This window comes from Toxotes jaculatrix, chromosome 12 (assembly GCF_017976425.1).
Source record: "Toxotes jaculatrix isolate fToxJac2 chromosome 12, fToxJac2.pri, whole genome shotgun sequence".
Lineage (NCBI taxonomy): Eukaryota > Metazoa > Chordata > Actinopteri > Toxotidae > Toxotes > Toxotes jaculatrix.
In genome coordinates, this window is record NC_054405.1 from 16467970 (window position 1) to 16577085 (window position 109116).

The 109116-nt window shown below is 39.9% G+C and overlaps 7 protein-coding genes across 18 annotated transcripts in view; 2 read left to right on the forward strand and 5 right to left on the reverse strand.

Moving 5' to 3' along the window:
- The window catches only part of fnip1 (folliculin interacting protein 1), a 39362-nt gene extending 23872 nt beyond the window's left edge, over positions 1-15490 (reverse strand). For 2 of the 3 annotated variants that reach the window (XM_041051243.1, XM_041051241.1), the window contains exons 1-2: positions 15317-15490; positions 1575-1704 (exon numbers count right to left, since the gene is read on the reverse strand). In XM_041051243.1, the coding sequence (XP_040907177.1) occupies positions 1575-1704; positions 15317-15408 (222 nt within the window). In that variant the 5' untranslated portion in view covers positions 15409-15490. Of the gene's footprint in view, positions 1-1574; positions 1705-6863; positions 6912-15316 lie in introns of those variants that run through there. The other variant, XM_041051242.1, reaches the window with a different exon arrangement.
- A 1022-nt stretch (positions 15491-16512) lies between these two features.
- LOC121191013 lies at positions 16513-19000 on the reverse strand. Its single transcript, XM_041052057.1, has 9 exons — positions 18906-19000; positions 18468-18571; positions 17912-18182; positions 17671-17790; positions 17499-17538; positions 17277-17332; positions 17010-17080; positions 16728-16914; positions 16513-16544 (listed from the first exon to the last, which is right to left on the reverse strand). The coding sequence occupies exons 1-9, from the start codon at positions 18994-18996 to the stop codon at positions 16513-16515; spliced, it is 972 nt and encodes a 323-aa protein (XP_040907991.1). The 5' UTR covers positions 18997-19000.
- Positions 19001-21207: 2207 nt separating this feature from the next.
- acsl6 (acyl-CoA synthetase long chain family member 6) lies at positions 21208-55679 on the reverse strand. 5 transcript variants are annotated; one of them, XM_041051090.1, is made up of 23 exons: positions 55631-55679; positions 55355-55449; positions 54035-54159; positions 41809-42029; positions 40386-40500; positions 38625-38689; positions 37429-37530; positions 36955-37054; positions 36121-36299; positions 34809-34841; positions 34448-34499; positions 32672-32745; positions 32353-32430; positions 28385-28519; positions 27785-27919; positions 26712-26807; positions 25949-26021; positions 23874-23962; positions 23442-23558; positions 23149-23292; positions 22757-22858; positions 22566-22637; positions 21208-22091 (listed from the first exon to the last, which is right to left on the reverse strand). In XM_041051090.1, exons 3-23 carry the CDS (start codon positions 54078-54080, stop codon positions 21951-21953), a joined length of 2169 nt encoding a protein of 722 aa, XP_040907024.1. In that variant the 5' UTR covers positions 54081-54159; positions 55355-55449; positions 55631-55679; the 3' UTR covers positions 21208-21950. The 5 variants fall into 5 exon arrangements, with proteins under 5 accessions (XP_040907024.1, XP_040907026.1, XP_040907025.1 ...); XM_041051092.1 differs by lacking the exon at positions 54035-54159; XM_041051091.1 differs by lacking the exons at positions 55355-55449; positions 55631-55679 and having other exon boundaries at positions 54035-54363.
- Positions 55680-61295: 5616 nt separating this feature from the next.
- On the forward strand, positions 61296-70716 carry irf1b (interferon regulatory factor 1b). 6 transcript variants are annotated; one of them, XM_041051089.1, is made up of 10 exons: positions 61296-61440; positions 62086-62178; positions 62726-62825; positions 62907-63074; positions 63282-63331; positions 63511-63646; positions 63793-63909; positions 70130-70158; positions 70342-70456; positions 70583-70716. In XM_041051089.1, the coding sequence occupies exons 2-10, from the start codon at positions 62092-62094 to the stop codon at positions 70669-70671; spliced, it is 891 nt and encodes a 296-aa protein (XP_040907023.1). In that variant the 5' UTR covers positions 61296-61440; positions 62086-62091; the 3' UTR covers positions 70672-70716. The 6 variants fall into 6 exon arrangements, with proteins under 6 accessions (XP_040907023.1, XP_040907021.1, XP_040907017.1 ...); XM_041051083.1 differs by lacking the exons at positions 70130-70158; positions 70342-70456; positions 70583-70716 and adding exons at positions 64062-64090; positions 64286-64403; positions 64606-65486 and having other exon boundaries at positions 61297-61440; XM_041051084.1 differs by lacking the exons at positions 70130-70158; positions 70342-70456; positions 70583-70716 and adding exons at positions 64062-64090; positions 64286-64403; positions 64606-65486 and having other exon boundaries at positions 61297-61440; positions 63514-63646.
- Positions 70717-86627: 15911 nt separating this feature from the next.
- LOC121190483 (solute carrier family 22 member 4-like) lies at positions 86628-91036 on the reverse strand. The gene is made up of 10 exons (XM_041051264.1): positions 90629-91036; positions 89980-90083; positions 89714-89868; positions 89372-89543; positions 88582-88708; positions 88237-88337; positions 87827-88041; positions 87561-87743; positions 87242-87377; positions 86628-86706 (listed from the first exon to the last, which is right to left on the reverse strand). The coding sequence occupies exons 1-10, from the start codon at positions 91034-91036 to the stop codon at positions 86628-86630; spliced, it is 1680 nt and encodes a 559-aa protein (XP_040907198.1).
- Positions 91037-92127: 1091 nt separating this feature from the next.
- slc22a5 (solute carrier family 22 member 5) lies at positions 92128-97724 on the reverse strand. Its single transcript, XM_041051263.1, has 10 exons — positions 97335-97724; positions 97123-97226; positions 95594-95748; positions 95286-95457; positions 95019-95145; positions 94580-94668; positions 94148-94362; positions 92893-93075; positions 92577-92712; positions 92128-92233 (listed from the first exon to the last, which is right to left on the reverse strand). The coding sequence occupies exons 1-10, from the start codon at positions 97722-97724 to the stop codon at positions 92128-92130; spliced, it is 1677 nt and encodes a 558-aa protein (XP_040907197.1).
- Positions 97725-100959: 3235 nt separating this feature from the next.
- LOC121190615 (solute carrier family 22 member 5-like) lies at positions 100960-108518 on the forward strand. Its single transcript, XM_041051498.1, has 10 exons — positions 100960-101361; positions 101935-102038; positions 102766-102920; positions 103042-103213; positions 103727-103853; positions 104917-105014; positions 106558-106772; positions 107049-107231; positions 107971-108106; positions 108329-108518. Exons 1-10 carry the CDS (start codon positions 100963-100965, stop codon positions 108411-108413), a joined length of 1674 nt encoding a protein of 557 aa, XP_040907432.1. The 5' UTR covers positions 100960-100962; the 3' UTR covers positions 108414-108518.
- The last annotated feature ends 598 nt before the right edge of the window (positions 108519-109116 follow it).

Sequence of the window (109116 nt, forward strand, 5' to 3'; positions counted from 1 at the left end):
CTATATCTGGCACTAGTCCTATCCAGAAGTAGGTAAATCCGCATGCATGAGTTGAGAAAGTTGAGAAAACAAACCATCCAATTTCCAATGTTGAGGTCATATTTAGGAAAATCAGCAGGAGATGGGCATGTGTGTTTAGGCAGACTGAAAGGCAGGCAGGTAAAGAGAAAGAAAGGTAGAGAGTGATTTATAGAAGATTACAGAGATAAACTTGGAGAGACCAAGATCACCAGATTAATATACAGAAACAGAGGACAGAAACTGGGACCTTAAAGAGAGATAGATTTAGGAGAGACAGACCTAAGGGCTAGAGAGAATCAAACAACAGAAGAGAGCAGATTTAGAAAAGGTTTATACAGAATGAGGGGAAAATTTCAAGAGGGTGAGACCAAACCAGAGATAGACAAAGACAGATGAGAGAGAGAAAGACAGACAGTGAGTGACACGGCTGTCATGTGAGGATGAAAGAATGCTGCTTACACATGGGCTGTCAGCTGAGGCTATTATTATTGGAGATAAGAGCACCAGAACAAACCGGTCAGGGTCAGACAGGAACACACTGCAGCATTATGAAAATATTAGGCATGTTTTTCAAAATTAAATAGAAAGAGAGTGGTGACCGTGTGTCACCGTTTGTTGGAAATACCAGCTAGCAGGTGCTAGGGAGAGGCCATACACACAAGGCTGGGAGTCAAAACACATAATTCTCATGTTTGATGGCTATTGTTGTACACACCCTGATTAGAGTGCAACACTGTAATAAAGGTGTTTTTATCATCATGTTTCACTGGCTTGAAATGGGTGTGTTGACAGTTTAACAATGCTGCCAAGGAGGTCTGAGTCACATGCACTCACTAACACATATAAATTGACTACCTGTTTGACATGTCAGAATTTTAAGATATTATATACCATCAGGATTGCCTTGCCCCACAAAATTAATTATATGAGTTTTTGGTATCTATTGTCTCAAAAGAAAACTGCACCAGAGACAGAAAACTTATAGAGAAAATTATTTAAACAAAACTTGAGATATTCACAAGCTCTCATACAACTGATGAGAAACATGGTTTTGACGTTTTAAAAACACCGGAATGACATACCTAACTGTTGGATGCGTGACATATACCTTCTGTTGGATGTCACACTTCTGTGACTGTCTATCAGTTTGTGCTTATGTTCGTCTCCCTGCTCTTATCTTTGCTCATCTATTCTGACTGTCTGCGAGCTACGAAAGGTCAAAGTTTCTGCAGATTACAGAAAGCCAAATTTAAGACTTTTCAAAACTTTTCAAATGCTAGCCTAAGCAGGATAGGAAAGGGGAAAATAGGAAAGTCGAGAGAAATTTTAACCATTTTCTGAAATACATTTTCACAGCTTATTTCCTTTTGAAGTTTCAGACTTTTAAACAGGACCTGCAGCTAGTGCACTGCATCAGTTGATCCTTGGAATAAAAACAAAACCTGCAACCGTGTCTTTTATTTTCATTATGATCTACAAAAACAAGGTTGGGCTTTCAAATGACAACACACACACACACACACACGCACAGACAAAACAGACATGTGACTCACGGTGATGGGGGTTTCCTCCGTGCCCCTCTTTTTGGCATTGGAGTCGAAGAGGACATTTCTGCCGCGCCTCTCACAGTCCTGGTACACTATCAGCCTGATCTGACTGGGCTCCAGCTGGGGAAGTGGCCAGCTAGGTAGAAGGAAGAACAGACAGAGGAGAGAGGGATGAAAAGAGGGAGAGAGTAAAGATGGAGAAAGCAAAGTGATGCAGAAAAATACAGATGAGGGATAGGAGGATAGAAAGTGGGAGAGAAAATAATGCAATTAGTACAATAAACTGATAAAGCAACAAAGACCAGCCATATGAAATGAGTGTGTGGGATAGGAAAAGAATCATCTCACATATTATTTAAACATCTTTCACGCATTTCTTGGAGAGTTTCTTCCAGGGAATTCGCACATTAGAGACAATGAGGACATGCTCCAATAATAAAATGCTTCCCAAAACAATCTGTTAGTGAATGCAGCAGTGGAACAACAATACAACTTTGTCCATAGTAAATACAAATTCTGAGCATTGAATATTTGATACAAATGGAGTTCAGACACCCACATGGGCAAAAAACTGGCAATAAGCAGGAGGGAAAAGGTGAAGATGACGTACTTGCAAGCTTGTATATAAACTCTTTTTGAGCTGTCATCCCCTCCTGGGCAATGCAGAGCCAACAGGCCATGCCATAGCTGCCAGTCATCCATTTCATACCTCAACCAGTGGGGAGTCACAAAGATATGGCCTCACAACCTAATACCCACCTACCACCACAGATTTACAGTATACCCAGATAACAGGCAGCCACTCCAGACACTCACCCAGTTGCTTTCATCTGTGATAACCAAAAAACTTAATCAACAACTTTTTATTTACGAATACAGGGAATATTTGCCTACACTTAACACATATTCTTTGTAGCACCTCCCTCTGATTTACATTCATACAGTCACATGTGACAGTCACCCAGTAAAACCAGTCTGCAGCTCCACCAGATAAGTTGAGTCACCACTAATACTTTCCTTAAGGCAATGAGCTTTCATCCACTGCTGCAATTGTAGAGCGAAGAGTGACTGTATCATCAACTGTCCCCACTGAGGCTGTTCTTAACCAAAGGAATTTTAATAAACAGTCATATGATTTCTTTAACTACTGGAATTTAAATATCTGTCAAATTGTATTTTTGCCCTTTTGCAGATGAAAGCAGATATCTTATGATTTACTGACTCCCAAAGAACAATGCCTCATTTGTTAATTATTGACAGGCATGACTACTTCTGTTCATTCCCAGTAATGAGTAGTACCCCATGTCTCAAATGACTACCCATTTCTTAGCTAATCAAGACTCATGCTGCACAGACAGACCGCACTTATAGCAACTCAAGATGAGTTATTAGACAAAACCAGTTAACATTTGTACCCATTTTGGAGATTTGGGATATTTGATTTTAAACTGGAGACTTTAATAGTGCCACATTTTCTCTGGCAAGAAACACTGGACAACAGTTAAGTAACAGTTAAGCTGTTTTCACTGGCAGACTCAGCTTCATGCCGGTTGCTAGGTAACCTGTGGTTTCATACAGCTCATCTCATTAATGGTGTTTATCTCAAGTAATATTGTGAATGAAGTGGATGCAAATCTACACCTGCATCCACAGAAAGATCTGGCTGTCCCACAGTCACTGTGGGTACTAGTAGGCAGTCACAGGACTCTGGCAGCCCCCCCCAACCCCACCCCCACCCCCTTGCTTTTGGAGAAACTCAGTCCCCTGGTTGATTTAGTAGGGGCAATAAAGATGACAGGGGATTGGACCAACAGACAGACAGTCGAGGATTTCTATCTGATCTGATGGATAGATGGGTCAGGCAGATGGACACACTGCTGGACCTAAATATAACCTTTTATTGGGGAGCAGGGAGCACCCCTAAACACAAGTGTTTATAGTAAATAGGTTGGTGGGGCAGAAAAGGAACAGTTAAGTCCACTTTGCTTGCCAACATAACAGCGCACACAAGCCCACATTCAAAATCAGCACTGCAGTTGTTGGTCAGTGAGCCTTGACAGGGCAGGGAATACCTGTGTGTTTGGTGTACGGCGTGTGTCTGAGGAAAAAAAGGTCTGTGTCTACATTCCCATGCATGTGAGCTACTATTTACAAAACACGGTTGTGAAAGTATGACCAGCACTCTTGGGGGCAAAACGATTCAGTCTTGCAAGGGAAACGGGGGGATAGAATCATGAGCTGTAGCCTTAGTGTTAAGTTGTCAAACCAAAGTAATTTGTCAGATGGGACCTTGAGAGGGAGAAATACAGGAGTAACTTTATGGGTAACACAGTACAGTGAGTTGCCTCACCATTTCTGCATGGAAACATCTCCAGCATTCACTCCTGTAGCTCACTTTCTTTCTACTTGCCAGAAGCACTGCCTACCAATATGGACTAAAACCACCATCTGAATTTAAATAAGGCTTTGTGGGAGCAGAAGGAGCAACATTTTGCTGCCCCCCCTGTCGTGTGTGTGTGAACTGCTAAAATGCATACTGTAGCTCTGGCTGCTTAAAGTTCTGTGCTGTCATACGATGTAATATCACTCAAAATATATAGATAAATAAATTGTTTTTTAGATCAAATTTACCAAATCCACCTTCAGTAACATAAGCTAAAATGGCTGGGAGGTTGCTTCACAGAAGAGCTCTACCGCTGCTGTTACATTAATACTTGACGCCCATGCAGGAATTGTTAAACGACAATAGACAAGTGGCTTTTGACATCATCAAAAGACATAATAACAGAGGTGTATGAGTTGTCCAGGGGGTCAGGTTAAGGCTGAAACTGCAGTATAATACCCCTCTCATTGTGTCTGACAGGGATTCAGCAGACAGACACCAGACAGCTTCCCTCTGAAACTTAGTCAGACCGGCTCCATCTGTGCAGGAGGCTCCGATAGGTCCTTGTGGCCCTAGGCCAAGTATTACTGACCTCTTAGGTATGTAAGAAGTCCTCACAAATGAACCGAAAGTCGTGCACTATTTGTCTGACACCGAGGTTTATGATTCAGACCACTGTTGTAGTGCTGCCATGCCGGTTCTTCCTGCATAGTTCAAAGGCTATTGGTATTCCAGCCAAAGAGTCATTAGCCTGAGAAACATCCATTTGTCTCTTGCTATAGATGTGATTTTAAAACTGTTGGTGATATTTAATTTTGTGCATGCTTGGGGTTTTACATAACTAATTACTATTTCTGTAATTACTTAATCTGCTGATTAGAGTCTCAATGAACTGATTATTTGTTTAGTAAATGGCCATCACAACTTCGCAGAGGCTTAACTAACATTTTAAGGCTGCTTAATATGTCCAACCAGCAGCCCCCCATCTATTAATCAACTAATCACTGCAGCTCTATTTCACTGGGACTATGGTCACAGGTACACGAGCTGATGGTGACAACCAGAGTGCAGGCAGTTATTCGATGACTCATCACTGACCAGACTGTGACTGTCATCTTATACCCCTTTGGTGATTGATCTAATCATTCAACCTGGGTTTGCAACCCTTCTCTCGAAATGGGTTAAACTCAAGTCAGATGCTACTCTTTTGTTTAGACTGAGTTTTAATGGAAATTAAGATTAAATCACTTCACAGAAAATAAAATTATCATCAGATTTTTCCTCCTGGCTCCAATCCAAGGGAAAACCCAACCTCTTACCCAGTCTGAGTGCTAAAGCTGTGACGTAATGCCTGCCTGGCCTACATAATGAGCTCACATTCTACGGGGATGGGTTGATATTCAGCTCATAGCCTTGCGTGTGAGATTAAACATCAGGTGGTCGTTTTAGTCTGTCACATGCCTACTTGCAATTGGACTACAGCCTTTCAGGCGTGGTATTTTTTATAAATTTGCCTTTGCTGTTGCTTTTAATGCGTTCAGCTTTTATGTATCCTTGTATGACTGGGTTTACACAAAAAAAAAGGTACTTAGAGTAAAGATTGCTGAAATACCCTTTTTACAACTATCATTAACTGCTTTAAAACAGTACTGATTTAACCTTGCCTGAGTTCAAAGCCAGCATTTCACTTTCTGGCCAAATACAGGTGAAACAATTACAAAAATAAGATAATGTGTTGTTTACAGATCAGTCTAAAGGGGATCTGTATAATCTGACACCCAGCTCACTGCTCATTTTTTTAAACATAAGAGACAAAATACAGAGTGAGAGGTGCAAGGAAGAAGGAAAAGGCTCAGGAAAGGAAGCAAGAAAATGGTTAAAAAGACAGAGCCCTTTTATAAGCAACAGTAAACAGAGTGAAAAATATTTCCAAAAGAATGGGTAAGGACAAGATAAAGTGAAAAAAAGGATAAAGGATGAGGTTCATAACAACAGTAGGGGTGAAATAACAGAGAGAAAGAAAAAATCTGAGAGCAATTTAAGAAAATAGGTATGATTACTGAGAAAATGCAGCTAACATTAAAGGACAATGGAGAGAGAACCAGAATTAAAACTAGATATTGAGAGGAAAGGTCACAGAAAACAGAAATGCAAACACGAAAACATCTGACAAAGACAGAAAAGCATCTGAAAGAAAGGACAAGGCAGAATGAGAGCAAAGGAGGAAGTATCCCATCAGTGAGCTTGTGACAGTCACAGCGCTGACAGAAGAGAGAGGGGAGTCATTCATAAAAGCAGCGCATGACTTCATGACTGTTACATACTTGTACTGCTTTGACCTCGATTGTTTAAACCACAAACGACTCATAAATTCTCTCTCTCGCACACACATGTATATTCTGATATTAATTTCTTTGAACAATTTGTTGACCCAGCGACAGTTTTATTTTGGTTACATTTAAAAATGTAAGAAAGACAAGCCTTAACTTCTTTGAAATGATTCCCCATCTTCCTTAACAAAAGTTATCAGACCTGCGATCACAGAAAAAAGCAAATCTGTCTGACCTGAAACTCCACCCAAACACATATACGCCAGACAGTTTTTTTTTCCGTATCCAAAAACAAAGGGCGTGTTTCACCACAAACCCACTAATTCAAATTACAGAACGTAACCACAAATGACAGAATCAATCTTGGTCACCATCACACATGATGCTAAAAACCACTGCCTTGCTACTTCAAAACTACAGCTACAGCTGTCCAGCTGGAAACAGCCACAAGTTGCCAACACTTAAGCAGAAGACAAAACTAAAAAGGAAACAGCAACACCAACATTGTTCTCAAGTCTCCTTTAGCTTAAACTTCCATGCCCACTCAGATACACGGAAGCCTGGTATATTACCGACTCCTACCTGGGCATCATTGCGAGTCTGCCAGTCCTTCCCCAGCCCTCTCCCTCTCTCTATTCCTCTCTCTTCTCTCCTCTCTCAGCCAAAGCACGGTCTAAGAATAGCGGTGAACTAAATTCACACAACAACATGAGACTGTCAGGTGATCGCAGGAGCACTGTGTGTGCTGGACAGTACAGAGGCACCAACAGCAGCGAGCCCGGACTGCTGACTGCCAGAGAGCACTGTGATAAGAGATTGACAGTGGGGGTTTGTTTGTGTGTTGTTTCTTAATCCCGCTCTTTTTGTTCCCATCTCTCCTGCGGTCCCTCTTTGCCTTCTTTCCATCTTTCTCTCTTCAATAAATGTAAAACACAGGCGTGAATGCACATTGCATCCTCTGAACGAAGTCTAAACAAATAGCTTACAGAAGTCACACTCTCAAAAGTGAAAGCTTACCAGATCCTTATTCCTCCAAATCTTCCTTTACAGACAAATAGAGTGGTCAGTTTTGTGCCAAGTGACAATTTACTGAAGTCTGTAGTAAAGCAGAAAAGTGAGCAGTAAGTTAGTGGGGATACTTTTACCATCAATGGATATACTAATGCCTTTTTCCTGTCACTTAATCCCAATGAATTTTCATGCATGTTTCTGAATTGTCTATATCTTAAGTGTCACACTGCATCATAGTACAAGAGCCTAGAAATAAATTACACCATCTTCACTACTTAAAATAAAAAAAAGAGCAAAACAGAATGGAGTATTTTCACATTTTCACTCTTTTTCAGACATTATGCAGTGATACTAACAGGACTTGCTGGATGTCTTAAAGCTGATACATTTTTTATGTTACTGCTAAAACATTCCTCTCTTAAATAACACATTCCCTGGAGTAAGGAAACTCGTGCCTCCTTGATAACTAGCGCCAAGTGCAATTATATTTTATATATCTGGCTTTTAGTGGCTTCTCCAGAAAACGTATGCTCTTTGACAACTTCTGTTGCTAACATCTTAACAACATTCATGTATCCAGAGAATGATTTAAATTCAGTGGACTCTTGAAAAAAAAAAGAAAAAATCACTGAATAAATTAGAAAAATAATTTCAACTGACAGTGACACAAACTCTCCGGCATTGGGGCAAAAGCCCTCAGAGCTGCTCCTGGCTGAGGTGTATACTGACAAAGGTCACAACAAAGCAGTCAAGTTTCCTTGACTGCACAGAGTGTGACATCAGCCTGCTTACTGACCTCAAAGAGACCTCACTCTCCCTCCACTGCTACTGGAACGTCTGTGCATGTGTGTGCGCATGTGTTTGTGTGTGTGTTAGTGTTTGTTGGAGACGCAGAGAGACAGTTACATAAATATCCCCTCAGTCTATGCTGTGTGACGTTCTTCCGGCTGTGTGTGACAGAGGTTTCTGTTAGGTCCAGCAGCTTGTCCTCCAGCTATGACACAGTATTTTTAAAGCCGTTTCTGTGGCATTTCTGTTGCAGACAACAGCCAACAGGATGTCTTACTGACACTTTTGTAGATTATCTGCGTTATGACATTTAACTTGTAGTCTTGCACCAGTTTAGGGTGGTTAGGATTTTATTAATGGCCCCAGCGGTGGTTTGACTGTGCTGCTTTTTCTGATCACCTTTAATTTACTGTGAAAATCCCACTATAGAGGAGACAGAAAGCAGAAAGATGGTAACATGACAAACCCGAGACACTGTGAGAAGCACGTGTGATACCTAACAAACCACACTAAGAACAATCTAGATGAAGTGAGGTGAGTTTTCCATAAGGGCGGCCTGCTCTGTAGGTGATGACTGCTGACGTGACCTGTCCTGAGTGAGCACTGCACTGCAATTCTGCCAAACCGATATCTCAGCACTTTTAAACTGATTGCAGGCAACTGGGTCTTTAGCCACGTGTCTCATACCAGTCCCTGCACCCTGACAAACTGCCTGACTTTTAACACAGGTTTAATACGCATGTAAGAGTTGCAATGCTAATTGCAAAGCTGGAGCTCATTCTCTGATGTGATGCTCCTTTCCCATGATGCAGTGCACTACTACTACTAGATGTGCATCACTGGAGTGACACAGAATCTCAGTAATCACATCTAATCTTTTAGATGCCTCTAGCCTTATGAGGGCACCTTCTGCACGTACATACTCAGAAATGACACCTTAATGCTTCCCAAGGTCTGCCTGCTTATCCAATCTGAAACCTTCCACATAGATTGGTGTATCCGTGTAATGCTATATGGGCTGAAAATTAAGACCGAACAGAAGGACCACTCCTTTGATACTGGAGAGGCCAAGTCCCACTTTCTTCAAGGGTAAACACAATACGTGAGTGCTGCACTTCCTTGAGCGATTGTTCAACGATTGTTTAGCTATGACTAAGTTCTAGTAAACAGCGACTCCCTCAAGGAGTTGGCCCACATGGCCTGAAAGCACATGACTACCTGCATACCTGCCGGTTTCTCTGCTGGTTATCTTGCATCAAGGACTTCTGCATTCCAGCAGTCACATGAGTCTGAGTGGATGAAGATGCGGCAATGCGCAGTGGTTACTGCACCCACACTAACTGGTTGACTGAGAGAACTCAATTAGCCGCAGGCAGAAATGTACTGTACATCATTTTCAGAGTCAAAAGTCATGGTTGACAGAAAAAAAACAAATGTTATTAAATGTCATAAAGACACTAGTTAAAGAAATATGAAACAAGAGTGTATCTTTTTAAAAATACCAAAAATTTTCATGAGCTCTAGAATCAGCACAGTAATATTTATCAGTGTATTTTTGTGAAACGCCCACTGTTGATGTACTTTGTGGAGAAAGTTTTGGAGAACTCTATATATATGTTTGTCTTTACACTGTGTGTGTGTTTGTGTATCATCTGTACATTGTCTCAACCTCTGACTCAGAGACACTTGACAGAAAGGGAGCGATGAGAGCAAGGAGTGTATGACTTGGTCTCACAAAGAATCACATGAACGAGCCATCGAGCCAAACAGGAGTGGTGGTAGCTGTGTAGAAATCAGGGTGTATGGTCAATTTAGCTTTTGAGGTGAAAGGCAGATTTGCCTCAATGTCACTACTGCAGCAAGTATTACACATGAAAATTTGTCTTTCCCCTTTGATCCATTTAATAATCAAAGGGATGGAGGGTGTCATATGATAGACATGATTAATTACTCAGCCTTAAAGCAAAGTGATTATACTGTCAGTTATCACATCCTGCCTCTCTTTTTAACAACCCCCACCTCCCTCCCTGTCATTTCTCTCTTTTTCTCCCTCTCTCATTTAGAGAATGAAAGTAAGCTAATTATGTGGTGAGACAGTTTGAACTTTTTGGTTTGACTTTCAGGATCCCAGCAGATGAACAAATCACAATTCTGGTTTTCTGTGGACGCTCAACGCCACATCATTATGTCTCCCTGTGCTGATAAGGTTTTGTGATTTACTCAACAAAGTTGTAAGGATTTATATTCTTTAATTTACCTTCAGGGTTAAATAAATAAGTAAATGAGCATACCATATTCTTTTTGATGGAAGCTGTCACCCAAAGCACCTTACCATGCATTGATGATATATATTTTTTAGGTGGCTCTAGTCAAAACAAATACAGGGATGAATATATATAAATATTGGGGCAAAATCTCAAATAGAAATTAGGTATAATTCTCGTAGGAGTAGGAAAGTAGGAAAGTAGGAAGACACAATGTTGTCTGCAATGCAGCCATTTCAGAATAACCCATCATCATCACTTCATGAATCAACAGCTCAAAAGGTTTTTTGGGTGTTCAAACAGTTCAATTTCAATTTCATTAAAGAAATCAAAAACTCAGTATGAAAAAAAAAACAATGCCACTGTTCTTTTACACTTGCTTCTCAGTCTAGAGTAAATTGCTAAAATAAAATTAAAAAAATCAAAATAAAGTAGTGACACAGTCTGCTGTCAGCTGTTTGTGAGGCCCCGCTGTCCTTGTATCACGTATCAGCATTAGCTGTGAAACTGGAAACTCATCACTAACAAACACTTGGGGATTATTGCAATTTTGGGAATTTTGAAAGAGGCAAAAAGTCAACAAAAAATAAAGACTTGACATTTCATTAACTTTGCCAGTTCTCCAATTTTATTATTTGTCATATTTTGGTATGGTCATATGTCAGTTTTCTATAATCTAGAAAGGCCTAAGAGCCGACCAATCGCTGACAACTACCACCACCAATAAATAAACCTAAAAGAGCTCACAATCCTGCAGTGTGTGTAACGTGGGCAGCCCTTGAACAGATGTCCTTTCAAATTTAAGAGGGCACACAGCCTTAACTAGATGTTAAGCCAACATACTAACACTCACCAGAACGCTGCTGTGTGTTTGTGATGTGTGGCTTTTACGTAAAACTATATCTTTACCATGACCCTGCAATTCTGAGAAGCCTAAGTGTGGCCACTTAAAATAGCCCTGATAGGAACCTGATGACAGCCGCTGTCTTTACAGAGCCCTGGCAGGCTTGCAGCACTGACACACACAAGCACACACAGAGAAACGAGCAGCCTTGCAATGCAAAGCTGTAATATATACATGAATCCATGGCGCTAAAATGCTTTAAATATGCAAGAGTAACAAAAGTAAGGAGTGTGAAGCACACGCTTCTCCCTACTTATTCCACTTATAGGTTTATTCCAGTGACTGAGAACTCAGCCATGTGATCGTCCCACAAACCTGACAGCCTGAGATTGATGAAAGCCTCACATGACACACTGAGTTATGAAAGTACGCAGTGGAGGAAGGACGACTCGCCAATCAGGAACCTGAGACACTACTTCTCATGTAAACTACTAAGGAAAAAAGTATCACTATAAATAAATACATCTGATGGTGTAAAAATTTTTTCCTGCAAAATATAACATCATGCATTTTCAGGTGGAGGACAATTCTGGGAAGAGTCTAAATTACATTTAAATTTCACACATGGTTTTAGTTTAATTCCAGACTAATGTCCATTTCAAATGAATTACTTTAACCCTTTTAAAACACATCTGATTTGGGTCTTGAGGTCTTATAAAGTGGTGTGTATAAGTAAGAAGACAGCATACAACCATCCTACCATCTTCCTCACTTACACTCCCTCGTTTTCATAGCTCAGCACGAACACAGCTATATTGAGCTCTACAGCCCAGGTCAAGAAGGAAGTTTCCTCCAGAGGTGGCAAGGGGCAGCCAGAACTAGCAGTCTGAGTATGGGTGGGGAGGACAAAGCTATTGGCTAATGATCAGTCCTCTCTGACTGGCTACAGGATGAGCCAGGAGCTCTCAGTGTAATGTACAGTATGCTGTCCTGGGTCAGGTGCTGCAGCGAGGGAAACAGGAGAAGCTTTTTAGGCTTTCCTCCCAGGGTCAGCCAACCTGCTGCCCTCAGTGGTATTCTGGAGGGCACAGTGTTGTGCTGTCACAGAGCTTTGAGTGATGCATTACGCATGGTAACCAGGTTGCAAACCAACAAAATAATTTTTTAACTGTCTACATCAGTGCATTAATTGCTGGCAAAGCCCAATCAATTTGATAACATTAATATTTTGATTTTAAAATAAACTAAAATGCATAAAAATACAAAATACACTCTTTACAAACATCTCAAATGCAAATGAAGTCTGATGGACAGACTCCACCGAGGCATCGTTTTAGTGCCTTCAAGACTTTTTGAAATTCAAAACTTTGATCATCCCCAACACACAAGAGCTTCACTCTATCTAGAATAATAATAGTTCTAATAAGTGAAATCTAACCTGGGCTCCTTGGAGAGGTCAGACTTAGTTAACCCAAAAGGTCAAGCTAAAAATAAGGACTAACTGAGTTTTCATTATCTTGTAATAAGGACATTCTAGCAGATATGAACCTGATTAAGCAATTATTTTTGCCTCTGAAAGACTGGTGTAGAAGTGAAATATTGATAATCAAAGCTTAAAGGAGTTCTGAATCCAGTGTCAAGGTACTTATCATCATTATCATTATTTTCATTAGGGACAGCATTATACTGGGCCAACCTGCCTGAGGTGTTCAAGTGAGGGTCTTCAGAGTCTTATCTGAAAAGGATTACAGAAACGTGCAAAGCCAACTCGATTCATAATATCTGCTCTCTTACATAAGCATCCATGAGTGCAAACAAATACAAGAGCAGTAGGTCAGCTGCAGTTTTTTAAAAATTAATTCTAAGCTGAGGTTCAGACTATTCTGAATGTCCTCGTCTCCACAGTCCACCTCTGTCAGTTGTCTCCAGTCACATCTTTGCCATCATGTAAGTTTCTCTGCACAGTTCCTAACAATTCAAACTCTCTCCTGCCTTTCTTCTTCACAGCCAATCTTATTCACAAAATTTTTCTCATTCTCAATCCTAACTAACTCAAAATATGTGTGTATATGTGTGCTCTTGCAACCAGCTAAGTGTCCTCTCCATCAGTCTCTCCTTCTCCTTGCCTTTGTCTCCTCACAGTTCTGCCCTCTCCAGAGCATTTCATGCCTGATGAATGGGGAACTCATGCCAGAGGTATGAAGAGCACAGCTGACCACTGAGTTAACAGAAACGCCTGCTGCCTGCCTGTTTGCTCTAGGATTGAAGCCAGCCTTGCCCTGCCACACACACACACACACACACTCACAGCATTTATATCACTGGGCGCAGGGCACCTTTATGGCCGTGGAACGTGCTCTGGCACAGACATGGGCCAAAGTGCAAGTAGCACCACAAGGAGGTGAGCTTTCAGGTCCACTGGTGTATATATATACACCATGGGTGAAAGGGCCAGAGCAACATTTTCCAATGCAAGTGTATTTAAAACTAAAAAGAGCACTTTCCCCTTGGTGGCAGACCTTACCCTGACCCAGAATGTGTGTAGGAACATACACAGGGAAACTGCAAATCAACTCAGGGAGTATAGAGTATCCTACTAGCCAGCTCAACGATGCACAGCCCAGTCTGGTTGAATTTAACCCTTGAGTATTTAAATAACAAGCACTTATAGTGCTTCTAGTGGCGCTGTGTGCCATATTTTAGCTATATGGGTTCACTTTTTAAGCTAAATAAAAACTATTTAAGACAAACCTTCACATAATCTGATTTCATTACATTTACTCAATTGTAAAACCACCTGCACCCTCTGCTATGAATGCACAACATCTTGACAAGCATGACATTATTTGGCAAAAGCTGCTTTACATCATTTCACAGCTACTGGAGTGATGATCAGACATTTACCTGATGCAGTAATGCGATGCATTTTGTACGAACAGGCCAAACATGACAGCTTTATGAGCAAAAATCAACTAGCACAGACGTTTGAAACTGTCTTGCAGTATGTCTCTCATCCACTAAAGAGGTTTAGTGGCACCAGTACAGCGTTAAATAACAAAATTAGAACATACTATCTTGCATTTGTTCTAAGCATTACTGGCGTAGACTAGATATAAGGTTGTTTTGGTCTGACTTAACACCGATGCAGTGTTCAGGACTAAAGCGGGACACATTATCTTTCGTTTGTGGTACGCATCACTGCTAGAAACTAGACATATGGTGGTATTTCCTTAAAAACGACAAACATCCGTATCGGTCGCTCTGAACACAAGTGATTACCGGCAATTTTTCAGTTTGAGCATCTCCAGTTTATAGCCTGTCTACAGAGCCTGAAGCTTCGTTTGCCGTGGATCTTGTCTGTCATCAGTGGCCGACTGAAGTGATCACATGTGCGCCAGCACAGAGCACACAGTGTCCTCCCGCTCTGCTGTCTGACGGTACTGGCAGAGAGTACAGTACCGTCGGCATGACAGAGAGATGCCACTTGTACTTTGCTCCAAGTTATCGGGGCTATGGCTCACGATAAGCGACAAAAGAGCGTGACTGTACTGTCACGGCTGCCTCGTTGTTTGCCTCCTATCATGCAGGCTTAGCTGATGCTACCAAAGACATACAAACGGAGACACGGGGGAGACAAAGGAGAAAGCACGACAGTGCTTCTGCAACTTCTAAACGATGATACCGAGTAGCTGGTTAAACCGCACTTCAGGAGGGAGGGAAGCGTTTATTATCAACTCATCACCAGTTTATTATCAGCAGCACATGGGCAGCAAGTACTTGTGTTGACGAGCAAAAAGTGTTAGCAAATGAGGTAAGCCGAGAGACAGCGTGTTGCAGCAGCCCCCGCTAACGCCTGGTAGCTAGCGTTAGCATGCTAGCTAACCTCACCAACAGGCACAACACGTCTCCCACGTCTCCCTGCACTTTGCTACGCTCGTGTCAAATTAACAAAACAATACAACGTCGAGTTGTAGAAGTGCCGCCGAGTTCAATATATTCACCACGGTAAAAACTCATGCTCCCCAGACATCATACCGAAAGTCATAAATAACGTTAGCGCACAGACGTACAGTGTTACACACAAACCACAAACACACTCACACATACACACTATCTAGCTACCCTACCTGAAAGCTGGGTCCTCTTTGCTACATCTCGGGGGCGGCGACGAAAGCGCATTTCTCTTGTTGAAAAGTTTGTGGAAGAGAGTCGGAGGCATTTTGTACCAAAATAAATTGGTACAGAAGGTCTCTTTTCTTTTCAAATCCAAGAGCAAATCTTGTTCCTTGTAACTGTCTCCATGGATGTCACAGTCATATGACAGGCATTAGTCACAGGAGCTGCTTGGTAACCCACTACATTTTTGTGATTGGCTGACTGGACGCCGCTGCTACTACAAAATACCTGATTGGCTGGTATTTTTGGCCCCGTACCACGTGGTCAGTGGATTCGCCGTGTTGATGTTTTGTCGGGAATCGTGACAGCATGAAATTTATTCACAGAAAATCATACAAGTGCGACTGTTGAGCTGCTTACAAGACAATGTCAAAGATCCACGAAAGACCCACATGAGAGAAGAGTTAAGTGCAAAAGCCATGATTGAGTTATGACAAACACAGGGAGGTATCCAACAAGACTTATTTATTTATGTATAGAACATACAAAATACATTTTTCTTACGTTCAAAAATGTGTAAATTTGCAGAAAGATAACTCACAATGGAGAATATCCCACAAAGATACCTAAAATAAACTTACATTTTAACTTTACATTCAGGTAATATGAAACATTATTTTACATTAAACATTTAAATAAAACTCTTATGGTATGGACACATATTGCCAAAAGAGTCAGCGGAAATGCAGACAAACACCACGAACAACAGCATATATATTTCACATATAAAACTGAAAAGCAGTGACTGCCAGGACAAGAAACCAGGACAGTTATTTAATAGAGCGCTGGTCTGACATCTAGTGGTCACATTGCACCACACACGTTTGAAAATATTTATGGAAATTTAAAAAAAAGGTGTGAAATAAGTAAATACCATCTGACAAAAAAAAAAGGTCCAAGGGAACTTATACGATCACAGATTATTATGTTCAAGAGGTTTATGATGACCACAAACTTAAAAGGCAGGCTGTGGTGTCCCTCTGAATTATTCTTTTTAAACAACACATACTAATTTAATTTTCCACTTTAGACATTTAGACAGTCTCATATGCACATATTACTCTTTTACAGGATATTCACATACACACCTCACTGATCTAGATTAACGGAGCAAGGCAATATGTTAACAATATTGTGGCTTCAAATGTCACAGAACAGAGGCTTCTGTGTGCTTAGCAGCTGTGAGAGGAAATAAAGGAGTACTTCTGAGTTTGACACACCTTTCTCGCATCCTCTGAAAGAACACATCCCTGTCACTATCACTAACAAAGTCAAAGAACTTGGCTGTCTCTGGGCTACTTTTTGCAGACCTTTTTAGCATCACAGTCAGATGTAGTGTTTCATCTTCAGAAATTAACTCACGCACTCTGGATGTTTCTGAATCAGGCTTGATCTGCTCGGCTGGGCCGGATATTCGGACTGACTCACTGGTGTTATGCATGGTTAATTTAGTGGCTGGGATGTATTTTGCTTCAAATTTCTCATCAATGATGGGGTTTTTGAATGATACCTTCTTCTTCTTGCACAAAATAGGTCTTTTGTTGGTGATCTGAGGGAGCAAAATTACACTTAACCACAACTACAATCCTTCTTGCTTTTGATTTTAAGAAAAATAAAATAGATACACATTGTACCTTAGATTACCTGTAAAAGATGGCCAGGTGACTTTCTTACTTTCACTGAGGTGTTCCACTTTAATGCTTGTGTCTGACTGTCTAGAGATTGAGGATTGAAAGACACAAAATTGCTGATTATGATTCACATTCATTGAAAAGAATTTATGTTTTATGCAATAAGCTCTGTATATATAAACACACTTATCGTAATGTATTACACATTCAGATCATTTGGTTGTGTAAGAGAGTGAACTGTTTGATGAACATATGCACCTCATGGAATGAGACTCTTTACCTGGTTTAAATGAGTCTGCCTGTATTTTAGTCTCAGCTTCAGGTCCTCTGTGGTCGCTTCAAAGAGAGAAGGCAGTTACTGGTCATGAGAGAAGACTGTTACTGGTCCTACACTACACCTAGTATCAACACTCATAATATCAAGAGGAACTCTAAACAATCCTTCGACCAAATCTTGCATGTTCAGTAACTCCTCGAGAATCATGTCACCTGATGAACTCACCTGATCTCACAGTCCTTTTCAGCAAGAATTGTGGAGGCACCTGCAGACAGATGTGTAATTCTTATCAGACAATTGGCAACTGTTTAAGACACAAAACAACACCAGGACATCAAATTAGATCATGGTCAGTTTTTCTGACCAAGAAATGTGTGTGGGAGTTTCTCACGCTTACCAATGATGGTAGAAAGGTTGGGGGGATGATACATGTGGATGGTCTCAGCATGGCTCACATCCAGCAATGTGGAGTTTTTTATGTGAAGATCGAGACCCAGCAGCTCCTCCTTAGTTTCCACTGTGAAGATAAAAGAAGACAAGAGAATACACAACATGACAAGGGAAGTCAAAAGAAAACATTACATCAGATATAAATCAAATATTAATTTGGTTCTGGCTATACAGAAATGCACACACACCATAGTTCTCTTTTCTGAAGATCTCCGGTGAGGGTAGGCTGCTGGAAGATGAAGAGGCAGAGGAGTAACAATCTTCCTCATCATCATCAAAGTTGAAAGTTGTGTCTGTCTCCGTGCTAGAAGACTTGACGCTTTCTGGAGTCACTGCCAGGTTTTGCTCTTCTTCTTTAACTAGCATTTCACCACCCTTGAAAGCCTCTGAGTCAGGGGTCCCATGAATGGTTGGGTACCATACTGATGACACTTGGCAGCCAGGTTTCTTAATGCTAGTCTGGGTGTGTAAAGGACAAGCATGGAAAAGAGGAGACAGTAACACAAAAACAAAGTTTGAGAAAGGGGTTGATAGGGGCCCAGTAACAAATTTGCTGCTGGGCCCCTATCAACTCATGATATTCATCTGGCCATGGCCCTTCTTGCCTTATCCAGAACTCCCATGGAGGGATATATGGTTTACGTTTGACAATATTATAATTATGAAGAGAATACCCTATGGATTTCCAAGTTTGTTATCCAAATATGGAGTAAAACATAATAATCTCCTAACCAGGAAACTCACCCACACAGAACTGGTTGGTTTGACAGTGAGGATAATCATGTCCTCCACTTCAGGCTCCTCTGGAAATGCCTCATAATGTTTGCTGAGCAGACGCCGCCTGTGCTCTATGAGTTTTAAAGCAAGGTTGTAGAGAATAGCCAGATACAGTTGATGAATTTCCTGAACTTAGCAGGACATTATTGTGCATGAGTTAAATGCATCCTAAAAAACCGACTTTATAATTTATTATTAGAAGTTTTTTTAGTGGAAATAGATTTTAAAATGGGAAACAAATGAACGCTGACAAACAGGTGATGCTGATAACTGCCCGAATACCTGCACAAACGCTCAAAACTAAAGCTAAGCCGTGGGTTACCGTAGGCTAAAGAAATATATGTCTCGTTTTGCAGTCGACACTTAAACTAGCGTGTGTGTGTGTTTGGGTCTTTTATTTCTTACTGTCTCGTCTGCTCAGCGATGGTTTCACGGGTGTATCTGGTTTGTTTAGTAATCCACTGTTAGCACTAACCCGGCGGTTGTTTCGCCCCATAACCGATTTCCAGACCACTCAGTCAGCTGCCAAACTGAACTAAATCGGTGTGCAGAACAAAAAAATGCTTCAAACAATGGTCGATTAATTCTATCGTAATTGTAGAAAAACTGCTGAAATATTGTTTCGTAAAGAATGACTCATGGCTGGATGCTAAAAGTAGTGTGAGTTTTTACCTCCGGTCTCTGCGCTGCTCTTAGCAACCGAGCACACCTGCAGAATCTGTCTGTCAAGCAGCTGCTGATGACGATTTAAATCCGTACACAGTAATGGAAACAGTTTTTAATACACGCTATTTTTTATTTTATTGTATTTTATTGTGAAAGTCCTTAACGGAAGTTTTGGTGTGCTACTATGTCGACCTTCATGTATTACATTTGACGGATGTTGAGTTCAAAATGGCCCACTCTATTTGTAGCTTAAGGGGCAATTTGAGACTGAGGCAAAAGAGATAGCAAACAAAAGTACACATAGAAAATTTAATTACACACAAGAAACAGTCTAAGAACTGAAATATACCAAGATTTATATAGTGGCCAGCCCACTGCCGACCAACAACTGTAATCAGCAACACTTTAATGCCACAGCTGATTAAGTGGTGGGGTTAAGTATGGTTAATTTAACTCTAAGAAAGAAAAGACACAAGTTTAAAATCATTCCAGAATATCTTTTATTTCACTCCCCTTGTCCAATTCCCCACCCTCCCTCATCCCAATTGCTGCACTCAATCATTACAAGGATATGGTGCTGATTCCATTTTACAGCAGAATAGATAAATAAATTAGTACAATTCATCTCACTACACGCAAAAAGAGAGAAAAAAAATCCATTCAAACCATTGATTTAATAAATATGCTTACATCTAGCTGTCCTCGTTTATGTACATCCACATTGTTTATGCTTTGGGACGGTAATCAACTTAAAAAGCCTATACAATTACTTCTATGTGTAAACCCCTTCAGAAAAATGTCTTTTGTTTAAAAGTTGATGTTTGTTCTATTTACCTTCAGTGAGTGGAATTCATCAACTTTGCCTACGTTACAAAGCCTTGCACTAGCAGCAGTGGCTGTGGGCAGCTGTATGCAACCTGCTATTAATGGCCACAAAGAATTACTCGCTTTTTTCGAGTCAGTCCCAGCAACAGCAGTCCCAGTCAGTCCCAGCAAGAGTCCCAGCACTGCAGGGCAAACTGCATGCTTTGCCCTGAGCCCTGGTTTTGCATTATTTCTTTTTGTTTTCTTTTACCTGACATTCTCTTTGTGTAAAAGTGGAAGGAAAAAAAAGTTGCAAATTTGTCAGCTATGCAGTGTGAACTTTGATGATTGTTACAGTGGGGCAGTCCTTCATATAAACAAGGAGCATGCATGCTAAACTGCTGATCACAGCCATGTAGAGGTGATTTAATGAATGAGTGAATATATGACATGAGCTGTGATTTTGGATGTGGCTCAAACACTGAGATGCTCCACATTAAACAGTGTAGACAACACTAATTGTAAGGCAGGAGCTGCTACTCTCTTTACCTTACTATCTTATATTCTGATCTGAAACAGGAGGATTTGGTTTTGGTCTAATTGCACGATGCCTGGGTTGAACATAACTTTAATCCTTCTTGTGTCAGATCAGGGGAGATGCTGTCAGAAGCTTACTTGATCAAATTAAAGTCTACATTTTTCCACAGGAGATGAAGTCCATTACTGTCCCACAAGGTGTCAGTACTATCACACATCTAGACATCTCCTTGAGCTACACTATACACAAAGACATCACGCTTGCTGTCGTACAACTGTGGATTTCGGTTGTGTTTGGCTGGTAGGTTTAAACTGATGGAGGAGAGAAGAAGAGCAGAGTGACAGGAAGTAGGAATGGACCTCTCAACGTAAAAGTGCTGATGAGTTTCTGCTGCTAGGGACAGAGCATTTGATGGTTTGTCTGGGTGGATAGCAGGTGATAGCATTGTATGGAAGATTTAACATGGCCGAACGCAAACAAATCAAACAACACACGTGAAAAACAATACACGCTGTATGTGTAGTATGCATTTACTATGTCATAACTGAATGAAAAATGTGTTAAAAGGACAATTACTTAGCTTTTTGTCTCATTCTTCATTGTGACATTAGTTTTCCATGCTGCATTAAAAACAAATGGTGTCTTGAATTACAGCATCGTCTGGCAGGTAGAAGCTCATACCTGCAAATACTAAAAGCATAGGATTGTCATGAGTTCTCAGTTTTTGTTTGTTTTTTTTTTTTGAAAAATGAAAACACATTGCCAATGTTAAAATGAAATACAACCCACTGTCTAATCACAGCTTAAGGTTGGTACAGTGTGCTTATTATTGCTGGCGTGAGATGACAGGGTGGAAAACGTTTGCACTACGTAACTTTACCACTGCTGCGGAAACTTTTTGCTAATTAAATAAATAACTTTAAGGTACACAGTATAAGTCACTGTATGTTTCTTGTCACAGTAATTTTCAAAAATTTTAGCCTTTTTTTTTTTTTTTTTTAGAAAAAAAAAAGTGACCGACAGTTGACTGTCAGTAGCAGCAACATAATGCACTGTAAAACTCATCCATCCTGTAGTGTCATATCCAGTCCTTTGGGGAGTGGGGGTGGGGTTAGTTGAATTTTCATGTCACAATGAAAAACAATTCTTTCAGTTATTAAAGACTAAAAGCTATATAACTATCCTTTTTAATAAATGTTTTCATTTAATTATGACTTGGTAAAAAAGGGAATACATATGACAATGTGCATTGTTTTCACTTTATTTCTTTGTTTGATTTGTTTTTATTTAGGCATTTTCAATCCTCCACAGTAGAGCCAGATTTGGCTTGCTTTCCCAAAGCACGTTAAGCCTAAGGTGTCACATCTTTGACAACTGTAGGCCAATAGTCAAAGCAGATCTTAGTGTTAAGATGCTTAAGGGAAAATGAGGTTTGCCAGCCTTCACATGGAAATGCTGCTGTAGAGCTCGTCAATCCTCCCCTTGAAGAATTCCTTCAGCTCTGGTCTCTTTGCCTTTAGCGTTGGAGTCAGGAGGCCATTTTCAATGGAGAACATCTCGTTATGGATGTAGATGTTCTTCACCTTAATGCAAAATGGAAAAGAACAAAAAAGACTCTGAATGAGACGGAGATTCACAAGAGTCTCCCTCAAGTTATTGTGAGCTTCTTTGTTTAAGAAAAGACACAATTCAATTCAAGCAATATTCTTAGAGGAAACAAAAGCATTGGTGTAACCTGTAATGAATATTTTTGGTGCAACCTTTACTCATCCAAGGAAATAAAAATCATGTCAGTAACTGAATGCTGATTTTGCAGCTTTCAACAATATGGCCTTTCATGTTTATAAAGATCAAGATATTCACAATGTAACTGAGTATAATCACAGTATATTTAAAATTTGCTGCAGAACCTCTAAGACTAAAAACGTATTCATGCAGTTATACTCAGTCATACTATAGCCTTGAGAGCATGGTTATTTTACATATATTAGAAAGATACCAAGGAAAATACTGCTGCAATACAAGGCAAACCAATTACTTTAGATATTTTTGCCTACCTGCTCAAAGGAGTGGAGGCCACTGGCCTTGCCCAGACGCACCAAATCTTCAAGGACTGCCTTCTTTAGTTCCTGTTGACAAAGGAAAGTTGTCTTCCTTTAAGTTCTTGAGTATTTTCAGTATCATTCATAAACAGTGTTTTCTGATGGTTGGCTATGTTTAGCAAGGGCCTGAGCTGTGTGTTACCTACCGTGTTTTTACAGAGGTCCTTGTAGGTACCTAAGATGCCTTTCTTCCTGGCCCATTCAGGCATGACTTCAGGGTCAGGAACCACAATTCCCACCAAACAGGACTGGGAAGACCAAACACAAACATATGGGGAAAAAGTCAAGACTGTGTGCTAATTCATATTAAAAAGGTAACAGGTAGGTGAGCATGTATTTTATTTGTCTTAGTTTGATTTGGTTCATATTGTTTGAAGCACAGTACAGACGTACTATCAGGCTCTTAAGAACAACTAGGTACATTCAGACCTTTGAAAGCTAAACATGGACAACTAAGAATCTGAGCAGAAGCCCTACTCCATCTATCTATGGGACATTATGATACCATGTATGTGTGTGAGTCTGTTATTGTCCTTACCTGCAGACTGTCTCCATGAACATAGAGCTGTGCCACAGGTTCACTCCTAATGTAGATGTTCTCGATCTTCTCGGGGGAGATGTACTCACCCTGCGCCAACTTGAAGATATGCTTCTTCCTGTCAATGATCTTCAGCGTGCCATTCTACGGGAGAGGAGAGGTTCAGGAGAAAAAAACAGATGAAAGGTCTTCATGTAAACACAATGCACTGCTTAAGGCAAATTCTGTGTAACATAAAATGCTTGAGTATTATGACTTAATTGCGGAGTCTAATGCAAGCTTTATGTACATACAGGTAACCATTTTCCGATGTCTCCGGTGTGAAGCCAGCCGTCTGCATCCAGTGTCTCAGCCGTCCTCTCTGGGTCTTTGAGGTAGCCCTTAAACACGTTTGGTCCCTTCACACAAACCTAGATGGAAGATTAGAAAATTAGAAAAGGGTTGAGGTTGGAGGTGAAATATGTTCTTCTCCTTTATTAACACAAGTTTTAAAAGTCTGCAAAGATACTATGGTTTTAGTGCTTTCTGCTCTAGTAATACTTTTAAAATGTTGTTTTGCACATCTTACATATGGCCTTGTTTCTTCATGTCAAAGTGGCACTGAAAAATGAGCTTAAACTCAGCTCTCTGACGTGTGTGGATAGTGTGATGAACACAAACACATAGTCACATACATACATGTACAGTATATGTATATCTGTTTCTTTCAAAAGCATGCTGTTTACCTCTCCCTCTCCCTTAGAGGCAAAGTAGTTCTTCTCAGGAACATCCACCAGTCTAATGAGGTTACATGGCAGCGGAGCCCCGACGTGACCTATTGGTCAGAGCAAGAAAACTGATTAAAAACTCACCACAATAAGTTTTGTTCATTTTTCTTCCTCACAGTTTTGAATGTGCAATTCCCATACACTTTTGCCTTTTCAAAGAAACAGATGCCTCATGAAATATCAGGACTGAGCAGCAGGGGGTGATACTAGTCTGCGTTTTGATGTGAGTCAACACGATGAGTATTATCTGATAGTCTTGTAATTACTGCCCCCATGCAAGTAGCACAACAGGCTAGGGCACATGCCATGAAGCAGAAAGGAGCCAACATTTAAGGGTCATGAAAACTAATGGAACTTACTCCTGCCAATGCAACTGAGTAGCTTCTTGTACTTTTTATGAAGCAGTTTAAAGTCAGTAATTTTACTGTACTTGTACTGTGTTTCACCATGTTTGAAATCACATGTAGAGTACAGATTTAAGTAAATTTCAAAGAAACCACGTTTTCTGCTGCTCTTAGAATCACTTGGAAAGCTCACATCCAACAATGTCATCTCAGTACCTCTTCTAAAATGTATGTCAGTTTTATGCTGAATGCATTTTAGATGAGGAGCTTTTGAGTTTTACATGAGCAGAGTTTTACCACATTACTTTTTCTCCAGTCAGTTGCTGAATTGTACCTGTGTTTGAGAAGATTTAATTACTCTTTTAAAGAAACCTTCCTGGCTGCATGTGCAGTACCTACATTTCTTTGTTCTTTTACTGATCCAGATCGAAATAAATTCAAATGTGTGTACCAGAAGTAAGAAAAAAGAAAAATCTGGCAGATAAAGGCAGATTTAGCCAGATAAAGGAACTCCCATGTTGACTTTCACAATTACTAAAATCCTGACTCGACACTTTGTTCACCTCCTCCACTTCCGGAAAGTGGATATTTTTTGTGAATTTCATAAGAGATCAAAGTCTTAAAAAGTCTCATAATCTGGTTTCCCTACTGAGCCTTTTTATACAAAACCATTTGTCATTAAAGCTCTGCCTTCACAGTGTAAACTAATGTAACTGAGCAGGTGTTGGCATGTTCATCTGGCCCACGAGGAACAGCGTGAACTGTGAGGTGATGTTGGGGTGGTCTTGTTCCATCTTACTTGTACGTTTCATCAACAATGCGATGCGTAACATGTGAGCCTTTGAATTATACTTAACTTTACAATGTGTCAAATCATGTATATTCAATAATAATAACAATAACAATATTATTTGTTATTTAGCTTTAGTAAAATTGCTCTGAATGTACATCTCAACTGAGGAAAAAAGGTGATGTATTAAAATGCATGTCTGTATCCATAAATGTATTGTTTTATGCCTGTCACTGAAGAAAAAAAAAAAAATTACGATTAAGTGTAAACTTCATGGAGGTCACTTGGAAAATTACCATCAAGGCCAACAGTTTAACACAACAATGTAGCATGCTGCAAGGTAAATACAGGCAGTTATGGCACCTACATGTCTTTTATACCCATTTGTTGATGTTGGCAAGCACCTAAGCAGGCATTATGACTGTTAATAATGTGGTCTAACAGCTCTTGTTTTCTCTCTGTCTCACCTTTCCAGGCCTCTCCCTTGTTTTCCCTCCTCAAACTACTGGATATAGCATGCACGTCCTGCTTTTTTTCCCAACAAGTTCAATTTATTCATAGTTCATTGGGAGCAGAGCTGATAAGGCATGATAAGTTATGTCATTATCTGAGTAGCTGTCAACTCGTCAGAGCAGTGCGCAGTCACAGTTTTGAGCAATGTCATCAAAAAAATTTATGTTGGGGAGCAGCAGTGATAACAGAATTCACTTATCAAGTTTATAGACACAATGACCTCAATTAAACACTATTATTTATACTTTAAAATAATGACTTAACCACATAACCCTTAGACCTTTGATCTGAGTCTACAGTCAAGTAAACAAGTTCAGTGAGTTGGTCAGCGATAAGGATCCAAGTTTCTTTTCTAGGTCTGTTGCACAAATGAAACGGTGGCTCACCTGGCGTCCAGTCTCCAGGTGTGGTGAAGGTGCAGCCAGCTGTACACTCTGTCTGGCCATACGCCTCATACACCTACACACGGACACAGACGATGTCAAGAGGAGGGCTGTGTTAAGGATGTGTGTGCACCCACATGCTGTTTTCATAGGTGAATGTGTAGCTTAGCATCACAAGTACCAGCGCATGTACTGTATGCTGGTCAGACACAGTTTGTATCTATCTTTGTGTGGACCAAGTTGAGTTTTAGATCTCGAAAGCGAGGGCATTTTGTCTGATTCTTTCTTTTTAACTGGGCTGTTTGATGGTTCAGACTTAGTTTTGAGATCAAACCTGTAAAAACTGTTTTTTCTGGCCACTGTGGAGCAGCAGAGATATGTTATGATAACAACATTGACATATGATGTTTTACGTTGATATGGCAAACTGTCAGCAAACAGCTGCATATTACAGATCCAGCTGTTACAGAGTAAGATAATCATTTAATAGGAGTCTTCCAATATTCACTCTCTGGCTTTGGTCACGCTCTGTTGTATCTTGTATCTACCAACTGCTAGGGGGACTTTAGCTGCTAAATGTTCCACCGTGTTCACCAGCTTATCGTTTGCTGTGTAGGTCTGCCATTTGGTGGTGAGCAGGTGGTGTACTGAGGGTCTTTGTATGTTTTTTGAAAACAGCTGCTTGATGTGGTGTGGTGGTGGTGAGCTGAAGCATATGTTTGTGTGTGTGGGTGGGTGTTTGTGTGTGTGTTTGTGTGTATTTGACCTGGCATCCCAGAGCTGCTCTGAGGAATCCCAGGACACTGGGCGAGGTAGGAGCCGCTCCTGTTATAATCATCCTCAGCCTTCCACCCAGGCTGGCCTGTACAAAGAGAAAACACATTTTTTACTTTGGGCTGCAGGGGGTGTCTTAATTGATGTCTTTCTTAAAACAAAAAGGAAAAAGAAAAATCTGTTTTCTTAAATATATAATAATAATAATAGTAAAAATAATAATGATAATGACAGGGATGTCAGGTAAGTTAACACTGGATTGGAAAGAGTGAGCTTTAAAAGCCCTGAAAATCTTGTTTTTTGCATTGGGGCTATAAATGTTTGTTTGTATTTTTGTTTTCCAGGAGAGATTTCTGTTTTTCTTTTCTTCTCTGAGATCTTCTCACTGGTTTGAAGTGGCTTAGCTCAGTTAGAGAAAGGACATGTCTTGTACCTCCATGTACCAAACAGGATTTAGGAACATTTGAATGAAAATTTGATGACAGTTGACAGGCTCATTTGTCAGTGAAATCTAAACAAACCACACCCACATAGAGGGAAAATACCAGCGATTATGATAGCTACTTGTCTTTTATACCCACTTATTATTTTAAAGAGTGGGTGAAAATAAGATTATAAAAATCCACATCCACAGCTCAAAAACTATGTAGTTTAATTGTTTTTTGTTTTTGTAATTACTTTTAGGAACACTGGTAGATAATAAATCTTTTTGTCTCCCTCATTTGTCTCTTTGCTATTATCATAAACAGTAGATGGTTTGAAATGCTAAGTCTATGAAACATTATGAAAGAATATAAAAGAATTTTCTTCAGGAAAGCATAGAAATTAATGAGCTGTGGAGGCACTTAGGTTGAAAACTACAATGTAAAATTCTGCCTTTGACCTCAGCTGGGATTGGTTTCAAGAGGACTTTTTCAGGTATTCAGTTATCTTCTGAAATGCACTGAACAAACAGGAGTCTAGGATGTGATAGTGTTGTCGCAGGACATCAGTAACTAATGTAATAGGTGTCCACAGTGAGGTAGACACCCCACATTTAGTTCAGGGAGAGGAAACACTATTTACCTGAATCTTACTGAAGAAGATTTTGTCCCAGATGCTGTCACTGCGAATGATCCCACTGCTGACTTCAGCACCTTTTCTCTTAGCAGCGAAGTTGAGCAGCCAACGCTTCAACGGACTGTTAGCCTGGCTGAAGATCTGCAGAGACAAAGACAAAACAAAGTTTTTGGTTGGGATTGGTTAAGGACAGTCTCTTCTTTTTCTAGCTGTTGAAATCATGTAAATTCATTTATGCAAATTTCCCTAAAACAACCAAAACCAAGCTAAGAGCAAGAACAAAACTCCTCTTACATTATTCTCTGTATCTCGCCCTTTGTTTATTACACAACATGCATTTCTGAAGTCAGTGTTGACAATCAACACGTCATTCTATCCCTAAACCACAGCTACACTTAATGATAGCAAAGATTTTTTGAATGATTCATCAAGGTAGTTGCAACCTATTTCAATTGGTTTTCAAACCGCAAATCCCTGGCACAATAGGAGACATTTCCCACACAAGGCCAATTTTCACAGATGATGTTTTTATTTTTGAAGAACATAACAATGACTAAACTAAAAAAACTAAACTGCTCCATTGCCAGTTTCCTAGAGTGCCCTCACCTTGTCGTACATGCGGTTGAGCAGTCGAGGCACCACAGGGAAAATGGTTGGCCGCAGGGCCTTCATGTCATCTGGGAGGAGGCGGATGTCGCCCTGATAAAATCCAATCCGTCCTCCATGGCAGTACACCACAGACTAGAGAGACAGACACATAACACAAATACTGACCTTTAAACTTTTTACTTATATTACAGAGAAAATCCTAACGTGGTAAATTAATGGTGGTAAGCTTCATCCATATAGCACTTTTTAAAAGAGTAGTTTAAAGTGCATCAGAGAGAAAATATATTCATAAAATTCTGCACATAATCTTGTGGATCCCAAGAGTAGCACACTCTACAAACTGTGCTACGCAGGATATGAGGCACATTATGAATGGGTTAATTACTGATAAACTTACATTTGTTGGGCATTCATATGAAACACCAGTTTATGTATCAGTCACGGTACTTATCATAAAGGGTTCAGCTTCTCATTCCCACACTCTCAAGTCCCGTGCCATTTAGCAAAAAGAGGAACCTTATTTTTTGCTTGTTTAAAAAAAATACTAGTGTGTAGTAGACATTTATTATTCAGTGACAGAAGAAACATTTAAATTTTTCTGTAAAAGTCCCAGTAGAACAATATAGAAATTCTCCATTACAAGTAAAAGTAAATAAGTATTAACAGGCAAATTAGCTTAAAGTCTCAAAGTAAAAGTATTAGTACAGAAAAATGGCCCCAGTTTCTAATTCATCGTATTTGATTTATTAGATTGATGCATGAGCAGAATAGTTACTGTTGTAGCTGGTCAAAGCGGAGCTAGTATTAGCAATTTACAGTTAGGTAGCATAGTCCAGTGGTTCTGTTATGGAAACTGCATGACTATCAGGAATAATAAAGAGGAGATTCCCCTGAATAACAATGAAACTCCCACTAATATAGGAAGAAAAAAAGAAACCAATGACAGTAATCTATGACAGATTCATAGCCACTATCTGGAAGCCCTCAGTCTTACATACATGACCCTATGGAATTACCCCCATGCCAGAAAGAACACACTAACACATACCACAAAATACTTGTACATACTGGTATATAAGAATTAGTAATAATATGAAACCAATAAGAAAACATTAAAAGTTAATAATAGAAAAATCACATTCCTCCATATTCTGTAGAATGAATTCCTGAAGTGGATAAGACTAACAACTCATAATTACATAATGTTACATATCACTGACCAGTAACGCCTATATTCATACTGCCATGTCAAGTTAATTTCTTAGTCTTGTGCAAAATAATTTTTCAGTTCCCAAACAACCCCTTTCAGTGGTTACAAAATAAATCTGGGCGAGTGTGAGATGATTAATGGAAGAGACCATTATCTCCATTTTTGAAGGGGTCAAACTATTTAAGGAACTGTCAGATAAACATAGTGGAGAAAAAAATATTTCTCAGTGATATGGGGTGAAGTAATAGTTAAAAAAAAAAAAAAGTAAAAAGTTGCACAAACACCGCTACGCTAACGCAAGTTAGCAGAAGTGACTCATTTCTCAGTAATAATCTATTATCATCTACTATCACCTGTGAAACTTCTGACAGTTAAATATTCTGATTTCAAGAACCAAGAAATCAGAAAAGTGAGAAAACTCATGTGCAGTTTGCAACTTTTGCTGCAACTTGGAGACAGTTGGAGATTGTAGTACACACTGTCAAGTATTTAAAATAAGAATTGCTGTATGTTCAATTTCTGTTATGTTCACACGCCTTGGAGATTGTGACACTTCCACCACAGAGTCACCAGAGTGAAAATTAAGCCAGCACACATCCTTTTGTTGTCAAATGGTGGTCAAAAACTGTATTTGTCTCCCTCCTTCCTGTTTCTGGGGCAATCTGAGGACAAAGAGAGACAGAAGGTCCACCCTCTTTTTTCTCTTCAAGTGAGACACAGACACAGGTATTAGATATGAAGTGTGGCATGTCATTGTGTGCATGTGTGAGAGTCTTGAACTTGTTTCTGTTGTGTGATCTGATGCGCTGCTTCACGGGGAAGTTAGGTGGTTTCCTGCATCGGTGAGTCTCAGTGCTGACAGCACTGCTGTGCATTGCAGGCAAACAAACCATGCTGGTTCAACCTGATGCAATCTCTCTGGCCAGACGCATCACCCTTAGTGACTGCCTAATGGAATAATAATACCTAAGGTTTAAGGATAATTAAAAAGGTTTAGCAAGGCTTAGGGTCATTTACAAAGAGACAAAAATCAGTCTCACTACATCTTGTTTAATGTTTGATGCCAGGTTTTGTGACTGATCCTGAATCAGTAATGAAAAGCGGTATGAGCAAAACAACCCAGAGCCCTTGAGTGACAGGCTTTAGTGTCACAGATTCTTAGTAAAAACAACCTCCTCATGCCATTAGTTTGTCTCTGCCTGAGATTTGAAGGCTAACTGTTCAAAAGTGACATAGTGGATGAAAAGCTGATGCTGAACAGCTACCGCTCTGTTTGCTTCAGAATAAACACTTTTATACAATCAACTCTGTTTTTGAAACATTAGCTCCAGAACAAACTGTCTCCACAAAATGGAACATTTAACATTGTTTGAAAAATTACTCTTCATTTGTTCTCAGCTGGAGGGACTAACATGGCAGCCACTCTAAGCTGACCAAACTCCCACTGCACCTGGGTATGATGATGATTACACACATGCACACAGGAAAAGTTAGAATGGGTGCACTGAATGGCAATGCTTCTCTTTCCTGTCTGGTTCTGTGTGAGTGGATCATGTTGTTGAGGTGTATGCTGTGGTTTTGACAGGTGGCTAAGCAGACATGAACTCAAAGGGTCTCATAAAGAATCTGATGCAACCATTGCAATTTATGCCTTTGTTTGATCTGCATTTGACTGTGTGTCTTCCTGTATCTCAGAGGAACAATTGTCCTTGCCTGGGTAGAAAGCCAGGGAATATCATCCAATACAGTGTTTAATTTGAACATACAATGGTGAATGTTGTGGTAAGTTACCAATAGTTTCTTACACGTCTCGTAAAAGGCAACCCCGGTTTCTGGGTGAGGGCTTAGGAGACACCACCTTAACACAGCTACATTTCTGGAAGAACAGTCTGATTTCTTGGGCATATAAACGCTAACCTGGGTTTCTGATGGTATTTTTATGGGAAAATATGCAAATGGCAAAGTCTTCAGACATGGAAAGTATCCCTGTGGCAGAAATTCTGTGGGATGAATAGAAACACTCTCCTCTCCTCTCCTCTCTCTCTCTCTCTCTCTCTCTCTCTCTCTCTCTCTCTCTCTCTCTCTCTCTTCATAACCATAAAAATTAAAAACAAACTCTGACTAAATGTGAAACTGAAAAAAGAAGTTTTTCTCCACAGTTGAACAGTGGACTCTTTACAAAACTCAGACAGTGTAAGGACAAATATGTCCAACAAACTCCTGAGGTTGCAGTGTCAGCACACATGCACTTAAATATGCCAGTTTGGTTCTGAAGTATGGTAGGAGGTGTATTGGAGGAGAAGCAATTAGTGACCAGCTGCAGGGAAACACAGGTTTTACAGTAAATGGGTGCCTACAATGCATGCAAACATGTTCTCTGATTTCCTGCCTTAACCTTATTTCTCTCAGTAACCTTTGTGCATATAGAGACATCTGCATGTGCATGTGTATGCGTGTGTCTGTGTTTGTGTGAGTGCTTGTGTGTTTGTGTGTGTGTGTACTAGAAAATGATGTAACTTTAACACCACTGGCTGTAAAAGGCAGACATGGCATGCATCCACAGAGCTGGAAAGCAAAAGGAAAGGAAAAGTGGGGATAAACATTGTCTCTCTCCAGCTTTGTCCCACCCACACACTATTATAACCTCAAATTAACGCCCACCTTCCTTCCTCCACCCCCACCACTGTCCTAACATCTCACAATCACTACAGTTATCACATTCCTGCGATCTCAGATCTCAGTCCAGGCCATTTACCTCAATGAGTCTCTCAAACATGTGTGCCAGTGGCAGGAAGGAAATGAGGCAATCATCTTGGTTGGGGAAAATGACTTTCTGTGGGAGACAGAAGGAGGGAATCAATCAGATAACTCTAAAATGAGTTTGCAACACAGCAATGTCATGAAAAAGAATATTTACATGGAAAAGAATATAAACAGGATAACGATTGAGACTAAGGCTGATGAGTCGCTCAACAAAGTTAGACCTTGTTAATGAATCATCTCCAAACCTGGATGATATCTGGGGGGCAGCTGCGTAAGATATTTTTAGGACAAAAATAAAAAGGGTCACTTACATCTGTTACTTTGAGGAAGCCTGAGAAATCAGCCACCACGTTCCCATGGGTCAGCATGACTCCCTTTGGGTTTCCTGTATAAGCAGACAGAAAAGACACACACCAACATCACAGAGGGAAAACCTCCCCCAGACGGCTGAGGATCATGCAGTCATTTAAGGAATCTGACCTGGAAAGGCACAGCTAGCTCAGCAGAATTTCCTCTTGATTTTATGCACATCTCTTGGAACACACACATATTTTTTTCTTAAAGGAGCTTTTATATTGTCAGTGATCTCTTCAAATTGTTTCACCCTGTTTAATTCTTGTCTCATTTGCACATTTGAAACCTGCACTGATGGACCAGAGCATGAATTATGTGTACACACATACTGTGAAATATCTGTTTCCCTGAAAAAAACAAAGGTGTTTCTTGTGATTACTGAGTGTTCTCTTCTTCTACAAGAATCTACAATGTTTGTTCTCAGTTACTGTAAAGTCATACGATTTCTGACTTTTTTTTTACACACAGACACAGTGGTTTATGTGAAGCAATAGAACAACAAAAAAAGTTCCTCTTTCTAAACATGCCATCTGACTCACTGACTCAGATGGTTTAGATTCAGACCTGAATAGATGTTGCAACAGAGACCGAGGGAATTCTTAGGAAATGAAGGGGGATGTGAGGAAAGTTAACCCAATGTTGCAGTGGTAGCATGTCTCTGTCAAAGCCAGCAGGTGGCAGTGTTTTCAACCTGAGTCCCCTGAATGTGGCCAGCTGCAGCTGGTGTCACGTGTAAACTGATGCCAGTGGGTCCTCACATGACCTGGGTTTGGTTCCCTTGTCTGTTGGTTTCAGAGGTTGTTGTGACTGTGGGATAGGACCTTCTGAAAAAGAAGCCGCGCTTCCCCAGCATGTCGGTACATGTTGGGGAATCCAGAGTGCACATTCATAAAATGATAAAATGAAGAGAGAGATGGAAATTGGATTTATTTCCAGTAAATGCCTTCTCCTTGTCTATCCTTAAAGTGGGGTATTTTAGTAGGTTTTTTTTTTTTTTTTTTAGAGTTTCCCCATTGTAAATGTTAATTTCAGTGTGGTATCCTTTTGGTCCTTTTGACCATACACTGAATTTCAGACTTTTGATTTATAAAACAAAAATCATTATTAGCAAACTTTTCTATTTAACAACAGACCTCGGCCTTAAGAAAATATGCTTTAAATAATCTATTGTATTTATTGCTATGCAGTCATAGTATTCAGCTACTGAATTATCTTAATCTTAAATATGCCATTTTTGTGCATATTAAGTGTCTAAAAATGCTAAAAAATATATATATATATATTACATTTTCAACCATGGACAACTTGGTTTGATCATTATCATTAATTAAATGTTGAATCTATAGTATCCAACAACTTCACGTTTTTAGTTTCAGCAGCCGTGATTCCAGTTTGAGCTGACAAACTTCCTAAACCTGGCAGTGTTAGTGACATCCTGTATTCACAGAGTCAAATGGTATCTAGAAAGCAAAGTGCAGGTGACTGACATTGCAGCCAACCCAGTGTGTTATTAGTGACAGTACGCAAACAAAGTAAGATGAGAAATGTATGTGTTGGATCTCAAAACTTCTGTTTTGAGAATACCTTCGCTCCACTGGTCCGGAAAGGAATTTTACTTAACATTTTATGACTACAGCATGTGTGTCATCAGTATGTTGTCCTGTCTAACCTGTTAACTAGTAACGCAGAGCAAGTATTTAACCATCAAAAACCGTGTGTGATTTCATTAATACCTGTGGTTCCACTGGTGAAACACACAATGGACAGGTCGTCTGGTGCCGGTGGCTGTGGAGAAAAAATTCTATTAATCATTCATCATATTAGAACTTCTTATAGTTCCTACAAACACAAGCTGCACACTGTTCCATGTGGTGTTAAATTAACTGAGTTCATATTTACAATAAAAAGAAGTAACTCATTATTTATAGTCAAAACAAGACCAAGAGTCTACAGTCACGCTAGCAGCACTGTGAGGTGAACCAAAGTCGGAGACTGACAGACCAACATTGTTAGAGCCGTGCTGGTTAGCATGACTAAAAATGTTTTACAGTCCATCTTTCCATATGTATGGTGGAATTGGGAATGAGTACTTACTATGGGTTTTCTGTAGTGCTCTCTGCCCAGAGCCTGTGAGGAAAAAACAAAATGAAAATAACTTTTACTAGAGGAGCTGATACACAAATGAATAATTAAAAGATTACTGGACTAAGCTTTATTGTTATCTCCCATGACTCCTTGAACAGTGAGTGTCTTCTGAGGTCTGTCTGAGGTGACTTTTCTCAATGAAGCACAACAACATGTGGGTCAGTTTTAACAACAGCATGGGCAATATGTTATCACCTGGTTACCAAAAGCCAAGACTGGTTCAATGTGGATGGAACACAAACATGCTCAGAAAGTCATTTCCAGGAATACGAAACTGTTAAGGCAGTCAGTTCAACATCATTCTTAATAACTCCTTTTCTTTTTTTAAGCTACGTGTCTGGGTGTCTATCACATTGGCACAGTTGCACAAATGTTAATCATGACAGAAATATGACAGTCATGAACATGTGATTGCCAACTACTTTGTCATGATTTGGCTTTCATGTACTCATTGGAATGTCTTGATAGTGCTGTAAAACCTTTGTATATTTTATTCAAGCACACAAAAGGTTTTTTTTCCCCCCTTTGTCAATCTTTGGTTTTAGAATGTGTTCAGACAGGAAGAAAAACACAAAAACAAGTAAACAAACCTATATCATTCTTAAACTTCTCTTTGAGGTATAGTCCTTGCTATGATCTGCTGGACCAGTTTTATGTGTCTGTTTGGTGTGATTGAGCTAAAGAAGCATTACCAGTTATGTGAAAAAAAGAGCAGTGAAGTTAAAATAAAAATACACCTCAGACAAAGAAGTCTATTTTAGTGTAATATTTTTGTGTGTGATTTTGTGACAGTGAAAGGCCCCATTCATCAGATTCCATGGAGCCAGAGACAACTAGATAGAGATCTCATGTAACATGCCTAAGAAGTGATACAGCTTTTTGATCAACCCCCACATAGCTGAGTCTTTGTACTGTTACCAGTCCATCTTACCTTGTAAACAAACCTGATCAGCACAAAAGCTGCCAGGGATGGAAAAGAGCACCAGAATATGCTAGGTAAAAGTACTATTTCTTGAATTACAGTAAATATCAGTACTTCTAAGACGTATTTAAACCAGTATTTTCTAATCCTTGTGAAAGGACTATTTTCTAGCCCCTGTGAAAGAGGCTAGAACACTCAATGGCTAGGGGCCATGTGACTGTAGTCATTTAATATCTGTATACATTTCTTAAGAAGCAGTTTGTATGACTTGCACTTGCAGTTCCCCCACCACACCCTTTTTAGCTTTGCAAAGATCTTTTTCTTTCCTACATATCACACCTCGACTTCCTGTATAGCCTGCACATGGACGCTGCAGTCCTTGCCGCGCTCCACAAGGGCAGAGTCAAAGGCATCCATCAGGATGATTCTTCTCAGGCACGGAGTTTCCTTCCGCTCCACGTTATCCAGAAGCACCTCAGCTTTCTCTACTTTGTCACATATGACCGTGGAGATGTCAGCTGAAATGACAGCACGCAAGAGCACACGCACCCTTGTGTGATTATCAGCAGAATAAGAAAGAAATAGAAACAATAGAAACAACACAAAAAAAGAGGCTCAGGCGTGGGTTGGGGTTTACACTGAAATTTGATCAGATTTTGTGTTCATGCCGCTGCGATGTTCAGACTTTCTTCGAAATAAGTTCAAACTGTTGCAGTTCAGTACAGAACTAGGTCTAAGTAACAGTTTATAAGGTTAACAGCTCTGCAACCACCCATTTGCAACAGAGTTCTCATATTGTGACTGTTTCTGTGGTTTTTGCAATCATTAAATAAACTTTTTAGCAAGGAAGTAACACGCTACGTATGAAGCTGACAATGATGCTTTGAGTAAGCAGTCAGTGGAGTTCCACTGCTAAAAGCTACAAAGTCAGTCATACTGACGAGCTGTTTCAAAACGCAGACATATACTGATTCTGCAGTAAGTAAAAACCCTCAGCTGTCTCATGACATCATGATTTCACTCTAAATAAAGGTATTTAGTTGCAGGTTTCATGGTTTACGCCTTCAGTGAGGATAGCACTATTTGTTATATTTACATCTCACTTTCAAATCGTAGTCAGGTCAGAAGAGATGATTACTCCTGTGTGACTGCTTGTGATGAGTGTGTTCTTACCAGTATTGATGATGAACCGTATGGCATCTGGGCCCAGCGTGTCATAAAGGGGAACCACCACCATGGAGTAGGTGTAGCAAGCTAGCTCTGAGATGATCCACTATAATCAAACACAAGTGAGGGGTCAAAGGTCATGGGTTAGAGTCATTTCATCTACTGAAAATTTAGACACATCCTTTTACTTCGTTGACAAACTTACACATGTTGAACATTATTTATACCAAATAAGCCAGTAATTTTATTTTTTTTATGCTTTCCAGAGAGAAAAGGCTAATCTGTTAAAACAAGAGAGGATCAATGAGTAGAACAATGTGTACCGTTTTGTGTTGTCGTGTGTGTTAGTGTTTGTGTTTGTGTTTACATCAGTGGTCTGTATGAATGAAATCTGTAAAATTGTTTATCTTGTCTGAGCAGAGAAGCAGACTGTGAGAAACAAAATCAAAGCAACAGAGCGAAACAAAGAGTGAGACTCACCTCTGGCCTGTTCTGGGCAAATACTCCTATGAACTGGTTGGGGTTGGGCTGGCAGCCTTGGTGCAGCAGGCCTGAGCCCAGATGCTCAGCTCGGGCTGTCACCTATGGAGAGGGAAGATGGGTGATTGGACCAGGTGGAACAAAACCAAGTAAATAATACAGAGACAATACTTCATGTGATGACTCAGTTTCTTTGTTAATGCAGGCAGGAATTCTTCTTAGTGTTTGGCATTTTGGGCTTACTGAGTCTGGTACTATTGAGTAATTTAGGCAATTAAAAGTGACCTCTGGTAATAAGCTGAAAAGAAGGGAAATCCATATTTGTCATAGCATGGGTTTTATTTGTCACCATGCTTCAGCTATAAAACAAAGAACATTCAAATGTCACTTGCCAAATTTTAAACTCACTTTGGAAACATCCACAGTTTCCAGAGAAATGCACGATCTTTGAATTGCCACAATCCCATTTCTCAAGTTACCGTGATTATGAAAGACGTCAGAGAAAACAGGGTTTATGCTACTGTGCTTAGACAGACAAGAAAATTGCATAATGGCCTCCACGTGTACCAGGTTTCGGTGGAAGTCTTCTCTATTAACATATCACATTTTCCAACCTTGACTGAGAATAGATGATGCCTTGTTTAAATTAGAGGGAGAGAGCGAGAGAGGCGGCTTCTCTCTGACTGAGACTATAAACAAGTTCAGACTTGGCTCTGGCTTTCCTGGGAATCAAAAACAGAAAAAAGCCTTCCACCCACCATTCTCATGTAAAAAAAAAAAAAAAAAAAAAAACCATGATGTCACTGATAAATCCTGAAGGTAAATGTCTGTGTTAAGTGATTTACTGGAACGTTAAGCTTCCTTAAGGGGGTTTGGAAATTTTCAGCTGCTGTAGGAACCAGAGACAACTTCCAATGCATTTCTGAAATATGCTTGTATCTGGTTGCTCACAACAGAAGAGGCCTCCAGCCCCTCCTGGTGCTATAGCTGACCATATTACTGACCATATTACACATGAACAGGGTTGTGTAATTAACTTGGGATGTTAAAGTGAAGATGACACATTCAGATTTAATTTCCAAATATTCATGACAGCGGCCAAACCCACTGTAGCGGGACAGTGATCTGACAAGCTACATGTCATCCAGACATGTGGGTACTACAAGGAGAAAAGATGCCAGCTGAAAAGAACTAACCTCTTTGTAGGACATCCATTTATAAGGCTGGTTAGGGAGGCGTGAGCCTAAGCAAGGTCCATCACCTGTTGAAGAAACAGGCAAGAGACAAATTTCAGTGTCTGCGGAAAACATTGTATAACCCCTGTGATAGTAGACGAAGCATCGCGCTTTAAAATAAATGACCAAAAACACTGTTAGAGGCACCAGCATCTTTAACATGATCTCGATTGTGACCAGATCATGGTCACACAAATCTTATGTAATCTCAGAACCGTCTTGGTGTACAAAGTAGCTGGAAAATGCACAGAGCTGAATACTTTATGGCAGATTCATATTTTTACTGTCAAGTTCTATAACCATTCCATCTGTTCATTCTGGCCATGAAAAAAGTTGTATAAAATTTTCTTTCTATGTACAGTATTTCCTTGCTAGTAACAAAAGAGGTAATTTTATACTAATAAGACTTTAACTTTGGACGTTTTCCAAATGATTTGACCTACTGAACCTGCAGAAGTCTCATATTACCTTACCTGCATTTTTACACAGAACAGTGGCTCTGGATTTTGTTTCCAATCTCCTGCACTAGGGGCATGTAAGGAAGGGCTGTTTAAATGGCCAGTATGAACAGGATAGTTGATGATGGCAAGCAAAACCATCATCTCAGTGCACGCAGGGGCATCTGATTATTATTTTAAGACGCCTCGGTAAAATGGGTCTACAGTCTTCTCAACATTCTCATGATCTGCGAAGCCTTTATTCAAAGTTTGACACTTCAAACTCATCCATAACCATTTGAAATAAATAGATGAATTTCCATAAAACACTCATAACACAGTATTTTGTAAGCAAATAATGATGACTTATGCTTATAGGATGCTTAAATAATGAACCATTCAGTTCATTTTCTCATTTTTTAAGCATTCAAATTCTAACTGACTTGCATAATTATTCTGTAAAACTACAGTGAGTGAGCAGTTATTGAAGATGAAGCACTCTCAGGAACAGGTGTGGCTGGAGCGCTATTAGACAGAAATACCTCTGTAACTGTCAGCTAAATTCTCTTGCAATGAGCCCTGACACTGTTAGCACCATTAGCGGCGATGGCCATCACCTTGGAAACCAGAGGGCTCATTTTACCTCCACCAGCCAGCAGCAACATGATTGGAGGTTTTATGGTCAGACCATAGAATTGTCAGACGGTGTGCTATCTCTGTCTGCAGTGTGTGTCATACAGTCAACAAGAAAAAGTACCACACAGTCTGTGTTTCTTTGTGCGTGTGTGTGTGTATGTGTGTGAGATGAGTGTGTGTATGTAAATCATTAGTTTCCTTCCTCTGTGTGTATCTTCATGTTGTTTTATCATTTTTTTCTTTGATTACTCTCTTTGTATTTTATCAGTTTCATTTTTAGTCCCTGTGATACATTTTTAACCTCTGTGGTCCAAATGATATCTATCTTTCTTTCCCAACATGTTGTAAATGAGATTTTTTTAAAGTCAACTTTATTAACTTTATTGATACAAGACACATATAATGCCCTGTACATTAACAGATGTACAGTAAACTTATAATATGAATAGAAAACCCACTTAACATATTTTTTTTTGAATGAAAGAAAGAATGAAACTGAAAGAATTAAGTAATGCAGTTTATGGGAAAAGCTGTCCAAGTCTCGTGGAACTAACTTGAAAAGACAGGTTTCATCTGTCTGTGTGTGTGTGTGTGTGTGTGTGTGTGTGTGTGTGTGTGTGTGAAAGTGAATACTAAATAGCCCACCCACCAGATATGTGGAGGCCTCTCTGGAAGACCTCATACATGGTCCTAGCATCATCATGGTAATGAGTCAGCAGCTTGGACCTGTCGCCCATCATGGACCTGTGACCTCCTTGTTCATGCTGATGCCAAAAGAAAAAACAGAGTGAGAGAGAGAGAAGGAGACAGTGTCACACCATAAACAAAAATCTAAACTCTGGTTAGTGTTGGTATCACAATGAAAAACAAAATTTGGAGAAAAAACAAAAGCAAGCATCTAATTCCTCTCCATCAGAAACGTGGTGTTGAAAAGGCATCAAGACCTGAGGGACAGTATGAAGATTGTTGGCTCTTTTTTCAGCTTATAAATGCATTTTAAAAAAAGCTTCTAAATGGAACAGAGCTACTTCTGATGCATTCTGGGTGAAGAGAGTTCACCCAAAAAAAAAAAAACGTTAGAGCAAATTCCTTTTCGTAAATGAGTCATTTATGTTGTAAAGATGAAGGCACATGTTATGAAACTCATAACACAACACTGATCTGGATGTTTTTGCATGTCTTTGCATGCATGTGTGTGCCTGTACTATAATTTATGCCTGCGCTTGCCAGGTACTCACTCACCTCAGAATGTTAGATAGCAGAAACACAATCTCAAACAACGTTACGAAAAAAAAAAAAACCCATAGCCACATAACACCTTTCAAAGGAGTTTCACATTGACTGCAAATGCTGCCACCCTCACCTGTCATGAAGAGGGCACAGGGCTGTGGTGTGTGTGTGTGTGTGCGCGCGCGTGTGTGTGTGTGCGCGCGCGCGTGTGTGAGTGCGTGTGTGTGTGTGTGTGTGTGTGTGTGTGTGTGTGTGTGTGTGTGTGTGCGTGTGTGCGTGTGTGCGCGCGTGTGTGGGTGGGTGTGTGTGTGTGCGTGGTTGGAATGGTGGTTAAGGTAAACCAGGAAAGGGGATGAATCAAGGGCACACTAAGAAGTCAAAATAAGCAAGGCAGAGTACATTTTAAAAGTGGCTGACATTCCTTTGTTTATATTTTTATTAATAATGTGATTTTGACGTAAACAGCATCTATTAATATTATTATTGGGATTAATAGGTCAAGATTATAAACTGAAGGTAAACAACTTCCTCTGAGGGTAAAAGTACAATGTATTTAACACCACTGCCAGCTCAGCATTACTGAGTGCAGTCGTCAGACAGGTAAATGGACTTGCATGTGTGTTAGTTTTTCTTTCCTTGCTCTTGGCACATCTCTGAGACTGTCACTGTGACTGTCTCACACATACACAAGGTGCGTGCATGTTTGTGAGTGTGTATTACCATGATTTACCTATGAATGTGTCTTTGTGTGTCAAGTGCGTAGGTTTTGTATCAGGAATGGAGGTCAACAATGAGTGTGTGTGTGTGTGTGTGTGTGAGTGAGTATATATGCTCCATCTTACCGGCACCTCCTCAGACTGGTGCAGCAGGCTGCAGGGTGGCTTGATGGGGCGGGGTCTGGTGGCCAGCCAGTACGCCAGCACAGCAGTAAGGGCGCCGATGCCCACCAGAGTGGAGGTTGGCAGGGAGCGGAAGAACTGGCCGATATCGTCCATCTCCGGTATCCTCAGGCCGCTCATCATCTCCTGGGCCTGCATCTTCTCCATCAGAGTGGAACTCAGCTCTGCAGGAAGGTGGACAGTCATTGACTTAGGACCTCTAAAAAAAACTATGGTGCCTTTTTTTGTGTGCGTGCACGTGCCATAATTTGAATACTGCTTCAACAATGTGGCACGTGTGTCCATGAGAATGTAAAAATATCAAAATCTTCAAAATCTTCTGATTCAATACCTAATCAATACCCTATTGAGCTAAATCAGGTGTCCCTTGGAACACCTGAGCTAAATCAGGTGTTCCAAGGGAGGTATTTAAATAATGGCTTGGATATTTTTGATCCACAGCTGCTGAGGAATAGAAATAATCTGAAAATACACGCTGATCACTTGCCCATGGGTTCATTTCTAAAATTATGAAATTCTGCAAGTGGATGATATTGAACCTCACAAAATGCAAATATGTCTAGTCAGCAGTGTTACAGTATCCAAAGCAACCCAGACATGTAGACACTGCACAGTATTATTTTCGCATTTTGAGGCTTCAAAGACAAAGAAGAAGAAGAAGAGGGGTTTGAAAAACACAAAACCACCGTCTGGCACCTGACACTGAACTGCAGCCGTAAGGATAAATACTGACCAAAGTCAAAGAATCTGCAATTCCTGGTTAAAAAAACTGGATCTTTCACTTCCACAGCCAATAAACTCTAAACCAAATTTGCTATGAAACTTTCCTCTTCCTCTATTCAATGTGTTTTTGCACCACTACTGGTGCAAAGTGTGTCGTGAGAGATCTTGTGTGTGTAATGGTTTTTGCGTTACGAGGTGCACATCCTTGCACTAAATGTGAGATCATGTTGTGCCCGTATTATTAGTCAGTGTGTGAGCTACAAACATGCTCATCCACACAAGACAAATTCATATCACCTGTTACACTCATATTCATAAAGCAAGCAGAGGAAGCAAAATGTTTCAATGTTTAATATTACCTTAAGGTCAGACATTGCAAATACATTTTGCCACATGTGACATCTGACATTTGAGGGCACTGAACAAGAACTGCTGTGCAGGAAGTGGTAAAGAGCACTCAGTACCACTTCCACATACAGTATATGTTAACAGTCCTGCTCACACCAGTATTCAACACAAATAAAGACAAAATTAAACCCTCCCACAAAATTGTCAGTCTTGCCTTGTCCAATAAAAGCACATATGTGATCTCACAGCTCCTCCACCCTGTTCCTATGACCTTAAATACATAAATTACGTGTCCCCCACATTCTTGCTCTTACTGTAAAAGCAGCTCAGAATAGATGATCTACACTACAACACTGAGAACTGGTGGGACTAGACAGTAGATAAAAGACACACACATCAAGCATAGCGCTCATCTTGTCTCAGTCTCCGTTATCACCCACACAGAAATTGTGCACACACGCACGCACGCACGCACGCACGCATGCACGCACGCACACACACACAATGCATAATACATAATTCAGCTGAAGGGGAGGCTGACTGCAGAGCTGACTGGAGGGTTCCCTTCCCTCCCCTGGGAAATGAGTCAGAGAACGCACCACCTGACCAAACGAATGATGGTGGGGCACTGCTGCAGCTCACTGTCAGTCAGTATCACTTCCTGTCTGCTCACTCCCTCGCTCACAAACACACATGCACAGAGACACAGACAAAAAACAGTGTGAGGCTGATATAAATATCTGAGGCTGTGGGAACACTGACTTCCTCATTCACCATTCACCCAGAGTGGGGTGAAAGCAGGTCTGAGAAATCCAGATGCATGACTATAAAAACTAATAAAAAATTCATGCCAGAGCAATTTAAGAAACAAGACAAGAAACAAACAAACACAGTCTCTTTCTGACTCTGTAGATCTAATGAGGGTGAAGTATAAATGAGTTGTGTAAACAAGCGGCTAACAGCCCAGAATTTACAAATACTTCCCCCAGAAAATTCTGATCAGACACCGAAAATAAAGTCTCATTTAAGTTAACATTATTCTTATTTGGAAAATGTTAACATTTATTGAATTAACTAATAAGGTATTTTGTCTTTTGTCACTTTCCTCCCCCGTCCTGATTGCTGTTGCTGATTGGCATCACAGCCTGTTATGTCAGTAGATGCTCTGTAAGTCATCACATAGTTGTAGCTTTATAGTCTTAAGATTTGTCATGAATACCAGTAGACACATCTTATCGATTTTCCCCAGTGCTCACGTGTTCTCGCTCTAACTGTAGTTTCTAGATGACACCCCCACAAAAACACACTTGCTGTCAGCAGACAGCACAGCTTAGTGGTAGAGCCACAATTACATATACCGATACAACTATTGCTCATCTCTTGAGGTCAGGAAAAACAGTACCATCATCTGCTCTACAGTGAATTCCCTTATGTTGCTTTCCCAAACTGGAACTCCAATCTGCTTAACTCAACTAAACTCGAGATTCTGTTCAGGTAGAAACTGTTGCCTGAAACTGAGAAACCGCAAGATGACAGCTCCCCTTTGACGCGTCTAAAAAACGGTACTGTGTCTTTAACACCGCAGGACGGCCTGCTTCTTTTTATTTTTTACTGCAATGATCAGATATTTCCTCTTTTGCTGTTGTCCCTTTGTTACTCTGCAGTTCTGGTAATCTTGATGGGGATTTAGAGCCACTCAAGTGATGGGAAATGTTGAGCGTGGTAGTATAGAAACCACTTGATAGTTCGGAACTAAACAAAAGTGTTTGTTGGCATCTGTATGGAAGCAGAAGCAGTTATAATGTCAAAACTAATTCTGGGCTCAATTGTCCTGCCCTCTTGAACAGACACAGTCCGTTAGAGTGAATGACTGTGAACTGAAAACATAATCTGGCAAAGCTTCAGGTGGAAACTCTATGGTTGATGAGGAATGTTAATAAGGGTCGGCAGATCCTGACTCCAGCTCTGTACTTAACCCTTGTGTGGTGTTCGTATTTTTGTTATTCAGCCAGTGTCCCTGTGTCTGGTGGACTCTCTGCATTTTTGGGTTTTCAAATCAACACAAACAATTTTATGTTAAAAAATTTGGGATGATGTTTACTTCATCCCAATTACAAGCCGTTCGTTTAATTTTTCTTTTGATAAAAAATGAAAATGGGTCCCACAGACCCAAACACCAAGAGTTTGACATTTTAGGAACTATGGGCAATGTGACGACTGGATACAGAGGGAAACAGCTAGCCAGGCTCTGTCCAAAAATTAAATAAAGAAAAGGAAAACACCAACAAGTACCTCTGAAGATTGCTAATTAACACGTTAGACATCATTTGTTTAATCTGTTCAAAAGCCAAGATGGGGAGGTTATGTACTGGACTATCTCGTGGCAATGACCATTCACTTCCTGGGCCTCCACTAGTTGCCTGGCAACTGCTCACAGGCAAGAAAAACACATCACCACCCTTAAAATGATAAAACACAATTTTAAGACATAGATTTTTCTACACATTAAACAAACAATATGTAACATGTTATTTGGTGAGCTCAACCCAAATTTGGTTTAATTTGACAGTGCCAGGCTAGCTGTTTCCCCCCGTTTCCAGTCTTTGTGCTAAGCTAGGCTAAGTGGTATCAAGTTTCTCATCTAACTTTCTGCCATTAACGTATTTCCCAAAATGTCAAACTATTACCCTTTGACCATTGATATTGAGCTTGATCGCTATCTCATCATGCACTTTATTTTCCTCATTACAGTCCATATCCTTCAATCTGTATTGTGTTGTTCCATATTACAGTACATCTCTTGAAGCTGAAAAGTTCTGATGGGAAGATCAATGACAAAAACACCAGCCAGACAGAAGCCCAACACACACAGACAAGATTGTTTCCATGTGGGTGTCGTCCTAGCTGACAATGAGCAATTGAACCCTGTCACACAATTAACAAACAAACAAACTCAGGCCAACTTCAACAAAATCCACCATGTTTACTTCCTCTGATATAAAAACAGCAGTCTAACCTGTTCTACAACTATGGACTCCATTTCACATGTAATCTGATAGTGAATGTTGGATGCACAGCCTGATAATAAATGTGTTTAGTCTTTATGATGATCACCTCTGAGATTATTTTGAAGCTTTTATTTTTAATGTCAAACAACCTCTGAGCTAATTAGAAAAATGATGAGAGGATGTTCTACAATAAAGGTCTACATTTTTTTCTGAGAGTTAAGTTAAAACTTGCCTCACATGCAGGTATCCTGAGAGAGAGAGCGTTCATTGACTGACTGTGAGAATACTGTCACACCATGGGCTGATTAGATGACATAAATGTATCTCACTGTGTGTGCTTTGTGTTGTGCTCGGTGGCTAACGTGGCTTGGCTGCAGCGATGACCGAGGCACGGTGGATTAGTTGGCACTGGAGCAGAGAGAGAGAGAGAGAGAGAGAGAGAGAGAGAGAGAAAGAGGAGGGGGAACAGCACTCCACCAGCTCTAAATATAGACAGACTCCATAACCCACTGACACCACTGTGCAGAGAGCTGGAATAGCAGAGGCTACTGAGAAAGAGAGAGTGCAGCTGGTTACAAAAGCATTACTGTGCATACGCACACACATATGCACATACACACACCCAAACACTCACACACTTATTCTCTCCATCTCAGTCTCTCAGAGAAAGAGAATGAGATCGAAAGAACAAAAGGATGGAGCACGGATTGCTGGAGGCAGATGGAGTGGTAGTAATACTACTAACAATACTGCTACTATGTCTTTTGATGGGGTGAGAGTATTTTGTTTAACAAATGAATGATTCCGAGGGAACCGCTGAGCTAAAACTTTAATGTACTCTATAAATTTAAAATACAATTCAGGAATTAAAGCAAAAACATACAGGTAAATAACACAAAGTGGCAGTGGATGGGGAAGACCTAACGGTTAATATTAATATTGCAATATTGCTTTAAATGTATAGCCCAGGCACAATACTAGCAATAAAGTCAAACCAAAGCTGTAAAAAGTGACACACAATGTGTCAAATGTGTCTTTTTTTTTTTTTGACTTACATGGTTGTGTACAGACACAAACACCTGAACAAGCTTCTATTCTTAGAGTCAGTGACACTTGATTTTATATTTATTTTTACTGATGTTATTTGTTCCAGTGTTTTCTGGGAATCAATCTGAGAGAATAAATGCTTCTAATGCGTAAAAGGAGTCGTCATCCTGAATGTATAAGAACCCATTTTGTTACAAAACCCACCTCTTTGTTGCTGACGCTTGCAAAGCAATGCTACACAGAGCATTTATATGGACGCAGAACACATATTTTGCAAACGTTCAAATTTCATTAGTGGGAGGTGGAACTATGTCTGCAAATAATCCACATCTGCTGACTCATAATTGGACACCCACAACTGGCACCTGTTTGTGAAGGAACAGGCTCTCATGTGGAGCCTGCAGCGTTGAACGAACCAGCGAAAGCTCCACTACAGATGTGCTAGCTTGCCATATCTTCCTGCCCTGAAATAGCACGACAGCAGCAGGAGACTCAGCCTGCCAGACACCTAATTGGCCTGCAGGAGAGATGGAAACATCTAACTGCCCGCTATTGTTTCTCACTCCCTTTGTTCTGCTCTCCTCTGCATTTCCGCGTTTGACTGCCAATAAGGAAAAAAGAAAAACTCAGTTTTCTTATGATATAAAAGATAAAACATGAGAACAACACAATACAGGAAATGTACAGGGCAGAACATAAATCATAACCTGAACACCAAACCTTGTTGACTCACATAAATTTCAACGCGCTGAAAATATTTCCTCTTAAAATAGTGATGTCAGACTGTATAGAGACAGAACAGTGTTGAGTGCTGGTTTGGAAGCAGTGAAAGGTCTTATGTATCAATAAGCCCTCTTCTATATGCACTGGCTGTGTCCCATTTAAGGGGCCAACTCCTTCGAAGTACATATTTTTGGACCGGAAATGCCATGACTGGACAAAAAACCTGTCTGATTCAACAGCCTACTCCAAGGACTGTGGTCTTGTTCTTCTCTAATTGAGATAACAGCTGGCGTCCTTCACTCAGGGTGACTCTAAGGTGAACCCTCTGTGCACTGTCTGATTGGTGGAGGTGCACGTTCTACCTACAAAACCTTCAGTCCTCTAAAGGTCATGTCTCCAGTCAGTCAAGTAGGTTTCAAAAACAAAGTCAGTTCTCTTAACAAACATCTAAGGAGTCGAGATGAGGCTGAGTGCTTAAATTTGCATGATTATTTGCATGATTATTTTGGATAAACAGGGTCATTTGCTCAGTTGTTTCCATCTCCTTTGCACTACAGCCTATGGCACTGTTTGGTGTCCAGCTCTCTGTCCTGTAGTAACCTAAATAACTCACCCCAGAGACACACACATGCAGAAACATGTGCGCACACATACAGGTTTTTAACTCTATCCATGTTGCCCTCTACAAAGATTGTTGCTTCAGCTGGTGTGACAGAGGAGCAGCGGGGCAGCTTCATCCCCATCAGCAACAACAGTGACCTTTACCAGCATGTGAACTCAAAGACCTCAGAGTTTAATTTGTGAAATGAAGAGCACATCACGCCATGAAAATTGCGTTATCTTCCTCGTCCCTGCAGCAGAAGTTCTGTAGCATTTACAGCTCTGGCATTTAGCTGATGAGTCTTATAAATGAAGTGTGCAAGGCAGGACAAGTTCTCTAACTACCGATACATTTAAAGAAAAAGATATATAGAGATATATTTATATCTCTCTCTCGCTATGATGTGTTTGGAACACTAACAGACCTGAATCCATCACTGTACTTTAGACTGAAAAAATAAAGCAGTAGTAAAGGTTTATTGTAAGTAAAATACTATAAAATTTGACTTGGGGCTTCAATAAACTAATTAACTTTTAGCTCAGCAGTCTTAAAGTTCCATACTTAGGCTACATGATAACTGAACAAGCTCCATCCAATGATGGAGATCATGAATGCGGCAGAAGTAAGTGGACCTTCAGTTAAGTTTCTTTTGAGTTAAGTCAAACTGGAAAACTGCAATTGAAAAGACAACCAACTGATACATTTAGATGATCACTGTGAATGTTAATGTTTAGTTTTTGCCACTAAGCAAAATTTTAATAGCTTCGCTTCCCACTTGTCATATTTCAGAAATCTTCATAGACTGCCGAAGCCCTCACTCAAAGAACTGGTCAAAATACATCAGAGAATTCCTCTTTTGAACGACGGTTTAGTTTATAAACTGCTTTTTTGTGGATAATTTCCTAGGATCTCACTTAAGATATTGAGTCACACCATCTGTCGTCTGTCTGTCATGTTTTGAAACGTACTGGAGAGACGGGATCAGTATCGGCTAACGTCGAAACCTAAACTTAAGGGAGCAGACAACAAGCAGCCTAATTTATCTAACCAGACAAAATCAGGTCTGAGTGAAAATATAGGCAATGTGGATAAATGAAAATGTATTAAATTTGATTCAGCATCAGTCCACGTCTAGAGGGAACATCAGCAGACATACACTCGGCGGGAAAGCCTGGCAGATGTGAGCAGTCAAACACTGCACTGGGGGAAGATAACACGCACTGTATCATATCTGTTACAAAACCTTTAGTGTACATACTGTGCATGAACAGCTGGGTTAACAAAATAAACATCTGAACTTTTTGTACTGCATGTACCCCAGCTGTGAAACGAGCTGCAGTAACGTTCCTTATTGACCATTATGTTTTACGTCCTGGATACATATTTGAAATACAAAATGCATCAGAACAAACAACTGAAATCTTTACAGGTTTAAATATCCACTCAAAAGTCTAAATGTGCTCAAATTAGCTCAAGAGGGTTACGTTTGAGGATATTTTCTGTCAGCTCATACACATACTGAGGCGTAAAACATCGACCAAATTATTTAATTTTCCTATGAAGTTGGACTTGCAGATAAAATACAAGGAGCAAAGATAAATTTCCAGTTGTATCCACTCACATAAAATGGTAAATGTGTTCCATCCAGAAGTGGTAGTATTTTGATCAGGGAAGGGAATCTGACTGACTTTACACACATTACATTAACATCCCCACAAATGGCTCATTTAAAGTGCCTCGGAATAGTCACTTCCCTCAGGAGTTGTGAAAGGTTGGAGTAACACACCCCCACCAATATTTGAGGGAGACCCAAGGCAACTACGCTTTTTTCAGACCATTAAATGACAATATGAGTAAAACGTGCCAAAATATTGAATGATGAAACTCTACTGGACCCAGCTCCTCCCCTATGCTTTTACATCCCCTGTACATGAGGACACATGAGGACACTTCCTCATCTTCTCTCAGTTTCCACTTAGCAAAGATTTTGGTGCAGTGTGAGTACTGCAAGCCATGCAGGCACCAGGGCTTGTGAATGGGCCAGCTAGACTTCCTGTGACCTCTGAGGCTTAAAGTGGAGGAAATGCAACCCTCAAGTCCCGCCCCATCAGCCCATCCGAGGGCCGTCACTAATGATTAGAGTTCAGCATGGGGAGATTACAGCCTATTAGCACAGAGACAGATGACCAGTAGTAACCTCACTACCACATTCTATATAAAGACATCGTGCTTGGCTTTCTTTTATTCTTTAAATGCTTTCTTTTCTGTTTTGCAGCTTCACTCACATCACGGCATAGCACCTTTGTTTCTTTCCTTGCTTTTCTATTTTTAACCATCAATACTTAATCACCCCTGCACAGCACCTGCTCTAACTCACTCTCTTTTAACCGCTCATCCTTAATCTCTCTCTGTCCCACTCCTCTACTTAGACCACCCTCCAGGGGTCAAAACCACAACTTCTTCCTGTCACTGTCACTGCGGGATACACTGGGCAGACACCTTAACATCCTGTGCACATGAAACAGCCATTCCTCCTGCTGCACTGAGATTGCAACATAACAGGTAATTACAGTCATCATTCATAAAATTAAACCAGACCATGACACAAGTTGCAGAGGAAAGAAGTACAAGAGATGAGTTGAGCAGGAAAGACCACTATATTTAAGATAAAAAAACAAAAGCAGAACTCTAGTAATATAAAAAGAGCCATACAGAGCAAGCAAAAGCTACAAGAATGCAAATCAGGCAACTGTAACTGCACTGCACAAGGGTTAAAGCAGCTGTGGTCTCAGCAGCAGCACTTACAAAGGCGTCGAAGGCAGCCGGTGGGTGAGATGTGATCTTTGTCTGTGTATATGTGTCTGTGTGTGGTGTGTCAAGGGGCCTCAGGCAGATATCACATCGCCCTGTGCAAACTAGTGATTACCTTCCCATTGCCACTGGCCAGATTAAGCTGAGGCAAGCAAGAGGAAGGCAGCGAGGTGCGTTCTGGCCTAGTTTGAGCCTTGCTGGCCTCCGTATCACACCACCCTCAGCTCGACAGACGCTGCGCTCTCTCACCACACCCACCCACCCCTCCCTCCACCACTCTCTCTCTTTCTCTCTGTGACTCCCTCCCCCTACCTAAACACGCAGCGCTCATCTTCACCTTCACTAAATGATACAGACACTCATGCACGCTGGCATAATGACACACAATATGCATACGCCCGTAGGCACACGTATGTAAATAAACACTGCTTACACTGTTGATATTTGCACATTTAAACAAATTACACACACCAACTCTAAAAGAGGCTGCTCCCAGTTTGATTTGACTATCAAAGCGGGAGGGAAGGCAGGTTCCACAAGGCAATTTCTATTTTAGATTATTTCATGGGTGGACAAAGGACAGACATTTACATTTTATATCACAAATATTTAACTTTTTTTGTGCAATACTGAAAAATTCAATTTGAAAAGGAAAAACACTTTTGTTAAATAAACACTATGCACATGCATCCCATCATGGGTCCTGTCCTTTCTTTCATCACTAGGCTTGTGTAAAAAAAAAAAAAAAGTAAAACCCATCAAGATTGGAGATTTCCATCCAAAAGGAGCAGGCTTATTAAACCAAACAAGGACAACAATGTGCATTACTCGCAGGATCAATCTATAAGAGAACTACTTGAGTACGTGAGAGACAGACAGACCTGGGTCAGCACTTTAGGCTGAGCCATTACTGCCCAGCATCTCACAATATGAGGAGGATGTAGTGATGCTGAAACAGCAAAAAGCCACTCAGAGGAAAAGCAGCAATGTGGATCTGCAAGCCCCCAGGCTACCTAATATCATTGATTACATGGTGAGTGAGATTTTATGTAAAGTAGATTTTAAAATCACCACTCTGACATGTGAGTTCTACCTAAATACAACCCCATTTGCATCCCGACTTCCAGACTGACATGACATTCACTTCACAGTGGGAAAGTCTTAACACTCAACATTTATTGAATACGAAAAGGATATTAGTTGTTTTTTGGCAAAGCATTGGGCAGAGCCACCACCATTCTTTTAATTAAATATTGAGGAAGGGAAAAGAATAGGTTTACACGCTGTGTAGGGCTGCACTAGATGGTAATTAAAATGAATTATTTATACTGAGGAACAGCAGGGTGTTGGGATGTGATGCCGGGTTAAAGGTGTCACGAAACTCCCCAGGGGGCCCTTTCCCACTTCACTGCAGTGTGTATTTACTGGCCAAACAATTTGGTCTGTTTCAAACTATTTTTTGGCCTCAGTCCTGATTGGCTGTGTCGGTTATTAAACATGCAACGCCTGCAACCCGGTAACAAGAAACTTTAATATTAATGCACCAACCAAAACCCCAACTGTTACTGGTTGTTTGTCACTTAGCAACCATGTGGTGCCAGCTGCTGCTGAAGACCTATACTCAACAAACAGTTAAACCAAGGGCTATTTGTCATTCAAATTTAGCCTTGCATGTTATCTACGACCACGATCCATAAAAAAAACTGAACATTTACAATGGTTCTTTTGTGACATGTTGCATAAAAGCAATAACCATCCAATATTGTGCCTTACAACGCCTGCAATCTGGTCTTTGACTTTAATTACTGTAATACACAGCCTGAAATGGATCAGTTACGAAGCCCCTAAAACCGCTCAGTAACCCGGGGTGGGGGTGGTGTCGCTTACGGCAGAGCATGCCGTGCTCTCTAGTTTGCCGGTAGGCCGCAGGATTTCAGCACCCCTCTCCCCTGGACAGCTCCGTCCAATCAGCTGCTGCTATTGGAAGCGCGTCATCCTTCCTCATCCTCCCCTCCCTCCATCACCGTGGCATGGCGGAGGACATCATAGACAAAATGCTTAGTTTTAGAGCCGGCTTCTTGGCAAACTGATGAGTTCCGTTTTGAATAAAAGCACTCAGGGTGCATGATTGTGCAGCTTCTTTTCGGTAGACACACGTGATGTAAGATAGAGAGACAGGCTGTCGTGAGATGTGCGCTACTAAGGGTTTTATATGACGTGTGTCCGGTTCCTACGCACAATGTCACACGACCTTAGCATCAGGCTGGCCTCAAATGGACACGTTTTCATCTGGTTCGGCTTACAGTGCAAACAGCCCTCCCTTTAATGGTTGGATTTTCAGCGTAAAACACATTGTCCGAGAGGAAACGCTCAGTCACTGATCTGCAGAATGACTCACGTGCATTCAGCCGCATGGCAGCCAGTCTCCCCACCTGATCAGAGGCAAAAGCCCAACCTGGAAGCGTCCCCATCGACGCTGCCCCAATAACCCATGAGTTCTGAAATAGGGCTAGAATTTCAAGCACTGTTGTGGCCGAAGCTACAGCCCGCTAAGGCCCTGATGTTACACGCCTGCATCGAGGCTGAGCTCGGTAGCTACACGTGTAGTCCGAGAAAAATTAAACATGTCACCGGCGTCATTACGGTAAAGGCAAAGAGCCAACTGCAGCAAAAACGTACACATTAAATACTCGACGAAAACGGTTCTGTAGAAAAAAACGGAAATACCACAGCCCCCGATAAATGAAAAAGCCGGCAATGAATGAAACACAATGCCGTCCCCTCCTCCTCCTCCTCCTCTCCACACACACACACTCTTTGCGAGACAGGTGCATCGCCTTTAGCCCCGGCCCAGCGATGCTAAATCCTGAAAATGAATGAAAAATGCGAAGAGATTTTCACAACTCACCTAAAATAATCCAGAGCGACCCAGAGACCAAAACGAATGCGAGCATGTCTTTCTCATTGAGTCAGCTGTCCCGGTGCAGGAGCGGCTCAGAACTGCAGCATCGACTGCAGCAAGTCGCCGACAATCTGGGAGATTAAGGAGAGGGGGGGGGGGGGGGGGCGACAATATATCTGAGACAGAACACAGTGGGAGAGCCGAGCAGAGGATGTCCAGCAGGTTTTACTGTGCCTGAAAAAACGGAATGTGTTGACTGAAGAAACAGACCCCGACGGCCTATTGAAGCATCCTTCCCCCTGGTGGATTGTCCACCTTCACCTAGTTGGCTGCTGCGCAATGGCAGACACCCCTGCTGAAATTAAAGGGCTTATAGGTCGTATGAGAGATGCGCGCGACGCCAAGGTTACTGAGGATGAAATGTCTTTTCTGGATGCTAACCTACAGACCTAGTCTTCTTTTAACTGTCACATTCATGGTAAGATAATCATGAAATTCACGAAATGCATGATGTAATTTGGCCATTGAAAATCGTATTTTTATACATAACATTTGTAAATAAGCAGCCAAAACTAAGATGCTAGTAATTTAAGCATGTCTGTGGGTATTTTATTTTATTTATTTATTTATTTTAAATATTGATTTATTTCAAGAGGACCTCTGGTACATCACAGCATGCAGCCAACACAGCAGCTGAGCACAGCTTTGACACAGAGCAACTTTGCGTCACGGTCACGTGGTACGATAAGACACTCCCAGTGAACGAAAGTAACCTTGAGAAAGGCTGACAAAGTGACGGTGGGGGTGAGAGAGTGACAACACGGATGAGAGGGGGAGAGAGAGAGAGAGAGAGAGGGGGGGGGGGGGGGGTCAAGAAATCTAAATGAAGTTTAAAATGACCGTATGTTTCGGTCATTCGTGCAGCTGTGTGGCTCACTGGCATCTCTGTGCTCACATTTAAAGTGATTATATTTTCCATCCTTTTATCTCAAGCACCCTACGACTGATGTGAGAGTGCAGCACAAATGATTATGGTCTGAACTGGCTGCGCTGAATTTTATTTGACTCTTCTGTCTGTGAAATTAACTAAACAAAATTTCTTTCAGTAACTATAATATAAAACAACAACAACAACAACAACATTTTGTGCCATGTTTAATGCCTCATGTCCAAAACATGCAGATTGGGCTGAATATTTCATATTAAATGCATGACCACGAGGCATGTCTACCTAATATTTGTCCATAATAATTAAAGCTCCCTAAAATGTCTCCAGTGCTGGTCAACATGCTTACTGTCTTACTGTGCTGCTGTCATGTGACTGACCTTAAATGGGTCACTTGCCAGGATGTTTAATCTGTCACTTGCAGCAGTGCCTCCCTCCAACTTTCCACTCTTCTTCTTTGTCCTCTCTGATTCAGCTGCAGAGAAAAGAGACAGGACAAGAGGCAAAGAGTGATCCTGTGTACTGAGATGAATGGTCAAGCTGTTCATTGATGGTGGAGGAAAAGAGAACATGCAAACAGATATACAAGCAGGGGGAATTACAAACTGGGAATGTCTTTTAATCTCAGTGTAGCTTGTAAAACTTAACCAACTGACCTGTGATCTGCCAGAAGGACACCAGGAGAGTGAATGTGAGGTGTTTTAGCTGGGGAACCAAAAAGCACTGAGATTGATTACTTAGTTGATTTATTTTGCAATGTGATCAAAGTGCACACGAGAAAAACATCAGCTGAGCAAAAAAAAATAAAAAAACCTGCTCAGTATGACATTACTTCAGATGTGGGAGGTTGGGGTAAAGGTCAGGGGGACCTTTTCCTCAGACAGGATGATAAAGGTAATACATTGCGGATTCATTGTGTTTTAGGGTCAAAGTGTCACTTTCTTAGATAAATCATGGCTTAGTCCCTGTATATTAAAAATTTGGATTTTAATGGGCTAGTAAAATAAATATTGTAAAACTGATTTCCTGTTGTGTTGAGTGGACTAATAATCTGCAAGAACTATCTATGTAAAGACCAGTTGAAGACAAGGGATTAAGATAAAAGGATCATAGTTGGAGTGACTATCAAATGAATGGAAACTAATAAACTGCCTTTTTATATGCAAGTCTTTCTGTCTGCCTCTGGTTTCTTTATCTTTCCATATGATTGAGAGGTTTGCTCAGCACTAAAGATAAGACACCATGCTTAAACACCACAGAGTATGACAGCACTTTGACCCAGTTTCCCTCTTGCTGGAAGGGTAACATAACATCTTTACTGCTATCCTCTTAATCATTAACCATGTTTTAACATCAATTCAACTACCTTGATCCTCCTAATGTACCAATCAAATGTGACACTTTTGCACAATGCAACTTCAGTCTAATTTAAGACTGCTTGGTGCACTACATTTATCTGGCAGCTTTAGTTGCTAGTTCCTTTTCAGATTAAGATTTTACATGAAAAAAAGCAAACGATAAGCTTATTAAACACATTACAATGATAAGATTAAATCAATTGTTCCCGACCTTTTTAGCTCAGGACGCCCTTCAAAAAGGTGTCCTGTTGTGGCCTCTTGTCACTGTTTCAGAGGTTCAGAGGTGAGTCAATAGCAGATCCACCAAGTAGTGAATTCCCATCTTCGATGGTTTCAATGAAACTGTTTGAAGCCCAAAGACATGAACACTGTGACTCAACATTTCACAAAATGAAATTTTAGTTTTTGTAACTTTGGTACTTTAAGGAGGATTTTAAATGCAGAACTTTTACTTAAGATGGACTAAATTTACTTCCTTCAAGCACCACTGCTTATTACTTGCTACTGTTTACTCTTGTAGGTCAAAAAAAAAAAAAAAACTTATAATGAGCTTACAAAGGATGGTGCATTGTGTAATTACATTTTGGCTCTCACAGGCAATACATTTGTTTGGCTGACAGGAGTACTTAAAACCACAAACAGAAAACGTTGCACCCTCAGGCCAGTTTGGGTAAAACCTGAGGAGATTACACAATTCATGTCTCCGAGGGCTGAAGTCTGCGTCTTTCAAGTAATGCTGAAGTGTTTACGTAAGTCAGTAAATTTGAAGCATGTTGCTGAACTTGTTGTAGAAGATTTACTTTTAGCACTGTCACCTCATTTGCTTGTCTTCCCTTCTTAGATAGATTTATTTACTGTCATTTTTATGCTCCAAATAAAATCGAAATGATGTTTCACACATGCCATCGGTCGAAAACCAAAAGCCAAAACCGAAATAAATTTCCCCTAAAAAGGGTACTAGGTGTGATCTTTATACCTTCCCACTGCCCCAGCTCCCCACCCTACGTAAGGTTGCAGTGCAATTGCAGGCTAACTAACGAGGGCTTTGACTTGATCCAGTGTCAGTGAGCTGTCAAAGCAGATGGTCCAGGGGGAGATTGGATGCTCAAGCAGCTTGCCTCATGCCAAAGCCTCAAATTACTGTCTTATCCTTGCAGGTGGCCTAAATAATTAGAACTGCCATTACTGTAAACAAAGAGGGTGGAAAAATTGTAAAAAAAAATTTTTTGATTTGCAGTTTAGCAAGGACAGTGCAAAGCAAACCATGGTGTTAGACTAATGTGCATCCCAGATTAGGTGAGGTAGTAAATAGAACTTAGAAATGGTGAGTAGGGTGGTTGTCTGTCACTGTGTAGTTACAGAGGATAGGGATAGATAGATTACTGAATAGACCTAATGGTCATAGGCTCAAGGGCCCAAGGGGTCAGGGGGACCGTGGACCAAAGCCTCTGTATTAAGTGACTGTTTGCAGTTCTTGTCAGAAAGTCAATCAAATGACTAAATGAGACACAAAATGAGTATAAAAAGAAATGCAGAACTACAAATGGCACTAATGAGTATGACTATGAGAAAGTGACTACTAAGAGACACCAAATGACTTTGACTCTTTCATTCTGTGGGTTTTGTTCCTATGTGGGAGGATTTTTAAATGTGTGTGCCCAGTTGCCCATGTTCTCATGACGCATCTGTGGGAATAGTTAGCCTACAGATTTAACCTATTTAAAATGAGAATGTAGAAACTGAAAATACAACTCTCAGGATGTTGTTGCAGACACAAATAAATGAATTAAAAGGTCAAATGTATTTTAAATCAATGACATGCTAGACCTGCATAGCTCTAAACCTTCCATTATACAGTGATTTTCAGTGTTTGTGGCACAGTTTCCCCAAATATGTGAAAACAACTTTTTGACATGACTGAGTTTTATAGAACATTTGTTTAAGTCATAACATGAAAGTGAAGTTAATAATATAACTTAAATGACAAAATCTTCTTTGGAGGCTGGATGCTGGATGAAGAGTGATGCCCAACCTGTCTCTTCAGATTTCCCCATAGGTGTTCGACTGGGTTCAAATCAGGAGACATACTTGGCCACTGAATCACTTTCACCCTGTTCTTCTTCAGAAATGCAACCGTGGCCTTAGATGTGTGTTTTGGATCATTATCATGTTGGAGAAGTGAACGACAACCAAGGGCACGGAGTGATGGTAGCATCTACTCTTTCAATGTAGAGCAGTACATCTGTGAATTCATGATACCATCAATGAAATGCAGCTCCCCAACACCAGCAGCACCGATGCAGCCCCACATAAGGGCACTGCCACCACCATGTTTCATTGTGGGCAGTTTTCTTTGTACTCCTCCCCTTTGCGATGCCATACAGTTTTGAAGCAATCAGTTCCAAAAACATCTTATCCTGGTCTTATCACTCCAGAGTATAGAGTCGCAGTAATCTTCATCTTTGTCAGCATGGGCCCTAGCAAATTCTAGGCGGGTTTTTTTGTGCAGGGGCTTTAGGAGAGGCTTCCTTCATGGACGACAGCCATGCATGCCATTCCTCTGCAGTGTACTCGGTATTGTGTCACGGGAAACATTCACCCCAGTTTGGCTTTCTACTTCTTTAGCTAACTGCAGTGAACTTGCATGGCGATTTTCTTCAACCCTTCTCATCAGAAGACGACCCAGTTGAGCTGTAACTTCAGTGGACGGCCTGGACGTCTCTGTGAGATGGTTGCAGTTCCATCTTTGTTAAATTTTTGCATCACTTTTGCTACAGTATTCTGACTTTTAAGTAAAGCTTTGCTGATCTTCTTGTAGCCTTCACCTTTCTTGTGTAAAGAAATTATTTTCTTTCTCAGGTCTTGTGACATTTCTCTTCCAGGTGGTGCCATTGAAATCGAAAGGGGTTTTCTTTGTTAAGTAATGCCCTTTTATAGTCAACTGTCTGCTGGTCACCTGTGTAATGAATAATTAGAAATGGGCTTGAATGAATTTGTTAGCAAAATGACTTCTTTGTGTGTGCAAATTAACAAATCCTGTTTGCAATCAATGGCCTGCATTTGTGGGAGTATTTTGTAGTATAGGATCCCATTGAAAATGTTGATTCTGAAAGGAAACTAAAGGGGTTCTGACAAATCTGTTGGGGTGTACTCATTTATGCTGAGCACTATATATATATATGTGTGTGTGATACTGTTGATGTGAAATCACACTATAACAGTCTAAACTAATAACAGCTCCTAACAGTTACACCTGTTTGTCCTATAATTCACGTTTTTCCTCTCACGCTGTTGTCATCCATCAGCAGGGAGTCTGTCTGAGAGCTGAGACAGTTCGGAAAATTGGGATGATTTCCCCCCCCAACAAATCCAAACTTCATTGGGAAATCCCACCGACCTACTGCCGGTGAAAACTCCGCTGGAAAACTCCCTTCTATTCCCTTCCAGGCGCGCGCGTTGCATGAGCCTCACATCACGCGAGCGCGCCAACACACCACGCGGGAAGCCCCTTAGATGGACAGCACCGGCAGCCCCGACAGCTCGGGAGTGGAGTTTCCCAGATTCCCACGACGAAAGCGAGGCATGCGCGTGCTCCGGTGTCGTTATAGGACACGACCTCCTGGATTTATTAGGTGTTGTAAATTTACAGCGGTGCGGGAAAAACACCAGAATTCAAAATGTACAATATATAAAGAAATCTTTGAATGCAGATCACGCCCTGTCGTTTTCATTCACTCTCTTGCAGTTCTGCGCTGTATTTGTGCGTATTTCATGAGCCGTTGGTGAGTTATTGCCACAGACATGAAGGATGATGGGTGTAAAAAAAAAAGCTCTGCATTCTGTCACACTGAGCCCACACGGCTGCTGATTCCGCGGAGTTTACGACTACCACTCCTTTTCCCGTTGAGCAATTATTGCTTCAGTGCTTCATACTGCATGGCTTAAATTCAACCAGTCTGCAAGAAAGCCTGTGCCACACTTCCCCTAGTGGTCCACAGAAATTACTACATCATTTCTCGTAAATGCCTGACTTCTTCGCTGGGTTGCTGTTTATACTAAAGGGCTGGTCCCCTGCACATGTTTGTCATTACGTTCTTTGTTTTGTTTTTTTTTTTTAATCTGGATGACGAATACGCTACAGTCGAGTGTGTGTAGGGGAATTATGCTCTTCAAGTTTATTAGTTTATATGCATATTGCTATTATGGTAAGGTACACTTTGCACAATGTGCAAACCACAGATTGATATTACATATTCTATCACTACTAGCAAAAACAAAAACTGTTCACATTAGTACAGTTGCAGGCTAATGGTGGTCTGGGTATGTTACAACATACAACAATAAAACCATCGCCTGTCATGCTTCAGTGTTTCATTTTGCTTTGTGTAAACATCACGGTAAAACAACATCTGCACCCTGTGAGGTTACCTGCAAAAACTGAATGGTTTGCAATAAGCAGTCCAGCTGCTGAGCGTGCAGAACTGCCACATGCACAAAGAAAAAAAACAAACAAACAAAACACGACTGTCGACTGTCAGGTCATTCAAGTATGGGGTCGGTTTAGCCTACGTGCAACACACCAGTGTAATCAAGCTATGTTGTTATTAACTTCCTCCTTGCATTTAACAGCGTGATTTCTCGGAAACAGATCTACGGCTCTGAGGGAGGATCTGCAAGGGGGTTCAGGAGCGCATGCGCGACCACTGTAAATAAAGTCAATCTGAACTTGAAGAGTAATCTATATTTCATGTTTTAAATCCCACTGTTTTGCTGCAAATATGCAAAGATGAGATCAGTTATTTACAGTGCAAGTTCTTTTGGAGAGAATTTTAAAAAATGCTCTCTGAAAAACCTGATTGTGAGTCGACGTGTGACTTGCTTTGTTTTCGATGTGGACATTTTTTACAGTGTGCTCTCCTTCTTGACCGGCCGGGGAAAACCCGCCGTATCCTATATAAAAACCCATACAACTATGCAGTCTCTCAGTTCAAGAGCGATCTGCAAGTGATTAATACAAAGACGAGGAGGAGTTTCTGTGGAGCACTCATAATCCAAACGGACTTATTCTGTGCACTTTCCTCTTACGGATCATAGAACAAGTAAAGCCTGTAAGTGACTTGATATTAATGTAATACTTCCACTTGCATGGGTTGCCTCATTTTGAAATATTTTTATTGCGGCGTTTTCAGAATAATTATTGTAAATATTGAACAAATGCGCAAAACATTCCTTAATGGCTCATGCAGTAATACTTTTGTTTTTTATTTATACAATTTAGTGACTAACAGAAGTTGATTAAATAAGGGATGAAGTGACTTTTTACAACCGGACTTTTTGTGTATTGAATGCATGCAACGGTCTAGGAAGAGGTGTGTGCTCTCTCCGCGCTCAGGCGATCTTTTGGCGTACGTTAATACCACCTGTCTGGATGCAATCAAGTTGCACGAAGATTTATTTTAGACTTTTGAAGTGTAAAACGAGTCTACTTATATACGAAACCTTCTCTGAATGCAAAACTAAGAAAAAGCGCTTTTTATTTTTTTGGTCTATTCTGACCTTCATAAATAACGTTGACTCCTACGCGCAACTGCCTCCTGCCCTGCTGCCTGCCCCGGTCGTGAACTCTTCTCATACTTCTGCGCAGCAGTAAATCTAAGCTGAGGCAGACGCGGGAATTCATTTGCTGTAGGTACTGAATATCACACACATTCCCAGTTTATCTAAAGATTTTCCTTTGTTGCTGCATATTTTAGGGAATCATGCCTGTGTCAAGAATGAAGATGAGGCCGTGGCTGGAGAAGATGATCGAGTCCAACTCCATCTCGGGTCTGACTTGGGTGGACAAGGTGAGATGCTTATGTCTCCCTGGAATACATTGGATTGAGTCGTGTAAATGACATTTACTGAAAAACCTATGGTCAGTATGTTGGAATAAGTACAGTAATAGACATTTTGAAATGTATTTTGCTGTAGGAGTGGAGCAGCTACTCATAAAAGTAAACAAAAATAACCAAAGTGGTATATTGGGCAGTTAAATGGTCAGGAAAACATTTGGAAACTATGGCAGCCTTTTAAAATAAACAGTAGACAAAACAGACACCATTTTTGGTCTGTAGCTCACAGACATCACTGCGTATTCAATCACTACTTTATCTTCTTGTGGGAAATGAGACAAACATGTCAAAGAGAGATTAAATATTTCCTCCTGACATGACATACTGTGTTTATAAAACAAAAACAAAAGCTTGTTTGTGTGTGCAAATAATATTTGATAATTACAGCCATTCAATAGAAAACATATTTGAAAATGTGTGCTTATGTTTTTATTTTTGTTCTGTGTTGAATGCGTGGCTGCACTCGTCCCAACTCAGCATGTTGTTTTGTGTTTTCCAGGATAAGACGATGTTCTCAATCCCCTGGAAGCATGCAGCTCGACACGGCTGGGAGCTGGACAAGGATGCATGTCTGTTCAAAGAGTGGGCCATCCACACAGGTGAGCAAATACACATACCGACTGCAAATATAAAGCAGCAAAATTATTAAGGAATGAAACTAAACAAAATGCATTCTGCAGGGAAATACGTCGAGGGCCAGACCTGTGACCCAAAGACGTGGAAAGCCAACTTCCGCTGTGCTATGAATTCACTGCCTGACATCGAAGAGGTGAAAGACAGGAGCGTCAACAAAGGCCACCAAGCAATGCGCGTCTTCAGGATGCTGCCTGCCACCCCAAAATCTAGAGGTGAGACAAGTGACAGGAAGTCAGCTAGAACTTTTTTTTTTCTTCAGTGAATTAACATTGGTGTGCAGCAGCATGTGCTGGCTGCTGATTTTTTTTTTTTTTTTTCACCGTTTTCTTTTTTACACATGAAGTGAGTTTGTTCTACAATCATACTATGGGCTGTTTAAGACGTCAAGTGACCAAAATGTTTTTCTTTCATCTTCACAGACAAACGAAGCAAAGCAAAGGAAATGAAACAACGTAGGAGGGTGAATGCTGTAAGTATTGTTCTGTAGATTCAACAGCACTTATTTTTATATAGACAGAGACAATAATGTCTTTAGAAAACAATGTTATTGTTGTGGTATCGGTGTAGCAGCTAGACATACAAATGCACATTTCTTTGGTTATTATTGAAGCTTCCTAAATCTCACTCAATTTGAATTCTTCCCTTCAGCAGAGCTCAGAGGTCAAGATGGAGGAAGACACTGATTACAGTGACAGCCAGTCTCCCATGGCTTCTTCACTGCCGGAAGAGACTTTTTCAACTCAGGAAAACACAGTCGACAGTACAGTGCACACAGACCAGCCAGGTGAGGACGAAAACTGGGAGTAGTTGAAGAATAAACTTGATAGTACTGTAATTTCCTGTGGCATTCAGTCATGAATTCAAACTGCTCTGTCCTGTGCCCATACACAAAGCAAGTGTATTCAATGCTATTGTTTGCCATCCTTGCAGGTTACAGTCTGACTCCAGCTGAGGTTCCTGACTGGTCTTTATCAGTTGAGATTGGGCCTGGGAGCTTTGCAGACAACTATTTCCACAGATTTGAAGTTTCACCTGACCACAGTCCTGGTAAGACATTAACACATGTTGTACTTGCTAATAAATGGTTTTGGATTAGCCAAAACAAAATGAAGTAAATTCAGACAGACAGATTGATATCACAGCGCCATACTCATGTTCCCTCCCTTTCCTCTCCCTCTCTCTCTGATGTGATCTTCTAGATTACAGCTATCCTGACGACATTATTGAGGTAAGCATGGAATTCGGCTCCTATTCTTAATAGCATGCACTCTGCATTGACAGGAATACCCATGTTTGTCTTATTCTGCTTGTTTGGCTTGTGTATTAAAACCCAAAAACTAAAAGACTGATTGTTAAAGACTGGTGTGAAAAAACTGGAGTTGTGCAAAACATAGCCGTACTCAGTCCAGTGTTGCTCTTTCAGATTTGCCAGCAAATGGAGAAAGACTCACACTGGATTGCAAGCAGTTTAGACGGCACGGGGTTCCTGAGCAATCAACCATGCGCCAGCCCAGGGAGCCAGTGGAGTGATTCCTCGTCAGGTAACATTACACTCCATGCTGGCAGTTTAGGAGTTAAAGTATAAAGATGTAGATGTAAAGTGCTTCTGTCTATGCATGTAGTAAGTTTAGTAAGTGAAGCAAAGTAACTCATTGCGACTTCCGCTTAGACCACATCTCTTGTAGGCTACTGATACTACTCCTTCAGCATCCTGACCTTGAATTTCCTCTCTTTGTTTTACAGTCGATGAACTAGACGAACATCCACAGTACACAACTTTGGTCTCAGACTTCACAATTCCCACAGACAGCTTCTGGAAAAACATTTGCCCAGAGATTTTGCCCAACCTCTGAGGGGCTCAGGACAGGACAGGACAATGCTTCTGACATTATGGACATTATGGAAAAAAGCTTTTCCTGCCCATCATCTTCCCCCATCATCTCAGTCGGATCACCTAGCATCACCCCTCCAGGATCTAATGAGGGCTGTCTACACTTTAAGCTAAAACATCCCACCCACCCCCAGAGTTGCGCTTACCATGTGTCTGACAACTTGGAGAGTTTCCCTTTTCTCCCTCAACCCGTATGTACGTGTTTTAGGTGAACAAACTTAATGTGAAGTTATGAAGAGAATATATGAAGTGCTCTGCTGTTAAAGGACATACTGCTTATTATCTGTGTTTTTGGCGGGTTCAAGGCTTTGTGGTGCTCAGTTTTTTTGTGATGTTGATCTGTAATAAGACAGAAATCTGTCCTGTTACTGCTCAGGCAGGGCATTTTCACTCAGTTGTGACTCCATACCAGGTAGCAAATACTTAAATGCAAATAGGCTCACATTCAGTACATATATCTGACAGACAGTTAATGCATAGTGTCAAATAATTACCACATAAAATCTGTGAAAATGTGTGTTTTCCGTTATGTGTAAAGGTGAATTTTAGTTATATCATAAAGCAAACTATCATCTTAAAAAAATGTCTGGTAAAAGCTCTACTTCATAATCTTACAATTTTGTTTCTTTTTTGCTTAAAGCAATTGTTAAGGAATCTTGTAAATAGTTGTTTGTGTTTTTATAAAATAAAAAGATCTATTTTAAAATGTGAATAAAGATGGCTCCTTACTATAAACACAAAGAGCTTTAAGTTTATGTGTGTAGAGATAGTTGACTTTAAGTGCTGTGCTGTAATGAAATGATTGACTTTGACCACTGACCCAAAACAACAAATGCGTCTCAAGTAGCTAATTAAGGGTCTCACTGGAAAAACTCAAATTATGTCGGTCCAGATTTTTTATTTTGTCCAATTTAAAGCAAGTCATTAGCTTACGACTAATTTAAAAAAAAAAAAGAAAAAAAAAAGCGTTTTTCCAGAAAAGAGTAGGTTATTACCTACTTGCAGAGAATATAAGTTATTCAGTATGTGGGCTGTTACTGCACTAAAAAGATATAAAGCAAATAGTTACATAATTTCTTTAATCTTCTTTATCTGGGGTTCCCCTGTAATCCCCACAGAGTTTGAGGAAATGGTGTCATTATATAACATACACCCACTGAGCACTTTATTAGGAACACCTTACTAACACTGGGCAGTTATTTCCTTTGCTCTCAAAACATCTCCAGTTCTTCATGGTTTGGATTCTACAGGGTGTTGGAAACATTCCTTTGAGATTCTGCTCCAAGTTGATGTGATTGCATCGCATGATTTCAGCAGAATTTGTCATCTGCACATTGACACTGCCAGTCTCCTGTTCTACCTCATCCCAAAGGTGCTCAGTTGGATTTGGATCTGGTGACAGGGGAGGCCACTGAAGTTCACTGTCATGTTCATGAAACCAATTTGAGATGGCTTTTGCTTTATGACCTGGTGCATTATCATGCTGGAAGTATTGTGGCCATAAAGTGAAGAACATGGTCAACAACAATACTCAGACAGACTGTGGCATTCAAATGATAATTTACTGGGATTAAGGGGTCCAAAGTAAGCCAATAAAACTCCAACCACTCTGGCCATTCTCCTCTGACCTGTCTCATCGACAAGGTGTTTCTGTCTTATTTTTGGCTCCATTCTGAGTAAAAACTCGAGAGACTGTTGTGCGTAAAAGAAAAAAAAAATCCCAAGAAGATCAGAAGAAATACTCAAACCAAGATGTCTAGCACCAACAATCATAGCATGATCAAAGTCAGAGATCATGTGAAGATTAACTGAAGCTCCTGAGCTGGATCTGGATGATTTTATGCACTGCACTGCTGCCACATGACTGGATGATTGGATAATATGGTGCACAGGTGTTCCTAATAAATTGCTCGGTGAATGTTCTGTAGCCATGCATGTTAACAATGGGTGTCTGGATGCCCGGATCTTGATTGATTTGATAAAGTAGTCTGCATATCTTTGGCAGCTGCCATTTTCCGTCACAACACGCGATTGCGCTGGCAGATCACACTGAACAGCGATGAGATCCTTTTCATTCATTGTGTGAATCTTTTCAGGTTTGTCCAGGTGTTTGCTGTAAACCGCACAAGTAGTTAATCCACTTGAAAGATGAAAATGTGCTGATAACCAGGTGATGAAGGCTTTTTATGCTGTTCAGACAAACCAACCAATTAAAAGCCTTGATTAAGTTGTGTGGGACTGGTAGACACACTTTACAGTATATCATGTGACTTCATATGGGCCCAGTGAAGCCTTTTGAGGGAAAACCACACATTTCCTGTTACATTTTCAGAATAAAAGCGGAAGCTGCTTGCTGATTGAGTTTTTTAATTTCTAGATGGCGGCGCTCTGGTGGTAGCATGTTGCAGTAGCTCCAGCTAAAGTTGCTGAGTTTTACACTTGCATGTTTCATTCATTATCTTTAAACCCGACATTTTCTTTGCTTTTTCACTTTAATATAGATATTGTGTGGCTGATCAGCAGAGGGTCTTTACATACATCATTGTTGCTGCTGTTTACCTCAGGAATATGTCCAGCCGCAGCCACAGAACAAACTTAGGGTCATGGTTGTGATAATTGGCACAGTTTGAAGGAGCGTGGTCTTTAGGGTCTGAAAGGCTGTGGCTCGACCCTTCTCATTTACAACCAGCCATCACTATACCAACGTTGTACCAACTCGTCAAATGCCCCACCAGAGGAAATATAACCTTGGATTTACTGTATGGAAACATGCATAAACTTCTACTGGAAAGTAACCTGTGAGTCCCACTGAGACTGAGAGATTTCTGGTCATTTTCATTCACTCCCTTGCGTTTGTGCTTTATTTCTGTGCATTTCAGAAGCTGTGGGATGATTTTTCTTTTCACAATAAAACCATAGTCTGTCATACTGCAGTGTTTCATTTTGCTTTGTCTTTAAATATGACAGTAAAATAACATTTGCAACGTTTGCAATAAGCTGTACAGTATAAAAAAAAAGTCGCAGTCAAGTAAGGTCATCCAAGTGTGGGGTGGGCTTAGTCGACGTGCAACGCACCAGTGTATTCAGGCCATATTTTTGCTCCTGTCCTTCTTGCAGTCAATGGTGTGATTTCTCGGAAACTGGTCAGCTGCTACAAGGGGGTTCAGGAGCGCATGCGCGACCACTGCAAATAAAGTCTACCTGAACTTAAACAGTTATTTATATTTCACGTTTTATATCACATTGTTTTGTTGGACGATGGGGATCGAGCGGCGAATATGCAGAGATTAGATATAGTGCAAGTCACTTTGGTTGAAAAATGTTTGCTGTGCTGACTTAACAGTAATTAATTTGTTGTTAACTGCAGCTGCTTTTACTTTACAATATGCGCACTTCATTTCACAAGTCATGTCATGAATGAACTTGTAGAGGCAGAAACTTGGAAAGCTGTTATCATATATAGAATATTTTTATTAAAATGCTCTATGAAAAACTGAATTATGAGTCGACATGAGACTTGCTTTGTTTTCGGTGTGGGCATTTTTTATAGTGTACCCTCTTCCATGAATCGACGGGGAATCTCTGCAGTCCATGCAAGGTCTCCGGGTGAGGACAAGTTTCTCTGGAGCAATCGGATAATAGAACAAGCAAATCCTGTGAGTGACTTAATATTAATGTAATACTTCCACTTCCATGGGTTGCCTCATTTTTATTGCTGCGTTTTCAGAATAAATATTGTAAATCTTGAATAAATGCACACAACATTCCTAAATGTCTCGTGCAGTAATGTTTTTGTTTTTGCGGTTGGTCAAGCTTGTGCAGTTTGACTGTAAGCTACTGACAGAAGTTGATTAAATAAGGGAAGAAGTGCACGGAGATGAAACTGATGAAACTGCAAAACTCGTTTGTTTTTCACCCTCCTGTGCTGCCGTTAGGCGGTAGTAAATCTAAGCTGAGCCAGATGCAGGAGTTTATTTGGTGTCATTACTGAACATCACAGACAAGATTCCCCATTTATCTAAAGATCTTCCTTTGATGCTGCATATTTTAGGTAAACATGGCCATGTTAAGAATGAAGATGAGGTCACGGCTGGTGAAGACGTCGTCAACTCAGGAAAACACAGTCGACAGTACAGTGCGCACTGACCAGCCGGGTGAGGAAAAAAAGAATAAAGAATAAACTTGATAGTACTGTAATTTCCTGTGGCATTCAAAACTCAAACTGCTTTGTCCTGTGCCCATACACTTTTGAGAAGCCAAAAATGAAATGATCTTATTGTTAATGTACAGGGTGTAGTGAAGGCTGACTTGAATTCACCACTAAAAAGCAAATGTATTTAATGCTATTGTCTTTTTCAGATGGGCCTGGGAGCTTTTCAGACAATTGTTTGCCTAGATTTGAACGTTCACCTGATCACAGTCCTGGTAAGACATTAAGTAGCCTGAAGTAAAGGTTTTGGAGTAGCCTGAAGTAAATTAAAACAGACCGATATCACCCTCCCTCTCTCTCTGATGTGATCTTCTAGATCACAGTTCTGTTGACGACATTATTGAGGTAAGCATGGAATTCGGCTCCTACTCTTAATAGCATGCACTTTGCATGGACAGGAATACCCATATTGGTCTTATACTGCTTGTTTGGCTCATGTAATAAAGCCCAAAAACTAAAAGACTGATTGTTAATGACTGGTGTGAAAAAACTGAAGTTGTGCAAAACATAGCCGTACTCAGTCCAGTGTTGCTCTTTCAGATTTGCCAGCAAATTGAGAAAAACTCACACTGGGTGCCAAGCAGTTTAGATGGCACAGGGTTCCTGAGCGATCAACCATGTGCCAGTCCAGGGAGCCAGTGGAGTGACTCCTCGTCAGGTAAATATTGCTAGTTGGTGGGTCAAATGGACACTGCAACTTCTGATTAGACCACATCTCCTATAGGCCACTGGTACAATGACAGTCAGTCTCCCATGGCATTTCCGGAAGAAAACTGGGAGTCGTCGAAGAATAAACTTGATAGTACTGTAATTTCCTGTGGCATTCAGTCATGAACCCAAACTGCTCTGTCCCATACACTTTTGAGAAGCCAAAAATGAAGTGATCTTATTATTAATGTGCAGAGTGTAGTGAAGGCTGCCTTGAATTTGCCACCAAAAAACAGGTGTATTTAATGCTATTGCCTTTTTCAGATACGATTGGGCCTGGGAGCTTTTCAAACAACTGTTTGCCCAGATTTGAAGTTTCACCCGATCACAGTCCTGGTAAGACATTAACACAGATGTCATGCTTGCTAATAAATGGTTTGGATTACCCGAAACGAAATGGAGTAAATTCAAACAGACATACTGATATCACTCTCTCTCTCTCTGATGTGATCTTCTAGATCACAATTACGCTGACGACATTATTGAGGTAAACATGGAACTCGGCTCCTACTCTTAATAGCATGCACTTTGCATTGACAGGAATACCCATGTTTGTCTTATTCTGCTTGTTTGGCTTGTGTAATAAAACTCAAAAACTAAAAGACTGATTGTTAAAGACTGGTGTGAAAAAGTTGCGCAAAACATAGTCAGTCCCCTGTTGCTCTTTCAGATTTGCCAGCAAATTGAGAAAGACTCACACTGGGTGCCAAGCAGTTTAGATGGCACAGGGTTCCTGAGCGATCAACCATGTGCCAGTCCAGGGAGCCAGTGGAGTGATTCCTCAGGTAAATATTGCTAATTGATGGGTCAAATGGACACTGCAACTTCTGCTTAGACCACATCTCCTATAGGCCACTGGTAGTTTGCATTCTCCTTCAACATCCTGACCTTGGATTTCCTCTGTTTTACAGATGAATTAGACGAGCTGCCACAGTACACGACTTTGGGCTCAGACTCACTCTGGGGAACCCTTTGCCAAGGCACCTCCCCCAAGCTCTAAGGGTCTCAGGACAGGACCAGACAATACTGTGGCATTCCTGCCCATCATCTTCGCCCATCTTCTCAGTTCACCATCACCCCGCCAGTATCTGAGCAGTGTCCACACTTTAAGCTAGAACACTGACCTCTATATGCCTGATTGTAAGCACTGCACGGCTGCCATATTACTGACGGACTGGATAATTGCATAAAGAAGCAGGTGTACAGGTGTTCCTAATAAAGTGCTTGGCTAGTGTTCTGTGGCCATTGATGTTAACATTACATATTACTTGAAAAATAATTAACAACAAAAAGCAGCTTTGCTAAGAATTGTATTGTTTTATTATATCATTTAGCATCATGCATAAGCAGCATCATGTTCACACTATACAGCCTTAGTGTGTCTAGTTGTGTGTGATGTGAGTGAACTCCTATAATAAAGCAAAATTTGTTCTTTAAAACTATATTATACGTTAGCTTGATTTCCTTCTTTCATATTTGCAGTCGTGTAAACATACGTTAACCTCAAAATACTTACAAATGAACAACAAATCAATCACTAACTAATCACACAGGTCTGGCTGATGCCAGGCTACTGTATGTTAAACATCTAAAGTGGCAACTGCACAGACTACAGTCAAGTCCCGTATGCATGGGTCCCATGCAGTTTCCCCATTGTGGGACTAATAAAGGTGTATCTTATCGACAACAGACCTCATTTCACTGTACCACGTAGCCATATTTTGTTGATTAATGCATATTTTTGCAGTTTCCACAGTCTGTTTCGGTCTTTGTCTCAAACATACTCCCTTTACAGACAGGTCTCCATCATGCTGTCGTCTTCCTTCTTCTGTTGCAGACATAGAGGTGCAGGGGACCTACCAGTTGTACTTCTGATCCTTTGCAGATTGTTACCCTATCAGAAAGGGGAACAAATAATTTAATGATTTAGCATATTTTCGCCTTATCATATGACAAACATTTAATTTTGTGTTAAACATCTTCATGGATGCTGCACTTTATTTATTTTCAGTTCAGTTACACCTGTGAAAAGCAGTTAAACAAAAGAAGCCTTCCCGTTTTTCCTGTTGCTCTACAGGTACAGGTACCAGTCATGTTAAAAACCTGCATGCATCAGGTCTGAGGAATTGTGGCATACATGAATCAAGCAAAGAAGAGAAAGGAAAAAGTGTGAGGAAGTTGCAAAGAAGTACTAAAAAACCCCAAAGACAGAAAAACACTGGAATTTTGGACGTGTTGATCTAAATGAACCAAAATAAGGAGTTCAGAAATAAAAGTTCCACAAATTTGAGTGCAAATTCAGTAATTGTTGCATTCAGTTGCTGCGTCAAGCAACATTACTACCACTAGTAACCACAAAAAGAAAACACCCACTTTATGCCAATGGAATCACAGCACTATAAAAATATGCCTGTGAAATGCAGCCTTTAATTCACAGCTCTGAAAAAAAAAAAAAAAAAGAAAAAACACTTGACTCCTGTTACTTCTAAAGTATACTCCACTTTAAAAAACTGTGCCTCTACAGAAATTTTATCTGATGGATCCAAATTTTCTGTTGGAGATTCTTTCCCTAATGACAAAAAGCATTTCTTTTCATTAGAGAAATTGATTTAATTATATGAATTAATTAATTATATTATATTAATTTAATTTCATTATAGGAACAGTGCCTACAATGTACTCATACCAAAGAACACAAGCTGGTAGGATAAATCGTCTTTGCAATGAGCATTTAACCCACATAAGTATATTGCTTTATCTTAAAACCTGTTGTCATTTTGGGAATGTAACCCACATATTTTACATATTCTTCTATAACCCCTCCATATGGGTTTCAAGAAATTTTCCTAAAGCCCATTTTGTTATCTTACCAAGCCCCCACAGCTTTGACAGCACATTGTAAATCATAGTGAAATACAGTATAATTTATTTTTTCTTCCTTCTAACTTGCCCAGTGGTTACTCCCTTGTTCTCCATATTCTTTTCTTTCACTGTTACCTATATTTTAGTATCAGACGCCTCATTCGCACAATGAAATTACACTGTAAATAGTGGGCTTCATTGTAAACTATTGGTGACCAAAAAACATTTTCTTATAAAGCAGTATAAAATTATTAAAGCACATTTTAAATTAATACCAGGTGGTTTCCAAAAAAGTTAATTAATTACTAAATAAATAGATTAATTAATGTTTATATATTATATGATCTTTCAATATGAAACTATGGTATTAAAATTTTACTTTGTATTTAATGTTTTTTCTTTTTTCTTTTTTTTATTCTTATTTGTCTTTATCATTATATAACCATTTTTGAAGTTATGGCAATAATTCACCCATGATTTGTCTTAAAATATCTGATGTAAATAAATATATGTAAATAAATAAATAACAGGTGAGATATCTGTATCATAAACTCAAACCATTTAATGCGGACAGGTGCAGCTTACGGTACAAACTTAAACAAGGGCGGAAAACACACAATATAACTGTTTGCTTTAAATATTTTTTCCTGCTTCCTCGGCTGACTCCATGTCAAGGACAGTGCTGTCTACCTTTTAAAAATATGCTGTTTGTTCAGTTTAATTTCATAAGTTAACTGAAACTCCAAGAATTATATGGCTTAATAAATATAAGAAAACTTGAAAACATGGCAGACACACACACACACACACACAAAATCAAAAGTTCTTTTGATAGGTTTGGCCAACAGTATTGCCTTTGTCTGCATGTGTGGTCCATGGTTAGTTCTGTAGAACAAAGGTATAAATCTGCTGTAGCAGCACAGTCAGTCATGTAAACAAAGGCCGGTGAAGTAGGAAGTGGAAAATACATCCTAGGAACTGCCTTAACCGACGTTTTCTTTCTTCAGAAACAGCGGACACAGCCAACATATATCACACAACTTGGTCTAGAGGGAGAAAATTATGGGTGTATTGGATGTGTCTGGCTCTGCTTCTGTTAATACCAGCTTAATACCAGCTGTGTGTGTATGTGTGTGTATGTGTTGCTGATGTAGAGAGATATCTCTGGTGCTTTCCACTGACTGCTCATTTTAATAACACTACACACTGAGTCACCTTAGACTGAAGAGCAGCCAGAGTTTTTTCTTTTTAATAGTTGTGAAATGACAGAATTGTACAAGAGAGGTTACTTCCCCTATAGCTTTCACAGAGACATACATACCACAATGACCAGCATGGTAAAATCAAACTGACTTGGTATTTCCCTAGGTTTTTCTCTCTCTTGTGACAATGACTCGTATCACTCAAAATTTAACACTGTGCTTGATGCCCCAATTGCTTTATCCAAAATTACCATGTTACTGTGTTAAAAAGTTAGAGTGATAAAATTTCCATTAAAGTCAACCTTGGATTTTAGAGGATTTCACTAAGCACTGCTGCCAGTGTCCTATTAGTTTGAACACCCCTGCCTGCTCAGCCCTTTATCTGTTTTCTTCTCTCCTACTCACTGTGATCACTTACGCAGTAATTTAACACAGCCGGATTACCAATAAAGCTGTTCTCTTTTATATGTTTTTCTGTCTGTGCTGACAACCGAACAAGTCTTAAGTGACTGAAACATGGCCCATATAAGACCACATGTTAACCATGAGTCAGTTGCCAGCCTGTTGAGGTCCAGCCAAAAAGATTCTATTAAGATGCATTATGGGAAGCTAAAACTGATGCTTCACACATACAGTAGAAGATTTATGTATGAGACTAAAAGTCAAGATATCTCAGTCTTTCCTGCTCAGTTACTTTGTAGTATAGTGATTTATTTTATATTTTGATTAAGAACTGATTTGCTCAGCCTCCTCAAAACTCCCCCCAAAAATCACATATTAAGCAATTAATTGATTAACATGTGACTAGAAGATTTTTTTTTAGGTCTATCAGTATGGAAAATATTGTCTTGTTTGCAAGATAAGCTGACTGAACAACAGCAGTTTGTGGTAACCTGCAAGTCCTAGACCCTCTTCTAGCGGAGTGAAAATGAAATGAAGAGAAAAATAACTTGGATAAATAAAACATTATTAGTTCATGAGAGTCAGATGTAGTCGTTATTTAACTGCACAAAGGTTGGCCTCATGATCTATGGCCTTTAGTCAACAAGGTTTTAGTCAGAGTTGGAAGCAATGGACAGAATGTATAACCTTATCTCTTACTGTGAAATTTTGGCTGCCATGTTTCCTGCTCTTGAACTTTGGAGGAGTACTGCAATAATGCTCGTGTGTGCTTGTATGCATATGCATCCATCTGTCAGTTCCTTTTTTCACTGAGCACATCTGAGCATGTTTGTCCTGGCATAATCATAACAAGCACCAGTTTACTGGAAACAGACCCTGAATAAGAGCAGCTGTAGGTCTTCCTAAAGAGGGTCTTTTTCCGGCTGTGTTCATTCACAGAGAAATCTGCAGAGTGCCTAAAAACAAGCAAACAATACACAGCCAAATAGCCAAATACCAGAGTAAATTCAAACTGTCTATTTTATATCCTCAATTTTCCAAATGTTAACAACTCTTGGTGCTAACTGCTTTTTCCATTTTTCTATTTTAATGTCTGCAAGCTTTGGATCTCTTAAGTAGCCTCACTGCTGTAATACGATTGGGATCTTCTCTGAACTGATGCCCACATTTTCAAGGGGCCCCAGTGTGAGTATTTGATGCCACCTATGTTATGATATTGCTAAGACAAATGAAACAAATGGGTAAACCCCCCAGAGTTTGAATAAACCATTTCAAGTAGATATTGTAGATATCAGAAATTCCTTACATTTCTCTGACATGGAGTTACATTGAGGAGGATCACATGAATGTTTTTTCCCACCCTACTGCTTACAGTTGAAATGGGTCTAAAATAGCTTTTGCTACTGTTAGTGCTTTTGGATGAACCGTCTCAACACAAATACAAAAAGCAGCAGAGAAGAGAAAATGCTGTATTGTTTCTGCAGCCTTCTCGGCTTTAATTAGCACTCAGCTACACCGACCACATTTACTTTGCAGGTGCAGGTTTTACATACAAAACACATACTTAGTTCTTAAAATATGATGTATTGCTGTAAACTACTCAAAATGTTTGAAGTCGTTGAAATTAGCTCCCTTTCATCCAGCTCATACAGCATTTAAAGGCTGAGTATGTGCTATGGATCAGTAGTAATAATCCAATAATATAATATCCCTATGTAATAATTTATCACTCACGGTGGCCAAAATAAGATCTTTGGCTTTTGATACATTTCGCTGATAATCTTTTCATATTTTTACTTAAATATGAAAAAGCACTTTAAAACTGACCTGAACACATTTTCCACCATGATATATTGTTTCCCATATAACCCGTATAAGTGTCAATACAAGCGAAAACCTCATTAAAAAAAAAAAAAAGAAAAAAATCCAAACAAACATGGGCGTCATCTGTTCTGTCTATGCCACAAGGATAACATGCAGCATTCCTTGTTTAATTAATGTTTGATATGAATCCTCAAGATGGGAGGATGAGTCAAACATATAAGTAGACAATGGACTGTGGATTTTCAGGTTTGGATTGATTTACTGTCAACGTTAAGTTATAATCGCCTCTGCTGAACAAACAGTGTGTACCACAATGCAAAGCAAAAAAAAATGCACAAATAGTGGCAGAGGGTTGTGCGCACGGTGTCACTGCATCGCAAAAGCAGTTATGATTGACATTTGCGTGCGGAGCAACTAAAATGCCAAGGGAAATTATTTCAAGTAAATATCTGATCCATGATTACACTATAACTTAATGTCATGTTCTTACTAGTTTCTACAGGTTGATCTACAGCCTTACACGTGTATTTTTTTATAAATCAGCCTTGAAAAAAAAAAGGTTTGTGGGTGTTAGTTGTAGTAAAAATGTAGGGGAATAAGTGGAAGGTCAGATTTGAATGCGGGCCTGAGTGCCAACTGTGTCTGATGTGATGAAGAGATGAAAGAGAGACTGCCATCTCACACTGCCTGTTATGGGTGTCTTTACGATTTTTTGTCTGAACTATTTATTGAACTTGGCATCTAAAAAAAACACCAAAATAAAAATGACTTCCAGCAGTTATGTATTAGTTTCATAATTACTCATAGTGAAAGGCAGTACACTCCTAATCGCCCACCCCAAATCTTTGAACAATCACAGCTGGAGGTGTTGTTGGAGTTCCTCCCAGGAAGTCAAGTCATCTAGAGCACATGTGCTCCATCCAATTTTGTACATGAGACTGAATTAATAGTACTTACTGCAGAAGACATGCTCATGCAGAGCAGTTAACGATAACTGAGCTAAAGTGTGTCTTGGCACGGTGTTTACACTCTGGCAAAAACTGTCCACATGCTCAATTTGAGATGGCTGAAAACAATAGAAGGAAGCATGGGGCAGTTGTCAGGACTTATCTCAAAAAGCGACTGTGAAACATGACTCCATAGACTGATACCAACGGATGTTGAATAATAAATCTATGGACATGAGTAATCACACCCTGGCATTTGGTTGCATGGGAGAGAGAAAGAAAGTGTTTGAGTGTATTTGTGTGTGTGTGTGTGTGTGTGTGTGTGTGTGTGTGTGTGTGAGAGAGAGAGAGAGAGAGAGAGAGAGAGAGAGAGAGAGAGAGAGAAACAAATAGTAGGAATTAGTCTGCTGATTTACTGGAAACACCAGAGCTGTCTTTAGTTGTAAAAAAAAAAAAAAAAAAAGGAGGCATGGTGAGGTTATCACAATCTGAGTTATATCATCTCTGCAGGTTTCACCAGAACTGGATAAAGCTGTTCATTTAAGGTTAAATTTTTAGTTGCAGCACCCCACTTTGGCCTATTTATAAAAAAACCTTCCTGTGCTTCATTTAAACAATCAACATGACCTTCATCAGCAGGACACATTGATAAAGAACATACAGGCACCTGTTGGAAATTCAGGTGATACTGCACACTGAACCCATCTTTGAAATGTAAACTACATATGTACTTCTACTGTGTCGCTACTTCTATTCACGCTACTGCTTGTTAAAAAGCCATTTTATGTACGTGAACGCCACAACAATAGAATAGAATAGAATAGAAAAGAATAGAACAAAACAGAACAGAACAGAATAAAGTTTACTTTGCCTTTTGCACAGATACACTGCAGTACATGCACACTGGGACACCTTTGTTTTTAAAGGGTTTCAAGTGCTCAGTCACAGGCTTTGGAAAATTGTCACAAATAGTCACATTGTTGAACAAGAGCAGAGGTTTGAACTTGGTGTGTCAATTTTGAACGTTGCATTTAACTATTTGACTGAACTACATACATTTAATGAATGGGGAAACCGGTGTTACACCGTATCAAGCATTTGCAAGTAGTTAGTGGACAATAACAGTAAGAAAACGTAAATGGATCAAAACAAAATGTTAAAAAAAAAAAAAAAGAATATACTGCTTCTAGTAAACTGCCTTGTCAAGAACACTCAGAAACCAGAGGTAGAATGTATTTACATCTACTTTACTTAGTACTTTACTTGTGCATAAATTTGAGGTACTTGTTCTTGCATATTACCATCTTATGCAGCTTTAACCTTCTACTCCACTTCAGTTCTGAGGGAAATATTGTACTTTAGATTCCACTACATTCATTTGATGTAGTTGCTAGTTACTTTTCAGAATAAGATTCTAAAACACAAAACACATGATCTCATAAAACGTGACACATTGTTCATGACATTTATATGACATTTATATTATAACACTCACATTGGCCAATTGTTTGCAGTTGAGTACTTTTACTTTTGGTACTTTATATACATTGTGCAAATTCTACTTACTTACTTTTACTGTTGTAGTATTTCCAATGCATAACTTTGACTTGTAATGTAGTATTTCTACAGTGTATTGTTATTTTCACCTAAGTAAAGGGTATGAATACTGAAAACTATAACCCTGGCTTTTGCAAAACACACCCACACAACTGGACAGAGAACCAATTCATGCAAACCTTCATGGTTGATGCGATCAAATTCTGCTTGACTGTGATACTACTGTAAACACAAATCCAAAGCTGTGCTGTTAGAGCACATCCCGCGTGTGTGGGTGAGTTGTAGAGGAGACAAGAGTAGGTATGAGTGAGTGAGATAGACAAACAGATAGAGACAGAAAGAGAGAGAGAGAGAGAGAGAGAGAGAGAGAGAGAGAGAGAGAGAGAGAGAGAGAGGAGAAACAATAAGTCAGCTGACTTTCTGGAATGAATAAAGCCATGCAGAAACAAAGCCATGTTTGTGACTCCTGGGGGTGGTGGGGTGGTGTGCAGGGGGGTGGGAGCTAGCATGGGTGAGTCTGTGGGAACTTGTAAGAGGGGACAAGGAGAAAGAAAAGAGACAGTTTGCTAGAATCAGCTTGTTTACTGGAAAGAGCACAACCCTGTCCGTTGCGTCCTCTCTCCACCTCTTACTTACACACACCCACTGAGGGGGTGGATGACATACACTAGCAGGGTGGCACAGTGCCCATACTACCAGACCAAGTATGCAAAACAACTGCAGGTCTACCAGACAGCAGTTGCACTTTCCATCATGGAAATTAATAGATGAATAACAACCAGTAGACTTCTCAAGTAAATAGATGACATATCACTTCATAATAAATACACTTTACACAGAAAGATGCATTTGAAATAACACTTTAAGGTGTGGATAATCTCGTGGCCCAAACAAACCTTATCTTTTCTGGATGACATCTCTTCCCTGTTGTGTTCCACTGCCTTCAGCTACACATAACTGCCATTTTGGTATTTTCTGCTTTATGTGAACACATTTCATGATTATTGAGTGAAGTACCAGGGCACATTTCTTCCTTCCTGGAAACTATGCATGTGTTACTGATACCTTTATCTTGTGTTGACACACTTGTGTAGTCAAACAAGGTCTGGTGAAAATTATGATAAATTATGAGTTAAGGAAATCTAAACCTTTGTTTTTCCTTTCTTTACATAACTTTTTTTTATCATTGGCTGGGCTGCAAGGAAAGGTTTTGTGTGTGTGTGTGTGTGTGTGTGTGTGTGTGTGAGGTAGTTTGTGAGAAATGCGTGTCCCTGCTTTGGAAATAAATCTGCTTTATGATGTGACAGTACTATGTATGGTTAAAGTCTGGCAAGGTTTAGGGATTTACAGTTATGGAGAGATAATGGTAAATTAGCTGGGGTTAAAAAACATAACCCCAGCTAAACAGAAAAAAACAAAACAAAAAGCTTGGCTTGGGTTTATATGATCATGTTGTTAGGAGACATTGATTGTCAGTGTTAGAATAATGGTTAAGGAACAAACCTGGTCATAGTTAAAAGACACCAACATTTGTTATTAAACTTTAAACAGACCATCTATCCACCAAAACCCCAGCCTTGTGTTACTTTAGCTGAGGATGTGGCTTCTTGAGGAGAAATTTCAACATCTATGTATTACAAAGGTCTAAAAATACCTCTAAAAAACATCACCCACTGGGAATCTTGGGGATGCTTGTCCATCAGCAAAGACAGCTGAAAGTTACCTTAAAGCCACCTTCAAATTCCCTATATATGCCAGTTGGTTTTAATGTTATCATCTATGGCCCCAGGACAGATTGATAGGCCAGGAACTTCTGTAAGTACTCAGGTAAAGAGCAACAAGAACAAACAAGTAAATTAAGGTGACTGACATGCAGTGATATTTCAAAAGGAATCTATCTGAACCAAGGGTTGAAAACTTCTTCTGTACTCCTAGAAGATTATATAACCCTTTAGCTGACAGTGTTTAACAGGGTTTCCCTACATATATCAGAGTGTATCTAGGTATATGTGTCACAGTATTTCAAAGTGCAAAAGGTTATCTGACTAAGCAGATCCCTGGCACAGCTGACAGCATAGTAAACAGCACTCACAGAATGACCTACAGCCATTCCCAACAGTGCAGTGTGTGCCTGTTTACACGCTCTTCCTTCAGTGAGACAGGAAACACTCAAAATCTCACTCGCAATATATTTAAGCCAAAATGCAACATCTATCTCTGTGTTCACTGCAATAAATCCAATTCTAAAATCAGGACAGAGTCAAGCCAGTTCCCCCGTTTGCCTGAAATCACCTTTCAGTGGCAGTGTCTTTGTGCTACAATGCCATCTGCTGTAGGTGTGGCCACAGGTGAGGTGAAGTGAAAAGTCATAGCAACAAGATCAAAAACAAAAAACAGGAAGAAAACAAAGAGCAGTGAGGCTGGATAAGCAAGCTGTGCGACCAGTTCAAAAACTTGTACCATAGATTTTTATTCATTTATGTTAGTTGTGTTATGTTAAAACATGCATTCATGTGGCTCCTGGGGCTTCAGGTGTTTTTATTGTGGATGCTAATCCCTAACCTAGGCTAGTTGCCAGGACCACAACTGGGAACTCCCCCCTTTGATTGTTTCTTACTACATATCCTTATTGTCAGCCCTCTCCACCTGTGGGCTGCTGAAGTCCTCACCTTACCTCACCTTACTAGCACAGACACTGCTATTTGATGATTTGACAGGCTAAACAGGACCCTGTACACCACAAGCTCTAATGTGGCTTTGCAGTATTGCAGTTCTTTTGATTTTTACTACAATTTGAAAAAAATGCCTTCTTCTGGCTCACAGGACCTTTTCACACCCTTTTGGAGAATTTCAAAGATGCATAGTAATCATGCAAAAAAATGTGCCTGTTCTGTGCTGTCTAGGAAAATATAATAATTTTACGGCAGCCGCACTCTTCTATTGCCAATATCTCACTTTAGAAATACCACCTATCATTATGATACTGTTGCCTCATGTTGAGGGTCCTAAACTTTAAAACACCCCATGTGATGGAAAGGGAGGATTGCAGGCATGAATTTCAGAACAGAATTTCAGATTCAACATGTGGTGCAAAAACAAAAAAAACTGCCAAGTCAAGAGCCTTGCAGTCTCTCTGCTAGACTCTGACTGAGCAGGAGGCATGATTTCTTCTAAATCACGTGACTTGAAATAAAGCCTTGCCATGCATTTCCGACATCTCACAGCAGGTGGTGCTTCTCAGAGGGGGAGCACCATGCAGTTTCTGAGAAACGTGCCTAAAGCTGAGAAATCCAGTTCTGGGTTTTATTGTCTCTGCATCCCCTTCCAATCTCATCCTTGCTGGGCTGCACTGCAATATTTTAGCATGCCTTTTCACAGGAACAGCATTTAAGAAGCCAGAGTAAGCATGGTATTTAACAAAAACAATAAAATAAAATAAAAAATCATCTCAATCACAGAAATAGTACACTAAACAAGTCTTATTACTTCCTAATAACCCACGTGCACTAAAATGTTGTTTAGTTATAATGTACTAAAAAGATATATATGTGACTTTTGATCATGTTTTGGTGCTTGTCTTATCTTTTAGGGCAAACTATCACATCACAACAGCACTGAGAGATTGTCCTATAAAACTAAGACTCAACAAGCTATGTAAAACATGCCTTTTGTTTTAAGTCAGATTTTGGGTCTTTGGTCATTTAACGGTATTTGGGTATTTAACATTTTTCAATAAGCATCATTAAAAGTTTATCATGGTTAAGGGTCTCACACAATAAAGAGACAACTTTGGCTTGGTACTTCAAGGGGAATGCCGTCCGTTCTGTGCCAATGTGTGACCCTGCTGGGATGGTAAGCACCATAGAAGGTGTACCTTTGGGTTGAGGTGTCATATCACAGTTGTGGCAAGCATAAATCAGCCCTGCACACAAAAACGAGCCACAACTTAAAACTCTTATGGTTAAAAAAAAAAATCACGTCATACTGGTCAGTTTCTGGGTGTCAGGTAGACACCGCGCACACTCACAGTTAAGTAATCAATTGTCATTTTATTTAAAAAGATGAATTACTTTGTCCTCTTCAATGTCACAAGCTCAACTTAAGCTCCATGCTTTATCAAACAAAAATCACTGACTTGCTTCTGACAATTTGAAACTCAATAATGAACTGTGGTGAGTTTCAAAATCATGTTTGTGTTTCTTCTTGTTGTTCCCAGCCATCTGTGTCAGTCTGGGGCAGCTTGTTATCTATTCGCCGCACCATTGTAAGATTTCTTCCAGTAAGAGATCATAACTGATAACAGAGACACTCATTAGCATGAGCAAAACAGATTCCAGACAAAGGCATACGTAAGGTTCAAGTATGTGTGTACACAGGCCAACTGGAGATAAAACTTTGAAGCAAAATGATCAAGTATCTTCTAGTCATCTTTGATTATCTTTTGGATGTCTTTTTGTGTGAAAGCTGTGCCAGGTGAGGGAAAGTCTGTGTTTGTGGTGTATTTTGTTTGTGCTGCTCTAAGTGATGTTATGTAAAGCCCTCTCCTGGCTTGCTGGGTTCAAAGTAGGTCAAATATCTCTCCCCAGATTAGAACTCATTTCCTGCTTTTACTGCAACTGTAGCCTCATATTCAACAGCTCTGCAGGGTGGCTATGATAAAAAAAAAAAAAGAGTAATGATAACAGTCATGGTCTACTCTTCTCTACTTGCACTCACACACATGCAAATTCCAAAAATTAAGTTGAGTTTCAAGGTGAGTAAGTAACAAACCAGGCAAGTGCCCAGTGAGTCATTAATGCAGAATACATGATACTTCCCTTTTCACATGAACAGAGCACAAAAGCAGATAAGAGGTCAAGGTTCATGCTGGTTATACTGAGGTCTTGGACTACATCTAGTGGTTGTTCATGATAAACTGTTTAGCTAAATCTTGACTAATGGTGACACCTGGTGTTCACTCATGAAATCTTTTTTTTTTTTTTTTTAATGTGCACACCAACACTTCAGTTCAGCCTTCGTCAGGAAAAGGAATTTAAAAAATTTACTTAAACAAAAGAAGCAAAGTACAGCATCCATTTTGAAGCTTGGTCACTGCAAGATTTTTAAATTATTGAAGTGTTAAGACGTAAGCAGTATTTTAATGTTGTAATGGTTACTCAGTTACTTTGCTTAGCCTGAGTGCAAACATGAGATGCTTACACTTTGCTACAGTACAGAGGTATTTTTTTTTTTTACTGCTCTACATTTATCTTACAGCTTTAGTTACTTTACGTAGTTTTGCATTCACAACATAAGAGTAGTTTATTGAGTATAATGCATTGTCATAGATGAAACTACACAATAGCATATAAAATATTAAAATATTAATATTAAATTACCTTCACATCAACAAACTACAACAGTAAAAGGCTACTCGCATATTAATGCATCACTAATCCAGTAATATAATGTATCATTGTATAACACTCACACTGATTATTTTAAGCATTATGAGTATTTTTATTCTGGAGACTTAAAGAATGTTTTGTTGATAATCCTTAAATACTTTTAATATGAAATGAAATGAAATATTCAGTGCTGAACCTTTAAGTGTAACGAGGTAATTTTATATTGGAGTTCTGTTGCTTTTTATTTGCGGAAAGGATCTGAATTCTTCGCCCAGCACAATTTACTACTCGGTTGGGTAGTTGACGTTATAAGAACAGCACTGATATTTTATGAGATCATTTTATGCTTTATTTTTAAGCGTTGGAAGACGTTCTCAGGGCCTTTATGTAAGTAAAACCACTGGTTTAATCTTTAACTGTGTGCTGGATTTTATGAGCTTCATTGTCAGTTCTATCACGTTTTAGTGTCAAAACTAACCAGTAACTAGAGCCATCGAACAAATGCAACACAGTAAAAAATAAAATAAAAATAATAATAATAATAATAACCATAACTATTTCCCTCTGAAATGTAATGCAGTGGAAGCATAGTAGTATCTCTGCATAATATGGAAATACTCAATTTGCAAGGAACTTAACTGTACTGACAGGGACACACTAAACAATTAATGATACACAGAAACTTAAAATTAATTTTTGAAACAAACGTGAATTATCATTTAGAATAAAAGACACTTCAAAAAAAAAAAAAAAAAAAAAAAAATCTATTCGCCGCACGATCTGGGCTCTTTTGGCGACATCTAGTGGATATTTGTGATACGACGTTTATATACATTTCTGACCAACGGTGCACCGTTACTGTTGTGCAATGGGAACTCGCCTGGGGATAGGCATTTAAAAACAGTTATAGGTGGGGTTTTGTGCAGGTCCATCCAGTGGATTAGAATCAAATTAATGGCACTGTAGAAGGCTGATGTTCTTTTTTGAGTTGTTTCAAGAGTTCGCGATTTTTAAAACACTGAATAGGGAAACGCGTTCAGTTACTTTCCCTTTCCTGTCTCCGTGTCGTATACGTATATAGACGTATATACATACATATATACATACATATATACATATGTATATACATACACGTATATATGTGTATTTGTGTATATTTATCCTACCTAGTCATATAATAAAAAGAAAGAAAAATTAAAGAGAAAGATATAAACTGGAGTAGAAAAACAAGAGACTAATTAGGCAGCTGTAGATCTAGCTCTTGCTGTGAAAACGACGTCAAAACTGTGATTATAGACTAACACAGGGTGGTGTTGACTTTCAAAAATCACATTTCATGAGGTTATTTCCTCATGAAACATCTTAACCAGCCCCCATATAGGGCCGTGAATCTACAACACACAGTCTACAATAAAGAGAAACCTTACCGTAAATTCAGCTTCCATCGTATTATTCCATATGGAGGTTGTGCAGATAATCCAGCCATAAATGCGACAAACGTTGGATAAAATGAACAAAGAAGCAAACGGTTGGACTGCGTGTGCAGTGTGCAGTTTCACTTTTATTTTGCTCGAGCCTTCAGGCGAAGTGAGCAACAGTCCCTCAAGTGTTTCCCAGTAACAGCTGCTGCTGCTGAGTATGAGCTGAGCTGAGGTCAGTTCATCAACAGCTCCTTCTCCTCAAAAACGGAAAGAACTGTACTTTATTTACACGGATGCAACGGTCATGACTCATTTATAAATAGAAAGCCAACACACGACGATTCCGCATAACCTCGTTTTAAAAGGTCCCTGGTAAACGGAAAGTGAAATTACTGGGTGGACTTTCCACGGAAGCACACGGAAGCACACGACACCACCGTAGCTGCTTAGAGGCACATATGATGTCTATGCGTTAGAGAAGAGAACAAAGGACATTTTTATCCGAGTGTGATGTGAAAGTGAAAGCATCTTTCTTCAAGCCGGTTTACTGCAGCAGCGTGCCCACACATGCCTGTGTGAAAGCATCCAACTGCTGCTACTGCAGTAAGGCAAGACTCCCTCTGCTGAATCATCTGAGGCCTTGGCTCTGCTAGTTTGACCTGAAGTTATTTTTATTTTATTTTTTTTACCGAAACTATAAGTAGGAACTAGGAATATAGACAGACAGACAGACAGACAGACACACACACACACACACACACAGATAGACAGATAGATATGGCCTCAAATCACGTCCATCACGTCCACAAGATTATTTGTAGCTGTAGAAGGCCACACGCTGAAATGCTGACTCATATTTAAAGCACTGTTAAAGCAATAGAGTTAGGAGTGTATAGTACATGTTTCCGTTGTTTTTCTATAGTTATTAAACATTTAAAATCTACAGTTTTGTGTTCTTTACGTTAGGATTTTATCGTGTTAATTTGACACTCAGTGACTTATTATTTTTGGAAAAATACAAACACTTTACAGAACACACCAAATGCCATCAGTCTAAAAATATACAGACATACAAGACATATGAAAAAAATACTGAAAATCCACTTTTCCCAACACTTAAAAGGTGCGCAAAAATGTATTTACTGATACATTTTTAGAAACTGATTGATAACACACTTCACAATAAGTTAAACAGATTACAAATAGAGTTACAATACAGGACATTTCAAGCAAAATGCATAAAACAAAATAGCTTCAGAGAAAAAAAAAGATCTTAAAACTTGTCACCTGATGTCTGGTTACAGTCTGTGACCATCAAAAAAACACCATACAAATAAACAAAAATCATAACTTGTTATAACCTGGATTCTTTACACTGGTATTCAGATGTGCTCTCTCCATTTTCAGCTTCCTTTTCTTTTTTTCCTCTTGACCTGTTTGAACATTGAGAGGATTTTTTTTAGCAAGAGTGTAAAGTTAAAGACTGACATCAAAGCTCATTGGTCAACAATAGTTTCCTTTGTGACAGTATACAACAACTTGGCACATTGCATGTGAAAGAGCGACAAAATAATCAGTGATTAATGGTTTCTGTCACACTTATATGAAACAGTTCACACTGCCTCGCAAGAGACACTGCAACATAGGAAAACAAAAATAAGACTGTTAAATAGTAACTAATTAACTTGTGAGTCTAGCCTCTGGTCATTAAAGTTAGCCCAAGCTGTGTAAATCATCAGAAGTATCTGCACTGTGATATTTATTTGCATTTTATTAATTTCTTCCACTGACAGTTGCAGAAAGAGTCTCTTCTGACCTAATAATGATGTGTTGTGTTGACATTTTATTTTAAATGTCACAGGCCGAAAGCTGAATCAAACGTAAAGCTCTGACCTTTGCAGTGGCTCCATCTGTGCACATAGTGAAACTCTGTGGTAAACATACAGTTTGCTCAGTGTGTAAACTCACCCGAAAATCTGCTGCATTTGTGAAATGGTCTCCGGCAAAGCCTTCCCAAAAGTCTCCGGCAGCAGGAGACACAAGATGGCACCACTAATGGCTAAACCTCCCATCAATATGTATGGCAGTGCCTTGAAGTATTGTCCTGCAAAGACACAAAAAAAAACCCCCATAAGAAAGGCAGAGAAAACATAAATGACTAAAATAGCCTGGGTCATTATTTCTTTATCTGCCAATTATCTTACTGATTTTAACTGCTACTGTTTGGGTCAGAGAAATTGCCCTAGCATTGGTTAAATGCTCAAAACAGAAAAGAAAATGTACTCACCCAGGTAAATGATAAAGGGCGAGATGATGGTTCCAACACGAGCAGCCATGGAGCAACACCCCATTGCTGTATTTCTAATGACAGTGGGGAAGAGCTCTGATGTGTAGGCGTACACCACACAGAATGCAGATGTGATGCCAAACTTGCCCAGCATCTCAAGAAACACAGCCACACCTGGTAAATCTAAGGAAATAATAAGAAGAATAACTAATTGTAAAGTCCACTACTTACTAACCTGCTTCAGGAGCTAAAGATCTAAACAATACCTATTGGAATGAGGTGAACACAGAGGATCATAATGCCTCCGAGGAAGAGCGAAGACGACTGGCAGAAGCGCCTGGCGCAGTGTTGGAGCAGTAACAAGGCGATTATGTAAGCTGGCACCTCAGTCACAGCAGACAAGAAGCAGTTCAGGTAAGGGTTCCCATGCAGGTTTGATGTGTTGAGGATTAAAGCATAGTATCCGATGGTGATGATGACCCTGCAAAGCCATGTGAAACAATAAACGGAAAACACAAAATGCTAAACCAGCAGTGAATGTAATAATTATTTTGTATAGTCAACACTTTTTAATTTTCATTTGGGCTTGGGCTGTGGATGAAGGTTGTTTTTTTTAATCAACTTTTTGTTTTAATGTTTTAAAGATTTACGTCATGTGAAGAAATCCTAGACGTACCACAGAAGTGAAGAGAGTAATACTTGAGAGAACATATTGCAGCTGCTGAAGATGACCAAAATGTTGTACTTCTTTTCTTTTAGAGCCGATGCATCTTCAACCTGGGAAACAGAAGAAGACATGGTTGCAACAGTTAAATGAGTTAAACATGAGCCCTGCTGCACAAACACACTGCATGGTATTCTAGCATTGGATTATTCATATTGCTGTACAGACCATTAAGACATTATGTGGAATAATGAGTTACTTAACAACTTGAAATGCAACATTTTAGGAGCTCTGAGGCACATTCACCTTATGTTTATCACGTTAAAACTAAAATCATGAACTTGCTGATAAACATACCTCAGCTTGTGTAAAAATGGTCTGTGGAGCCTCTATGTTATTTTCCTTGGCAGCGTATCTCAGTATGGCCTCAGCCTCCTTCACACGCCCCTGAGAGACAAGCCATCGAGGAGACTCTGGGACTAACCTGGAGGGATGAAACAGGGATACAAAGAAATCTGACCTTTAAAGGACGGGGAGCCATCATATTAGCTGTGTGCACCATCCACTTAATTATATAAAATTCTTTTCTACTAAAGTAGTAGCCTATTTGGGACTCTCTTATCCACTGTTGGGGACACAGATGTCAATTTAAGTGGCACTAGTTGAAATCTGCTGTCATAGTACGTATTTTTTTCCTGTACCACTGTACCGCTAAATGGTGCAACCAAAATATAAGCTACTTTGGTATGATTTGAAGTAGTGAATGCAGCTGTGACTTAGGTTGTGTTAAGTTGTGCTTCTTTAGCACAAATAGTAACTACAGGACCAAGTTTCCACCACCACCTTGGTTTTTGTTTTTCCTACTAGTTTAAGAGGTCTTTAATCTGTTAATCTTTACCCTGAAAAAGTCACCGTCACCCAGCTCACTTACTGCCAATCTGATGGGATTGATTTGTATGTGAGCAAGTATCTTATCAGTAAGCTGACTAGCAAAAATTAACTGGTGGCTCTATTTTCAGTCAAGAAAGTGAAGAACAGAGAATTTAGATTTTTTTTTTCTTTGCTACAATCAGTTTTTCTGAAGGACACAACCAAGCCATGGAAAAGGTGCTGTGAAAGCTCAAACGCAACATATGGATTTTCTTACCACCACAGAGGGATGTAGATCAAGCCAGAGGCAGCCATGGGAATCAGCAGCAGCCGCCATTCACGGAGGAAGTAAGCCACTGCGGGCATTGCCATGTACCCCACAGCTGAGCTCATAAATACCCCAAGGGAGCAGAAGACCACTCTGGCTTTTGGGCTCAGAATTTCTGTACCTGTAGGCGCAAAAAATGAATGGAGAATTTGTCAAGTTGGTCACGTGTGTGTTTGCTGGAGCAGAATTTTTTTTAGTTTTACCCACCAGGTCAAGTGGGTCATTACAACATTAAGCACCTACAAATTCATCAAGCAGTATCAAATACTGCATCCTTAATGAAAGACATACCCAGTACAAATGCAACAATATAGTTGGAGAATCCCCCAGCTCCCACGAAGAAGAAAATTAAGGTGAAGACTTCCCAGCTCGGGGAGAATATCTGTGCCGTGATCGCCAGAGTTTGAAGAAACATCATTACAAAGAGTGCTGGCTTCCTCCCATACCTGTGTGGGAAATGTTGAGTAAGTCACATGATTTTATCCCTAAATGAGACAGTTTGTTTAAATAAAAAAAAAAGAAAAGAAAAATCAGACAGTGTTGTGCGTAGTACAGACCTGTCAGACATCTGGCCTGAGACAAATGCTCCTACTAGCACACCAATGTAATGGATAGAGGTGGTCAGTGGTGTTTTGTATCCATTCTCACACACCAAGTCCCACTGCAAAATCAATCAGTGCAGTTAGAACGTGAGGGAAATAACTTATGCAAATCAAGGCAACATTATTTGGTCATCATTGGCATAAGGTTTTGTAATTTAAGGAATACTGTGTTATTTTTGTGAGATATAATTTAAAATCCTTCCAGTTCAGTGGCATTTTAATTGAGTATCCTGTCAGATGTGCATCACTTCTTTTGCTCCTCTCTCAGTGGTCGGGCCACCTGTTTGCCTTGTCATCTGGTTCAGTTAGCTTCACAACAGTTACGCCTGGCTGGCAGTTATTGGGCAGTCATTTTAGTTATCAAAGTTAATTTATTTTGGACTTTGCACATATACTACAGTGAAGTGTCTGTCTGTAAAAATCTACTGTCTGTGATTTTGGTGATTATTCCAGTGGCAAAACCGTTAATAGTTAATTACAGCATATTAACTTATAGCTCCCTGAAAACTAGAGATAACTACAAAAAAGGCTACTAAATACTCTTTCTATGTGGAAACCTTAAAAACATCTTGGATGAGAAGTTAGCAGATGATTTATAGCTCACCTCTGTGACAATGGTTGACTGGTAGATTTTTTTGCTGTATGTCCACCCATCCAGACAACTTTCCAAAGGAATTTCACTCACATTCACATCCACATTTGGGATGAGTTCACGCTCAGAGTAGTTCCTGACAGTGTCCAGATTAAGCCTTGAGCAAGAGCTGCGCTTTACATTGCCATCAACCGTTTCCAATGGGATCGTGACATTTCTCCACATCTCACTGATGCTATAGTTTTCAGGGATATAGCACTCATGAGGTGGGGTATCAGCTACGAATACTATGTAGATGCCGATAAAACCATTCGGGAGGATGCTGACGGCCAGCGCAAAAAAAATCCCTAGCTGAAAACGTCCCCAAGATCCAAGGAAAGATGTGATGGTGTCATAGTCTCTAATTTTTAAGTTGCTCATTATTTCACAAAAGTCTTTGACAATTAAAAAAGTAAAAGAAGGAAAAAAGACAAGCAGAGATTTTGTTAGTTCTGCTAAGCACAAGAGAGAGTGTGCGCTACTGCTGTGTGACAGGTGTTTGAGAACATGTGAACTGCGAGTTCAGATTTTATGTGCCAGCTTCACCTGATCTGGGAGGTTACTTAGTTACATACAGTGCAGCCAAAAAAAAAAAAAAAAGTTTAATAGCATGCACAATTTGTTTGTGCTACAAAATGCTTTCAAATATATATATGAATCAGAGTTACATGTTTTCTATCAAAGTAATAAGAAAATGCATTCATTATATAAACTCAAATGAAATGAGACATCATTCAAGGAATCCTTGAAAAGGGAGTTAATCATTTTCAAGCAGGTAAAACAGTAATAAAGCCTGTCACTGTCATTTCCATTTATGTTTGAGTTGTTTATTGCAGATGGTTTAAAGATAAAGAAGCTATGACTTGTTACCTGAGGTGCTCATTGGTGGTCCTCCATAAACTATCACAAGTGACCAAAGTCCTGCAGGACAGCCGCCAGTGAGGAATTTCATTTGGTACAGATGCCTCATTTTGTAAAATAGTAACACTGGTGAATGTTCCAACTCCTGTTAATATGCTGTAATATCTGGTTTGAATTCAACATTAACAGCAGTTTCAAAACTCGTTATTTACAATCTTTGAGGGATTTTAGGCTAATTAAGGCTGGCATGACTTCTGCATTGTTTTTTTTTAAACAATGAAAACAACTCAGGCTGTGTATTTGAAGGGTTTATGTGGTCATTTTTTACATTACATGTATTGTGTGACATATATGAATTTCAAATTTCATACAAAAATCTAAAGACGTAAACATTTTTTGCAACATCTCTAAAAATTGTTTTTGAATTAACAAGCACCAACTCAGTAAAAAAAAAAAAAAAAAGTTAAAAAATGATTAAAAAAAAAAACAACAATAGTTCTTGGGAATGGACATTTGAATCCCCACTGTGCATGTTTGGGATTTGTTTTCAGATTTCAGATTCCTTCTTTCTATCTTTCTTTCTTTAAAGTGAAGCAAGGCCATCATGGAAACTACAGAGTAAGTGTTTGCACATCAGGCTTGGCTTCACGTAGTATAGGTGGGTTCCCCCTTCCTCCATTTTCTACATATTTCTTCTTTTTGGGTCCACTGCATAGCCTGTAATCGAAAGAAATAGATGTTAAAAGTGGCAAATGACACAGATAACAGAATCATAAATGACACTTTACACGTTTATATTTTCTACTTGTCTTCCTTTCTTTCATTATACTGTAAGCTTTCACATTTTTGCTTTTGAGCTTTATTTTTTTTTTAAGATAGCAAACATTAAAGTATATGGTATCATCAGAATCAGTGAGTCAACCTGTGTAGAACATGTACAGAGAGAGCACAGGTCTCTTTGATGGGTAAGAATTCATGGAAAGCGCTTTCCCAGATGCATACTCAAACCACTGTAACTTACAGGCCATTAGTTCTAGTGATGTTAGTGAAATGCACCCACCCCTGACATTCTTGCATCTCCTCCACTGTTTCTGGAAGATCTTTATTGAGGGTCTCTGGCAGGAAGAAGTTCACCACAGAGGAGGCAAGTGTGAGACTTCCCATGAGAATATAAGGCAGAGCCTTATTATAAGTACCTGTAAATAACAAAGAGGAAAAATTCTACATTAAAAAATGACAAACTTTTACTAGAATATAAATAAACATTCGTTACATTTGTACATATCACTGATGTTTTCCTGTGCAGAAGAGATTGTTTTTCTAGATACATATCAGTTCAATGAATATGTGAGATACTGTATCCGACATCTACAAACCTAAATAGATGACATAAGGAGCTGTGATACTGCCAATGCGCGCAGCAGAGGAGCACATTCCCATGCCGACGTTCCTGAGTACGGTCGGGTAAATCTCAGCGGTGTAGATGTAGACGATGCTGAAGGCCATGGTGAAGCCGAACTTCCCAGTCATTTCCAGAGCAAGAGCAACATACTGAAGAGCTGAGGTGGTGAGAAAATAGATATCTGGAGCAATTACTGAAAAAAATTATCCGAATAAATTCACCAAATTTAGCAAAATACCTGTAAAATATTTATTCTTATACTATTATATTATGTAATTGTATAATACTTACTGATGCATTAATGTGTACATCACATTCATGCTGCTGCTGGTAAAGGAGTGGCTAATTTTAATAACTGCTGCACTCTGCATGTGCTTTAAAACTGACTTTGACATTGGTTTAGTAAAGCACTTATGGCATGTACAGCAGTGTCAGCTTTAGCAATACATTCTATGTATAGATGTGAATTGCACAATCGACAGCATAGACAATAATTTACATATGTTACAAAACAGCCTGCAATCATAAACAACCTTTACTGTTTTTAGCCAGTAGATTTACATAACCAACACCCTATTACATACAGCCTACTTCTTGGAAAAAGCGCCACAGGTTAAACATGAGCACCTCTTAAGAAAGAATGACAGGTGAGAGAGAGAAAGGAAGACTTGACAAAGGTCACAAGAATGGTGACTGTATTTTTAACCTTTAGCACAAATACTGACAATATGTTGCAATATCACAACAATATATTGCATATATACATTTTTGTTGATGCAATTTGCTCAAATTTGGAGATATCTGTATCCAAAGACCTCACTGTGAACTCCTTTTTCTAAAAGTTTTTCTTTCTTTTTGTAACTTTCAACTGTAAATATAGTCCCTATATAAACAGTGCCCTATTGATTTTCCAATAACAATATTTCTGGAAAGAGATGTTGTTGATTATTCACCTTCATTGCATTAGGGGTAAGAGAAGAAATCTCCAAACTCAGCTAAAAAAAAAAAAAAACTATCTGCTTGTCTTGGTATCAAAAGAAGTAAGCGAGAAAATATTTGCTTTGTAATTTTGCTGAACTGTCCCTATAAATGTTATGCTGACGTGTTACTCACTCATCACCGATGGCTGTGGTGAGAATTTCTCCATAAATGTAATATAAACTGCAGTACAGAGTGATTTAATGTTAGGTTGCTATACTGTCACTTTACATAATAAAAAGAAATCTTACTGTCAGGGATGAACTGGATGAGCAGGAGAACTCCTCCTCCTATGATGAGGAACAATGACAGAAGTGCTCTTCTTGGACATTTCTTCAGTAGCCAAGTAGAAACAACGTAGGCAGGGACCTCGGTCGTAGCTGATAAAAAACAGTTCATGAAGGGATTTCCACTCAGGTTGGAGGTGTTCAGGGATAAACCAAAATACCCGACGTTTATTGCCATCCTGAAAAAAAGAAAAATGTTATCTGTATTATCAAGTAAATGCCATGAGATGCAGGTTTTCATTGTGAATGTTTCTACTGGTTTCTTGCTGACCTGTGACTTTGGATTTCTAATACAGTACATGCACACGCATATAAATCTATTAACACAGGTTTGATAGTTGTGAACAACCATTGGTTAGAGAAAAATTAAAAAAAAACAAAAACACAACCACTCACCACAAAAGGAGACACATCACTGTGATGCATCTGATGTTCTTGGATTTCAGAACATCAAGCATGGTGTATGTCTTGCTTGGAGGCATTGCCTGTAGCCAAAACCAGAGCAAATTTAGGCTTTGGCTAAGGAACAACTGATGCAGGCTTGAATGAGTTCAGGGTATAGGAGTATGTTGACTGTGGAATATTGATATGTGGTAACTGTTGTTTGCTGTACTTCTAAACTAGCTTTAACTAGCTAAATCAGTAAAACATTCCCAAGTGGCCTCTGCAGACACATATCAATATTTTGTTTGCAACCATTATAACATCTGTTCTGTTTCTGAGAAAGTCACATGAGAAGATTCTGTATTCAAAAAAATCATTTTTGACCATTTGTGGCCAATTCAAAGGCCACAAATGTATATCGGTGATATTAATGACAATATGTGAACCTCACCTCAAACTCTTTAAAAATTACAGGTGGAGCTTCAACTTTATTTTTCCTTGCAGCATCTCTCACTATGGCCTCAGCCTCCTCCACTCTTCCCTGAGTGATCAGCCACCGAGGAGACTCCGGGATGAACCTGCACGACAAATTTAGGTTTCCTTCAAATGTCAGCAACATAAGTTGTTTTTGTCTGCTGTTATACCTTGAACACTGACTATCCCCACATAATATTCAGGCAGAAAATATAGAAATCAGTAAGAATTACGAGTAACATACCACCACAGAGGGATGTAGACCACAGCAGTCATGGAAAGAACAGCAAGCAGAGTCCTCCATTCTCTGATACCATATGCGATCCAGGGTAGTGTCATGTACCCAATGCAATAGAAAAGGAAGGCCCCGAGAGTTGTGAAGAGCACTCGCATAGTCTTACTCAACAGCTCCGTTCCTGTCCAAGACAAAATTGTAAGTGACGTGCATGAGATTAAAGAGATAACCCAAAAGCTAGTGAAAGTAGTCAAATTATCCATCTGTTTATGTCTCAAAGATCAAATCCAGGATGAGGAGTATTTCACAATGCATACCTAGAACAAATGCAGAAATATAGATGGATATCTGGGAGGCTCCAACAAAGAGGAACATGATACAGAACATCCTCCATGAATGAGAGAAGGACTGAAGCAAGACCGAGACACACTGAGCCCCGAGAGAGATGAAAACAACCTTCTTCCTCCCAAACCTGAGTTGAAAAAACAAAAACAAATGAAGCATCAACAGTGATCCACAGACAGTGCATTTAGAAAATATTACAGAAAAATGCATGACTGCTTTGTCCCCTTTTGTATTGAATATAAAATTACATACTTAAAAAAAAAAAGGAATGTTCTTGACAGGTGACCCGATCCCAATGCAACTCAGTGTTTGTGAGTGTTTGTCAAACTTGCTAAAGACCAGGCTGAAGTTGAAAAGCCCACCAAACAAGCAAGAAGTGCAAGACCTCTGCAGCACAAACCAGGCAGATGTCTGTGAGCAGTAGCCTTCACTATTCAACAGCTGTTTGACCTCAAACAGGGAACGTATGGAAAAGAGCATTTTAACAAGCAGTTATGCAACTTGAGGACTGAGGACATCAAAGCCTCTCACCCCCCATTTCTTGAGTGCACAGTTTTCACAGCTGCAGAAGAGATGAATAGTTAAACATACAAATGTTCCTCACTGCTGTGTCCTGAGACACATGTGTTTCTACAACCCAAGCTACACGACACTAAAGTGTGTCCGGACTGAACCCTTAAAAAAACTGATATCAAAAACTCCACAAAGACCTACAATACTCTGACAGAGTTTAACAACTCTACACTAAGCACTTAATGTGCTACTTCTAGCAGCTGTCTCCCACCTGGTTTCTGTGGGCAGGAAGCATAATCAGTACAAACCAAGAGATAAAAATAAAACAAAACACAGTGTTATAGCTATTAAACAAAACAAATATTCAGCAGCGATTAAAGTCCAAATTTAAATAAATATTACAAAAAAACTATTACAAACAACTGGTAAGGAAACAATTGTGAGGCCACATTTAGAAGACGTCCTGTCCCCTGCTGACAAATTTTAGCACCATCCACCGCCATAAATATTTCACAAATTTGCCCACAGGTTAAATTATTATTGGAAATATTCATACAATTCCCGCAAAAGACAAAGGCATTTCCATATTTGTGTACCATCACTGTAAGAATGGCAATAATTTCAATGGAGTAGACTTCTGTTTTAGTGAACACAAATCCTCTCTTGGAGAAAGTCAGCTTCAACAGTAGATGGGGCTGTTGTTACAATGATAGCTATTCAGGTCCAATGAACATTCACCACAGTGTGTTATCCTCCCTTACTAAACCACAATTCACTTATTAGTCAGTGATTCATTTTCTATTTTCATGAGAATTTTCTTAAAACTTCCTCAACTGTCACCAAAACATCTTGAATGATGAAAACCCCTCAGATAAAATATCACACCTATGTAGTAAATGAGTTTAACAAAATTCTACACCTTCAGTGAGTTTCATATTGGAATATAATAATATAGACTGCATTTCACTGATCACTAAGGATGAAGTACCTGTCAGAGAGCTGTCCTGAGATTAAGGATCCAACAAGGTATCCCACAAACAGAGTCGAGGATGCAAAGGGAACTTTCCACTGGTTGTCACAAACAAGGTCCCACTGTGAAAAGATGTAAATTACATACATGTTTAAAACAGAAAAGGAAAACAGGCAACTGAACACTTTAATGACTAACACCTTAAACAGAAAACACACATTCACACTTACCTCAGTGACTATGTTGGATTGGTAGATCTCTTTGCTGTAGTTCCATCCATCTAAACATCCCTCCTGCTCCAGGTTAGTGAGGTTGACATCCCTTCCAGGAATATATCCTTCAGCAGAGAGGTTTCTAACCACATCCAGCCTATATCTGCTGCACTGGCTCTGCACCTCTTCACCATCCACTATCGTAAAGGGAATGATGGCATTTCTCCACTCCTTGGTTAAATTGACATCTGGAACGACACAGTGGTGTTTCGGAGTGGCTCCAACAAAGACGATGTAAAGGCCGTTGAATCCAGTTGAGACGAAAACTGTGTTTAGGAGGAAGAATGTGATCCAGAAGTAAGGACCAGTCTGTCCGAGGAATGCAGTGTCTTCATCATAGTCTCCCATTCTTTGTTAAAAAAAATTACCTCCCTGCTCTAGAGGGAGAAAAAAAATGACCTCTGAAATTCTTCAGAGTATGAGACGTTGTATCCCTCTTAAAGTCTTCAGCTTAGCACCACAGTGGATTGAGCTCTCCGTGGGGCAGAGTGAGCTGGTCCCTCAGTGGGACGGAGTCACAATTCAAAAACTTTTTCAAAAACAGTTTCTAGTCCTGAGAGTATAAAACCTCCTTTCCAGGGAACGACTTCACTCCAGAGTGACCCACGGTAAGACTGCTGGATACACCGACTCTCAGTTTATGAGCAGACAGGAAAACTACTGATCTGAGATTAGTGAATGAGAAAGCTCTCACTCATTGATTTGATTTGATTTACTGAAAGTAAAATGATCAAAAGCTTCAGAGTGGCCAGTCTACTCAACCAGCCCCTGCACCACTGTGGTCAAACTGGTATTTTCTCCAAACAACATTCCACACTATTAAATACCCCAAAGACGTGCACGTGCCTGTACTCTAAATGTTGCTAAGCAGCATTAACACTGCCATTGAACTATTTTTAAGCCCCACTGCACTGCAGAGGCAAGCAGAAACTGTTACAATTCTGTATGTTGCCTTTAAAATGTATAATTATAACACATTATATACCAATATTAAAACACAAACTGCTAGCACCATGTGTTTGCCTACCCTTCTTTTGAAAGACTTTTGTCAACATTTGTTTCCTCTCTGCTCGTCTTTCTTTTCTCTTTTAGGAGGATTTCACTTTTTTTCTTAATGACATGTTTAAATCAAAGCTTGTTTTCAATCCTCAGCATCACTACAATAATCTGTGGAGACAAACATTTTGCCCACCCTACTACATGAGTGGGCACCTCTCAGAGGGAGAAGGATCCCTCAGACACTCTAATATTGCTATACAAAAATAGTAGCTCAAACTTCTGCCAACTTATAATGATAATCATGTAAAATTTAAAAAAGAATTGCATATAAAAGCTAAGGTTTAAGGTTTAATGTCTTTTTGACAGCCCTTCTCATGTTGGGGCCTTAGTTTAACCTCCCTGCTATGCCTCTGGTGATACTACTAATCAGTTTAATCAATACTTGCATGAACTTCCTTTCATTAAGACAATCAGGAATCTTTCAGCAGAGCTACAGGATGCAAATGTTTACTCTCCATTTGCAAGGCTGTGATGTTTTTTCTCCACACACATTGGCAATTGAGGACATTAATATGTGAGTAGATTAGATCATGGTCACCTATGGTCCTTTATCACTGAGGACACCCACTGGCTTTAAGAAACAACTAATCAAAAGTCCACAGACTGAATGATCTACCCCCCTGTAAAAGCATGAAAAGATCTGGCTGTCTGATTTAGGTTCTGTGGTGCAAACAAAAAGTGAAGATGCTCACATGCTGCTGTAGGTTTATCAATGGAGTGAGTTTGTTACTCTAGCTGAGCCAGGTTTCTCGCAAGTGGATAATGAATTCAATTAAATGATTTATTCAAACCAAGTTACGATCATCACGTGACAACTAAACATCAGTTTAAAGCTAAACCAAGTTAAGAGCAGATTTCTAGTTGCATATTAGAGCAAGTGTCTTGCTTAAGAGCACTGTAGCGAAGGCACTGAGTCAGGTCTTCAATATCACTGAAGGTGGATATAAAGTAGAAAGTCTGGTCACAAATAACAAATCACATCCCTCGGTTTCACAACAAAGTTGAACACCAGTCTGTATAATCATCAAGCTGGGCTTTCACGGCATGTAAAGAACTCCCATCAGCTGAGGAGGTCACGGTTTACGCAGTTAAAGGCTTTATTGAGTGTGAGTGAAAGTGATTTCCTGCATGTGACACGTGAGAGCACATGAGTGCCATCAGCACATGTACCTAAATGTGAAGGGTTCCTTTCTGGTATTGTCTTTGGGGAGAAAAAATGCAGAAAACAATCTAAGGGAGACAATCACTAACCATACCATAGACCCACTTTATCTTCTTCTTCTTTTGGAATAACATTAAACTGAAATTGAAATGACTTGAGAAATCACATTAAAACGGCCCCTTTGTGTGATCTGCTTACACACTGAGTTGTTGATTGACAAGAACATAAATAACTTGTGAATTACTATGATCAATCCCTTTTATTAATTTAAATGAATGAATGGAATTATACTATTTACCAGTGCTATTCATCTAGTAAGTTCATTAGACTTCACACCATGTGTCACTCAAATATCTCTTTATGACGGTGCTGTATTAGATGTTACATGGTCATACTGTATACATTGGACTTAGCAAGAAACCTGTATTTACATATACTGTTGCCCATAAAGTTGGACAAACATTCAGACACACTCCTCTTTTTATTCCTATTTATACACATCAGTAATCACATTGGAAGAGACTGCACATCTCTATGGTAGTGTAAGGGAGAGAGACCACACCTGCTACAGTGACTCTCTCTTGCTTGCCCTCTAACGATGGACTTCATCAATGCACCCACTTTGTTTTTTTTTTTGTATGGATAAAAACACGCTTTCTCACATCTCCAGCTGAAGCTTCAAAGTGGACCCTGTATCATTATGCCACTCATTGGTCTTATTTTCTATGACTGATATTTAATCTGTAATATAGATTATCTACACATCACATTTTTATCACAGAATTATAATAAGATTTAATAAACGTGCTTTAACACTTAATTAGCCCAATTTGGTTGGTTTCTAGTTGGAAGGATATTTATTCTCTTCATGACACAAGGTTTTCAAGCTCATGATTATAAATTCTGGAGCTGACACCTGTGTTTTTTTACTTTGAAGATTGTCAGTGTCAAAGTAAACAGGCCTACTATTTTTCACCATACAAATAATAAAGACATTCTAAATATGTAGTTTCGTGCAGGCTATAGTGTAATGTGTGACATTTTGTTACACTGTTAAGTGTAATGAACAACGTGTTCCTGACACTGTGTGAACTGCAGGGCCAGTTCACACAAAAGGTTAATCATAACCAGTTAATCATTTTGGGAGGGATAAGACACTTCCTTGTTTAGTCTAAAATTTGGAAGAGGGATTATGCCTTTAAAGATCTGTTAATTTAGGAAACCACACCCAAATTAATTCAGCGGGAGGTGAGTGGGATGGTTTTGCAATCGAAACAAAACCACTGCTTTTCAAATGCCCCGTTGCAAAGTCCTTCAGTCGTGTCTCTTGTTAACCTTGCCCCACTTTGTGCGCCCACAAACAGAATGACCGACTATGAAGCTGCAACCGCCTTCCTCGGAGAATGGGGAAGTTTCCAGCAGCAGGTGTTTTTCCTCCTCTGTCTGAGCACCGTCCCCAACGGCTTCGCCGCTCTGTCCATCGTGTTCCTCGCCGACACGCCGCCCCACCGCTGCCTCGTTCCCGCGCGCGTCAACCTCACCGCCGCGTGGAGGAACAGCAGCATCCCGCTGGAGGAGGACGGACACAGCGGCGCGCTGGTGCCCAGCAAGTGCTACAGATACAGACTTGATGATCTACTGAGTTTCTCGGAGAGAGATTTACTGCCCGGCGTTGATGTCAATCTGTCTAATGTGCCCAAAGAAGGCTGCTTGGACGGGTGGGAGTATGACCGCAGCGTTTACATTTCTACCATCATATCTGAGGTTTGTTGACCTGCGATGCTTCCGTGATCAGGGAGAATGAATCGCTGGCTTATTAAGCGCAACGTCCCTAAAACACCGAAAAAATATTTTAAGAGTGGCATGGGTTTGAATCACTCACTGTGATAATCCTTGCCTACAAAATACCTTACATCTATCTCAGGATAGATACTGGGTATTCACAAACAAACAAACAAAAGCAACAACAATAACAACAAACAGAAGCTCTAATTGCAGGTATCACCCATTAGAAAAATGTATAAAAAACAGAAATAATATTTTTTCCTGTGTGATCATACAGGTGTTTCTACTGTTTTGTCCACCTCCACTGAAGACATGTTGGAACATCATAAAAAAAATCTTCCATTATTACATTACAACATTTGTCAACATTACATATAAAATGTGCACTGCACGTCTCTATAAGTCTCTATAAGTGAATTTTTTTAAAATATATGTTTATACTGTGGGGCTGTTTTTCTTGCTAAGGGATCATAACTTTATGATTGGACACTTTTACTGTACTTGATGTACTCTGATCTACACTACATGTGAGTGTGTGTGTGTGTCTTGCAGTGGGACCTGGTGTGTGATGACAGGTGGAAGAACCCGCTGACTTCCTCTGTCTTCTTCTGTGGAGTTCTCACTGGCTCCTTCATTTCAGGGCAGCTCTCTGACAGGTGACACACAAAAGAGTAACTTGACCTTTTTGTCACTGAACACAGACCCGAGCCTACAGCAGTTTTCTGCCAAAACACAAGCCTGTGCACGTGGTAGGCTAATGGTCCTCTTTAACCTTTAACTCAATGTCTTCTTTCAGATTTCAACATAGAAACATCTTGTCAATGATTCACTAGATTTTTCAGTCATTTAATCTTAAGATTGTGTCTTCAGAATTTAGGTAAAAGGTCAGGTCAGCAGCGTTGCCTGTGGCTGTAGACTGCAAACAAACAAACAAACAAACAAACAAACAAACAAACAAACAAACAAACAAACAGACAAACGGACAAACAGACTGAAAGAAATCTGTAGCCCAATCCTCATCTCTGCTTGAAGCTAGCCCGATCAAGGCTGCCTTAGCTGCTGTCAAGTTGTACTGTGGGTATTGAAGGCACCAGGTTTTAATAAGGAATAAAGGAGGATGATGTCTCTGGTTTTGCTGCATTGAGTTTGATCCTCTTTTCTTTTCTTTTTTTTTTTTAACCGTCCATTGTGAGCCTAACAATGTTATAGGAGTGTAATGAACATTTTTTTCAAAATAATGTATGTATGTCATGTATGCTCTTCCTTGGAGCCACAATGTAAAAACCATACATGAGTTGATCATAATGTCAGGAATTTAAATGACCTTCCCATCTACGCAGCATGTTTCCATGGTGATTAACCCGTGCTTTATGTCCTTTCTAGGTATGGGAGGAAAATAGTGATGTTTGCTACCATAGCAATCCAGACAGTGTTCACATTCATTCAGGTCTTTTCTCAATCCTGGCCTATGTTCTGCGCTGTGTTCTTTGTTGTCGGGTTGGGACAAATCTCCAATTACATGGCTGCGTTTGTGTTAGGTACCCTCACTCCTCTCTATTCACTGATTCTCAAAACTATTTAGTTGCCAACTGGTTCATGATTATGCAAAAGACTGTGTTGTACATTTATTGTGTTTTTTTTTTCTTGTCTTGTGCTCAGGAACTGAGATTTTAGGTCCACGTGTGCGGACGATTTTCTCCACTGCGGGTGTGAGTCTGTTCTTTGGTGTAGGCTACATGCTGCTGCCGTTGTTGGCTTTCTTCATCAGAGACTGGAGGATGCTTCTGTTAGGCCTCACAGTGCCTAGCTTCCTTTGTTTGCCTCTCTGGTGGTAGGTAGGTGTGTGTTTGCTCGTGTGTGTCTTTATAAGTGCTGTTACATATTTTGCCATGCCTGCTGTCTGCAGATAATGCTTTTCTGTAATGCTGACTGGTGTATAAAGGGGCCTGTAGCAGTGCTAGGGGAGTATTCTAGTGTGTTGATGTTTTCTGTTTCTTGTCCTTTGTGGTTTTTATTAGATTTTGGGTCTTTGGATTGTTGGTCAGGCAAAACAATTTGTTATCATTAGTTGCATGAGTATTATCTGAAAAAAAAGAAAAAAAAAAGAAGAAGAAATATATATACACTGACTTTACTGTGTATTGCCAGTTCAATGACCACAACTGAATCCGCCTATCTCAACTTGTCTAGTGTTAGGTAGGTTTTACTTTTATGCAGGCGCTCAATTTAGCATGACAAAGAATCAAAATGAGGAAAACAGGAAAGCCTCAGTTGTATGGTTTCCTCTGGTTCAGGGGACTGAAGCGCTCTCTCTCACTGTCCACTCTGTTGTGTAATGAGGCAGGTTCATTCCAGAGTCTCCTCGGTGGCTCCTCTCTCAGGGAAGAGTGGAGGAGGCTGAGGCCATAGTAAGAGATGCTGCTAAGAGGAACAAAATCGAGCCCCCGCGGGTCATCTTTAGTCCTTCGCAGGTGAGATCTCGCTGACAAACTGCTTTATGTGAATTCATAAACATCAAGGAGCTGGGCACTTTCCTTGCTCCTTGGCAATGTGCTTCTCATGGGGGATGACACTGAATTTAGCCTTCTATTCCTCTGAAAACACAATATTTACGCAATCCTATAACCCTTTTACGTAAGCCATCAACAAGTTCTTACACGTTTCCCTGCTCATACTGGTTAGCTGTGCATCAGCTTTTCTTTGCACGTTTACTTCTGAGATGGGGAAAGTGAATGAGAATGAACCCTGTAGGGTTCACAGCTCGGTGGGATGTAATCATTTACTGTTCTGCACATGAGTGAATGCTAACCTATATGGCAGCAGACAGACACTTTGCGGAGATTCACCCAACAGATTCCCCTCTGTTACTAGAGTAATTTGCCAAAATGTCTGTTGTCTGTCAGTATTATAAAGCAGCTACAGTATTTGATGAGCAACTGGGTATTGTTCTTCCATTACAGCAGCTAATTGTTTTTAATTAACTGCAAAAAAGCAGTTTTTCTGCACACTTCGTTCTTCCATCCATCTGGCCTAGCCCACACCCAACTTCTGAGCTGTGAACTTTGTTCTAGAAAAACAAAGCTGCCACACTGATGACTTGTCCTCAGTGCAGACGCCTCTTGTCCTGCACTGTCCACCTCAGAAACTGACAATGGGCCTCAGAAAGTATCAGAAGGTGTATATCTCTTGAGTTATATTTTGAAACATAACTCAAGAGATATACAGTTCATGCCAATAGCATAACAGTCAAGCGTGATGGCTAAATTCTTGGCTGTTTTCTGTTCAAAAAAGCAGAATCCAGAATCCATCTATCTTTCTATTTACTACAAGCATTTTCCCCCAAGCATTTTCACATTGGACTTTTCCCTCCATTCAATTCAGATCCTTGTATTTTACTATTCTGTGTATGAACATGTGCACATGCATGTGTTCACTAAGAAAGTGGCCCCCACATTCTCTCTGATGAAATTATTTCTAGACTGATGGCTCTGCTTGTTAAGTGCTTGTTGTTCCACGTGCTCTGCCGCCCCACAGAAAGAACTTCAGTCTGAGAAGCAGACACCCCACAACATCTGTGACCTGCTACGTTCTCGAAACATCCGCTGGATCTCTATCACGCTGTGGCTGGTCTGGTGAGTCCCTGCTGTCCCATCTGACCTCCACATTCAGTACAGTGACCCTGCATGCACAACTGCACGCACACACCTAAGCACTCGTATGAAGACATATACGCACGCTGTTACACACATACTTACACTGTTTCAGCCTGTTCATGCGTCACCTCGACCACATGTCAGCCCATTTCACTAACAACAAATAATGACCTGTCGGGTGCTGTGAAGCCTGCAACTAAGATCAAAATCGGGTTTTATGTAACTGCACAGTATGCCTGTATTCTTCCTGTGCTCACTTCCTTGCTGAGTCTGGAAACAGATGCAGCTTGACCTTGCTTTGATTCAGAAAAGGTTCCATTCAGTCTTACTTAAAAAAAAAAAAAAAAAGTCATGAGCTAATCACAGCAGGTGGATAAGTAGTATGTTATTATTATTTTTTTGCTGATTTATGCCACTTCTGCTAATAACGTTTTACTCTCCTTAAATTTCTTGCACCATTCTCAAAAAATGTCACCAATTCCTTAATTTAATAATTGAACGCTGTTGTAATCAGGGATAGTAAAAAGCTCATGAGGTCTTACCAAATAGCTTCTTCTTAGATCTTTCTTTGTCTTAATTACCATTGAACTTCTTCTTGTGTGGGTCAATATTTACCACCAAAAACTCTTCCTGCACTATTCCCGCTTCTTAATTTGTCATTAGGACACTTGAAACCTTCTTTCTCAACTAATTTCCAACACCTTTTAATGTGATTTTTTTTTTTTAATTTTCAGTTTCCTTCAGTGTCTCCTTTCTGCACCTATGGTCAAAAAGCAATATTGCACCTGTTTATGCTTAAATGTGCAATAACATTTTTTGGCCACTTGTGGGCAGCAGAAATAAGCTGTAAACAAAACCATAACGCATTATTCCTTATAATATTTGCTAAGAAAAACTCTTAGCAAATAGTTGACTGTTTACATATCTAGTAGATATGTAGCAACATTAGCATTAATGTAAAATCGTGTTTGTGTCCTATTTAGTCAGCTGATCATTTTCTGTGGGTTTTTTGTTACAAGCAACTCCTTTCACCTTACATGTAATCATTTAATCCATTAGTATTGTAAAAAATATTGATTAGACTCACCGGAGCAGGTGTTTTGATGACTTCTTTCGTGATGGCATTTTCAGTCAGTTTGCTCTGAGCATCCCCCATTTGTCCCGTCCTGTTCTCCTGTATGAGGGAGACCATGTCTTAATTAATCACCACATACTGTATTTGTGACCTGCACAGTTCAACTACCTTAGACAAAGTGCCAACAAGCTGTCAGTACCAATCTGTGAAAGTCTTTACCTCTGCTCCTCTACAGCTTTTGATTCACCCTCATTTCCTATATGCACATACATTTACCACAGAGGCTGACAGGTTTCAAGACCACAAATACTGATAAAGCTGGTCGAGCGTGGACACAAACAAGTCTGACTGTGTTTCTTACTATGCTGTAGTGTCATTCCATTTAGCTGTGCAGGAAGATAAACAACCCCAGGTTGTCAGTTGTGATTACTGTGATGATCCCCACAGGAACACTGTGACTATCGCTTATTTTGCACTTTCCCTGAATACGGCGAACCTTCATGGCAACTCGTACTTCAACTGTTTCCTGTCGGCTGTGGTGGAGATGCCAGCCTACACTCTGACATGGGTTATGTTTCGCTGGTGTTCCAGACGACTCTGTCTCTGCTCCACCCTTTTCATGGGAGGATTGTTTCTACTCCTCATACAGCTCATACCAGCAAGTATGGCACCTCAATGGACAACAAGTTAATGCTACATTCAGATATGTAAGATCATTACGTGTCATAATTTTATCATTATATCGTCTGAAGCTCAGGTTTGTTCACTTGCTCGCATGTAAGATGATAGACCTGCAGATACACTTTATAAGCTGAGATGTTCTCATTATAATCCAAGTAGCAATTTTATTTGAATTTTTGTTTGTTGCATTGTCAGCCTATTTCATTAATATCTGGTATCTAACCCCGAATATTATAATTTAATTTTATTCTCTCTAGACCTGTTTTCTCTAGCCATAACACTCGAGATGACAGGGAAGTTTGCCGTGACGACAGCATTTGCCATCGTGTACGCCTACACAGCAGAACTCTACCCGACTGTACTGAGGAATACAGCTGTTGGCACCTGCTCCATGGCCTCCAGAATAGGCAGCATCATTGCTCCATACTTCATTTACTTAAGTAAGAATGCTCTTTCCTCTGTCTGAAGTAGTTATGTCTCATCACATCAGCTGTGCTAACTGGCTCTGGAGTTTTTATTTTCATTTTCCATCTCTGCATTTCCTCTTTTCATTCACCAAGTACATCAAACTCAAGCATTAAAGCAGCGATAAATACAAAGATGGACAAAAGGATGCCGGTGTGTTGTTCTCGTGTAAAAAATTCATTGGGTCTAATTTTGCCCGATCTTACGCGTTTATCAGATGCAGCTGAAATGCAAACAGGAAAGCTTTAGAGACGTTTAGTTCCTGAAATGAGTTCCCCTGGTTTTACCTGGAACTTTTAGGTCAAAGAGGCCTAATAATCAGAATTACCACTACCTATATATTTTTTGGTATTTGGAAGTAAATGGAACTATTTGGATGCATTGTTAAGAAAAGTAGCCCTTTTCCCCCAACTGACCTGCAATAACGACGAGAAACAAGAGGTGGACAAGAAGCTGGTCTCCTAAACAAAAACAAAACAAGAACAAATGTTATTAGAACAAAAGCATAAAAACAGGCGTGATTAGCACTCAGACTGGATAGACCAGTCGAGTTTAGAAGTTTCTGTTAAGATTTAGGTGATTGGGTTCATTAATACAGCCACATCAGGTTTTTTTTTTAAGTCCACCTTTTGTCTTTTTGTTTTTACCAACTCTGTGGTACCATTGTAGCCAAAGCTGTTTTTCACTGTCTCTTCCTCTGATGTGCTGCCACAGGAAGCTATTCAGTTTCACTGCCTTACATCCTCATGGGAAGTCTTACGGCTCTGTCGGGGTTGCTGAGTCTCCTGCTGCCCGAGAGCTATGGAATGCCTCTGCCTGACACCATCACTCACATGCAGCACTTCCCTGGGTGAGACTCCACCTCCCTGTCACAATGTTTCCTCAGACTCGGGGTTATTATAGATCTGAATTGGTCCCCTGGTTTACATTTTTGTACAGGTCAATTTTTATGTTTAGCATATGTGAGCTTAGTTTGAATCACTTCTCTGTCTGGGTTTTGGCAGTTTCATTTGGACTGCTCTGCGTCTGAGAATCATTACTACATCTGTATCACTCTGTTTTTTTACCCTAGATGTTGTCAGAAGACACCTTATACAGTCACACACACTGGAGAAGAGGAAACCGCTGGTGACAGAAAGTCTCCGGTTTCCCCTTGAACAAGGAGCAGCACTCACATTGAGGCGAATAAGTGGACAAACATCAAGTCTCTGCGCACATTTCTGCCATAAGGACATTTGTTAAGTATAAAGGATACGAAGGAATGTGATAAAAAAATCTTAAAATATCTCCAGAAAGCTGGAAACATGTTTTATATAATACATCAAAAGACTGTTAACTCAGAACCAATGCAAGTGATACTTAAATAATACTGCTCTTCACTGTTATAAATGTTATAAATGACTAACAGTGCATATACATAGAAAGATTAATCAGAAACAGTAGCCACATTTAGGGTTTGATGGTATTGCAACTGAAACTTCTGTTTCACATTTAACATGTAACACACAAACGTTTCAAGTGAGTATTCTGTACAGATCTTTGTGATTGAAGATAACATGCAGAGGTAGAAAGTCCTATACGCTGTAATTCAGTCTAACAGTTCTGTAATAAATACTGTCTTTGTGAAACTTGAGTAGAATATTTAATTAGAAAAATCAGCACATCAGCACTGACTGTTACAAATTAAGTCCATGTATTTAACGTAAACTCCTCTCAACCATTTCACCATTCCGTTTTCAGTTTTGTCTTTTTTTTTTTTTAGTTTTCTTTCTCATGTTTCTTTGTTATTTTTTATTTGTTGCCACATCTTGAATTCTAAGCTGTTCTGTCTGATCCCAGAGCAGAGAGAAGTCTGACCTC

Bases quoted from the DNA above. Each gene is read 5' to 3' on its own strand.
- slc22a5 (XM_041051263.1), bottom strand. From the start codon at position 97,724: ATGGGAGACTATGATGAAGACACTGCATTCCTCGGACAGACTGGTCCT. The intron at 95,146-95,285 runs GTATGTTACTCG...TTTGTCGTGCAG, and splicing joins GTCTACATCCCTCTGTGGTG to GTTCATCCCGGAGTCTCCTC. The intron at 93,076-94,147 runs GTAAGATTTCTT...TCACCACCTCAG, and splicing joins CATCCAGTTCATCCCTGACA to CTCTTCAGTATGTTGCTCTT.
- LOC121190483 (XM_041051264.1), bottom strand. From the start codon at position 91,036: ATGAGCAACTTAAAAATTAGAGACTATGACACCATCACATCTTTCCTT. The intron at 88,042-88,236 runs GTACGTCTAGGA...ATGGCTTTGCAG, and splicing joins TTACTCTCTTCACTTCTGTG to GGTCATCATCACCATCGGAT. The intron at 86,707-87,241 runs GTGAGTTTACAC...ATGTTCAAACAG, and splicing joins CAAATGCAGCAGATTTTCGG to GTCAAGAGGAAAAAAAGAAA.
- irf1b (XM_041051083.1), top strand. From the start codon at position 62,092: ATGCCTGTGTCAAGAATGAAGATGAGGCCGTGGCTGGAGAAGATGATC. The intron at 62,179-62,725 runs GTGAGATGCTTA...TGTGTTTTCCAG, and splicing joins GTCTGACTTGGGTGGACAAG to GATAAGACGATGTTCTCAAT. The intron at 63,910-64,061 runs GTAAGACATTAA...GTGATCTTCTAG, and splicing joins TTCACCTGACCACAGTCCTG to ATTACAGCTATCCTGACGAC.
- acsl6 (XM_041051090.1), bottom strand. From the start codon at position 54,080: ATGCTCGCATTCGTTTTGGTCTCTGGGTCGCTCTGGATTATTTTAG. The intron at 34,842-36,120 runs GTGTGATATGTA...TTTTCCTCACAG, and splicing joins AGGCTATACAGGAAGTCGAG to GCTCTGGGCAGAGAGCACTA. The intron at 32,431-32,671 runs GTAAGTGACCCT...TGTCTCCCACAG, and splicing joins GCTTCCTCAAAGTAACAGAT to AAAGTCATTTTCCCCAACCA.
- LOC121191013 (XM_041052057.1), bottom strand. From the start codon at position 18,996: ATGGGGCGAAACAACCGCCGGGTTAGTGCTAACAGTGGATTACTAAAC. The intron at 18,183-18,467 runs GTGAGTTTCCTG...TTACACACCCAG, and splicing joins AACCAACCAGTTCTGTGTGG to ACTAGCATTAAGAAACCTGG. The intron at 17,081-17,276 runs GTAAAGAGTCTC...CTCAATCTCTAG, and splicing joins GGCAGACTCATTTAAACCAG to ACAGTCAGACACAAGCATTA.
- LOC121190615 (XM_041051498.1), top strand. From the start codon at position 100,963: ATGACCGACTATGAAGCTGCAACCGCCTTCCTCGGAGAATGGGGAAGT. The intron at 102,921-103,041 runs GTACCCTCACTC...TCTTGTGCTCAG, and splicing joins CATGGCTGCGTTTGTGTTAG to GAACTGAGATTTTAGGTCCA. The intron at 107,232-107,970 runs GTAAGAATGCTC...GTGCTGCCACAG, and splicing joins TCCATACTTCATTTACTTAA to GAAGCTATTCAGTTTCACTG.